The sequence below is a fragment of the Thunnus maccoyii genome, chromosome 22 (assembly GCF_910596095.1).
Source record: "Thunnus maccoyii chromosome 22, fThuMac1.1, whole genome shotgun sequence".
NCBI lineage: Eukaryota > Metazoa > Chordata > Actinopteri > Scombriformes > Scombridae > Thunnus > Thunnus maccoyii.
Window position 1 is genome coordinate 829,334 of NC_056554.1, and position 117,476 is coordinate 946,809.

At 38.9% G+C, this 117,476-nt stretch overlaps 3 protein-coding genes across 16 annotated transcripts; 1 reads left to right on the top strand and 2 right to left on the bottom strand.

Annotated features, from left to right (window-relative positions):
* Positions 1-881: 881 nt before the first annotated feature.
* On the bottom strand, positions 882-13,727 carry mtmr1a (myotubularin related protein 1a). Of its 6 annotated transcripts, none has more exons than XM_042401038.1 (19): positions 13,354-13,727; positions 11,994-12,099; positions 11,868-11,891; positions 9,396-9,461; positions 7,532-7,619; positions 7,250-7,344; positions 7,018-7,125; positions 6,802-6,900; positions 6,255-6,338; positions 5,797-5,946; positions 5,284-5,472; positions 5,003-5,188; positions 4,771-4,929; positions 4,632-4,679; positions 4,274-4,366; positions 4,051-4,164; positions 3,927-3,970; positions 3,720-3,852; positions 882-2,855 (listed from the first exon to the last, which is right to left on the bottom strand). In XM_042401038.1, exons 1-19 carry the CDS (start codon positions 13,458-13,460, stop codon positions 2,688-2,690), a joined length of 2,061 nt encoding a protein of 686 aa, XP_042256972.1. In that variant the 5' UTR covers positions 13,461-13,727; the 3' UTR covers positions 882-2,687. The 6 variants fall into 6 exon arrangements, with proteins under 6 accessions (XP_042256972.1, XP_042256974.1, XP_042256973.1 ...); XM_042401040.1 differs by lacking the exon at positions 9,396-9,461 and adding an exon at positions 10,800-10,823 and having other exon boundaries at positions 13,354-13,726; XM_042401039.1 differs by lacking the exon at positions 11,868-11,891 and having other exon boundaries at positions 13,354-13,726.
* Positions 13,728-18,153: 4,426 nt separating this feature from the next.
* Positions 18,154-52,539, bottom strand: mtm1 (myotubularin 1). 3 transcript variants are annotated; one of them, XR_006093446.1, is made up of 17 exons: positions 52,458-52,539; positions 40,860-40,941; positions 40,073-40,145; positions 38,414-38,508; positions 37,387-37,497; positions 35,195-35,296; positions 32,496-32,579; positions 32,262-32,411; positions 31,467-31,652; positions 30,336-30,518; positions 30,056-30,211; positions 29,792-29,839; positions 29,524-29,616; positions 28,969-29,082; positions 28,697-28,873; positions 24,412-27,037; positions 18,154-24,073 (listed from the first exon to the last, which is right to left on the bottom strand). XR_006093446.1 is itself a non-coding variant. In XM_042400847.1 (16 exons), exons 2-16 carry the CDS (start codon positions 40,914-40,916, stop codon positions 26,843-26,845), a joined length of 1,821 nt encoding a protein of 606 aa, XP_042256781.1. In that variant the 5' UTR covers positions 40,917-40,941; positions 52,458-52,539; the 3' UTR covers positions 18,154-26,842. The 3 variants fall into 3 exon arrangements, 2 of the variants coding, with proteins under 2 accessions (XP_042256781.1, XP_042256780.1); XM_042400847.1 differs by having other exon boundaries at positions 18,154-27,034; XM_042400846.1 differs by having other exon boundaries at positions 18,154-27,037.
* A 13,594-nt stretch (positions 52,540-66,133) lies between these two features.
* nat16 (N-acetyltransferase 16) lies at positions 66,134-102,108 on the top strand. 7 transcript variants are annotated; one of them, XM_042401248.1, is made up of 6 exons: positions 66,134-66,338; positions 85,274-85,458; positions 95,682-95,907; positions 97,740-97,964; positions 100,027-100,370; positions 100,594-102,108. In XM_042401248.1, the coding sequence occupies exons 2-6, from the start codon at positions 85,400-85,402 to the stop codon at positions 100,820-100,822; spliced, it is 1,083 nt and encodes a 360-aa protein (XP_042257182.1). In that variant the 5' UTR covers positions 66,134-66,338; positions 85,274-85,399; the 3' UTR covers positions 100,823-102,108. The 7 variants fall into 7 exon arrangements, 6 of the variants coding, with proteins under 6 accessions (XP_042257182.1, XP_042257187.1, XP_042257185.1 ...); XM_042401251.1 differs by lacking the exon at positions 66,134-66,338 and adding an exon at positions 81,229-81,398; XM_042401252.1 differs by lacking the exon at positions 66,134-66,338 and adding an exon at positions 81,229-81,368.
* The last annotated feature ends 15,368 nt before the right edge of the window (positions 102,109-117,476 follow it).

Here is a 117,476-nt window from a genome sequence, read left to right on the forward strand (position 1 = left end):
TTGTTGTAGCTCTACACAAACAACTCTGTAATCATACAACTGTCTTGAGAACATGAATGCTCGCAAGTCTTTAATATGGAAATCTACCATCCATCACATATGATGTGAATGCAACATAAACTCCCAGGTAAGCTTTCAAACCCCACGTCCCCAGTTTGTAACAGGCGTTGTTATGAATTTGTTATTTGTTACCATAGCAACATAAAAAAGTGCCATTGCAAGCCTGGTTCCTATCCTTAACTACAAACTGGAATATTGTGTTAGCTGGCTTTGTAAAATACCTACCTGGTCTCCAAACTGTGTGTTGTATTATCTGAAGTGTGTCTGCCTGAGGTCTTCTCCTCTGAACAGAGCCCGTGTGGAGGCGGTCACATGACACTGACCACTTCTGTCAAACACTTTGCCTCTCGGACTGTCCTCTCCAGTGCCTGTCACAGAGTCCTGCAAAGCCAGCCAAATCTTTCAACCTCACTTTTGGATTCAGAAACACATTTGAATGCATGAATATGTTTTATTTTCCATTTTGAAACCCAGAAGCAAAGACACAAGATGTTTGGGGGCTGGCTTTGCAAGGCTGTCCACATACAACACGTACACACTTACACAGAATACTGTTCTTATAGACACTTTGATGCATGCTTTTCTCTTCATACTGTATACACAGTAACTGTAGCTTACGAGTGTTGAACTCTGTGTCCTTCTGACAACTGAATGTTGGACAGTCTTCATTGCTTGAAGTGTAATAGTGAAACCTAACTCTGCTTTCTCTTTTATTCCACTATAACTCTGGCAATATGTTACACCTACTTGTTACTAATATCAACCAATTAAATAAACCATTTGAAAAGTCATGAAAGAGACTGGACATTTGAATTCTTCCTTTCTTTTTTTTTTATTGTTTACAATGGAATGTCGGAAGTGATTATGGCTCATTAGGAGAAGGGTTGTGATATTCATGTAATTACACAGACATGTTATTAACATAAAAAAGACAAGATATACACATTACATCACATGACAGTATGGGTTATATTACATATGATCTGTAAAAATACACTGATATTATTTTAAAAAAAACACAGGACAGAGCTGTGAGTGGGTAAAATATGAACTGTGATTATTTAAAACAAGTTCTTTATGAGGTTTAACTAATCCTCTGATGTTAGCCGGCTAAAGTTATCCTGTAAATTCTTATCCAGCTAACTTGGTTCATCCAACACATAGGATAGATTTGTTTATCTAAGGTTAAATGAAATTGCAGATTAAGTTGGATTCTTGAAATAAAGGCAATATGAGTAGAGTTGAAACCATAATCAGCGCTAACGTTTGGCTCAGTGCTAATTGTACTCATGCTTGGCTAGCATGGCGCCATTTTTACTGAAAGCAAATCACAATTTTTAGATGGTGCATTGCATATAAAGGAATTCAAAGACTCAAATTCTGAAAACACTTTGTGACCATCTTAAAACATCCAGAATAGAAGGATGCAGAGAGATTGGAGGGGAAAAAAAGATTTTTTGGTCAATTCTGAGATCAGTCACTGTTGCTACAGCTAACATCTGTATAGTCAGTGCACTGGCTGTTTGGACAGACTGCGAAATCGCTCCGTCTGTTCAATTTATATAAATAATGCGAGGTAAAAATTTGCTTTGAGTTCGAAATGAATTTGAAGCAGGTCTGTGGGCAGGATTATATCCAAAAAAAGATATGAATGAAGCTGAGGCAATAAGGAATCCTGGAAAATTTCAATAAAAATAACTTAAGCTGAAGCAAAAAAAAAACCAAAACACATAAAAAACAACAGATGGTACCGGTGACACTGTCCTGCTCTGTACAGATCTTGGTCACAATTCTTAAAAAAAAAATATTTATATGTAGTTTAGAAAACTGATACCAACTGATAAATCGTTACTGGATTTTTAAACTCTCAAATATCAATATCAGTACTGGCCTCAAAAATACAGTGTGCTGTCAGGCTGTAAAAACATGACAAACAGTCAAACAGGCAGGATGTTCACTACTTACAGTATGAGATGAGCTCTACCTGCCAAAGCTCTAGTTTGGTTTATTAGTGAGAAACACTAGTCAGAAGAGATGTTACTATAGTAACGTGGTTGGCAATCGCAGAACACAAACTCACATGTGGGAGCAGAGACACATGGAAAGGCAAAGTAAAGAAATAACAACAACACCTTTTAGACAAATAAAGGAAAACGTCCATGAGAAAGACATCTGTGTTCAGTCCCAGGCAGCAGTGCTTCAGGTTTGGTCGGTGCTCTTATCTAACAAAGGAGGCAGTGTTTGCACGAGGGAAGTAGAAGAATCACTGACCACTGAATATTGACAAAAGTAGAGCCCTGAGACAAACGGTATCAGTTCTTCATTCAAAATGAAAACACTTGCAGGTAAAACTGGTGGCACTTCATTCAATTCTTAAACGATTCTGAATCGAATCGAGACCGTAGGAAGTGAACTGTTAAGATTCCTAAAGCTTCTTTAAATACTTCTTTTTACTTCACAAACATCATTTTACTTTGCAAAAATGTTTTTGCACAAATGTAGGAATGTCTTTCTCTCACATTTTAAACATTTTAGTAATGGGAGTAAAACATGCATAAAACCTTGTGTGAGTGTGTGACAGTGATGTGTAAGTGTGTTTCTGGTGTATGTGTGTGTGTATGTGTGTGTCAGACAGCAGTGTGCAGTGGAGTTCCAGTGGTGTGTGTGGGGGAGGGAGAGTGTTCAGAGGAGGAGGACAGGGAATGGGAGGTGGCTTCTCTCTGCAGCTCCTCCACCCTCCTCTGCAGCTCTGCCCTCAGGATCAGCAGGTCCTTCAGAGTCTGATGCACCGGCACCTGAAATACAATCACAAGTGTCTCTTTCCTTAGTTTGGATGATCAGTCAGTCAGAAGAGTTTTTCTTGCTTACATGATGAAGATTACACTGAAAAACTAACATCCAGGTTGTAATTTGCCTGACATTATGACATTAAACACTAAGTTGGCTTTGTAAGGGACACTCTGGGAGGGGGGGTATCTGTACAGGTGTTATGTTATGAGAATAACAAATAGAGAAAAGGTCAGAATATTTGTTAATAATATTTAAGTCATACTTGTACAAGACAAAGGCATAATATTATGATATACAGCTGTAGTTTTACAAAAAAAAGGGTAAATTATCCTGAGTACAGTTATAATTTCACATAAATATATATATAATGAGTAAAGTCAGTCTTACAATAAAAAGTTGTAATACCTAATAATGATAATCATATGTTATAAATGTTACCAGAAAATATTGTGACTTTTTTCCTTGTATTTTTTTGTATTTTACAAGAAAGAATGTTGTAAGTAAAGCTGTCAGTTTATGATAAACAGGCATAATATTTTGAAATAAAGTTGGAATTTTATGAGAAACAACATAATTATAAGTAAAGTTGTACTTATGTGATAAATATTATGAGTGAAGTTGTAATCCTTCAAAAATATAGTAATGTTACATAAAAATATTTTTGGGTCAAAGTTTTATAACTTTATTCTTGCAATCTACAGTTTCTTCTTTCACACTAGTGACTGACACTCCTCACAGTTTTATGAAGAAAAAAAAACACCATAAGTCAAAGACGATGAAATGTCAATGACCTGAAATGATTCTGATGATAATCACTAAAATGCAAGAATCTAACTCTACCAATCTACTACACAAATAATCCTCCCCACCTGTGGTCTCATGCGTGGGTTCCAGCGAGCGTAGTAGCTGCTCCACAGCTCCAGATGTCTGGAAGACACCAGCGGATACAGAACATGGTGCTCATAGTCCACATAGAAGGGGTTGGTGAAGTCCTCGGGTTGGCTGGTAGGGGACAATGTCGAACAGTCAGAAAGAGTCACTCGTGGACTGATTGATCAATGAGACAGATAGCTCACCTGTTAATGTAGGACCACAGGGACACAGTGCTGGTCTGAACGTCCTGCAGAGCAAACAGGAAGACTTTAAAACTGACACAACTCATCAGACACACGACCCCGTTACCTGAGGAGTGGTACGCACCTTGGCTGCCCGTTCCTGTTCGCTGTTATAGAGGAATGTACCAAACAGACAGCTGTACAGGTGGTCCAGCACTGTGATGAGGAACAGCTCGTTGAACTCAAAGGCTGCTGGGAACTGCAGTCAGAACAACATGTGTGATTAGTGGAGAGTGGCAGCTTCTACACGTCTACTATTATTAGTTCTTCAGATTTTGATTTGATCACGACAGCGGAAGGATCCTGACCTGACGAGTCATCTGCCAGACGCAGTCCATGAACTGGATGAAGAGAGGCGAGCGCTCTGAGTTGGCGTGGTTCTCATCACCGTGACCCACGCGCTACAACACAGAAAACACCTTTACACCATGTGTTTACACTGTAGGTGTGCAGCAGTCTGTCAGTCAGCACAGACAAAGACAAGTAGAGATACGCAATGTGTTTTGAGCACAGTGTGTACAGATCTACATGTTACATTACAGCCACTCTCAGCTGCTTCTCTTAATAACTTTTATTTGTAAGTAAGGTGTCTCTCTAGAGCTTTTAGAAGCCTTTTTTTTATCATGATTGTTAATTAGTTGCACATATTCTCTACTGGTTCCTTACAGCAGCAAATTTGTGTCCAAAACTAATCCACTCCTTCTCCACCAGAACCTGCAAACACACACACACACACACAGTACATTATTATGTTGTATAGATGAAGACCAAAGTATATAACTAATGTTGTGATGTAGTGAGTGACCTGGAATCCTTTGCGAGTGCGGTAGTAGCTGTCCAGCATCAGCATGGCCAGAGAGGTGAGCTGTGCCGTCCGGTCCCAGCCGTCACTGCAGTGAACCACCACCGACGTCTTCCCCGACTCCAGTTTATCAGCTATCTTAGCTGCTCCTGCTAGTAACAACTACACACAACAGAGACACATCACATAACAAGACTATTATTCTTTATTGTGTGTTTTCATGTGTGAGGCTCACCCGTATGTACTCCAGCCAGTGCGTCTGGTCAATATTAGAGTGCCAGTGGACTTCATCTATGGTAGGATAAACCATGTCCTTCATCTTCCTCAGAGACTCCCTCATCACATGGATGTTGGGGATATCCAGGAAGTTCAGCTCCACATTGGGATAGAAACTCTCACTTTCAAACCCTCCGTCCTTTGCCTGTATGAGGTGGATTGAAGAGAGGCAACGAAATCAGATTGAAGGTGGAATATCAGGGTGTGCAGACGGGAAGAGAAGTGTAGAGTGTAGAGTACCTTGTTGGTGACTGCTACGCTACTCTGCCGTGCGTCAAAGATGGTGAGCTTATGAGACTGGGCGTTGGCGTCCATGATGATTTGGAGAAAGCGTTCGTCCTCTTTACAGCGACGGTCTGATGGGCCGACTAACGGCTGGCTGCAGCGTACGATGGTGGCCTGAGTTTCTGGGTGGATCCAGGATAAGACCTGCAGGGTGAGCAACACTAGTTCAGGATCAGGAGGACTGCCATTGTTGTCAATCCTACAAAAGTCGTCCTGCTGCCTGAAATTAGGGCTGCTTGTAAACGCCAATGATTTCATGGGATTTGTTGATAATAAGATAACTATAGAATAACACCAGACATGTAGTATATACAATATACACTGTAAAATGTGTTTTGGTGAGAAAAATGTAAGCTAAGCTAACTGTATTAATTCAAGGTTGGAATTGTTTTGTCAACTGCTGGTTCTAAGGTCCAGACTGATGTGTCAGTCTCAGCTTCAGACATGTGTGTGATTCTTCAGACTGACCGGTATGCGGTGCCTAGCTCTGAACACGGCCACTCGTTTGATGTCTTCGTCTGTGATGTTGGTGGGGATGACCAGGATGGAGGGATAGGTGTCACACAGCTCATAGGTGCTATTCATCTTACTGATGGTCCAGCTCTCATTAGGGAGACCCTGACAAACAAACCACCAACCACAAGAACAAAAAAACATATTTAGTATGATTCAACGATTGCTGCGGTATGTGTAAGATAAAAACACTCACTGTGTATGTCTTTTTAAAAATGTGTTTCATTGTATTTCTAACCAGCCAGTAGAAGGAACATGACATGATGGAACACACAGTTCCATCATAATACCATGTAATACAGCTACTTATAGTTCTAGGAGGATTGTTTTGTTTTGTGAGTGTGATATGAATCTTAAAGCAGCCTGGCATCTCTTCACTGAGTCTGTCACTGCTACTGTCAGTGTGCAGTCACCTGGCGTCTGTACTCTGCCATTGGGTCGTACACCTTCCAGCCGTCCACAGGAAACTGCTCCTTGTACTGGTAGGCAAACAGAGGCTGCCGGAGGACGTCACAGGACAGTTATTACAAGTATATTCACATCCAGTCACCAGAGGAAACTGATTAAAAATCATTATTTCTCAATCTGAATGAATTTAGAGTTTAAAAATGATACTGAAATCAACTAAAATACAAAATAAAACTGAAACAAACTAAAGGAAAAATGAATATTCTGTTCAGCATATCATCGTCTTCATGGATGCCAGTTGACTGGATTGGATTTTGGATTTTGTCAAGTTTCCATGTCCATCACATGTCCTACAATAACACTACTGGCACTTCTCAATTTGTTGTGCTTGTGCTTGCGTCGATTAAGTTAATGACTGAAAAAAGATATTTACAACGAGACAATTCAGGAGAAAAATATGAAAATGTTCTCGCATGAGGTCCAATGTGTGTTGCATGATGGCTTTGCAGCACAAGATACACAATATAAAGAAGACATTTGAATGAAACTGACCAGGTTGTGGGAGAGAGGGAAGGCATGTTTGGTTAGCACCTCCACTATATCCGGATGACTCTCCTCTGTCTTATAGGCAAACCTCGGACTCCTCATGTCCTGATGCAGGGAGAAGATCACAGATTGGCAGATACTATATCAGTTATTGGAAATTCAAATTCGTAATAATCTATATACATGTACAGTATAATAAGAGATATTTGGTGTGTGTGGTACCTTGCAGACTAGCTCCAATCCTTTGTTGTTCTCTCCTTGGTTGGGGACGCTGATGGTCTCCAGTCGGCTGATGACTCCCAGGTTCACATCAAGAATGAATGGAGACTCCTGGATGTACACAGACTGAAATGAACACAGCTGCAAGGACAACACACTGAGGAGAAGTAAGATGTGTGATTGTGAATTAAAGGTGAAAAGCTTCCACGTTAATAATAAATGAGATGTGCGATACCCTCTCCACGCTGGTGAAGTAGAGCTTGTAGTCTGTGATGGTCAGAGTCCCGTTAACCAGACCACTGAATGGACAGATGTACATCACATCCTTTACTGCACGTCAGCACACACACACACACACACACACACACACACACACACACACACACACACACACAAAGGATAAGGTTTAGAATAGTTAGTGTGACATTTTAAATAAAATGTCAAGTTTTAATAATTGATATTGTGAGCTACTTAATAAACGTGATAAATATGGACTGAGAAGAGAAGATGGACTTACCTGTAGTCTTGATGCTTTCTCCTGGTAGCAGAGGAACCTGGTTCTGGAACATTTTGACTTGCGCCCCGTATCTCAGAGCTGGAAGGTTCTACACGGAATACAGACCAGTCAGTCAAGCAGCTAGGCCCAAATACCCCTCACTGCCAGCTGGAAGTCAGGCTCCAGGCAAAAAAAAGTTAATAAACAGTCTCTCAGCAATTACAAAACAGCAATAATCTCTGAGATGCTGATGGCTATAGCCAGTAGATTTGAAACTTAATGTGTTAGAAATTCTAGAAATGTCTTATGTTGCTCATAATTAGTTATTTAGATTAACATTAATTAAACACTTTATACTCAGCAACTTAGTTTGATTGAGAATATATAAAATGTTAACTAAAGCTAGCCAGCAGCTAAGCTAGCTTGTCCTACTTAGCTACAATAGATGTATGTGATAGGTTTTTGTTTCTTTTATTTAAATTAAAACTGATTTTGGATTTGGCCGACAAAAAGTCTAAAATCATTTCAAAGCTATCATGGTGATACCACAGGGGGCGAATACAGTGAGGCTATTTAGAAATTGTAACTCTAGTGTGGTAATCTAGACCTTTATTTTGAAGGCAACTGTGACTTCCGGTCTTTTTCCTCAATGGGTCTTGCTAACTTTACTCAGTTTAACCACAGCATAAAACATGCCAGCGTCAGTTCTGCTGGGACTCTGTACAGCAATCCAACAGTAAACCGGCGTCAAGATAGCTTTTATACTTACTGTTATAGTTAGCTAAATAGCTAGCTAGTTAGTTTATCTGCTGGCTAGCTTAACTGTTGGTGAGCTTTAGGTAACATTTTAAGTTGCTGACTGAGTAAATATTGTTTAAATAAATGATGTTAATCTAAATAACTGATGACAGCAGCATTAGACCAGTAAACACATTACAAGCACAAGTAAACACAAGTTGCAAATCTGCTGAGAGCACTGCTGGTATTTCATTGCTGAGAGACTATTTATAGACTCTGTGGGTGAAGGACATGTGGCCCCTCCCGACCTCCAGCCTGCAGTGAGGAGCTTCACCACTGACACCTAACACACTGTTAGTCAAGTTGTCTCTGTAGGTCAGCAGCTGCTGCAAACTTAGTTGACAAAGACTGTTAAAACTTGTAGATGAGTTAGCCGGGGTTGCTAATTGACTCAGTGACATGTTATCTGATGATTTCATAGCTAGCAAACAAACTGACATCTTCACACAAAAATTGACTGATGAAATGAAATGCCAGTAAAAAACAGAAAATGTCTCCATGCCTTTTCAGGTCTGAGGACTAAGGACATTTTGATGTTACTGAGACTTCAACTGACTATTTTCATAATCAATTAATCTCTCCGTTATGTTTCTGATTTGATCAGAAAGTAGGGAAAATCAGGGCCCAAGGTGATGTGTTCAAATGTTTTGTCCAAAACTTGAAGATATTCAGTTTACTATAATAAACAGAGAAAAGCAGCAAATGCTCACACTGGAGAAGCTGCATCCAGTCATTTATTTTTATTGATTTATCTATTACTTCATATTTTCAGTAATGATCAAAATCATTCTTGATTCTGTTTTCTGATCAGTTGTTTAATGAACTAATCGTTAAACCACCTGAAACGCAGCCAAAGGCAGTGGCAGAGCTTCAGAGGTCTGCTTCATTTAGCTGAGTTGCGGATGTTTCATTGAAATCTTAGTTTCCTTCCTACCTTCTTTCTTTGGGGGACGCTAGCACTAAAACAAGAAGAAAGCTGGGACAGGAGAGGAGAGGGAAGACGAGGACGAGCTGGATGAGGTGTGCAGACCAGGACAGGAGTGAGGAGGAAGTAAATGGGAGAAAGGACAGACAAAAAGAGACTTGCCAAAGCATTGGAAGGATGCTCAGAATCACTTTCTCCATGGTAACAAAGCCCTTCATCCTGTGAATCCTGTTGCAGGGGTGAGCCAGCATGGAGAAAGTGAGAGAAAAGAGAAAAACAGAGAGAGAGAGAGAGAGAGAGAGAGAAAATGAATAGATATCTTTCAGCGTGCCGTCAGATGATCGGTGGCTCAGTGGCTGCTGTGCTGACGTTTCAGACAGGTTCAGTCAACCCACATACAGTCTATGGACAAAGGAGAAACTCTTCTTTTTGAATCAATACAGCTGTGAACACAGGTCATGTAACAACTTACACTTTATAGGTGTAACTGCAGCCCAAAGCCTGTTTTTATCCTTCTAGGCATGCCTACAGGATGTGTAGACACTGACAGAGACCTGAAGCTTCTGCTGATGTACACAGTGTAGTGTCAGTCAGTCCACCACTGTTATTATCACTGTCATAACTGCATTAGTTTCTCTGTGTGAAAGTGCAGCCATACCAACATATGCACTGCTTCTGCAGAATACCTAAAGCTAAGCAGACGTGTGCTTGTTAGTACAGTAGGGGGCAGTCTTCCCTCTCGTCCTGATAAAATCCCAAACTCCCACTGCAGTGACGGAGACACTGTGCTGCAGGAGACGCTGTCCTTTTGGATGAGACATTACACTGAGGTCCTGACTCTACTGTGGTCGTTAAAGATCCCATGGCTCTTATTGCAAAGATAAGTCCTGCCATGTGGAAAAAGACACTTTGTAATGTGTCTTTTAAACTGCGTCTCTCTCTCTCTCTCTGTCTCCACGTGTCTCTTCTTGTTTCAAAGCCGCAGATTTTAAACCTGCTTATCTCAGATGTTAAATTTCAGATGAAATTCCTCTGCTGCAGTGGTCAGTCTGGAGTGATAAATCAGGTGATATTTGTCTCATCTTCACAGGCGTTCTCTTAACCGGAACACCTTAAAATGCATATTGCATGAGCTAAAACTCAGTACGGTCCTTTAGTAAATAACAAGAAACTCAATTCAACTGGTAAGTGTCTAAAAAGGAGCCTCAAATCCTTAGTAAATATGACCCTTAGTCTTGTTCAAATGTCTCTGATAAATATAAGATATCATAAAAATGGCATATGGGTACGTTTTAATTATAGGGCAGATGTCTTACTCAGAGAATGTAGGGGTAAAGAACAAAGAAAAATCATGAAAAAAAGGTAGAGAGAAAGAAAAAAAGAAGCAGTGAGGTAGAAGGAGCAGAGATGAATAAGTGCGCTCTGTCTGCAGGTCTGTTGGAGGAAGTATTGCTGGTTTGTGCGTGAAGCAACCTTCAAACATCACTTGACTGATCAAAACCTGTCTGCATTCACTCTCACACACACCTGCTCACTTCACATAAAATAGCCTGTGTACACTCTTACCCTCTGATTCAGCCTCTTGGACACCTGGGAGGTTAAACACACCGAGTAAACAGGACATAAACACACAAACACACACATACAGAACACATGACCATGTCAAAGAGGGATATTGTAACCATTGTTGTATTTGGTGACAGGTGGTTGATGCAAACAGATGCAAACGCACAAGACAAGCGACAGCGATAACAGAAGAGCACTGCGACTCCCGATATCAAGCAAACCTGCTACAATATGAGAAGATACATACACTCAATTCCACTCACCTCCATTGTACAGTATTCAGGTGAACTAACCCTTTAACCATGGAACTAGGATTTACTATCTACATTCAAAGGTTTCCTGTAGCGTAAATAAAGAGGGCCTCCACTCCATGCACTCAGAACAATCTGATGCCCCTATCAGCAGTAACAACACCAACAAATCACTGTTGACAACTAAACGTTGTTTATGATGTGACGAAGCTATGGTTAAGGTCTGGTCAGGTTTAGATTGATGGTTGGAGACAGGAAGTGAATAGAGTGAATAGCAATCTTGTGTGTTTAAGTCTGATGTTTTGTTGATCCATGCATCCAAACTGACCTCCTCCTTACGTGGATTTGATGTCTCTATAGTAACATCATCTGGTTTCCTGCTTTGCTCCCGTCATGCTTACTAACAGCCACTAGAGGGCCTCTGTCACTTGAACGCAAACAGTTGTCGTTTCGGTCATTTTTCTCGGCAGCCTCACTTTGCAGTCGTTTATCAAAACAGCACATCGCATCGGACAGCGGATCAGATACTTAGTGTAAAATATGTAAGATAATCTGTCTAATAAACATCCACATGCTTAGCTTTTAAAAATGAGGTTCAACACATGAGAGAAATCAATCATTATCAGAAGAACATGTGCCTCGGTTGAGGACAGCTGTGGCTGTAGGAAGCGATGCGCTGACAGGCCGAGGCAGAGGAGAAACTGTACAGCAGCTCAACAATAGCTGAACTTAACAATGACAACAGCTGTGACACACACACACGGAAACACACACAAAGCTATGCCCAAACACACACACACATATGTGCCAATCCTACCAGAAATTCTGGTCTTCTCCCAGCCTATCAGTCACAAAACACAAGCTGATGAGAAATATTGTCAGGAATGTGATTGTGTTTGTGTGTGTGTGTGTGTGTGTGTGTGCGTGTGTGTGTGTTAGCTACCTTGTTGTCCCTGTTCACAATGTCAGGTGTGACTGATCCTGAGATCTGACTGGAGATGGTGGCTGCTATCAGCTGTTTACACCACTCTACATGAGAACCTGATGGACTGAAGAGAAAGAGAGAAAATATTCACTTAAACTATAACAAGATCATTTTTTTCTATCACTATTCAGGTATCGTCTTGACACTTTGCGCATAGATGTTTCATGTTAAAAGCCTTTTAGCAGCATAAGGAGCACAATCTTAAATATTTCCTGGCTTTTAATGTGAAACATCTGCAGAAAGTATTGAGTTTCATTAACAGTAACTTAATGATTGAAAAAAAAACAGCAAAGTAAAAGTAGTAGGAATATTTAATAAAAAAACAGTATTTCTGTGTGGAGAAAGTGTGTCAAAAGATATATTTTGGGTAGGGTGTAGGGCTGGGCCATATCTCAAATTAATTCGATTAATTTACATTTTTGTTTTTGCACATGTGTAAAATGTCTGAATCATGAAATCCAGTTAAAATGCACAAAAAGATACACATACCATTTAATGAGAAGATTTTATGTTTACATAGTGTATATTATTAAATAAATCTACATTTCATCTAATTATAACAGAACGAACGGGGGGCCCACAACTCATTGTTGCCCGGGCCCAGGTAATGTATTGATCCGGCCCTGCTTCCAGTTGTGAGATGATGATTTTCCAGATGTTAACGCTAGTTAACGACTTCTACCTTCAGGAAACTGATTTGCCGGACATTGTATTCGTTAAAAAGGCCAAATGAATGACAAAATATGAAGTTAACATGACAGTTGGCGGACAGATCAGATGTCACTGATCTGCGTAACGTTACATTAGCGATAGCGTCGCCTACATAAACGTTACAGCGGTCTCTACGCAGTACTTTAAACTAGGCCTGTTTCACTGAGCTACCACAAGCTATTAGCCGTCTGTTAGCCTACTTGGTACTTCCGTCTAAATATATGCAAGATTGTCTTATCCTTATCCTCGTATAGTATGGTGAATTACGTAGTCTGTACACACCGTTAGCTACTATATGATAGCACAGCTAAAAACGGATGTGAGACGATTATCCTAAACTCCAGTCAAAAATCTTGTAATATGTTTTAGGCTTTGCTTATTGGGAAATACTCTTCAGTCAGTTTTTAAAAGCAGATTTTTCGTTAAATAAGCGCAGCTTTATGTGTCGTATCTATGCCGAATTTAAGACATTATCCTCTTGATTCAGAAAACATTTTGTGTAATGTTTCGGGGGGAGTGAAATACAGTGGAAAAGCAAGACAACTGTAAATGGAAAGTTCGGCGTCGAAGTTTGGCTTACTCTTCTATTAATACCGAGCCTCCTCACCTGTCCTGGGTTTCACTAGCGGCTGGCCCGCAGGTCGGCGAGCCCCAGGGCTTTCTGTTCGGCCCTGCTCCGTCCGCCGCCCCGGCGGCTCCGGCCTGTTTCTCCATCTGTCAGAGGACTGTTTACTGTCTGGGTCACTGGGGGCGGACGGTTTCCTCTGCGATTAAGATGCGGATGAAATGAAACCAGTGTCCGCCCTCCGCGCGCGTGTCTGTTTGTCCTGTTGGGGCTCGAGACTGTCAATTAGTAAAATTTGTTTTGTATTTAAAGGCTCTGCCGCTGAGTCTGTGGGTTTCCTCTTATTTCAAAATGTGTGTTTCTTCCTGACTGCCTCTCGCCTGCATCTCTTCCCGCTCTGTAGCTCCGCCTATTGAAGAGATGCGGGGAGAGATGCGGGACGGAGGCAACACGGTGTTGAAGGCCGTTAGAGCAAATATACTCTCAGAAATTTCGTGTTTACACTGCATTAAAATGCATGTTAACACGTACAGTCTAGTCGTGTTAACACGCTTTATTTTTATTTGTTAACACAACAAAAATCGACACGTTACCGTGCAGTTTCTGGTTGTAGCCAATGAGGGACCTTGAATCAAGGCAGTCATGCACGTACTTGAGGAGGGTTTGCGTCAATGATGCTCAACAAAAACGCAAGGGAGTATGTTATACATGAATTACTGATGTGCAGAAATTATAGACCTGAGCGTCTATGCACGTGTTACGCACGTCCCTCCAACAGGCAGCAATAGTAATAACTCCATTAAATTAAACTCTGGCACAACTCCACGATTTGACATAAAACAGGGAATCAGACAAGGTTGGCCTATTTCTCCTTCCTTCTTCCTCCTTGTCGCCCAGCCCAATCATACTAAAACAAGCAATTTGAAAGGTATTACTACAGCAGAGCAACAAATTGTCATCAGCCAGCTAGCAGATGACACCACTCTTTCTTTTTTAAAGACTCTGTTCAGATACCCTGTGCTCTAGATGTAATTGATGTATTCTCTAAGGCCCCTGGACTATACCTGAATGTAAACAAATGTGAATTATTGGCAGTGAAAGACTCGGTCGCTCAATGTCAAACATTCCTGTCAAAGATACAGCGACATACTTTGGGATCTCTGTCAATAAAAATCAACAAAACTCGAAGTACTTTAAATTTTAGCCCAATCATAGAAAAGGCACAAAACAAATCAAAAGGAAACCAGTGGCTTCTAAGCGATCTGTCTTTGAAAGGCAGAGTTTTAATAATAAAAGCAGAGGGTATTTCTAGGCTTACCTATGCTGCTCTCTCATTACATATTGATAATAAAACAATCAAAGACATAGACCAGCTACTTTTCAAATTTTTATGGAAAAATAAAACGCATCACCATTCATGTGTATTTGGCTTTCAATTTCAGATTGCAGAATGTTCATTCTGTGGATAGGAAGAATGTCACTGGATATCTGAAATGCTCATTCTGACTAGGAAGAACTGAATTACAGATATCTGTAATACATATACAATCCAGCTATTAAAGTTAAAACAGCCACTTATACTTCTAAGGATTTTTAGATATCTTAAATGTATTTTTGGCTAGTACAATCAAAATTGTAGATATCTTAAAATACAATTTCTACTAGTAAGAATGTTATTGTGGATATCTTTAATTACCATTCTGACCAATGAGAATACAGTTTTGATTAGGAGAAATGCTATTATGGATATCTAAAATATAATTGTGGATAATCAATGAAACTTTTTTGTTAAAGGTCCTATCTACCCTTCAACAGATGTCCACAACACATTTGTGGATATCCGTCATTACTTTGTTACTAGTCATAATTCTAATTGTAGATATTTGAAATTGCATTTTCACTAGCCATAATACGAATTGTGGATATCTGTAATGACATTTTTACTAAACTACACAATGTATTTTGGATATTCAAAATTACATTATGGATATCTGGAATGTTTTTTTAATTTTGGATATCTGATATTAAAATTATGACTACTAAGAATCGGATTGTAAGTATCTGAAATGGTATCAAAAATGTAACTGTGGATATCTGAAGTTGAAAGCCCAATACACATGAATGACAAAAGTCCTGATATCCTGATATCTGAAATGTTCATGATAATCTCGTAGGAATTGAATTACAGATATCTGCAATATATATTCAGTCTGGCTATTAAATGATAAAATGGCTTGCCACAGGATTCAGTATCTTGCCCAAGGACACTTCGACATGCAGGCAGGAGGAGTTGGGAATCGAACCACTGACCTTCTGATGACCAAGGCTGAAATCTTCAGTCAGACACTGGGGGGGACGGTGGGTATGGTGGGGGAGAGGGGGTGAACTGACCCTTTAAAGGACCAGTGTCTATGATTTAAGGCAAGGCAAGTTTATTTGTATAGCACATTTCAACAATTCAAAGCACTTTACATAAAACATAAAGGCATTAAGACAGAATGTAAAAGCAACATAAGTGTTCAATTGGAAATAAAAATAAGCTAAAATAAAAAATAAGACTGATAAACAGGAGAATAAAAGTTATAGTGCAGTGTAAGATATTAATCAAAAGCTTCAAGTTTGGTTTAATGAAAGGGAGCGGCAAACAAATAAGTCTTACTGTCTTAATGTTGCTGTTGAACTTTAGGTCTGAGTCCAGGACTACACCAAGATTTATGGCTTGGTTTGTGGTTTTTAACATTATTGATTGAAGCTGAGCGCTGACTTTTAATCGCATTATTGTTGGTTTTGGCGATGATGTCAAAGAAGAAGGACTGCGTTGCATTTCTCCAGTTCCAAATTAAAAATGCAAGGTCTCTCTTTATAAATGTATATCAAATGTTAATAATGAGCCTTAGATTTGTTTTTCACCACCTGCGTTCAGCTTTCCAACACTCCCTTTTTTCTATTCTGACCAGCGTGGCATTTGTCCATGGAGATCTTTTCTTACCAGAAACTTCACCTTAGTGGGTGCAATGGCATCAATAACATTTGTAATTTTAGAACTGAAATGATATGAAATTATATAAATATGAAATTATAACTGAGACCCAAGAGGGGGTGGGTGTGGAAGAGAATAGATGTATCACTGGTGTTTTCAATGATATACTGTTTTTTGATTACCTCTGTTTGAACATTTGTATGCACGGAGATAGTGCTCTCAAAGAAAACACAGGAATGATCAGAGAGAGCAACATCAGCAATGGAGGGAATCATTCAGCAAAATGGAAACTCCACCTCACTCATAAAACATAAGTTGGGATGGGTTGACTCGATAAGAACAGCTGCACTGTTATCTTGGTCTCACCAAATCTCAGTTAAAAACATAAAATTGAGATTGTGCTTGACAATTAAGTCATCTGACCTTTAGATCTGACCTTTAATAAAGATAAATTTAGTGTGTTAAAAGCATCATCTGCCCATTTTTTCGGGACAGGCTGTGGCTGACAAGGAATGGATGCTAAATTTGATACATTTGCAGAACCTGTTGGATGTTTCCTGTTCCTTAGCAGATTCTTTTTATATTACTTATCAAGTCGGGAACTGAGCAAGCTATCGGCACACCGGGCCTGGCTTTTCCGGGGAAAAGTCATGAGCGCCATCATCCTTGCAGCCTGGACCCAGCACATATCAGTTAGAGCTTGCTTGTATTTTGTACACTAATAACTCGATGTGGCTGAGCAGACAGAAGATTATTCTGTTGCCGTTATGGAAGGAGGGGTGGGGCCGGGCATTGTAACTGTGACAAATGTGGCAAAACTGGCTGAGGACTTAAAGCCAGTGGTGGAGGTGGGGAACAAAATGGGAGTAGGGCCCAGTAGTAACCAGCTCTGTCATCTGGTCAGTGAACTCCAAGAGGGGGGAGGAGGGAGAAAGTGTGACTGGAGAGGAGGGTGACCTGGATAGGGTTTGGTGGGAAGGGGAAGAAGGTCTGATGTCTTTCATGATTAAAGGTCTGCTCAGGCAGGGCTGAGGTGGCTCTCCTTCAAGGTTTCTGCTGTATTGCGTTATGTCTTCCTCCTGTTTTGATTTCTCTTGTCCTTGGCAGAGTGAACAGGTGACCCCCCCCCCCGTCCCACATGGTGTTTACGTGCCTGAGCTACAGCTGCCCCTTTTATTCACTTCCTCACAGAGCATGACGGATGTGAAAGTAGATGTGAAACTACATTCTCCTAAAATGAAATGATATGTCCAGACTGTGTATAAATCTAAGTCACACATAATTTAAATGTATTTCAAATGGATGTAGGTTGTGCTGTAACACATTTTATATCAGTTGTGACTCAGAATTGAGGGACTGGATGAGATGATTTGCCCTTTGACTCTATTGATAATGTGACATCCTCAGTGTGGTGGTGATTCTAATAGGAACTGAAATGAGTTGAGGAACCTGAAATACACTACATGACCAAAAGTATATGGACACATGAACATTTGATTCTAAAACCATGTTCATGAATCTGCTGCTTTAACAGCCTCCACTCTTCTGCTTTTAGGCTTTCTAGCAGATGTTGGAACCCGGCTGCAGTGATTTGCTCTGATTCAGCTACAAGAACATTAGTTGTATATGTAAAATGGTTAAAATCTGCTCTACTGTCTCTTTAAAACTAGAAATTAGCAGTAAACATAATTTTGGAGTTGGAGAGAATAACCTACAGAATTAGAAATGAAGAATCTTAAGTATTGCAAATGCATTGTGTGGATATTATCCAGCATCCTTAGTCATGCCATGATGTGTTGATGCAAGAAGAAAGGACCACCTCTAAAACCACAAATAATTAAATAAACAACACAGAGCCAGAGTCAGAAATCCTTAAATTAATTTAATCAGTATTATTTACATAACAAAAGCCATCCAACAAAACTGTGGAGAGGATATAACATGATTAAAAGAAATACATTTGAAATGTATTATGATTTCACCTTTTGGCTAATTCCCCTTCTACATGCCAAACAGATCCTGACACACATTTCACATGTATTCATAAAAAAGCAGGCTATATTATGACACGAATCCCCCTGAAACTACAAATCCCTACATTAATGAAAGAGAGTCAAATTGAAATGAAGGACAGAGTACTTCTCAGATTCATCACCACAGAGCCAGCGAGTGAATCTACCAGAATTCACTAGAGTGAATCTAGAAAGTTAAAGATCCACCACAAGAACTGAGACCTCAGAGTAAGATGTTAAGGTTTGTGACAAGTGAACAGTATCCAGAAGCTTATGTCTTTTCATCCTGGGGTTAGTGATAGAATACAAACCAAAAAAAAAAAAAAAATGCCCTCAAAAATAAAACAAAAAGATTTTAACCAATGGAGCAGAAATCCACAATTTATACCAACAATTTCTGAACCAACATTACTTTCCTTTTTATAAAACTGTAAGATTTTACACTACATAAAATAATTGTATTTTACAGCAATAGAACTTTAGACAGTAAAATAGGTTTTGATTGAGGTAATTACATCATGGTGCTTGTACAAAGTAAAAAATAAAAAAAATAGATTTTCATCTGTTTTTCCCTAAAAACACAACCATGCGACCAACTCACACGCCTTATGATGCTGTCACTCATTTCCTGTTGCTGCTGTTATACCCGCAAACCTCCTTATTGAGATCAAACCTCTCATCGACGATGTCAACGAAATCAGACATAAAAGTATCTATTTTGGTAGGACGTGTGTAAATCCACCACTCTGTGATCAACACTGGAACCAGGTCGCACCCTCTAATCCACACGCTCTGATCCTCCAAAGACAAAGAAGAGTCATGTTTGAGATCTGACATATTTGCAGTTGATCTTGACCCTCTGTTGTAGGTAAACCCCCAGATTTTTTTTTTTTTTTATAGTGGCCCCTAGTGATGGGGCAAACAAAACTTTGACGACATCTACTGTGGGATTCCTTGGTATTGCAATTATATGGAAGTGTTCAATCTAAGATAAGACTGTGTGTCAGTATAAACATGGTATCACTGTTCATCATCATTAAAATTTTATTTGTAACAAGGCCTCATTTTAGCGTGTTGAAACTAGACATTACAACATTTTGTCGCAATATTTACGATTTAACAAGTCGATACTGTGTGGAGTTATCTGCTTTGAGTGGCCCTTTAACCACAAATGTTTTCCCAACTTACTGTAAAAGTTTTCAGACTGACTGAGAACTGTGCTGAGTTTCAAAGAATCAATGAGCATGAGGAAAATTCGCAAGTGATTCAGGGACCTTCAAAGGGAGCAGACAACATACCTGGACAGTTTAAAGGTATGATCACACTGAAATTTACTCTCATTCATTTTAATGACAAAGTTGACAAAGTCAAGACATTCATTTCCTGTCGAGAATTGATTGAGTTCAAATTGCTTTGACATGCGAAATAGCAAGGCTTTCCAATATCCAGCCATTTTAATAGAGGGGGATGGACTGACCTGTCCAATCATGAAATACTGATTGGTTGTATCCTTGTTTAAATAACCACATGACAAACAGCAGAAGTAGAACTGCTACCTGACCAGAACCCAACAGGCCCAACAAAATATCGGGTTTGGGGTCGGGTTCACACCATGTAAGTGCTTAAAGCTTTGGGCTTGGATTGGGTTTGATTATTTTCAAATGCAATTTACTAAGAAATTTCCATACGTATCATGTTTAGCAAGTAGCAGTGGGATAATGGAAGGACAAAACATTGCCAATGATAAAGACAGAAACAGCCAGAACAGCATAGTTAAAATCTATTCAAAGATCACTGGAGTGAAACAAAGAGATTAATTTTAAATTAATTTTGAAACCAACAAATCATCCAGACATAAATAAAGCTAATTTGGCAGCACCTGTCAGGTTTAGTTGGGTAGAATCAGGTCAAGGACAGGGGTTGGGTTCTGACAGCCGGTTCTGTTTTGGATCTGGTCCAGGTTAACGAATCGATTACAGATTTGCTATGCTGTGAGACTAATGCATTCGTAATAGAATTTCTGATCTGTTTCCAATGTTTTATTGGTAAACTTTTCATTTGTGGCCACTCTTGCCAGTTTAAATAATATTTTGTTTGTTATATCAGCTGAAGTAAGTAACGAGCCAAAAGGCAATATAAAACTGGGCTCTCTGGAACAGTCTCTAGGCTACACCTGACATTTCAATACATCAAACACATATTTAGGAAGAAAAAAAAGTTAAGTTGTTATTTTGTTGTATATTTTACAACAAATTATTTATAAAAGACATTTTTTAGATATGTTTTTTGTGGGAACTGCAATTTTTGTGTGATTTCCTTCAGATGATAATGATTTGATCACATATCAAGTCTTGTCATGAATTGTGAATATAATGATGTCAGCATGATGCACTAATTTGGTGTCTATTTATGCCTTGCCCTTTCTCATGTTGGCCATTTGCCTGATGAAGACCCAGTAGGCTTGAATCTTCGCCTTTTTTAGTCCAAAAAAATGTCATATGTCTTCATCTCTTTGTCAGGTTGTAGCTACAGACCGTGAACATTAATTAGACTGACACTAAGATCTGTAGTGTTTCTGCCTTCTTTGGCAAAAACAATATCATGTGATTCTTGAAGTTTTAGTTATTCATTTTAAATACTTAACTGTTGAGAGCTGAACCCATACAGATTTGATACAAGACTCCAATCCGATAAAATACTATCAAACCCCAAACCTGTATTCAACACGTGAAAAGATACCTTGGTAAACTGCCCCATCTTCCATTCTACTGCCCACTTCCTCCCACTTCAAACTGTCACACACCCAATAAACAACAACATGGCAACCTCCCAAATCAGAGCACACAAGGTGTTCTTCCTTTGGAGCCCTGAACCACAAAACGGTCAATCTCAAACATGACCCAGGACAGCTTAGAGTACATCTCTTTGAAGAGGTGAAGGTGATTCTTAGAAGAATCAAGGCACAAATCTGGACATGACCTGACACACTTTGAAAAAGTACTTATTACACCTCATTCACAATTGAAACTGTACAAACACCATCTCCATGTATCATTGCTTCCAAATTTGTGAGAACCCTATAAGTTGAATACACTGTGTGAAGGAAAATGTGTTGCGAGTTTGAGCTGGCTTTTCAAATTCCTCTTCGACCACAAAGGCAATTTATTGAGGGATTTGATGATGCTATAGAGCAGCGAAGTGGGAGAAGATATTTTGGGTACCCAGGGTTCCAGAAGTAAAAGTCCTGTTCATTTTCTCATAGACAATGTTAGTTGACTGGTTGGAGCACCTCAATGCTTGGATGGGCATGAAACCCTCTTGGTTGAATCATCAATACAATACAATACAATAAACAATATGAATGAGTTTGAAGATAAATGTGAGGGGTCACCAGAAGATTAATGGGATATGAAGAGAAAAAATATTACTGTTACAAACAATTACAGTAGGTTTGTACGGGGTTAGGACTGACTTATCTAGCCTTCTTCTTGTGAAATATTGTATACTTTACACTAAAAATTCGTCAAGTAAAACAATCTAAGACAGAATTCTGCCCAACTGTCCACAGTAATGTCTTAACCTGTGATGAGGGGACACATGCAGACATTTCTTATTTTGAAGTGGTCACAAGCCAAAAAAGTAGGGAGCCACTGACCTATAGTATTGTGTTACATTATTGTGAATCATTCAGGACACTCAAGTTTTCATGTTGTAAAGTTAAGCCACTTACACTTACATTACAAGAAATATTTCAGCTAGTCATTTCAAGTGAGGAAAAATACTTTTGGAACCAGCAGCTCCTCCCTCTTTACTACTTTATCAAGCACAATAACAAATCAAATCCAGTCTCAAAGAGTCATCGCAGAGTCCAAATAAACTTAAGAAAATTTGAACTGGTATCCATCAGTCCACAAACAATAGAAACTCTATCAAAATTAGCCTTTAAAAAGGAAAAAAATTCTGGAGTATTGTAACACAATATTCATTTGTGAAGGAGGTGTTAATAAAATATAACAAATAAAGTGTCAGACATACGCGATCTACAGTGGTGGTCCATGTAGACGTTCAGGTGTATCTACCCTGTATTAGTTTGAACAGAATATTCTGTTCCATATTGGATATGGAGCCGCAGCACAGCACTGTTGCAGTGTTAAAGGTAGACTGCTACCATGACCAGGTCTGGAGCTCCTTTTACAAGTTTTCTTTTTTTTAAAATTCTAGTTTTTCAGTGATGGATGCCACAGCTGGTATGGCCAAGGTAACAAATCAATAAGGGGTGTCTCTCTGACAGATCAGACTGGACATTTCTCATTAGACTGACTGAACAAATGGGGTGATGGTGGCAGAGAACTTAAACTCAAGACTGATTGTAATAAACAGTCCTGTCAACACCTTGACAGACTGCATGATACAGTACATACATTTGTAATAGACATTTTACCAACATGCTGGCCATTATTTTTTTGTTTGACTTTGTGCAAATATTTTTCAAACTAACCAGAATGGGAGCTCTTAGCAGCAAAATCCTCTCATCAAGCTATTTCTCAAAATCCTAATGGCATTGTCATCATAGAGAAATATTTGTGTCCCTGTTTCAGACATTCCTTTTTGATCCACACTGTTGTCCATGTGAAGTCCTGAGTTTGACTCTGTACACTGCTCTGTAGACATCAGCTCCATGACAGCACCAAAACCCAAAGAGACAACTAATAAATCATGTGCTTTTTGGACAGGTCGATTTTCATGTGTTGATATCAGGGAATTTTATGGAAGCCCATTGAGCCATTTTGTTTTGTTTTTAGGTCACATTCATTACATCAAAATTATGAGATATAGGTCATAATTTAAAGGCAGTGAGCCTAAATTATAAGAAGTCAAAATCTTGGTTTACCAAGTCAAAATTATGAGGTAGTACTATCGCATAAGTTTGAGATAAAAACTACACAAATTAAAAGTACTATCTCCAAAAAAGTAAAATGCGCCATCTTAGGGGGTCAAAATTTTCATAATAATTTGACTTACTGTTTGACTTAAAATGTCAATAATCAGTAATAATTTTGTCCTAGAATCTCATAATTGAAGTACCAAAAAAATTTATGTTCATGTCATTCCTAACATTTAATCTTTTTTTTTTCTTTTCCTGGCAGAAAAAGTACTTCCATAGAATTTCCTATGTGGAAATGACAATGTATTTGTCAACAGTTGCTTTCCATATGAAGTAAAAGGTAATTCCCTGATTTTTACACCCAGGTTTTGAAAATTTCCCCGTCATTCCTATCAGTTGTGATGACATATCATCGATTTAAATGCTGAGGTCTGGGGACAAAACCAATCTGTTACACAGCTTTATATTGGGGCCCAATATGACATGAGCAGTCAAACAACCAGACAAGTTGGAAACAAGTTCCACCAATTATCTAAACCAGTCAGATAACTGGCAAATGTAAATGGAAGACAGACAAAAAACACTACATTCAAAATTTTCCATTTGATGTAAAAACTGTCCCACAGGTGAAATGTGAAAAAACAACATAAAAAAGCCAATAAGCCCTGTCCAAAAGGCACATGTGTTTTGACATCACAAATGTGTTTCCACATGGGACTTTTCAGTAAGGGTGGATGAAATATCTGATTTACAAAAAGTGTATTTAGGGGGAGTGAGAGCTAATTGGTTTATTTCTGCTCACTGTCCCTAAAACCATCTGCTGGTTAGAAACATCTTGGCATGGTAAGGCTTTCATGGACCTGGACTGGCTTCTCCATGCAGGGTCTGTATTTCGTGAGAACATAAAAGTAAAAGTGGTGATCCAGGATCAGAGGCCAGCACCACTTCATTTCCCTATACTATCTTGAGCACCTGAAATTTAGATCAAACCGTATCAAAGCTGCATTCAGTAAGTAAATTACTGATTAATTCTAACCAAACTCTACTTATTAGCTAGAATTGCATTTGCTATCAGTGCTGTAGCTTACGAAGTGCTGGGAAATACTGCTTAGATGAGCATAGCTAATAGCATTGGGAAAACATACTTAACAGAGACAGCTCTAGCTTTCATCCTCAAGTGATAAGCAACAAATTCCACATCAATCCATCCAAATCTGACACACCTGATATATACATTTAGCTGGAGTTGAACAGGGACATGCACTGTAGAGGGTCCTCAGCCTCCAACTGTGCTGCGTGAACTCTGCAGCAGTTCTGATCAATGCCTTGTGGGACAGGGCAACACTCAGCAGCAGTGCAGCAAGTAGGAAGAAGTGTGAAAAGTGTTGAGAGTTGTTCATATTGATTAGCATTACACTTTGTTCACACAGGACACCAACGGTTGTGTAGTGGGACTTTGGCACAGACTGGACTGACAAAGATAGATTCTTTGCGTCATCTAGCGGTGCTCTGACATCAAAATGTGAAATCTGCTGTGTTTTAAACAACAATCTTTTTGTGGATTTGGAGACATTTATTGTCTCCATAAAGATTTTTCTCTGCCACTGTCTTGACTCATGACTTGGCATATTTCAGCCAAACCTTAGTTCTCCAAATTTTAACATCTATTCTTATGTAGTTTGACAAAATAATCTTAACTACACAGGGTCTTTATTAGAGGATGGAGTTTGCTCAAGTCTGCGGTTGAAAGCTCCAGAAAGCCACTGAAAAAGCTAGTAAGTTTCCAAAGTCAAGAATGGCTTAAGCTAATTTGTGACAAATTAGTGACTGATTCAATATTCAGAATGCTTCTGATCTTTAAAAGCTTTTAAACCTGTTCTTTAACCTTGAAAAAAATATTAAAGGGCATTAAGGGACACACTAAGGACATTTTGGGAGAAGTATGACCGAGGGTTAGATAAGGACATCAACATCAGTTTCATCTGCAGAGATAGGTCCAGCCCAGCATAGGTTAGCACAAAGAGTGCTGTGAGTCAAAAGTCATCTAACAACTGTTCATTAACTGTTAACTGTACAGCAAAGACTCAATGTGCCTTGTGTTTGAAAATGGAGGAGTCACTGATTCTAGCTCTTTCTCATCACTCCATTTTTTATTTTTTTTTTACAATAACTGCTCTGCCCGATGTATCCTGACAATTTACACTGTGACATCACATACTGTTTTAGTGATGAGTGCAGGTAAAATTTATTGGACTGAGGACAAGTCTGACCAAGCAACCTGGGTTTTAAGCTGCCAGTATGCTTCTTCAGAAGTACTGTGGGGGGCTCCTACCATTTCTGTAACTGTGCGGAACTGATGATCCAACGTTCACACCCACTTCACACCTTGATTGGCCAGCGGTGCGGAGGTTAAAAAAAAGAACTTGTCTCTCTGGATCCCTTTTTTCATTGTTGACACAATTATTTCAGTCACTTTTTATGTGAACAACTGAGTGCAACACTAAGACTGTCTTCCAGGAGAGACTATCTGGACATATGCAATGTTACTTAAACAATATCATGTCTCCCACCTCTCTATGATGGCCGACTTTCACTCCACTTTTGAGTGTAGCTGTTTGGAACACTTTTGATCCCATGTTGTACAAACTAGTTCTGATCGAGCATAACCTGACCCTTATTGTCATAATTCACTGTATTTTGCTTCTCTACAGCATCATGCTGACATCATCCTTCAGGGCAAGCAGCACTAACCTTATAAAGCTTTCCAAAAAAAAATAATTGTTTGCCTCTGAGTCTGACTGAACATAGGCACAGAAACTAGCCCCCTGGATGAGCTACTGTAGCTAACTGCATAGGGATCTACTTCCTTTTGACAGAGCTAAGCTAACCCTTCCCCCATTGTAGAAGGTCGGTTAAAGCTAGCAAAGGCTAACTACACCCTGGACATCTCTTTGAACTGGAAGCACAGAGATGAAATTAGCATCAGTCAAAATGTTGTAGTGTTCTTTTAATGGACAACAACTATACATTTGACAAAATAATTGTAAATAAACTAACATTATCTGGAGCTTTCAACTATGAGACCTTGAGTTACAATTATTTTGTCAAACTACTATTCCCAACGTGAAGAATAACCTTTCTCAGCGGCACAAGGGTTATCACTGAATCTATAGTATATGTTCTGTATGTGCTTCTGTGGTGATCTGATTGAAAAATAACCACCAAAAGTGTGTTTTCCTGCTGTATTCCTGTAAAATCACTGTGAACGCCGATACACATCCGCTGTGTGTCCTGTGTGTTCAAGCCCTTGGACTAAAAGCCACTAAATGTCTTTAAGGCTTCACTGTATGATGAGTGTGTATATAGAAAAGTCTTGTGACAAGGCTGTACTGTGACATATTGCATAATCACCATCATCACCACTATGGTGTTAGGAGTTAACCATCAAATCTAACTCTTATTAGAATTATTTGTTATCCACAGTTAGGACTGCACAATACTAATTAATTCCCTGCGTGTGAGACTGACAGAAATCAGAGTGTTGAGGACATAAGTGCAAGTCAACAAGTATATCTGAGACTGTGTATGTGTATGTGTGTGTGTGTGTGTGTGTGTGTGTGTGTGTGTGTGTGTGTGTGTATGTATCACCAGCCCTCAGAAGGGAGTTTGTAGGTGTGTGTATTGCTGTGATGGTGTGGGAGAGGTGGAGGAGGAGGTGTTGGGGGTGGAACTGTTAGCCAGACGGGAGGAAGGGGCGGAGTCAGACAGCTGCAGCTCCTCCAGCTTCTTCAAGTATTCGTCTCTGAGGGCCAACAGCTCCTTGTAGCGCTGCTCCACTGGACTCTGCTGCTGGAACACACAACACACACACAAGCACATGTTAGCAAACGTACAGTTCAACTGCTTTACTACCATTATCCCCAATAGTGGCACTTAGGCATGAAGAAAAAGAGGTCAGTCTGAATGTTGTGGCAACTGGATCCAATTTAGTTTTCATGCTCACATTTGATTCAAATTCAGATGGTTTAAAAGACACCCCCATTAGAAAAGTTGTTTGTCAGTTTGAATGAGACTTTGTATAATATATATAGTATTTATATATTCTTTTATATAGTATTTGGTATATTTTCATTTACTAAGATGTTTTGCAAAAGACATAATTGATCGGAAAATTATATTATTACAACTATTAGGGCCTCTCTTGAGGAAAAAAAACATCTGAGATCACAGTGTCCATATACATTCACTGTATATATGAATACTCTATATATTTACTGTATGTCTCTCTCTCTCTCTCTCTCATACTTTATTCTCAAATGATGATTTTACTCTCTTTACTAACAATGGCCCTTATTCTCTGTCATAAAAATCAGAATTAGAGAAACAAACACAAACATAACAGTTTCTTAATATTACATGTTTGTCAAATACATTTTCGGGTTTGTTTAGTTCTTTTTTTTTTTTTTAGTTTTTTTGGGGGTAATTTTTACCTTGATTTAATAGTTGAGGCTGACATAATTCTTTTGAATGGATTTGCTCTGAATAATTTGTTGTACATGCTTAAAGGAATAGTTTGACATTATGCTTATTTGCTTTCTTGCCAAGAGTTAGACCAATACCAGGTCATGTGTGTACTGCAAATATGAAGCTACAGCAAGCAGCCTGTTAGCTTAGCTTAACATAATGTATCTATTTAGCCTGGCTCTATCCAAAGGTAATGAACTCCACCTCCATGTCTACAGCTCACTGATTCACACATTATGTCATTTGTTCAAGCTCTACAAATAAGTGTAAAAACTACAATTCCCCATTCGCCAGGGGGTCATCTGCCAGTCTATTTCTTAGGTTAGGGAGCAGTCCTGCCCATTTCCATATGCAATGATGACAAAACATTAAAAAATTATAAACCATACCATCACTCTCAGTCTGTCATTAAAGGTGCAGTATGTAGAAATTAGTGGCATCTAGTGGAACAGACTTGGCAGAAATGGTATATATATTCATAAGTATGTTATTAGTATGTATTAGTGTTTAATGACCTGAAAATAAGAATTGTTGTTTTTTTGGTTAGCTTAGAATGAGCCCTTTATGTCCACATAGGGAGCTGGTCCTCTTCCATGGAGGCTGCGATGTTGCACCATCATATTTTTACAGTAGTCCAGAACGGACAAATCAAACACTGGCTTTAGAGAGGGCCTTTCACATTTTTCGCAAGTTTCGTGGCCACCATAGGGAGGGGTATTCATTTGATTGCAATCTGCAACCTCATTAGTAGATGCCACTAAATCCTACAGACTGCACCTTTAATTTCACAAAGATTGGGCAAGTACTGCCATATGAATGAAAACAGGTAAGAAGCCCCAATAAAGAGCATTACACAGTATGTATGAAATATGTGTCAAATAACTAAAAACCAACTGACACACAATGAATGAATGGTCTGGTGGCCCCGGGCAGCCATCCAGGCTGAGTCACAGTACATTACGAGAAACACAAAGGCAGACCTACCTGCTGTCGTATGCGTGGGTTCCAGCGGATATAGTATGTTACCCAGAGCTCTAGGTGGCGCATGCTGGCGACAGGGTAGAGAACCCTGCCGGACTCCGGGGTGTAGAAAGGGTTTAAATAAATGTCCATCTTACTGTTGACCAAAGACCACAGAGACACTGTCTTCATCCTCACCTCCTGCATGATAGACAGTGTGAATAATAGAGAATCAAAGTGGTGTAAGTGTGCACAAAAGAAAGGTAGGGTAGCACAGAGGAAACAGTGTTTCTTACGTGCTGGTCTCGTGCACTCTCACAGTTGTAGAGGAAAGTCCCGAAGCGACAGCTGTAGAGATGATCCAGGATTGTCAGCAGGAGGCGCTCATTAAACTCAAAGGCTGTGGGGAACTGAAAGGAGAGGAGGGGAGGGAGTTCATTAGTTACTGTGTTTACACTCTGATCTCATTTGTTAAATTAAATTGAAAAGTATATTTTATCACATAACCAAGGTGGAGTAGTCATAGAGATACACTGACAGTTTTTGTTATGGCACCAAATCATTGTAGCCTCACCCTAAATACACAGCTGAGTTTCAAAACGTCAACAGTGAGCATGAAGGACATGTGGATATGGGGAATATCAGGGACTGAAACATTTATATGTTTGTCACACATGACTTGAACAAATCAAACTTGTATTTCTAGCTCAAGCAAAAATGTGCCAAGTATGTGGGGAATCCTGCTCAGGTAATCTCTTTTTTACAGCTACTGAGTGACAAATGATGCAAATGCCTCTGAGGTTATGTTCCCGCATCAGTACAGCTGGATGATTCAGATGTGTTCAACATACCTGTTTAGTCATCTGCCATACACAGTCAATGAACTGAACAAAGATGGGTGATCTGTCCTGATCTGCGTGGTTCTTGTCACCGTGACCTATCCTCTGTACACACAGGCACACACACACACATCAAATGAGGTGCCATTTCTTGTGAAAATAACAAAGAGAATCATTTTTACATTGCTTTATAATATCTGACAGTATTGAATATGGATTAATATAAAAACAAACTGAATTAGATGACGCTACAGACAAGATTAACCAAAATGTTACTTACTGAGGCAAACTTGTGCCCAAAGCTGATCCATTCCTTCTCAATTAGCACCTAAAATGACACAAAAAGTGAGATCATCACATTTGGCTTATTGTAATCTTTTGATATTTTGTCCACCAATTTCACTAAAACTTTATTCTAAAATCCAGATGACCTAGATGTAATTTGGCTGCAATTGTGTTGCATGGTTCGGCTTTAACGACCCAACAACCTTTTATCTGTGGTGTGGATGAGCAGGTTCCTAACATAATGTGTCACATAACTGACCTGGAATCCTCTGAGAGTGCGGTAGTGACTGTCCAGCATCAGCATGGCCAGAGAGGTGAGCTGAGCAGTTCTGTCCCAGCCGTCACTGCAGTGAACCACCACTGAATTTCCACTGGAAACCTTGTCTGCTACCTGGATGGCTCCTGACAACACCAGCTACACACACACACACACAGACACACACACACACACAAAACAGCATCATATAGACGAAGCCTTTAAGCAAATTAATTAAGTAAAGAAGTAAAACAAACACACAAAGTCAAACTCCTTTTCTTACCTTAACATGTTCTAGCCAGTGTGTAGACTCTAGGCTGGACAACCAATGGGATTCTTCCACGTTGGGATAGACAATGTCTTTGAGTTTCTTCAGGGATTCCCTCATGACGTGGATATTCTGGATGTCCAGGAAGACGAGCTCTGCATTTTGGTACTCATCACCTTCGTATCCTCCTCCTGTGGCCTGGATGGCAAAGATGTCAAGATAAAAAAATAATGCAAAAAACCTTAAGTGTTCAGATCTTAAAAAGTAAGTATGTCCTGTCACGGCAATCTGCTTACTAGTACAAGTTGAGGTGCTAGAGGAAAAATGTGGTCACAAACACTTGGATTAATTGTCTAGAGGAACATAAACATGTTTTTTGAGAAACTTGTCATGAACCAAAATGTTGGTCAAGGGGATGTTTTGACCTGATGGCTATGCTGGAAGTTCAGGGGGGCAGAAAAATCATTAGGAAATATGCTCTCCTCCATCCAATTCCTGACTGAAGTGGAGATGATGAGGGCCTGTTGCCAGTAGGGCAGAAAATGTGCAGCATGATCCAACATTCTCACTAATGCTGTGAAACGATAAGTGCATTCATCAATTTGAGAGATTTGACAAAAAGAAAATGGTATCGTCTGCAAACACAGGTATTTTTGATTCTGTTCTGTGTGTACTGAAACTTTTAATGTTCTTGTTTATTTCTAATTTCACATCCTGTTTCTATTACTTACAGAGATACAACCTAACCATAACCCTAACCCTGTCCAACCCCCTCTGATAACAGGATATCTTAAGATAGATTCCCATTAAAATGTTTTTGTAAAAAGGTAATATTTAGGATATTTTGCATTTATTTTGGTTTTACCCTCATGTTGTAGCTTTCTGGATGGATATCAAATATTTATGTGTATATTGTCTATTATTAATCCACAAAAAGCCTTCTACTTAGTGTCTCTTTGGGTTATGGACTGTTGGTTGGACAAAACAAGAGGATGTCACATTTACGGTGGGAAACTGTGATGACCATTTTTCAGCAGCTTTTCACATTTTATAGAACAAATCATTAATGAATTAATTGAAAGCATAACTGTCAGATTAATGGATGATAGAAATTATCTTTAGTTGTACTCTTAATTTCTAACTGACCTTGTTGGCCACGGCGTTGACGCTGGGCCGAGCATCATAGATGGTGAGCTTGGTGGTGTCGTTTGCCTCCCTGATCATGTCAAGGTAGCGTTCGTCGTCTTTGTTCCTTTTACCAGACATACCGACCAGAGGCTGACTGCAGCGGACGATTACTGCCTGGTTCTCCCTGTGGATCCATGATAGAACCTAAAGGCACAAGGCACAAGTTAGGGATGTCAGTCAGGACCTGACAGAGATGGAAATACTGAAATAATATCAAATTATATTACATCTTTTCAGATATACTGTAGGACATGGAGTCACTGTCAGGTAGCTTTTAATAGCAATAAAGTCTTAAAAAAAACTTGTATGACAGGCATGAATGACTGAATAAAAAATATTCAAAATATCAAATTGAACAACACATAAATGTGACTTTGTGTAGTTTGAGTGGTCCACAGTCACATCATTACGTGAGGTATGTTTCATCACCAAATCAGGGTTTATCTATTCTACTTGGATGCAGCCTGGAGGCAAGATCTGTCTTGGCCCAAGTCAGAAAAAAACTATCCAAACAGACTTCTGATTGACCAAATGTTAGAATGTCTCTAAACAGACAATACTTATTAGTATGATCAATTTATTAGTGATTCTGGACTTTTATGATTAATTAAAAGGTAGAATAACATTAACCATGTCTTTAAACAAAAACTGTCCACAAATTCTTCAAGTTGTACTCAAAAATTCAATACAGCATAGTCATGCATACTGTGGTGCAGAGTTATACAGATCCATACAGAATAAACAAGCACTCACTGGTATGCGTGCTCTTGACCTGAAGGCAGCCACTCTTCTCAGATCCTCCTCTTTACATTTAAAGGGTACGGCCAACACAGTGGGGTAGGTGTCACACAGCTCATAGTTCTTATTGATGAATGTAATGCGCCACTTGTTGTTAGGTAAGCCCTGTGGGCGATAATGATCATCATCAGCTACTGACTGAAACAATGTGAAGCTCTTTTTCAGAGATAAAACACCTTTCCTCCTTACCTGCCGTCTGAACTCTTCTATGGGTTTGTACATGTTCCAGCCGTTCTCTTCATACTTCTCCTGAGTCACATATGCAAAGAGAGGCTGGATGGAGGGGACAGAAAAATAAGTGACATTTACAGATTATAATGGTGGTATAGCAGCACCACACACATACACACACATCCACGCAGCAGGGCAGTGGGAACATTGTGAAATTTGAGACATCTGCACCACCTCAATGCCTCCCATTTACCATCACTCTCTGGGCAAATTTTAAATGGTGATAGTGACTTTTTGTCTGTATGTCCACTGGTTTTCAACACAGGTCACATAGCCTATGTGTATATGAGTGGATGGAGGACATTGTCAGCGCTTCAGGAATGTAAGATTCTCATCATTAGTGATGTGGTGATGTTTGTTTACATTTTGAAAAATTGGCTGCATTAAAAGTGCTGAATTAGCTATTAGTAGTTACTGTTTAGCCATGGATGTACATCAGCATCACTGGGATACTTTGATACTGAAGAAATGATGATTCTCAGGAAAGTTATGGGGTTATAGGGAGTGGTATCCTCAGGAAGTTAAAGTAACACTGAATCTAAAAATATGTGTGACAGGCTCAGAGAAGTAGTACAAGTTTTGACACAAATTATTGCTCATATCACACATCTCTTCCTCCGCTTCCTGTTTTAAAAGGTAAAAGTCTCTTGCCTCTCATAAACCTGAAGCCTGTGGGTGTTTATCTCAGCTCAGATTGGACAGTTATTTCTCATGTTGTCATTATACTGGCAAATGATGAACAAGTTCATTTCCTGAGCAATGTGTGTCCACACTTAGTTATTAAAGTCCTGGTAGCTCATCAAAGCTACTTAGTATAGAAAGGGAATTTTACTGACTGCAACAATCAGCTTTTCCTCCGTTTTTGTTTTATTTAACGTAGTTGACTGGGGCAGAAAACATCTCTGAGCTTCTCTTACACAAGGGAATCAAAGCTGAACCTTTTTCAACTTTCACACGTCACACCGTTGGACGACTTTTGAGTCTAGGATGTTTTTCAAGGTTCAATTCACAATGAAGGGTATCCTGTCAGCACATGTCCAGTGTTTGAATCTGTATGTGTCATCAGGGTGTTTGTCTGCTTGTTCCGTGGCTAACTGTGTGTAATGTAGGTCATATCTACAGAGCCTGGGGGGTGACATGGGCGTCTTTTTTTCACTTCAGAAAATGGTAAGGTACACAAATAGTAGTTGTGTATTACATAGCGCTGGCACACCTATGATGTGAAGGCACTAACTGAGCACTGAAATGCAATTTACTAAGTGTGGGTACAACTTCCTTAACATGCGCGTGCAACTTACTTAAAGTGCGCGTGCAAGTTATAAAACGCATGCGTGTTTTATAAAAAAAAAAAAAAAATTACGTACATGTCACCTTCCGGGCTCTGTATGTATCAGTAGCCACATAGATACAGTTCCTCACCAAGTTAATAGCTGAGAGTTGAGAACACTGTGACATCACTAAAAACACGTAGACAAGTCAAGAAACACAAGCAGTCAGATGATCAGACAGGCTGGTTAGACAAACTTATACTGACGTGAAACCATAGGTGAACGGTCAAATTAGGGTAATAATTTGTAAATATCCATCATAGACCCACTTCCTGCTTCAACCTGGACCTTCTGTACTTAGCGTAGTGACACAGTTTTCCTATTAAATGAGGGATTATTAGCAACATTTTAGGTGTTTTCACTTTCAATTTGACTTCAAAATACAGTGGTTTAGATTATATGGATAGGCTATTGGTTTGTTTCCAACCTGTCTGATCGCCGGACTGCTTGCGTAAGACTTCAATGTAGTAGTTTCATTGTGTTCCCAGTTCTCAGCAATTACTTAAAGTTATCATAACTGGTAGAAATGATGGATAAAACTACAAAAATAAGGGCTTGGAAGTAATGATCCTGTACCAGCATTTATACAGGGATTTTCATTGCCAGAGACATTAAGTAGCCATTGTTTGGTTGTTGGAAGGCGAACATCAAGTAAGTGCTCCGACACAAATCTAGCATGCAGAAATATTAGGCGAGCAGATGAAGCTGTAGTGTGGGTGGGTAGCTGTGTGTCATGTTGTGTGAGGGGGCTGCGTCTCTGAATGCAGCATTTGCATGAATACTGGGCATTGAAACCAATGCAGAATGACTATGACCAGAAAAATGTCCTTTATCAGCCAGTGCTGGGTGGACTGAAATGATTTTTGCTGCTATAAATACAGCCAGTGTTCAAGATGCGACTCAAATCCACAATGAAAGCAGTTGAGAATTCATACTGTCTTCTTCTATATATGTTGTTAATTATCATGGACGCCTGCAAGAAGCCTACTTAACATTGTGCCGGTGTCAAATTAGTATTTCTGGCCTGTCCCATCCCTCATATTCCCTCATTTGGTGTTTTGATGATGGTGGGGGAGAGCGCTGTCTAACATGTCAGTCCAAAAATCTCCCATAGGTGTTCAATAGGGTTGAGATCTGGTGACTGTGAAGATTGTGCAGATTGTCCAACTCGTGTTATCGCATTCTCTGAGGAAATGAAGCTACATGTGTATCATCTTTTAAACGAATCACTCGTTGGTCCAGCCAAAATTAAAGCCTCCTTTTTTTGACAGATACAAGAAAGCACACTGTCAGTCAGTAGATGGCAGCAGAAGTTCGAGGCTTTCTTACCAGACTGTGTGAGAGAGGAAATGCATGTCTGAAGAGGAGCTCGAAGATATCTCGTCTGCTGTGACCCTCCTGCTTCAAGGCAAACCTCAAGTTCCTCATGTCCTGATGGATAGAGAAGATGAACATGTTACTATCAACATACACATACACAACATACACGCATATGGTATATTATAAGATAATACTCGAAACTAGAGGATTTCTGTATGCACTGCTGCTGATTGGCAGGATAATATAATAATATAATGTCTTGGCTGAGTTATATTTGCAATGGGAAAGAATGGAGGCTTTTCGAGCTTCAGCATTAGGTTTAAGTTCATCATTGTACACAACTCATAAACCAGTGGTTCCCAACCTTTTTCTGTAAGGGATCCCTATTCTATCATTGATTAAACTGACAACCGCTGACAAACTGACAGATTTTATGACTATTCCATTTTATATTCATTGCATAATAATAACAGTACATAACAACTGGCAACTGTACAACTAACCAAAATAGTGAACGCAATAACTGTTCTGGTTCTGTCCAAGTCTCGCTCTATATCCCTCCACCAGTCCACCAGATGCCCTCAGACTTTTTCCCTGTTCGTTGGACTGGACTGAGTGGGAGAGGGACAGATAAGTTCCAGATTATATTTCAGGACACCTTGAGATACTGTTGCTCTTTGTAATGAACCTTTGTCCAGTCATTTAACTGCCTACTTCCTAATAAATATGCTATTGGAAGAGCAAACAGAAGTGAAAGCTGAAATACTTTCACCTGGTTTAGTATGAGAATGTTTGTTAAATTACCAGATTGTTTTGTGAATGTGTCTCAGGCTAGTTTCACTGAGCCGCCAGGTTTAGCCCTATCAAGAATTCACATTCAAAGTGGTTATGTATCTGTTTTTGAATAGTGGAACAGATCTGTGTTTTGGACTTTGAGTTTACATGAACTCTGTAGCATGGTGTTTCTTTTGTTTGCATTTGGCCTGCTGGCATTTCAGGCTTTCTTGAACCTACTTACCGTGTTTTCTGGGTTTTTGGTTTTCTGTTTGCTCTGTGTTTCCCTCCTGTGTTCGTGAACTTGTTTTTCCCTTCATACTTGCCCTGTATTAATTTTCCGCCCACAGCTGTGAGTCTTTATTCATTATTTTACATTACACTACATTATTGTTCAGCCTTGTTCTGCCTGCAGTCAGTAGATGTCCTTAGATGAATTTTGAGGAGATTATTTCCTGTGATTATTGCAGTGCATCAGAGATGGGCTTTCCTTATATTTTTAGTAACTTTTTATACAATTCTCTATTAATCATACATATTTAATAGGCTTCTATGGACACATTCGGTGTTCTCTTCCCCCTGATGCTTGGCCATTGTTCTATTAACTTTTGGGTGTTATAACTGCATACTTTTCTAATGCAGGGTGAGGCTATTAGCAGAGAGTGAAGGCTCTGTGAATACGGCTTGTGCTCATGTCTACACCGCACCCTTATCCTTGTGAGTTTTGAAAGTTTATATCTTAAATTACAATAAAAATAACAATAACATTTAATTCAAGTTTAGTTCAATTCATCACAGACATTGTTTTCTTACATCCCCGTGAAACTTTGGCAACCCCTAGTGGGGGTCAGGACCCCCAGGTTGGGAACCAGTGTCATAAACCATACAAGTAAGTGACTTATTCACAGTTGATTAATGTGCAATTCCCGAGCATTTCTGAAACATTATTGGAGTCTATCTGTATACAGGTGTTATAAATATTTACAATGGGACTGAATGGGCCTCCATAGACTTTAATACATTATGTAACACATAATACATTAACTATACATGGCATCATACTGATAATTTGTGAAGTTGATCAGTGTGCAATACTGAGCATTTTGAAATATGAATGGAGTTTGTACTGTATACAATGTCCCACATATAAATACAATGGATGACTTTGAAATTTAATAACTTACCAAGTATACCAGTTATCAAGAAGTCATAGCAACCATCTTCAAAAGGGTCTTCAAAAATCATTATTTTCTGCAGGGGGATGTAGTACTCACTACTATACCAGTCAAATATTAATTCCTTTAATATCTGGCTGTTGTTACTGGTCCCCACCATTACTTAGTGTGTAGGTGGTAAAAGCACAGAGGTATACCTGTAAATAAATATATGACCACTGAATGGATAACACACAGTCTCTCTCACCACACCTTGCAGGTGATATCCAGGCCGTAGGAGTTTTCTCCTCTGCTTGACGCCCCACCCATCTTCTCCACCCGACTGATGGCACCCAGAGGCACGTCCAGCGTCACCGCCACATCCTGTCACACACGGTCAGTGACCCACAAAATACGACACACATAAACAAAGCTTGCATGCTAACAACTATATCAACCGATACAATTCTAAGTAACGATGCTTTGAATATTCATCGGAAATGCTCTCTTTGTTCCCCTCCATATGTATTCAAGAGACAAAGTTACAACTTAGCAAGAATCTGGGAAACCGCAAACCTAGACCCCAGATAAAGTCGTTGTTGTTTCAAGTTCTCTTTTTACATTTTTTTTAAAAATTATAACCTTTATTTTAATGACATTTGATGACTATATTTTAAACATATAACCACTTTTACAGGATCTCAAGCACCCGAAAAGTAAAATCCTTCACATATATTACAGTGTTATATGCAGGTTTACTAGTGAGGCATCACTGATGACTGTTGACAGCGTGTACTGATTGTCAACTGCATGCCTATTAATGTCTGAATGAGAAAAAATTCAGGTACTAAATAAGTTTTGAAAAGTAGATAAAAAAACTCCCTGAAAATACAGGTGGCTGAACAATGCATGCCAAGTCAAGTCTAGAATGTATGGAGCTCAGAATGACAAGCTTGTATAAAAGCTTTCCAAAGTCCTTTCAGTAAAGTAGACTATAGAGTAGGCTGGCAGAGAAGACTAAATGTCAAAAGCAGAGGAAGTTAATTACTGGTGTAAGAAAAACAATCCCCAGAAATACATAATCACAATACGGTATATGCCATTTACTGTGTAATGACAGACCAAACAGTGCATCATATTAAAAACACCACAACCATCTCAAAGAGAGAGATGTGCCACAGAGCTGCTGTTAGAAATGTTATTTAACCTCACTGATGGTAGACTAGTTGATGGATTCCATGTGTCAAACACACAATCATGAGCCACTGACTGGCCCCTTGATGAGTTTAATGAGACTTACAGCATCTGAGCTCTTGAAGTGGAGTCTGTAGTTGGTGATCAACACTTTGCCTTTCACAGCTCCATTGAACGGACAGACGTAGATGATATCTTTATCTGCAAATAGAAAGAGACTTTATTTGTTATTGCACCCATCATCTCTCATATCTGATCTTACAAACACAGACTCCGATTAGGTTCCTTTTCTCACACTATTCTTCAATTATTATCAACATTGTTAGTAAGCACTGAGACACATGCAGAGAAGAGGAAGCAGAAAAAGAGAAGAGAGATATGATACAAAGATGCTATAAATACCATCTACTCTGCATGTAGAGCAAGAACTAATAAGGAAAGACTCACTCGATACAAACTACATCCCATGGAAAGTGATTACAGATGGAATCACTGTACATCAGTCAGCACCAGGAGATCTTGATTGGCATGTATAAAATTTACTGAGAGAACACATTAAGCTGGCTTACCAGCAGTAAGTACAATTCCAGTCAAAAGTTTGGACACACCTACTCGTTCAAGGATTTTTCTTTTCTTTTTACTATTTTCTACATTGTAGAACCAACACAGAAGACATCAAAACTATTATTATAAACAAACAAAAATATGTTTCATATTTTAGATTCCTTTAAGTAGCCAAACTTAAGAGCAGCTCGCCAGGAAAGGTATTGCGTGGTTAAAGGTTCTCAACACATGACTGGGGCTGGGTACTGACTAGCTTTACTGGGGTTTTTCAGCACAGTTCACCTGAACAGGAAGTTTCAGGGGTTTTAAATGCAGCTGTGTGCTAAGTTAAACCTGATTGCTCTGACTCTGAAAGTGAGCAGAAATTCAACTGAACTGCAGCTAAACTTACCTTATAAAGTCCACACACACAGCAGATTCAGAGGAACGCAGTATAATAAAGCTGTGTGTCTCAGAAAATGGTAATTAAGGAAATTGGTTTCAGGTTTCTAATTTTCCAGACGACCAGACCATTAACTGCTGAGAATGTACCACTGCAGCAATACACAGTGCCTGTTTTATCATTTCAAGTTTTGTAGCACTTTTAATTAACACCAAAATACTTTTACTTTTTTTTTAATCAATTTGTACTTGTAAATCAAATACAAATATATCAACCTACATTAAAATTGAAGTGGACGTTTTTCTCACAATACATTTATGATTTTTTGTGTTATATGTAGGTCACAGGTGAATGTACAATTCATACAGTAGGTGTCTCACCTGTCTGATTGATATCTGGCAATATCTTTATGATCAAGTGTAAGTAATCTGGAGTTGACAACTGGTATTTGGTGTCATCTTTCAGCACTAGTCTGTGCTAGGTAGACAGCACCAACATGTCTCTACTGACTTAACAGTCTGCCTCTGTGTTCATTAAGTCTCCCACCTTTCTACTCTCTTTTGAGAGAAAAAAATAACTTGAAAATAACCCCAACCACTCCTCTGTCCTCCCCACGGTACGACAATGTACTCATCAGTTTGAAAGCGAACTGATATATAGGAGCACGGTTCTACTAGCTGCACAAGTAGTTCTTGTGACACAGACATGCCTCAGAGTTAAACTACTTGGCTATGATCATAGCACTAGCAAAACAGTAGTAAATCGGACATTTGTTCATGTGAACATAGAACTGATAAGGCTACAGCGGTATATACTCACCTATTATTCTGTCCTCTCCTGGCAACAGGGTCACATCAGCTAACAACTCCATCTTCAGAGACTCTCTGGAGGTCTACAACACACACACACACACACACACACACACACACACATATTAAGGAAGAATCTTTGAAACCTATTTTTCCTTTGAAGGACTGGGGATGAAATCCTGATCATTTACTATTTATGCAAAACTTAGAGCTTCATTTTCATTTTCAGTTTAAGTACCAAAGAGGAAGAAAAAAGGGGTAGAAAGAGCAAGCCTGCATCACGCTGGTCCACATGATGACAGATTCAGGGTCCAGTGAGATGAGACACCATAAACATGGAACTTTTCCTTTTTAAGGAGATGAACTCGCAGACCATAACAGAGAGGACTTCAGCAGAATAACTACTGGATTTGACGATGTTGCTCTTCATCCTTTTTTGGATTTTTTAAATTCATTTATTTGAAGGGGCTTTAGCCTTGGTTGCATATTATGGCACCGACTGTTTTCCCTTCCAGTTGGTGTGGTTTTTAGAGTATGATTTGTTGCGCTCTGTCTCTATAGCAAATAGTTCTTTTTTAGCGTTAATTTCCTGCCCATCCAGTAGTTGATCCCTCACTGGCTTCTTACTCTGTAAACACTGCCAGTGCACCACCAGGAACTGAATCTCTGTAGTGGCATGTTGGTGCTTTCACCAGTGTACTAGCTGGTTCATTTAAGACTCAAATATCTAAAAACGAACTCACTAGAAGAGTTCCACAATCCCACTGCGGATACCAAATACACATTAACACACTTACACTGGAGATGTGACTGTCCAAGGCGTTGGAGTTGTAGACGGAGACTGGTGAGGCCATCACTCAGGGAGGGGGCTTCCTCAGGCTGAGAGAGATACAGAGACTGTTAGCGGCGTCACACTCAGACTCATCAATCCAAGGTCTCAAAGAGTCGAATGACACACTTCAGCAGGAAATGTATGGTGGATGGCAACTCAAGTTATTTTTAGCTTTTTAATGATGTTTCATAGGTGTATATATATCAGTTCGAACAGGAAACTGCAGAGAAGAAACTACAAAAGTAAGGAGGTGTCATGGGGGAAAAAATATGTGCTCACAAATGTATGAAAAATATTCTGGAATTCATTTGTACACAAATTAATGAAACAATGTTAAAAGATATTAACATTTTAATATATTTAAGGGATGTCATAAAGTTGCCTTTATGTCTATTTCAGTTCAAAATCAAACAAAACTGCATTTAGCAATAGCTCATATAGATCAAAGTGATCCATATCACTCCAATGAGTCAGGTTAAAAACTCTTTGAGCACCAATGAGCCCACTTGTGCCGTCAGCTTGTATCATCAATAATGAACTAACTAGCCCACTTCTAATATTGAATTACTGCGTCCAGCAGTACACACAATAGTTAGGAAAAAGTAAGGTGAGTAACAGGTGACTGGGGACACTCATCTCAACATAACACTGCATCTCAGTTGTCACTCAACTGTAGTCATGGCAACACATTTCAGTCATTCAAGCTCTGCACTTCTAAAAGAAAAATAAATCCTTTTATCATCTTTCGGAAAATGAATAATGGTAAAGACACATGGTGGAACACTACCCAGCAGTCTACAGGAAACACTCTTCTTCATGGGAACCAGAGAATGTGTCATGAAGTGAGGGCAGAAGGTTAGCCAGGTAACTCAGGATTTCTTGTGTCATGAAGCTGGCTCCCTTTTAACCAGGCTACATGACGTTAGCGGTGCACTTGTCCCCAGTGAATGTTTGTTTGGTGGCTCGCTCAACAAGCTAAGCTACAGGACGTGTGTTCATGTTTGCAAGTTATCAAGTTTTGATGATGTGGATACAGGCTATTTTTTCATTCACTAACATGTTGCACTTTAGTTTAACATTTGAGTACTGAATATTTTATATATTCTGAGATTTTATTTAAACATTGGACATTTCGAATGTTGTTTTCATTTAAGACCATGGGCAAAAGTTCCTTGCAAAAGTGTTTTGCAGAATATATGGAAAGCAAAGTTTTAATTGTCTCCCCCTTTTTTTATTTATTTTTTTATTTTTTGCGGATTCGACAAATGATCCGACCCGTGACTCAAATCCATGATACGATCCGAACCACGAGTTTTGTGATCCATTGCACCCCTAGATTTTAGTCATCGGACTTTAAGCTATACATAGAGAAGCAGCGCTCACTTTTTATGCACCACATATCTAGAACAAACTCACAGAAAACTGCAGGTCTGTTGCAACTCTCAGTTCTTTTAAATCAAGACTGAAGACTTTTCTATTTGCCGCTGCCTTTTATTAAACCAAATAATCATTCATTTCTTACACTACATCGTGACTTTTATTCTTGTATTTTATACCGTCTTATTCCTTTTGAGCTTGTTTTTGTTTTCTACTCTCAGCTTTCTAATGACTGTTAGACACCAGGTGTCAAGACGCTACCAACTGCCAATCGAAGCCTAATTTCTGCAGCGGGTCCTTTTGTTGGGCCTGTGTCGGTAAGTTTCTATGCTCGATGTCCTTTCTATGGGTCACATGTGATATTACCATATCAACACTGTGGGCTCTGGGTTGGAGCATGTAAGTGCCTGAGCCCTCCATGCTAGCAGCTGCTAACCTCTTTAACTGGTCATTAAACAGTTATTATGCACTTTTAGCCCTTGTACTGGCCTCCTCCCTCATTCAACCATGGCGAGGGTTGTTTTAGCCACACTCTTAGCCTCCACAGCTGGCTGCAGTTAACCTGCACAGCCCACAATGTAACTTTTATCAACAATTTTAACCTCTTCTGGAAAAGCCCAGCTTTCTTCTGACGGGATGTATACAAAGATGGATGACGCGTCTCCACTTCCTACCGCTATGCAAAAGTGAGACCTAAACTTCTCCTTTCTGGGAGCTGCCATCTTGCTTGTGTCATGTCATTTGGAGCCAGAGTCCGCAAAGTAGAGTCCGGTGGGATGACGGCCCGCAGGACACACACCCTCAGCTGTCCCGCTGCCTGATGGATGTTTGAGAGCAGCTGTCACAGCTGTCAATCATGACCTCACATCCCTTTTTTATTTTGTCAAATACCTAATAACTAACTATACAAACTTATCAGAAAAAATGAGCACTTGGACAAATATCAGTGTGATAAAATCTACCTAAAATTTCTGGGGAAAAATGTTTTTGACATATACTTTGATATTTTTGTGTGGCTCATGTCCCATCCACTAATATGGAGGCAGTGACCTATACTACCTATCGAGCTATTTTGGCTTCACCTTTGGGGAGCTGTCATGACGTCCATATTTATATACAGTCAGTGGTCCACCCCAATGGCCTGGGATCACGCATTTTAACTAACAATTTGCCCGCCACAGACTGTGTCAGACAATGCTTCCAATAGCTTCATTAAATATCAGGTCTCTGGCTGGCAAGTCTCTACTAATTAATGATTTTATTACTAAGAAAAACCTTGATTTTATGTTTTTAACTGAAACTTGGTTGAATGAATACAATGGTGCAGTGGCCTTCATTGAATCATCTCCCCCAAACTTCTGTTTTATCAATGAGGCTAGGGCGCTTAGGAAAGGAGATGGAGTAGCCACTTTATTAAATGCTGTCAGTGTAGACAGTTGTCATATGGGATGTTCAGCTCTTCTGAACGTGTTGCGCTTTAGTTCCTCCTGTTGAGCAATATTAGTCACCATCTATATATGCGTGCATCTATATAATGCACACTTTTTTGATGATTTTGCTGAACTGCTGTCTGCCATGCATATTGATTTCGACCGTGTTGTCAAAGTGGGTTATTTTAACATTTATACTGATAATCCCAAAGATGGCAGTCCTAAATCCCGGACAACTTTGGACTTTCCCAGCAAACTCAACACATAGGCTAATAAGGGACATATTCTGGATCTAGTTATTTCCAAGGGTCTACATATTTCTGAGGTTGTGGTGACTGATGTTGTCCTTTCTGATCATTACTGTGGTTTCTTTAAAATGACCATCTTTGCTGACACCAGCAGAATTAAGACAGAGGTAATCAGAAAACGCTATGTCAACAAAAACACCTGTATATTTTTCACCCAGGCTTTTACACCCACACCAGCTCTGCCTTCAGCTCCTGTCAATGATCTTGTGGACAGCTTTAGCTCTAAAGTTATAAATGTTATCGATATCATTGCCCCCACGAAGATCAAAGTTGTCTCTGATGAGAAAAAAGCTAGTAAAATCTCAAAAAAAGAGGGTGTGGAACGTAGGTGACGAAAAACCAAACTCCAAAATCATTATAACATCTCTTAAGAGAGACTTTGCAACTATAAACTGGCACTAAAAAGGGCAAGGCAGTCCTTTTTCTCTGAGATTATTCATAAAATAATAATACAAACACCTTATTTACTGTTGCAGAAAAACTGACACCTCAGCATCAGTCCCTCCTGAACTGCTGTCCACCAAGTCATGCAATGACTTTGCAGCTTTTTTTTTTTTTTTTTTTTATAAGGCAAACAGTCAAGTGCTATTCAGGCAAAATGGCTATGTTGTCAATGCCTCAGCGTAAAACCACTCTAGTTAATTTGGCACATTTTCACCCCCTAGACTATGCAACCCTGACAGAAATTGTCCAACACCTTAGACCTACTACCTGCAGCCTTGACATGCTGCCTACAAGCTTTTTTTAAAAATGTTTTTAACTACACAGCATCAGATGTACTACAGATAGTCAATATTCTCTTCAGTCGGGCCTATTTCAAAGGGCCCTGAAGACCACAGTTATTAAACTGCTTTATAAAAAGACTAATCTGGATGCCTCACTGATAAATATCTACAGGGCCATATACAGACTACCTTTCTTAGGAAAGATCATTGAGAAGGTCGTTTTTCAGTAACTCAGTGCTTTCTTAGCATGAAACAATTTCTTCAATGTTTTTCAGTCTGGATTTCAACCACAGCACAGCACAGAGACTGCACTTATGAAAGTCTTAAACGACATTCATCTGAGCAGTGATGCGTCCAAAATCTTTGGGTTTTGGTATTACTTGATCTCAGCGCAACGTTCAACGTGGTTGACCATAAGATACTGCTTGATAGACTGGAAAGACTGGAAAGTGGGTGGGACTCTCTGGTACCGCATTTAATTGGTTCAAATCATATTTACAAGATAGGAATTACTTTGTATCCATTGGTAATTATGAATCTCAGCAAACAGAGTTCCTCAAGGGATCCATTTACAAACCTCTTCTATTCAATGCTCCCCCTTGCTCAGATTATGGAACATTATAACATTTCTTACCATACTTATGCAGATGACACACAACTCTACACAGCAGTGTCACCACATGACTACAGTCCCTTACATTTGCTAAATAAGTGCATTGACAAAATCAATGAGTGGATGTGCCAGAATTTTCTACAACTGAACTCAGAAAAAACTGAAATAACTATTTTTGGCTCCAAACAAGAAAGATTAAAAGTCAGTGCTCACCTTGACTCCATGATAGTAAAACCTACAAATCAAGCTATAAATCTTGGTGTATTTATGGACTCAGACCTAAATTTCAACAGCCACATAAAAACAATTACAAAATCAGCCTGCAACCACCCTAAAAGCATAGCAACTGATTTTCATCTACACAAGATACAGAAAAACTAGTTCATGTGTTTCTTTTCAGCAGGCTAGACTATTGTAAAATCAGTCAGACAGCTGCAGCTCATTCAGAACGAGTCCTCACTAACACCAAGAAAATGGAGCACATTACACCGGTCCTTAAATCACTGCACTGACTTCCTATGTGTTAAAGGACAGACTTTAAAATCTCATTACTAATCTATAAAGCACTAAATGGTCTCGGGCCCAAATACATTTCTGATTTGCTTGTACATTATGAAGCCCCCAGACCCCGTAGTTCATCTGGGATAGGTTTACTTAGTGTTCCCAGGATCAAAACCAAGCAAGATGAGCAGCTTTTAGTTTCTATGCTCCCAACCTATGGAACAAGCTTCTTGAATATCTGCTAAAACTGCCAGCTCATATAAATAAGAGCTTAAAACATTGTTTTCTGAGGCTTTCCAGTAAATTAAATGCATAACTTTGCTTGTTTTTGTTTGTCTTTTCAAATGCATTTTTGTCTTTTTGCTTTCTTGTTTTTAATGTCTTTTAAATGCAATCTTAATGTCATTTTTCAATGTATTTCTATGCCCTTGAAAAGCACCTTGAATTGCCTTGTGTCTGATTGTTGCTATATAAATAAAATTACCTTGCCTTGTCTAGTACACAGCCACTCTCTAGGCAAACCCATACTGTCAGCCTTCATTCTGAACTATGATGATTTCAGGTCAACAAACAGAACATGGACAGAAAATTTAACTTGGAAAATGCTGAATCACATTTTTAGAATGCAAATGCATTATGCATTTAATCGAACTGATGTGTCAGCATTTACTAATAAGTTCATTCATTATATTCTAGTTCAAAAGAGTTCAAAAGCTCACTCTTGAGGTGTTTAGAAATAGTACTTAGTGATACATGTATCATGATGAGCCTGTCTGGTCTGAAGCAAGGAGAGTTTTGAGTAGGAGAGAGAGACAGAAACTTAAAGTGAGGGATTGAGTTGTAAGGACAGAGGGAGAAGTGAAACTAAACTTTATTTACAATTCATTGTAATTCAGTGTTTCCCCTATAATATTACAGGTCAACCAAAACCCCCGGCAGGCCAAAATCTTTTTTTTTATTGCCAAAAATAATGCCAAATATTATATTAATATTAATATTATTAAATATTCATTCACTTGGGAATCAATAGTGTTGGGGGGGTGGGGAGGGCTCTGTGAAGTGCTGTTCCAAAATGTGAGTCAACCTCTGTGTCATTGCCAGGCGGGTAGCTCCCAGTCTGACAGGTGAAGCCAATGCGGAGATAACTTAAACCTGCATTCTTTCTAATAGCCATCAGGGGGCGACTCCACTGACTGCAAAAGAAGTCCGATTGTATGGAAGTCTATGAGAAAATGACCCTACTTCTCACTTAATTTATTACTTCAATAAACAGTTTCCTAATGAGGTTATGGTCTCAATCACTGGTATCAAGTCTTCTTCAATGCATCATGATGTTCATTTTGTAAATTATGGCTCCATTTAGAGTGAAATAGATGATAAAGCAGCATATGCTTTAGGGCGTGGCTACGTTGTGATTGACAAGTCGCTACCATGGCGACAACGTTGATTACATCACATAACCATGGTGTAACCAGATTCGCAGAGTACAGGCGTGCTCCTATTTCACCGTGTGTTTTCAGTTCATGAAAGTTAATTATAACATTTTGGTCTTGTTCAGTGTTTGGTTGTGATAAAAGACCCTCTAAGGAGTCGGATGTTCAGTTTTTCCGGTGAGTGCATTTTGTTTTAACAGTTTCAGGCCTGTTTTTCGCTACCGAAAATAAGCATTAGCATTAGTATTATCACTGTTAACCATAAATTGTAAATACACCACGCTATCCAAGCTAGCAGCTAGTGCTATGGTCAGCTCTACCCTCTTGTCCAAATATGGTCACTTCTGGCTCTAAAAATCAAACATGGTGATGGTCAAATCCAAGATAGCGATGATCAAATTGCTATGCTCGAGGCTTCAAAATGGCAGTTAACAAACCAATGAATGACGTCACGGTGACTACATCCATATTTTTTACAGTCTGTGGTCATTGCCTGGGAAACTCTTTGCAGGGTAGCTTTTTTAAGGAATAGGGCAGTACGTAATGTGTGTGTACAGTAGAGCCTACAGTGTGTCAGTTAATAAATGATGCAGCTTGTCAAGACCAAGAAAAGTCTCATCTGTTGTTTCCCCAACTGCTGGAAAAATGAAAGGGGTTAGCTCCAAAGTTAGCAACAATGGGTTAGCCTAACTTGACGGTGCTAAACTCAGCACCTTTATACTACTTTTTTCATATATTGAGTAGAACTCCCCATCCAGGGTTGGGTATTGTTCATATTTGAACCAATACCAGAACTGGTACCTGGAATTCAGTATCGGTACCCAATGGTACCTTTTTTCAGTGCTTTACTCTGTAATAACAAAAATTGAATTTTAGTTATAAAAAATAATTGAAAACTTTTCAATTTCAACATTGTTATTTATTTAGAACATTGTGTTCTATAAAGTAAACAAGAGTATATAATAAATTAATAATAAACAAGGTAAAATAAGTTGTTCAGGCTACCTGTTGGGAATGCATTGTTTGCCTGTGATCTACAGCTCTTCATCAAACATCTCAATGTGGCTGTTTCTGTTTCTCTTCCTCTCTGCAGTATTTCTAACTAATTCACTGAACAAAGCGCTCCAAATATCTCTAGATCTTGTTGTGTTGACTCGTTTTTACTGAAGAATAGCACCGCTAACAAAGCTCTGCTAACTCAGAGATAAATACATTTATTTTGCTATAAGTTCTTCACAATAAAAGCCTTCTGTTAATTTGTCAGTGGAAAACCTTTAATACGAAGCAGCAGCAACAGGAAATGTTTTCATTGGCAATAATTTAGCACAGCTCCAATACTGCTGAAAGCAATCAAAAAACAGTGAAATAAGGCTGATATCTGGAAGTACAAACAGGAACACACGAGAGAAATTTCAGGTGCATGTGTGTCCATAAACTATGAGGGATTTTACAAAACGCTGATAAGAAATATTATCAATATTTATTTGAATTTACAACACAACCCTGTCTCAAGGTACTGAAATATGGCACTGATTGATCTAACTTGAATGGGTACTTGGTGGTACTGATGCAGTTTGGTCGGTACCCTTAAAAGTACCTAGTTTGGTACCCACCCCTATCCCCTAACACCTAGAAATACACACTGATGGAAAGTCAGTGGACTTCTCCTTTAATCAATTTTATTAGGCTACAGATGCCAAGAACACATTTATAAAAAATTAATAGATATTAATGAAATTTGAGAGTTTTTCTTCACAACTAATCAGTCATAATGTGGAATGATTGTTATCAGATAATCAAAATAAAGGGTGTTGTTCTTTATCCAGTATTCTGTAATGTTGTTTTTGTGGCTGATACGGTGTAGAAACACACCATCATTCTTCACATCAAGTACTCTGACCTTGTGTTATTGCTCGTGCTACCAAGATAGCAAGGCGATTAGTGGCAGGAATGAATAGGTGATGTCTGTTCTTGTCAGATAACATGTTTGAGGCTCGGTAACCAACACTGTACGGACCGGCACAGGGTCACTGACCGTCAGTCATTGACAATCACTGGCTTTAGCTGACTAATTAAAGCTACAATCTACCCCATAAGTCCTGTGAATTTGCTCTGGCCAACTCCAAAAGGAGAGCTGCGCACCCTACCATGATCAAGAAATTCAAAAACAGATGCAGTAAAAGTGGCATTAAGTATATGAAACTAGCAGCAGTGAATGGTTCCTCTTTCTGTGAAGGCTTGTGTGTGCAGCTTGATGTTAAAACCTATGTTCACTAATAATAGTCTGGTGGATCTGAAGCTTGGTGGAAAATGAGAATTGCCGCCCTGATCCAGCTTCCTGTATTTTAGGTACTTTTACTTCAGGCTGGTTATTGAACCTAAATATTGTGCTTTTTGGTGCAGACCCAAATGAAGCTGGAGCACTGAGTAATGAAAACTGTCATGTACCATAAGTTTGAATTATTAAATGTCTTTCATATTTTTTGTTCATTTTAGACTGCATGTTATTAAAGAAATGTTCTTTTATGGCTGCTTGTGTTGAGAAAACATTCAACACTGATGCATTTGATGCAAAGTTTTATTGAATAGAAATATAATTGTTTGTACTTTTATATTCCTCAAAGTGAGGTATCCAAAAGTATAATTTTGGTATTGATATATCCACGAGGGTATCAAAAAATTGGAAAAAATACCCAACCCTGAGTACAGGCTGTGCAGCCTGGGTAATCACCTGAGCAGGCTGAACAGACAGTTGCCAGTTTAAAATATTAAAATAATATAAATTAATATTAAAAAGCTTATATAAGCTGATACTTCTTTTTAACATAAACATAAAATTTGGGCTTTAAGAACTGTGACTAAAATGCTGGTTAAGATGCCAATAGTGTGCAAAGCTGTCATTGAGCTACTTGGAGGAACTTAAGTATGAAACTATTTTTAACTATTTTAGTTTGTTTACTACATAAATCCATGTGTATTATTTCATAGTTTTGATGTCTTCAGTGTTGGTCTACAATGTAAAAAAAATAGTAAAAATAAAGATATATCCTTGAATGAGAAGGTGTGTCCACACTTTTCACTAGTACTGAATGTAGCGTGACATTTTACAGTATAAAAATGAACTTGTTAGTGCTCTTTGCTGGACAAACTATACTTTGTCTGCTCCTGATTAGTAACAATTAGTAACACAGTATCCTCCACCACCCAAAAATATCTTTAATTTAGCTGTTTGACTTGCTGCACTAATATGCATTTCAGTAACATTAAAGAATTAGGCTGGCAATTTTCTTTATTGTTCTCACTGTCAACAAGTCTCATGTTTGCACAACCAGAAATGAAGTATGGGTGTGCTTATCCAAAGCCTGATATATCGTATTTATCTGTTGTTGTCCAAAAAGTATTAAAAACACATGAGTGTTGCACTGGGTGACATGTTCCTTTACCACAAAGACTATTATGGTAGTTTGTTTAGAATTGGCTCCAAAGACTAATAACAGTGATCACATTTTCAGTCTCAGGAGAGTAGTTCTGTGTAAGGCAAACGCTACTGAGCATGAGCATGCGCGGGAACTTTGCTAGCTTGTTGTGCTACATATCACAACCTCTTGACTTTGTGCAAACTACCGTAACTGTAGTCTTCGTGGTGAAGGAAAAAAGTATCGGATTTATCGATTTAGTTCTGCTGAAGTCCATTAAAAATTAGATGACAAGTGGAAACAAAACAGCTGAACAGACTAAGAAAAAACATACAGGCAGCAAATCCACATTTGTAAAAAAGCAAGCTAACATTAATGTAACATTATCCCAGTAAGGTTAATATTACTTCTAGTTCATTTTAACATTACTATCTGGTTTATATGCTTTCTGTGGGAATGTGTGAAGGATTAATGTTGGCTGTCACAAATCTAAAATGTTATTGCATTTATGTTATCTGACGTTTTAGCTTCTCCTCTGAGGGAGATGAAGATGTGAAAAAACAAAGAAATGACAAAAGGGAGTGCAGGAAGCGCTTCATCCCAGTGCTCCCAGCACTTTTTTAATGAAGCGCTGTGTATGGGTTTTGTTTCTATGACAACAATATCTTGACAATTGATAGTAACTAGATTAAAACTCACATTAATGGCATGATGAAAATAATTAAATGACTAAAATGTGAGTACAACTACTACACAATTTTATCAAAAAATTGAAACTAAATCAAAATCAAGTGCCAACATATGTTCAGTACACTGTTATGTACTGCAATTTGTCATTACTCACCAACCAACATATACAGCACATCCATACTAATATAAATATATAAAGGACAAGCTAAAATCAATCAACAACATCATCCTAATGTACGCATCAGGCTCCAGCATACAGATGCTACAGTAACCTCAGCCTGTCAAGACAGAAACACCTCAGGGCTAAATATGACTCTCTGTATACATTTGAATGTGAATTTGAATATCCCCACCAATGATTCTCATTGGCACAAGCCCACTAATTATATACGCTACTACATTTGACCACCTTCAGCAGTGGAGCTGCCTCTGACCTGTACATCAGTATCTGAGAGACTGATCATCTACATCCCATTACAACAAAGCAGAAACACTTTCACTTCGAGAGCACAGACTAGATTTACAAATTCTTGATTTTATCAGTGAGCACAAAAAGATAAGAGATAACAGATTATAATGTAATACAGAGTGTAGAGCGGACATTCAACCCACTTGTTATTTACTGATGATAGTTAAAGGGCTCGTTGTGTTGTGAATAAGCCTGACAGCTAGAAGCTGTCTGCGGTAACTGTTACATATCCAGCACTGAGGTATGAACACAGCCAGCGGGCTGCTTTCACTATATTTGATAATGAAAAATACAATCGACGTCAGAGCCGGGTAGTGTTCATGGTACATTTTAAATACACAGAATAGCTTCAAACGCAGCGAAGACAGACAAAGCTTTCTCAAAACCCCTGAACTCAACTTTTCCAACTTGGTCATTCCAGTAGGCACAGCTGTACAGTTGCACCAGGAAATAGCGGAGGCCTAGACGCTACGACAGCTTGTTCCACCCGAAATTCAGGCTATTTCTTCCACGTAATGCACAGAAACCTCCAACAAAGCCCTCCGAAGAACACTAAAGATGGACTCATGTTGTCTTGTTGTGGCCAAATGTCTTAACTTACCCGCAAAGTGCGATTCTCCCGTGGCTGAATGTCGATCTGTTTCCCTCAAGCCACAGCAGGAACTTACTCTACGTCATGTGCCGGGCTGTCATGGCGGGGATTGGCTGGTTGTCAAATTGCAGCTCGCAAAGGATGAAGGGAAAAGTAGTTTTCAAGTAGGTTACCATATTCCTTTGTAAGGTGCACTTTTGGTTCTAACTGGCATTATTTTTCATATGAATGTTTCTCAGGAGAATCCATTGTTTTGTTTTGTCATATATATATATGTATATATGTATATATGTGTGTGTGTGTATATATATATATATGTATGTATGTATGTATGTATGTATGTATGTATATATATATGTATATATATAATAGTTATTTTAATATAGTAAAATAATAAAATAATAGAACATATTATTATTATTATTATTTTTCATATGAATGTTTCTCAGGAGAATCCATTGTTTTATAATATATATATATATATATATATATATATATATATATAAATTATATGTGATATATAGATTATATTAATATGAGTAGTCTTTTAGTTATTTCCTCTAATTTCTAGCAAATAAAATACAATTTAACCAGGGCCGATTCAGCAAACAAAGATGCAAAATTGGACTTGATTGCAGCAAATAAGTCAGTCTTGGGTTTTGTGAACTTTCCCCCTTGTGACATCAGTGAGAATATATTTGCAGCAATATCTGGAGAAATAAACCTCACTACCCACAGGGAAATACTTTGTTTAACAACAAGATAACAAGATAATGAGTCCTTGGAAGACTTTATGAAACACTAAAAAAATTCACTCAACTCAGGGTGTACTTACTAACTTTTTAAAACCCTTTAACGTTAACCCTGTATACATAGTCTACAGTGACAGTTTGACCTGTATATTGGTACATTGTATTTTGGTGCATTGAGTGCCACTGAGAACTGGAGTCAAATTCCTTGTGTGGTCAAACATACTTGGCCAATAAGGTTGATTCTGATTTCTGGAGCTTTCAACCACATATGACAGTGTTGCATTTTGTGTTTTCCTTTCTCCATTTCTTTATTTGATTAAAATAAATAAAATTAACTAAGACATTAAAGAAATGACAGAAATGGTGTTTAAAGGCTATATACATTACATATTTACAATACCTTTGACTATATAAATGAATTGTAGAATATGTACAAAAATAATGAGTCCAGTATTGCAACTCTCAAATTAATTATTATTGAGGTATTGCAGAGATTCCTAGTGATGTAAAACAGGGAGCAGGTATCAGATGCTGGTCCTTCACCCTGATATGGATGAGCCAGTGAAGCTGCTCTGTACTCAATACTAGATCTGAGCAACAGCTCTGACACAACAGCTTCAGTCAGTAGTTTGGCACTCCTCCAAAATGCAACCTGCTTCTCTGGCTCATCCTGCCTCTCCTGCATCTGCACAAAAACTAACATGGAGCTGCTTATTCTCTAGTAACACGCCCCCAGGTTCATCAAGTCACCTGATTACCTTCAAAGCAGTATCTGGAGCTTGTTGGCAAAGAATCCCTTCACAGACTCAATGATAAAGGGAAATCTACACCCAGCCTTGGTGATTTTGGAGGGGAAAGATCTTATGGCTTTAGCTGGAGAGAATGTATTTTACAGCAATTATGTTACAACATCACGATAGAATCAGCAGGAGCAGAGAAGATGAGACACCCTTACACTCCCTACTGCAGTTCTCACTTGTAACAGTAGAGGACAACAGAGTGCAGATGATTTATGAATAGTGACGCAGTCATTTTGCAATTATAAAACATTACAATTAACTTCATTAAGTTGCCAAGTGAAGTATGCAGCTATATATCAGCCAACTCTAAGTGCACTGAGTGGTAGCATAGAGGGATACCAATACATACTTTTCGAGAATTCCGATATTTTCAACATTCTGATCATTATTTGACCCATTTCATTCTCAATGTTCTGCTGCTCAAAGGAGCTCAGTACAGATGAGACATTTAAGGTACCTTTGAAGTGACTATTTGAGTACAATGTCTGCTAGACCGTACAGATTTTACATGATAAATTGTGTGAATTGTTGACTATTGAAAGTATGCTATTCAAGAAGAAAATTGATATTATCAAGGAATATATTGTAAAAGTGAAGGACATACGTGCATATCAAACTACAGTTTGGCCCTGAATCACATTACGTTACATCTCACTTATCTAGAAGCCAAAGAGTTGCACAGTTGAGCCTTGGGAGAAGTGGAACAAGGGTCACATTTTATTTTGTACAGTGCAAAAATCTGATAATATCAATTTTCATTGAAATGGCTCAGCAAAACACTGAAATACTCTGGTGTACAGGTGATCAAAAGTTGGAATGGCTGTTTACAAGTCACAAGTCTGTCAAAGAAGGCAAAATGAAATATTAGATAGCATTAACTCTTTTCTTCAGTATTGTATGGTAAATGTCTCTGTCAGTGATTTATAAATTTTGTTGTAGATAGTGAAGATTTGATTGTAAAAGTTGTTAGTTTTCTTTATTTTATGGACTTTTCTGTAGCATTGTATAAAAATGTATGTGCAGCAGCATTCTGGATTTGGTTTATATGAATTAATTGTGTTTTGTAAGTCCATGTGGGCTGGACATAGTTATATACATGACACAATGCTGAAAATTTAAAGGGGACCTATTATGCTTTTCCTTATTTTCAGTCATATATATAATGTTGCAATGTCAGATGTTCATAATAAACGTGGCCAAAGTGTCAAATAATGAGGTAAACATATGTAGAAGTAATCCCTGTGAGCAAAAAGGACTGGCTTCTGATTGCTCTGAATGCTCGGTTTCCAGTGTTTTTTTCTACTTTCAGCCTGAGCCGACATTGGCTCGTGATAGATTTCTTTATATGGTCATCTGCTCCACACACAGCACGCAAGTTCAGTGCTCCACTCTGCTAACATTATGGGATTTTTCCATTGTTTTGGGGGTAGCAACGCTGAGGAAAAAACTTTTATATTCTTTGCACTCAAGACCTTATAATTACTATATAAAAACTGTTTTATTTCAATCATTTTTTACTTATTACCCTTTCACCTTTGTTGGCTACTTGTAGTACAATTTGACTTATTTTATTTATCATGTAAAGTTGAGTTGGTTCTGAGGCTAAGATTTTTATATTAAGTAATGATGTTGCATTGTTACAAGTAAATGACAATAAACTTGAAACTTGAACTTGACATCAAACTTAGCCGTGACTTGAGTTAAGCTGGCATGCTGTGAGTGATTTTCCATTACATAGCAGGACAAAGTAAAATAAGTAGTTTACCTGTTACTGTGGCTGTTTCTGTTTGTCCTATTCCTCCCTGCATTATTTCTAACTGATCCATTGAACAAACAGCTCCAAATATCTCATATGTTGTTGAGTCGCTGGGTTTTAAGTGCCACTAATGAGGCTCTGCTATAAGGGGAACATGTTTCAATCCAGTAAATTCTTTACAATAAAAGTCTCCTGTTATTTAGTCATTTTAAAGCTTTTAATATGAAGCAGTAAAGCAGGAATTGTTGGGTTTACACCATAACTTAACATGATTCTGATATGGCTGCCCCTCAGCAACTTCCAGAAAGCTGGCCAATCAGAACAGAGTGGGCTCATTGGGATGGAGGCCTTAAAGAGAAAGGAGCAAAGTCTGCCTGTTAAGAGACAGAGGCTGAACTGAGAGCCTACATAAAGGACCAGTATAAGATAAATAAGGAGCTTTTTGAATCTGTGAATCATACGTGTAAACACTAACAGAGCTTCATTAAAACACATGTAGTCATATGTGTTTCATGACTTCTTCAAAATACCTTTTATATATAACTTTGTAAGAATGTGAACAACAGAAGTTGGAAATTGGGCATCTGGTGACTCGGTGGTTAAGATGCATACCACATGACCACAACAGGGTCCAGTTTTGGCTGGGGGCTCTCTTTTCCCATATTTCTTGTGGAACCTACCAAAAGTATCTTTTTTATTTAAAGCACTGGAAAAATTTGTCTTCTCTCAATCTCTTTTTTTAGACTGCAACAACATTTTTATCAAACCTAACAAGTCATTTAACCATGTGACTCCAGAACAAGGAGTATTGTTCAGGAGTATTGTCTAATCTGGCACCCCAATCGGCAGTAATCAGCAGGACTATATCATTTGTCTGTGCTTTCCAAGACCTTTACACTTCATTGTTAAAAATGAATGCTGTTGTATGATGACAATACTGTGATTATGGGCTGGTTAGGTTTAGGCACAAAAAAACACTTGGTTAGGTTTAGAAAAAGATCATGGTTTGAGTTAAAATCAACACTTTGTTAAGGTTAGAGAAACATGTGGTGTGGGTTAAACTTACCACCTCCTTAAAGTTAAGCCACTTTCATCATCATGGCTACAATAATAACCACAGGGTTAAATTTAGGGGGCAGTCGTAGTTACAGTTTTTAAAAAACTGTCCTGATTTGTGGTTGGAAACAGGAAACGAACAGCGGTCTCTTATGGCAAAGTCCACTGTTGGACTAATGCCTCCATCCACCTCTCCTCCTCTGAATGGGGAAACTTGTTAAAATATATAGACATCACCACCACGTCACTCAAATGTATCATTTGTTGTTTTTGGGCAACTGATATAACGACCTGTTGTGTCATTCTTCTTGGGAGAACATTTATATGTCGTTCTGGAGTGCATGTTCAACTGATGTATTTGGTTATTTAATCTGAAGGACAATTTTTCATCCTCTTCTACTACTGTTCTACTACTGTGGTGTACCGCAAGGCTCTATCCTGGGCCCAATTTTATTTTCATTATATATTGCTACGACTGGGGTCTGTCTTTAGGAAATTAAACATCCCTTATTACTGCTACAGTGACAACATGCAACAGTACTTGCCATTGAAACCAAGTGAAACTGTCACGGGTTCACCGTCTTAGTGACTATTTTTCATGTTGTTCACCTGCCTGATCTCTAACTCTCCTGTCATTGCAGATCCTGCCACACCCATCTGCCCTGCAATCACCTCATTCCCCTCACCTGAGTATCCCCACCCATCTCCTCACCTGGATCCCATTAGGCTCATCAGTCACTCCTTATATATACCGGTCCACATTCACATGCTCCTTGCCAGATTGTCTAGTGTGTTTGCCTAGCTTTCAAGCATTTCTTTATCTACCTGTCTGCTCGCCTGTTACCTGAGATCCTGCCTGTTTCCGGGTCTTGAGATTTGCCTTGTCCCTTGGAGTTGTCTCCCTGGTTTGTGACCCCTGCTTGTTTTTTTGGACTGATTAAAGAATATTGGACTCTGCTCCTGTCTCTGAGTTTGTGCTTTTGGGTTCTGAGGTTCTGAGTCATTACAGAAACTCATCATCTTCAATCTCATAACAGAGAGCTGGGACATTCTTTTCATTTCATTTTTCTCTGAAGACTGTTTTTTTAATTACCTCATATCTCAACTACTGCAACTCCCTTTATGTCAGTCAGTCTTCTGGTTCAAAATGCAACAGCAAGACACTCACTGGTACCAAGAACAGAGACCACATCACCCCTGTACTGGCCTCCCTCCACTGGTTACCAGTGAAATTAAGAATTGATTTGAAGTCTGAGGCCATGGTGCTCTGCTGGAAAAAGGTGGACTCCTCCCTCTGGGTTGCTGCCCAAAGTGCAGGAGTTCAAGTATATTGGGCTCTTGTTCATGAGTGAGGGTAAGATGGAGCATGAGGTTGACAGGGGAATTTGTGCAGCATCAGCAGTAATGTGGACATTGTATCAGACTGTTGTGAAAAAAGAAAAGAAGGAGATGTGGAGAGCAAAGCTTTCAATTTACCAGTTGGTCACCACTAAGGCTCAGCCTTAGAGATAGGGTGAGGAGCTTGAAAATCTAGAGAGACCTCATAGCAGAGCTGCTGCTCCTTCACGTTGAAAGGAGCCAGCTGAGGGGTTTGGGCACCTGGTTAAGATGCCTCCTGGGCACCTCCCTCTGGAGGTGTTCTGGGCACATCCAACTGGTAGGAGACTCTGGGGCAGACCCAAAGCGTGCTGGAGGGATTATATATCTTCTGGCCTGGGAACACCTTGGGATCTTAGAGGAGGAGCTGGAGGATGTTGCTGGGGTGAAGGATGTCTGGGTTACCTTACTTAAGCCCCTTTTTCACAGCCTGTTCAAGGCAGGAATGCTGCACCTTTATTCTGCCTTGCTGTTCTGTATAAAAAGTACAGACACAAAGTGGGCGGGCAGAGTTGCTCCGCCAATAAACTGGCTACGGAGGTAGTCACAGAGCTGGATCAACGTCTATGTCAAAGGAAAAGCTGGCACGACAGGACAGGGAGATGACAGGGGTCTGACGCTGTTGTGTTACACATCAAGCCTCTGAATCTGGAATGCTGGCATTATATGTAAATATACACATGGGGGCGGCATTATGCCGACATGGTTTGGTTCAGTATAAAAAAGCAAATGCGGCTTAATGATGGATCTTCTTTATGGCTATAATGCAGGATCTTTTTTATAAAAGAGCCTTTAGTTTGGTGCCAACATCAAACTAATGGAAGGATGTATGGATTTTAAGATGTTTTTTTGTTTTTAAAGCTCTGAATGATTTGGCACCAGTCTACATCTCTGATCTCTTCAGTCTGTATACTACATCCAGACCCCTTAAATCTTATCAGTTACTCCTCTCTGTTCCACGTTTCCAGCCAAAATCCAAAAGGTGATCAAGCTTTTTCCATTGTTGCGCCTTTCCATTGTTTTCATTTGCAACTTTTAAATCCCAGCTAAAGACCCATCTTCATACAGTTATATTTGAGTCCCCTTAATTTTTAATATAATGATAAAATAGTTTCATTTTTTCTGTTACAGTTACATACCTATTTATTTTTGTTGGAATTATTTAATTTTTTTTTCTGGTTAACACCTTGTTTTTAAATGTGGTAAACTTGTGCAGTCTCACATTAAAGTACTTTTAAGAAGAAAGGAGCTATAAAGGCATAACATCAGTGATGTGTGTTTTTGTACTGTAACAGTATGAGGCAATTTACTGTCTATAACAGACCCTGGAGGTCAGAGCCATCTGACTGCTCTGTATGCCATCTGTATGATGTACATTGGAAGAGCACTAATGAACTAAATTACTTTTCTAATCAATTTGGCCATGGTCCTATCAGCCCTGTGGATCTGTGCAGAGCCATTGATTGCACAGCTGGAACATATCTCCATGTCATTACATTACCTCACAAAAGGTTTGACTGGGTGATGTTCTGAGCTCTGTCATGAAAAAGTATTAGAGAATGTATTGTGGAAGACATTGTGCATTGCTGCTGTCCTTTAAAACTGCATCTCTCACCTTACAAATAGAGATAACTTGTGAAAGAATTGTATTACAGTTTTTATATTACTCAAAGTCTGATATAAGCTTTTGAGTCTGCAAAAGGAATGGTGTCTCTAGATTGGAATGAAGGAGGATATGCTTGCTATCAGTTTTGGCACTTTGTAACCTTCACATGTAAACTCTGACTCAACTGACAGAAGTGGAACATTATGTTTGACTTGAATGTCAATTGTTGAACACACCTACAAAAATGCTCCATCAAAATTTATCGGAAACGCTTGAGCTGTAGAACCCAAATCTGTAATGTCCATCATGTCATTTTCATCCTTTCCTTGGAGAACATACATGAAAGCGATTACTTGTGTTAAGTAAGTCTGTTTCCCAGTTGATGTATGTTTCCCTCTTACCTAATGAGATGTACATAACCTTTATCAAATATATTTTTCTCTGGTAGTGTTCCAAAAGTTAGTATAGCTGTATACTTTAATTTTCCATTAAATAAAGCCAGTACAACAGAACACAGAACACTAAAGAGAAGTAAAGAAGTTCAAGAAATTAAGAGGAGAGTGAGAGTTATCATAGGGTCCATTGGTATGGACTAAATTGTTCTTAAAAGTTTTCTTTAAGTTGTCTTTCAGAGCAAACCTGATTCCTTCAAGCTGGAGGGAACGCATTTGAGATCCACAGTCCTCCTTCTGTGCAAAAATGTATTTAAAAGTTTATCTGAAGCTAATATGAAGCTTTAGCATCCAAATGAGTCAAATCAAGCAAAGTCCATCTTTTTGTTACTATACTTCCACCACAGCTTAACAGGGAAACACTGTCTGATGAAACGCAAAGAGAGAATTTGATGGTAAGAAGACTGTAAATGTGGCAGATATCCACTTGATATGACTGAGTCAGACTGCTGAATCCTCATATAAACTTCAGATCAATTTTTAAATACATTTTTGCACAAAACAAGAACTGTAGATTTAGTTCCCCATCGCTTACATTAAAAGCACATTTGAAGTGGATTTTTTAAACGCACAATATGTAATTTCAGCCGCTAGGGGTCTCTCAATCAAAACAATAATAAACGATGGAGTGTGACGATGGTGTGAAGTAGCGTGGGATCATGGGAGTTGTTGTCTTCATTGTTAAACAACCAACTTCTCTGGGATAGGATTACTTTGGTGTTCATTGTTCAAGATGTCAACGAGCTGCAGGTGCGTCATTGCAGTGTTAAAAAGTGTTGTTTGATGCATTTAAAAGATGATCTGAAGATCTGATGAGGTTTCAGCGGTTTGTGATAGTCATATCAAGTGGATATCTGCCACATTTACAGCTTTTTTTTAGCATCAACTTCCCTCTTTGTGTTTCCTTGGACAGTGTTTCCCTGTTGAGCTGCGGTGGAAGTATAGTAACAAAAAGAGGGACTTTGTGACTAAAAATACCATAACATTGAAAGATATCTACTTGATTTGACTCATTTGGACGCTGAAGCTTCATATTAGCTTCAGATAAACTTTTAAATACATTTTTGCACAGAAGGAGGACTGTGGATTTTGTCCCCCATCACTTACATTGTAAGTGCATTATGAAGGGATTACAGCAAGACAAACATGTTTCAACGTTCACGTTTCCATTGTAGGAAAACAGACCTTTTCATGAATGGGGGAAAAAGTGATTATTTGAAAGAGGTGACAATAAATACAGACCTCCTAAATCAAGGGATCTCTTCATGTGCTTCCAGAGATGTGTTATTGACAACATTCCATTAGGTAAAGTTCATATACACACGTGGACTGAAGTTCTGTTTCAATAAAGTAATCATGACAGTGAGCGTACGGTAATTCTTTGTTTTCTTTCCAAGTTTTTGATCCTGCGTATCTGTCACTATGACCGTATGGTGTGCAAGAATTTCGTTAAAGTTGAGCTATGGATATTCAGAAACCTGAAACCAACTTTAACTCTAACCCTAACCAGGGAGGACAATGCTTGACAGACTTTGCCACAAGACTATCATTGAGTGTTTCATTTTTCATTTCATTTAGTTTCATTTAAATTGGGCCAGTCAAAGGAACATAACATGGGTTTTCTTGGAAAGAGGAAATAAGAAAAGACAGAATCAATAGAAGTGAAATCAACACATTGTCACAGATAGGTGACAAATGAAAGAAACAACCAGACTAAATGAGTGGAGAAACATTAACAGAAATAGAAATGTTTCCATAAAGGTCATAGGCCTGACTGAATGGTTTGATGAAGATGAAAATTAGGTGAATCATACGCCATGACTTCAACAGTGACCAGATTTCAACCCAGCTGAACACCTATGGGAGTGTTTGTAGTGACGTGTCAGACGGCTGTTCCACATACTTGGTGAATCATTTATGAAGCATTAATTTATCTCCTGCTTCAACATTTACTGATTCAATTTTCATTTCATTCAACTGTTTTATTGAAAGACATGTAAGTAGTGTGCCACCCAAAAATCAAAAGAGTTCTCACCCACAGAGCAGCAACAGGAGCTCTGATTGGCCAGCTGTCGCTCTCTGCTGTGAGCAGGAACAGGTGGCATGATGCATGGGGTCAGAGGTCAACAGCTGCTCAGTTTTACATTTGTATTTATTGAAAATAGAATAAGAAAAATGTAATTTATTAATTGGCAAATGTAATTATATATCTTAATCATTATTGGCATATTTTAACTGTGTTTTTAATGAATACTTTAAGTTTAAATTTAATCAATTTATTATATATAGTTATATATAGTTTTTTTTAAATCATCAAATGATCCCATTTACCCCCCACTTACATATCTCCATCTTACCCCGCCACCAATGAGGAGCAAAAATAATAATAGTGAACCTAATATACAGGCATACAGACTAACATTAACCAGTTTACCCCCACTTATCTAACTACAGAGCAAGACATGCATGTGTGAATCTACACCTAAATACATACATACTTGTAAATACCAACATTAGGGTATAGGTATTAAGGGTATAAGTATTTATAGGCATACTATAAGTATGCCTATAAATACTTATATATTTTGTAAGCCTAGATTTACACTGTCTGTAAAAAAACAACCATTGTATATGTGACTAAATATAAATGAACTGAATGCCATGGTGTTAGGGGATTCAGCTTCCACCAGAGTTAGGCTACTCTAATCTAATATGCAGCACTTCTATTACTATTCTATCTTATCTTATTTGGGAAGGTAAAATTATCTCACCACAGTGCCAAGAAAAACTCTCAATAAATGTCTACTGTCAGACAGACAGAACCTGTGAAGTAGTGAGCTTATTTTAATTATGTGTGTCTTTAGTGTTTATGTGTTTATACAATGAAACATCATAGTAAAAGACATACAATAAAAAAACTGTGTGCAGGGGAGGAAGAAAACCAGTGGGTTTATATATAATATATATATATATGTATGCCCAATACAAAAAAATCAGAGATTGAATTAAATGTAATCATGAACATCAGAAAACAAGAAAAGACAGAAAATGATTTGTCTGTGAAGATGTCTGTGAGTACTGATATGCAGTGGTGGAAGAAGTACTCAGATCCTTTACTTAAGTAAAAGTACCAATACAGTAATGTAAAAATACTCCATTAAAAGTAAAAGTCCTGCATTAAAAATCCTACTACAGTAAAAGTACATAAGTATTATCATCTTGATGTAGTTCAAGTATTGCAGTAAAAGTAGTGGTTTGGTCCCTCTGACTGATATATTATTATATATGACATCATTAGATTATTAATAGTGAAGCATCAGTGTTAGAGCAGCATGTTACTGTTGTAGCTGCTGGAGGTGGAGCTAGTTTCAACTGCTTTATATACAGTTAGCTAGTTTAGTCCAGTGGTTCCCAACCTAGGGGTTGGGCCCCTCCAAAGGGTCAGCAGATAAATCTGAGGGGTGGTGAGATGATTAATGGGAGAGGAAAGAAGAAAAAACAAAGTTCTGATACACAAATCTGTTTTCAGTTTTTGGAATCTTTGATTTTTGGTGAAATATTGGATCATTTGAACATTTATTGAAATGAAAGCATGTGAGAAGTTTAGAGGGAAAAATTTGGTGGAGCTGTTAACAACTCATAGACATGTGAAATGTGACCCCGACTACACACTGCTTTTTGTGAGACACTAAAAGCCAAAAAGGTTGGAAACCACTGGTTTCATCTTTAACAATGTGTTGTATTTTAAAAGCTTGTTATATTATCCATTGTGTCAAATCTTCATCTGAAAAGTAACTAAAGCTGTCAAATAAATGTAGTGGAGTAGAAAGTACAATATTTCCATCTGAAATGTTGTGGAGTGGAAGTATAAAGTAGCGTCACATGGAAATACTCAAGTAAAGTACAAGTACCTCAAAATTGTACTTAAGTACAGTACACCACTGCTGATATGAAAGTGTTATGAATGTTGAAAAATAAAATTTCCGTTGATCCAGAACAAAGGATCATTGTCATGGTCCTACTCCTGTGTTTATTGTGTTTTCTGGGTTTTGGTTTTCTGTTCGTGCTGTTTCCCTTCTGTGCTCCTTCCTCAGTCAGCTTATCCCTTCACACCTGAACCTGTGTCTAGCCTCATTAGCCCTGCCCTGCTCTCAGTGTTTTCCCCAACCAATCATTTCCTATCTGCTCCTCCTCCCCACTCGTCTGTTCCCCATTCCCTCATCAGCTCCTCAGTACATTTACGGGTCTCAGTCATTCATTATCTGCCAGTTTGTCTTTGTTACAATGTCGCTCCTATGGACATTTGCAATCAGTCATTTTGTATTCTGATCCTGTTATCTGCTCTTGCTGTTGCTTGTGGTTTGGAACTTCCATCTGTTTTTGACCTGCCAGCTTCATAGACATCTGTTTTTGAATTTTGACTTATTAAAGCCTTTTTTTTGTTGAACCTGTGCTGCCCTGTGTCTGCATCTGGCTCCTCCACCTGTCTGTCCCATCCTCATTTGTGACACTCCCAGCTACTTGAATTGGTTGAAATTCTCCCCACCCCAAATAATAGCACCCCAAATAATTCTACATTAATAAAAAAATGGATAAATTAAACTGTGATACAAAGTTAAATAACAAGTGTGGTGGGTCAGAACAAACTTTTTTATTCCAACTTAGTATTCCAACTGTTTTCATACACTTATGACAAATGCTTTCAATGTGGAATTTCATCTTTATTCCAAATTACACAACAATCTTGTAAAAGACACCTGCATAATATCATGATTATTCATAAATATCCAGGCCAAATCTTGTTTTCACTGGAAAATATTATATATAAAACTTGTTTTTTTTTCAATAGTCAGAATAAATCTGCTCAACTGAAACTATTTAAAGACTTGTGAGTGTGCACAGTCTTTATATGAAGCTATAAGATTTGTATCATCAGCAAACAACAGTGGCAGAAGATAAAACCAGGCAGGTCATTGACATAAATCTATATAAAAGCAATGGGCTAAGAATAGATCCTTGTGGCACCCTTTGACGAAGCGTGGAGCTTTTAGATATTTAACCATCAATAGCTACAAATAGCTCAAATTTCTAAGATAAGGGTAACAAACCATTTGAGGAGAACAACCTGAATTTCATATCTTTGAAGCTTAGAGATAAGAATATTACAATCAACTGTCTCATATGCCTTTGTGAGGTCTAAAAATATATCAAGTGAACATTTCTTGTCATCCAGGGCAGAAGAAATAGGACTACTTGAATAAGTTGTGTTTCTTTCCAAAATCCATGCTGATTTTTTTTTTTACAGGATGGCACATATAGTTGGTGCATCCTTTATTTTAATTTAGCAAGTGTAATGGCATTTTTATCTTCTAATTTCTGCCACTCTGATGCAAAATTACATAAAAAAGGCAGTAATTAGATGTGCTGCTCGTGCTCCTTAGAAGTCTCTGCACGTCCCCTTGACACACACACACACACACACACACACACACACACACACACACGCGCGCGCGCGTTTGCATAGCTATCCTTATTGACTTCCATTCATTGTGGACAGCCTAACCCAAACCCTTACCCTAACCTTAACCATAACCAATTGATGCCTAACCTTAACCTAAACTCAATTTACACCTTATCCCCAGCATTTAACTGGACCTCAGAAATGACACTTCACTTCAATAGGACCGGGCTTTGGTCCCCATGAGGACGACTGGTCCCGACAAGGTCGGTGTTTATACAGGCAAAGGTCCCAATGAGGTAACAAAAACGTTCACACACAAACACACACACGCACACGCGCGCGCGCACGCACACACACACACACACACATAGAGAGAGAGAGAGATAACGGAGGGGGAGGGCTGCGGTGATGCTGAGCCGCTCCAGTGAGTCCAGTATGGAGGCTTGACGTCGTGAACTGGGAGGGGCGGGGCTTGTGTTGAGTCTCCAGTGGAACACCGACAGAGCCGGTCTGTCTGTCTTTCATTCATCGCCGGAACTGTGCAGCTCGTGCATCAGCCGTGATACCGTCTACCATCCTGTCTCCTCTGACTACCGACACCAAGGACACCACCTCCGCCCCTCATCCGCGGTAAGAGCCGCAGAGCAGACGGTTGGAGAGCTGCTGCCGGTTAGATAACAGATGACTCGGTTCTGTCCTATAGGTTGTCTAAAGGAAAATTACCAGCCTATAACATCCCTATATGGCGCGTGCGATGCTCAAATGGTGCTCTGTAGGCCCGCTGGGTTCATTGTGACGTATCGGATTTTATGGTATTGTTTGATTTTAATCTCCAATGGTATTATGTAATATTCTTAAAATGTGTTCAGGCTTCTCAATAATGACAGGATAGTGACCTTGTCGGATTATTTAGGCTCTTTCTCATCTTCTTTGCTCGGCTACCACGGTGGTATCACTCATGACGACACACTGCACTGCTGAATATGTAGCTTATACCTTGAAAAATTCTTACAGGTGCATAAATGTTCTTGTATGAGGACGATTTTTTTTCATTGATTGAACATGTAATTGTTTAGAGCATGGTATTAATATGATTATGGTTATATTCAATTTAGTCCAATTCATCCATCCTATCTGCTTAGCCATTCCTCCAATACAGCATAATGAAAAATGATAACATACACATGAACAGCTGATTGAACTGCATAAATAAAAAATAGGCCGAACACTTGTAAAACCATTCAAACTTTAATTTTTGAGAGGTTAATTTTTGTTGATATGTGTTTTATTTTTTCTTCTTTTCTGGCTGCATCACAAAGTAGGCTATATAACACAAAATATCAAAATATTTAGTATTTCTGTAAATTTCGACAAAATAACAGAAACACCTGCATCAGTCAGGATATTTTCAAACCAGTCAGCCAGAATATCCCAGACTGGGACTGCTACCTTCCTGCAGGATTGGGCATTTCCTCAGTCACTATAAAAACATGCTGTAGCTAAGGTTATGTAGAGCTCACATGATTAGTGGATTAATTGATTAGTTGATCGACCAAGTTTTGATCAAGAAAATCAATCAGTAACTATATTTTACAATTTATAATCAGTGAATCATTTTTTAAGCAGAAATGTTAAACATTTGCCACCAGCTTCTCACGTGTGGATAATTTCTGTTCTTTAATACATTTGTAAATGGAATATTTTGGGGTTTTCAACTATTGATTTGAAAAAAACTAGCAATCTGAAGTTGTCATCTTGGGTTCTGAGAAACTGTGATGAGCATTTTTCACAATATTCTATTGAAACCAAAGAATGATTGGCCTTTTGCTTGATAAATGAGTTGAAAACTGTCAACAAGAGGTCAATAAGAGGATGTTTTTGGCTGCATAACAGGTCTCTATTGAGGCTTAAGTTGTATTGGATACATTTTCCATGTTTCTCTCAATTTTGTTTCTTATTGATGGCATTTAATGAGAAGGATGCAGTCTGCAGCTACTTGGGAAACAGTCATCCAGGCTTATCCTGATCCAAAACATCCCAGAGTGGGATCAGTACGTATTTCGCAGGATTTGGAATTTCTCTTATTTTCTATTTTCTATTATTTTATTATTTTACTATATTAAAATAACTATTATATATGTGTGTGTGTGTATATATATATATATATATATATATATATATATATATATATACATCTGTGTGTGTGTAGATTCTTTTTTTCTGATTTACTGACGAACCGGATGGTTTGTTACACAGAACCATCTGAGAAGTTGTCCTTGGAAACTGTTGTGGAACTGGGAAAGGGCAGGCACTTTAAAAAAATACTTGGCAGGTGATTGGATGAACTATTTGTCTATCACCATCTATCATTGTCTTGTCTTGCAAAGCAGCTGGATTCACGGGATCACATGAGAATCCTCATGACCGATTGGTCCGAACCACCAGTGGTTCGGACACAAGCACATAACTTGAAGCCTGACAAGATGGATTCTCTCGTGATCTCATGATCTTGTGAATCCAGCTGCCTCACAAGGAAAGATTAATCATGTAGACCATAAAATGTCAGAAAATAGAAAAAAAATTCCCATCGCAAATCCCAAGAGTCCAAGGTCACTTCTTCAAAATGCTTGTTCTATCTGACCGACAGTCTAAACCTAAAGATATTAAGGTTGCAATGATGTAAAACAGAGAAGAGCAGAGAATCTGAGACATTAGAGAAGCTGTTGATTGTTTCAAGCTCTAGATATATAACAATAACCATTACATATGTTTATCTGTGAGAGGGCCATAATGTTGAATTTTTGGTGCTTGTGTTGATATATGTGTTTAACTTGTGCCCCACGCTGCCTGAACATGATCCAGAACCACCCAGATTGGTATCAGTATCTTTACTGTTGAATTCTGCACCTTCTCTTGTCAATGTAAAAACTATATTGTCAATCATGTATTTCCTGAAATAACTTAAACTGCTTAAACTGGCACTGTATACCGTCATCTTGTCAGACCCTAAATAGATCAACAAGATGGCTATATTAGCAGCATAGGCACCAAAGTGATTTTCCAAGGTGAGTCTTGTGATTGGCCCTCATGGGCTCTGACCAGGGGTTGATTATAATGTACTCTGGTTTCTTGTGCAATTTGGAATAAAGACAAGTTTAGAAGTTAGGCTGTGTTTTTTGGACACTGCTGCTATGAACTTGATCATTCAGCGCTGCAGCTGCCCAGAAGGGGCACACTGGGTAGCAAACAAGGTCACCTTTGTGTAGTGTATATCTAGTGATAGCACCCTACGCCATCCTTGATAAAAACGAGATGGAAAATCTAAGGCCCAATGAGGCTGTAATGGTCATTACACTCTAAAAAAACAAATTGTGCCAGATGGATGAAAAATAATAGAAAGACAACTTTTCTAGCACAGGGCAAGAAATGCCAAAGGCACCAGGGCTTCATTCGTACCACGTCCTGACAAAACATGATCCTGAACCTCCCAGATTGAGATTCATTTCAATTACAACTCAACAACTAATTTTGGCCACGTTTCATCAATATGGTGTGAGGCCAGGCAATACTTTACCAAACCTGTATTGGGGAGTAGCCTAATACCCTGAAATTTTAACAACAGGGTGTTTTTCTATTCCTCCCATTCTTCTGACATACCATGAATGCATCAATAGCCATAGCATACTATGCTATATGCTAGCAGCAGCATGTTATAGTCATGGATGTTTTATGGGAGCTGGATACTGGACTGAAAATGGCGCCCATTCAGTCCTATAGGAATTGCTCGCCTGGTGCATACGTCAAAAAAAGTTTCTAGCTTCCGGGTTTGCTTCCGCGTTGTGTGGCCCACTGAATATGTGCAGCAGGGGGATTTTTCGCTACAATACTGTGAGTGGCCACTGGGAAAAATTGCCTGTAAGGCTGAGCGGCAGCACCCTATCCAGCTCTTATTATACATCCATGGTTATAGTACTAAGAGTTAGCATGTTAACATACATGTCAGTGCCTGTTGGCAATTAATATGATCCTTAGCAGGGAGCATTTCCTACTTTAGTATGCTAACATTAGTGTGTTAACATGGTCTCTCTTAACATGTCAACCTGCTAATTCTTATTATGTAGGCTAATATTTAACATGTTGATTTGCAAATTCAGTATGTACATGTCTATAGTTTGTTAGCATGTTAATATGCTATGTTAGCATGTTAACTTGCTATGCCAGCTTTATTCTCAAAGTACATTTAAACCCCACAGGGAATTTTAGAGTGAAAATTTTGACCAGCTTGTGGCAGACGAAAAGTTAGGAGATCACCACAGTCATAGGGACAGCAGCAGCACATGCATGCTTGTATGTTGCATGTATGGATCTCATACAAAAAGAGGAAATATCCACTTAAAGTGAGTACTTTAGACTTACAAATGTCTCTGCAAAACAAGAATCCAAATGTCCATGCAGTCTTGCCTTATACTAAGTTTGTAAGTAGATATATGAGACTTGTGAAATTAACAGATATTGGCCCTATCTCATTACTTCCCCACTCGTCCCAGAGTGCTCTTAATTGGGTAATGGCCCATTGGAGTAGAGTGTCAGGGGCCAGGAGGGCAATCTGTAAATATGAATTGGGACACCAACTGCAGTATTGGAAACTACTGTATGTCACATAGTTATGAAGAGGCCAGTACATCCATGGTTACCATGATTAACAGTATCATCTATTGACATCATGCACAGCAATTGTCATAAGATGCCTGTCATGAAGAATCCACTGCATGTGCATAAGATATTCTTTCTCTTTTATTTTTCTTTCTCATTTTTCATGAAAATTATTTATGCTTATACAGATTTTTAGCCAAAGTTGTGATGCATTCTCAGAAAATTTCGTCTACCACATGATTTGACTATGCATGTGGAAATGCTCCATTTGGCGGGCCATCTGGAGGGCTGGATAACCACTATCCCCTCATCCTAAATAGAAATGGGACACCCTACACTATGAGAGTGCACAAAATGGAGGATAGGACCAAGTGTGACCAAGTGAGCAAGGGGCTTACTGGGATAGGCCAGGAGTGGATAATTCCAAGTGTGCGCAATAAATGTCAAAGCATACTTATCTTATCAAAATGATAATCACCTCAATAAAAAGTATTTAGACACAGCAGATTTGAGGACATTTGTTTAATCCTTATTAGGATTAAACTAGAAAATGATGTTAATATGACATGTGATTTGACATGAACACAGAGATATTATTATTATTGTCATTTTAAACCTTTTGTTGCCTGAATATTTGGGTTTAGTGTGCATGTAGGCTGTCACAGTGTGTTAGGAGGAATAGTGTCTGGTAGGTGAGATGGCAGCAATCATGCAGTAATTCTACAGACTTAAAGTTGCTGCTTTTTGTCCCACTTCATCCTGGGTTGTATTCTAATAACTGTGGCCAACTGTTCATCCTGGGTTGTATTCTAATAACTGTGGCCATTCAGACTATGGGTCACACTAACTTTGCGCTCGTAGGGATTCTGACAAAACAGCATTTATAGGGGCAAGATGTCTAAGCCTCCTAAAGCTTTCCAGATAAACTTCTGATAAAATTTTACAGAAATAATTTCACAACACTTGAAATGAACCTTCTTTAAATAAATTTATCTTGGGTCTCCACTAACTCCCAAAATAAATATCTGGCTCATTGGTTGCTAGGTGTTTCACTCTGTTCACTTCAGTTGCTAATTTCTTCACTGAAAACAATGGCTTTTTGCTGCTGGACATGTGAATATTTTCTGATTAATTCAGTCTTCTATATAGTAAACTGAATATCTTTGGGTTGTGGACTGTCGGCCTGGACAAAACAAGACATTCAAGGATGTCCCCTTGGGCTGTGGGATTGAGATTTTTCACCATTTTGTGACATTTTATAGACCAAACAACTAATCAGTTAATCGAGTAAATAATCGATTGATTAATCGATAATGATAGTAATGGTTAGTTGCAGCCATGTGGTGTGATATATGGTTGGTGAGAGCAGAACTGCAGGCTGAAAAATGAAAGCAGTGAGCTAAAAGAGGCTAAAACGCTCTGTAGCTGCAGAGGGAACTGCAGAGTTGGTGATAATTCTCTGAGGGTTTGTCATTACAAGCAACACCTTTCACATTACACACAGTCAATTCATCTATTATTAATATGGAGATATTGATCAGTGCAGCTGTAAAGACTTGTCAGAAATGGAATATAATATTCATACGTATGTTTTTATCAGTGTATAATCACCTGAAAATAAGAATCGTAGTGTTTTTGGTACCCTAGAATGAGCCTTTATATCTACATAGAGAGCAGGTCCTCTTCCATGGAGCCAGCCATGTTGCACCACCATGTTTCTACAGTAGCCCAGAATGGATGAATCAAACACTGGCTCTAGAGAGGACTGACTCTTGGGGGGGGTTATTCAATTTTTTCTGCAACCTCACCGCTAGATGCCACTGAATCGTACACACTAGTCCTTTAAGTAATGACAGGACCGATTTGTTGTTTTTCAAAGTGGCAGCTATCCTCCCCTCTCATCATCATCATCATCATCATCATCATCATCATCATCATCATCACCACCATCATCATCATACCCTTACTGTTATTTATATGGCTGTCTTTTACATGGTGACTCACAAATGAAAGACTTTCTGTTGTCATGCAAGCTTGTATAGCTGCGAGAGAAAGAGAGAGAGAGAGAGAAAGAGAAAGAGAGAGAGAGAGAGAGAGAGAGAGAGAGAGAGAGAGAGAGAGAGAGAGAGAGAATGAGAAAGAGAGAGAGAGGTAGAAAGACGGGGGGAGTAGAAAGACAGAGAGAGAGAGGTAGAAAAACAGAGTGAGAGGTTTGGATGTGATCTGATGGCTTTTGACAGTTTGGTATTTGGAATTGAAAGCGTGGAGGAATTATTGTATTAATCATGGAAGGGAGAGAAAAAATAGGAAAGCACAACATGGACATCCTTTTCTTTCCACTTTTGTCAACACATTTACTCACACAGTCCAGTCTCTCTGTGTCTGTCTCACCGTGCAAACAGCAGCAGGATAACTCCAGTGTAAAAAAAACCCCCCAGATATACTCCAAAATGGGCGCGGACAGCTGATGTGCACGCGGTTCTGTACATACAACACTGGGTGTTTGAGCAAAACAACGAGTAGTTTCTCATGCGTGTTGTGACACAAGATCTTTTTTGCTGTTACTTACCAAGTTACTGCATGAAAGATTAAAATGTGGCATCATATTGCAAAAAATACAGCCAAAAAAAAAAAAAAGAAGTGGTCTTGGCACTGCAGGGGGAAAGTGGTCTCTTTCAGTTTTGAATACATTAAGATGAGGAACATTAATGTTTAAACACACTTTTAAGATGCCATATTTTATCCTAGTAAGATGCAATAACTTGGTGTAGAGCTGCAACTAACGATTATTTTCATAATCGATTAATCTGTCGATTATTTTATGGGTGTTTTGGTCCATATAATGTCAGGAAATGGTGAAACATGTTCAAATGTCTTGTTTTGTCCACAACTGAAAGATATTCAGTTTACTGTCATAGAGGACTAAAGAAACCAGAAAATATTCACATTGGAGAATCTGGAAGCAGAGAATTGGACTTTTTTTTTTTTTTCTTAAAAATGACTCAAAACAATCAATCAATTAATCATTGCAGCTCTAATTTGGTGTGTAATGCCAATTGGCTTGCAATAGTGTTTTATAGACCCAGGTTGTGCCTCTTGCATCACATAAGAATCAGCTTTTCTCAAAGGACTCTTCACATCATATGGATGGGAAAAAAATCAGTCCACTGCACAACAAAAAAAGATTTTAACATGTTTCCCAAATTTTTGAGAGATTGGGAAAGGACAACTCGATTTCCTAATACAAACTACTACTACAAACATGGTGACAAACAGTATTTCCATGCTCATTTTGCATGATGTGAATTAAAATGAAAGATTTTATATTTGTCTGTCGGCCCAAATACAAGACAATATCTTTTCATAAAACTGCGTTTTGAGAGGGCCATATTATATTCAAGGACTAGACATTTACGTCTTCACAGCAGTAGATATTCTTTTTTAATGGGGAAAGTATATAGAGTGTTAGAGTTTTTTGTAGCCTGATGATGTCGCTTTGCTAGCAAGTTTCTTCTGTTTATAAAGAGTCTGTTAATCAGAACTATAGCAGTTTCTGCCAGTGCTTGCAACATATTTTGGGGGGAATTCATTCCTGATGAGTGAGAATTAGTCGAAAGCATCTTGTAATGTCTTTACTGCAGAAACACACCGGGGAACCAAATCATCTGTCAAACTGCCAAGAATTACCAGTGTGGCTTAATATCATGGTGAGGAGCTCAAATAGACCACAACTTTAGCAGCCTGACTGAAGAGTGTCAAGCTACCTAAATGTGGGATTAACGTTCTGCTCAGTGGAAATGGAAGAGAAAAGGCTCCAAGGCAGAGGACTCTATTAATATCTTGGGGAAACTTTCCCAGCAGGACAAGTCTAAAAGTGTTTCGTATGTTCAAAAAGTCTTTTTCTAAAAACAGTTGTTGGAAAACGGGGTCGTCTTGTATAATTAGAGCTGTCTTATATTTGGGCCAATACTGTATTTTATATGATCATACAGAAAGCCACGTTTAATATTTTTCTTGTTTGTACAAAAAGAACAAGGTGACATACACTCACAAATTGCAGATAAGTTTCTGAGGACTACGGGGCTCTCGCATGCTCATGCATGGGTCACAAGTATGACGTACGTTTTAATTAGTGAAATGTGTCAAATGTAGTGCGAGAGGAAATGAAATGAAAAGTCACCCCTTTCACTTTGCATAAAGAAATTAACCTCTGGATAGCACCTTAGAAATTGGGTTAAAACACCTTTTTTTTTGTTGTGCAGGATTTCAGTAGTGGACAAAATTGATGTCACAACAGGAAGTTATGGACACTTGCAGGTTCATGGCTGTGCAACATATTCAGAGAGCGTGTGACATGGTGTTACACATACTGTATACACACACACACACACACAAATACACACACACACACACACACACTCATTGTGTGATGTAGTAAAGGGACCTTGGAGATTAATGACTGTATAGATGCTGCAGTGCAGAGGGGAGGCCCAGGGAGAAGGACAAGAGAGTGAGAGGAGAAGGGAGGGACAGATTTAGGAGAGGAGGAGAGAAGCAGCAGCAGGAGGGGGATGGTAGGGAGGCTGGGAAGAAGGGAGGAGGAGGGGAGAGTTTAAGAAGAGATGAAGAGGGAGGCTCGGGGAAGCATGAGGGAGGCTTGGAAGAAGTTAGGAGATGAGGAGGAGAGCGCAAGGAGTGTTAGGGACTAAAATAGAAGGAGGCAAACAGGGTTCGAATTACAGGGGAGCTAAGGGGAGCTCGGTTCCCCTGAAGAGGACATGAGGATTTTCTGTACATTAAGGGTCCTGAAATAAATAATAATAGTAAAAATATGTCAATGTTTATTCGCTTATTATATTCCAATTTCTGAACATTTGTCTCCACTATAATAAACACAGTCTATTCCTGCTGTGGCCATCCATGCATGGCAGCACACTCAAATCATTATGTTTACGTCGCCAAGTTCAAGTAGTGAATAGTGACGTCGCCTCCAGGATGTTTTACTATGCAGTAGGCGTTTGCATGTTTGCGTTTAGAGTGTTGCTGTTGTCTTGCTAGCTTTGTGTAAGACCAACAGTTGAAGCTGTGGGCATGTTTTGATGGTGTCATGTGATATAACTTAGGTCTGTTTAGAAGCGTAGCGCAAACCATTGGCTGATTCACTGTGCGGAGTTTTTTTGTTGTTGCGCTTGATTGATAACTGTTTTTCTGTCTCTCTGTGGTACCTGCATAGCTAGATTATTTCTGTATGAAGTGAAATGTTATTGACAGTATTAACTGTATGTAGTAATGGTAGAATGTTTTTTTGCAGTAACCCTGCAATTGGCCGCGTACATCTATATATGCGCGTGCATGTGACATGTTTAATAGCGCACTGGAATATAGGGCTCACCCCAAAAGCCACTGTGTAATTCGAACCCTGGAGGCAAGGAAGAAGGGAAGGGTTGAGAGGTGGCTAGGAGGAGGTGGAGGATTTGAAGGAGGCTATGAGGAGGTGGAAGGGAATGTTGTCTGCCTGAGCAGTTTTATTGTTCACAGATAGGCCTCACTCGTGATGAACTACTGCAAAGTCAAATAGGGCTTTGTGTGTGTGTATGTGTGTGTGTGTGTGTGTGTGTGTGTGGAGTGATGCATCACCTCGCTCTGGCTCGCCTCCTTCTCTGAAACCGGAAGTACAAAACACATAGCCCTCGTTTCTGTTGTCCCATCACCTCTCCTTTCCCCCCGTTTCATCATATTTATTACACCTGCAGCTGTCCGTTGGTGTAATGACACACATGTAATCCCCACCCATCCCCCACACACCCATCCTCTCCTCCCATGACCCTCATTCATTTTACAGCAGGAGCAGTTTGGTCTACCAGCATTCTCTGCATTTACATGCACTTGTCTTGCTGCAGAATCCTGATTTCTAGACAAAACTCCCGAAAAGAAAGTAAATTTGTTTTATACAGCTACATCTCTTCATGTCAAATCAGATTACTTGGATATGTATATGCTTAACTGGTTTTTAGAGGGTGTTTCTATTGTGAGCTTGTGCATGATGATGACCCAGCACTGTGGCAGGATGAAAAAGGATCAATCACTGCTCGCAGTGGTGTGTTGTACACAAAATAATTCAGTCATAAGACAGATTTACACTGAAACTGAAACTAGCTAGATTAAAGGATAGGCCTGGCAATATTTTAGATTTCTCTTATTGTCAACAAATCTCATGTGCAGAGCCAACCCAACAATGAATTGATCTACTTACAAGTATTGTGTGTATCCAAAACCTGATCTTATTCCTCTGCGCCACAGAGCTCCATTGTTGTCCAAGAACTATTAAAAACACATCAGTGAGCCAAGCCGTGGCAAGTTCAACATTTTTGAAAACACTTTCTTGCTGAGAGGCATATTTGTTAAATATAAATCTGGAGCCGGGAGATGGTTTGATTGGTTTAGCATGAAGACTGTTCACAGACAGGACTCCAGGAAGTCACTGCTCCTGACCAGGAAATAGTCCAGCACATAACCTTCTGTCAAACCACAAAATTATTGTTTTTACTCTTTGGTTTTTGTATGGATTCAACAAATGAGATACAATGTAGGGCTGCAAATTATGATTATTTTTATTATTGATTAATCTATCGATTATTTTCTTGATTAATTTATTAGTTGTTTGGTCCATAAATGTCACAAAATGGTGAAACATTTCGATCACTGTTTCTCAAAGTCCAAGGTGACGCGCTCAAATGTTTTGTCCACAACACAAAGATATTCAGTTTACTGTCATAGAGGAGTAAAGAAACCAGAAAATGTTCACATTTGAGAAGCTGGAATCAGAGACTTTGAACTTTTTTTTTCTTAAAGAATAAACGATTAATCGATTATCAAAATAGTTGCCGATTAATTTAATAGTTGGCAACTAAACGATTAATCGTCTAATCATTGCAGCTCTAATATAATGAGCTAATTAGTGAGCTTTAGAGGTGCTAGACTTAAAGCCAGGCAGATATATTGGCTGGTATCGGTGTAAATGTTGGCTGATAAGTAACAAGAAATTGCAATAATACTAAACCAGGTTTGAAGTCATTTAGAAACAGTGTCTCAGTTACGTAGTTTGTCCAACAGAGAGCACTGACAAGTTGATTTTTCAACTGTAAAATGTCCCACTTAGTATCTGTTTTGGTCACAATCCTTTAAAAAAGAGTGATCTGTATCAAGATTGTATGTTAATATTATGTAGTTATGTAAACAAAAATGATTAAAAACTTGCCACGAATTCACAAATATCAATATCAGTGTTGGCCTAAAAAATGCACAGTCTGCCTATATTTGTTATCTGCATGTGGACAGAGCCAGGCTAGCTGATCCTTGTCTCCAGTCTTTGTGTTAAGCTAAGCTAACCAGCTGCTGGCTAGGTTCATATTACAAGGACAAATATGACTGACAGTGCTATCAACCTTCTCAGGTAACTCGTCAAGAAAATGAATAACCGTATTTCCCAAAATGTCAAACTATTCTTTTAAATAGACCTGTGTTTAAATATAGATGTGTTTCCTCCTTGAATGTATTAAACACTCTGTAAATCCAAACACGCAATGAAAGCTGCTCACCCAGTGCACCAAAAATATATATTTCTACTTTCTACTTTCTGTTTCTCAGCTCATGACACATCCCATTCCTGGCTGAGTCGGGTCAACTACCTCCACACAGGAATGGGACAAAAATAATATCTTTATACAGCTCTCAGTGGTGTTCTTATATCAGTTGAAATTATGATTATTCAAAGAGTCTTTTTGAAATGTGTTATGCTCAGGGGCATTTATTTTTAACTTTATTTAATTTATTTCTTATGTAATAGATGTGTATGACAAAAAGTGTTTCTGGGCCCTTTGGAAACTATGAACTGTTCAAAGAATATGTTCTAGGGGAAATGGTCTGATTACTGACTGTCTGCATGTAAAACAGGGTTTTGCAGAAATCTGACTACTGCAGCACATGTAAATGCCTTCCCAAACCTGATTTCCCTACATCCAAAACTTCATAGAATTACACTTTCTTACTAATGTAAAGAATACAATTGAGTGCAGGAGCAAAAGTAGGACTTCCAACTGACAATCCAACTGAAATGACAAAAGTAATCTCCTTTTCAGTCAAAAGTCAATGTCAAAGTGATTTTTTTAAATCAGCTGTTGGTATGTGTTAATACTTGGAGGAAGACAAAAAGGTCTTTTTCAGATACAGTGATGTTGACATTTGCAGGTAAGATTTTAACCTGTTCAGTGTGCTACAGCTGACTGGCTAATTAGCTATCTAGCCCTGCATTTTTACCCAGTGGATGTTTGTTTGGTAGCTTGTCCAGCAAGCTAAGTTGAGAAGAGAAACTAGCTAGAAAGCTTCAGTCTGACTTTTTCTGTGTTTTGTGTTTGGCTGTTGTAATTCCTGTGATTATGCAGACAATGAAAAAACAGCATTTGAGTGGCACAGGGTCCTGTCCTCAACCAAAAAAATTTGAACTACAAATTTCTCATTTTTTTTCAAAAGAAAGTTCAGGACATGATTTTCAGAGTAGATCAATTTGGAAATTAGGATTTAATATGCCTTTCTACATAGATAACTTTCATGGTTATTCTTGAAAGCCGTTCTGTGTAGAATTGGAAATTTCCGACTTTGGCAACTCCCAGTGGCAGTTTCATGGACATAGGACACCGATAGACAGCACAGCCTATGTTGTCCAAGTCACATCAAATTTCATGATTTGATTTCATAAAAAGGAAATTGACTAAGACACTGAAAAGTGCAGAAAAGAGGCATAGAAAGAAATTACTAACTAAATTAATGCCAGCTTCAGTGTTGTGATTTGTGACTCTTAAGGAACCCATAACAGCATAACATCTTGTCAAAAGCTCATCGGGAGATCGCAGCTTACAAGAAAGCAACTGCTGCAACTGGTAAGCCTATACTACCCTACTCTGAATTATGCATACTGCCTCAGATAACACATTATTAATGACCAATGCTACATTGTACAGATGGCAGTCTTAAACCATTAAGCACACTTGCTTAAGTGGTTCAGTGAGTGTTTGGAGAAAGTAATGCTTCAATTAGTGGGGTTGATGCTTCCTCTGATGCCGCTTCTTGTCAAGGTAAGGGCAACATGAATACATTCATTTTTTTCATTTGGTAGTTAATTACACACATCAAAATTCATAGCATAATACATGTTTCTTTATTTTCAGTGAAAACGTCTCAGTCTCCTGGGCTGTCCTTCCCTCCCCTGGCAGATCCATTACTGTTCACAGGCACAGACGTTGTGCATTTCCCTTCAAGACTGGACCCAGGTGACATCGATGACCTAGACGCTTCGTAGAAAGAAGAACTGTGAATGAGCATTAAAACCTTGTGCATAAGAGCAATCATATGCTCTCAAAATTAAAATATTTAAACATTAAATGGTTTTTGAGTTTTCAATCTGTTGTTGTGGAAAGATTTATATGCAACTATCTTCATTATCATTGTTATTATCATCTGGAGGGTGGGGAATTAGGGCAGTGCATAATACAGCCAATTGTATGTATAATGCACCATACAGGCAGTAATTATCTTGACAGATTGTTGGGATGCTTGTTGATTTTCCTTAATGGAGAACATGGAACATATGCCTCCACTGGCTAGTCCCCCACTCCACAGCACTCCGCGTCCCTTTGTGTGATCTGAAAAAACGATAAATATAAGTATGTTATATTTGGTAAATTGTTACTTGTCCTCTCTAGACTGATTGGCCCAATGGTTATAATGGGGCTCCCGGCTGTGGCATTGGGAATGGTGCAAGAAGCCATCATCATTTAGGATATTCTCTGTTACCAAGGAGATGACACATTGGGGGTTCCTCTTAAACAATTGTCTTAAGACTTGGTCACACCAGCATTTAAAATTCTAACATTTTGCAGTGCAATCAATTTATTCCAGCGGAATAACCGTTATTAGTGGATTGGCTCAGTAGATTAAAGCTATTCAAAATATTTTACCTCGGGTTCAACTTTTTACCCACAAATTTGTGTGACAGACCAATAGCAAGCCGTCTTGATAGTGCTGACCATTGACTGCATGGATGTAGTATAGGAGCTGGATACCAGACTAAAAATGGCACCCATTCAGTCCTATAAGAATTGCCAAAAAAAGTTTCTAGCACCCGGGTTTGCTTCCGTGTTGTGTGGCCCATTGAATTTGTGCAGTAGTGTTTCCCCTGCTGGCCCCGCCCACAAGTTCCTGCTTGGTCCATAGACTTTACATTGTGATGACATCACAGATTTTTAAATCACTTTTTTTGGCTCGACAAAAGTTTTATAAAACCTCCATGGATCAAAAATTCATAAGGGTCATGATTGACGTTTGCAGTTCAAGGTGTCCTGTCAACAGTTTTACAGATGTCTCTTTTGCAATGGTGGTCTACGGGGAAAAAGGCCTTTTGGGCCACAGAGGGATATTTTGCTGCAATTCCGCGAGTGGCCACTGGGAAAAAATGGCTGCAAGGTTGAGCGGTGCCCTATCCAGCTCTTATTATACATACATGATTGACTGTATATAAAGATGGACATCATCAAAACATCTTGATCACCCCCTGGTGGCTGGCTGAAGTATAGGTCATAAGTCCCACCTCTTTCATGTTAGCAGATGGGACATGAGCCAAACTAAAAAATCAAAGTACACGTCAAATAAATTTTTCTCAATGATAGTTTCTGTCATTTTAGGTACTTCTTATCATGCTGATGTTTGTCCAAGTACTCATTTTTCTGATAAGTTTGTTTCTAATTAGTTATTTGACGATATAAAAAGGGGATCTGACGTAATGATTGACAGCAGTGACAGCTGCTCTCAAACCTCCGTCGACAGCGGCGGGACGGCTGAGGGGCTATGTCCCGCGGGCCATCATCCTGCTGCCTGACTCTACTACACAGACTCTGGCTCCAAATGACATCACACAAGCAAGATGGCAAGGAAAGGAGATATTTTGACTTATGGGTATGGAAAGTTGGAGAGTCCAAAATTAAGGTAGCCATCAGTTTGTTAGCAGTGTGGCACCATAATTCTCCCCGTCTTAGTATAAACTTCTAGACTCAAGAGGAATGGTTTGCAGACCGTTATGAGACAAGAGGAGGTACAAATATGAGCTTTAAATAAACTCTGTGAACTTATTGTCCCATCAGCTATCCAGCTAACAAGCTTGCTAATTGACAGTCAGCAAGCTCATTAGCTGAGAGAGCTATTTTTCTCTCTTCAGTAAAACCTTAATTGAAATAATTGAATGAAATGATGTATAATCATGAGAACACAATGCCGGGGAGGTAAACAGCTATGTTAAGAGAAAATAGAGATACAGTATTGTGACTGAGTAGCACTAGCATGTTCTCTGCAGGCTATTGGTTAGCAGTTAGCTTGCCTTCTACAGAACTTCACCAAGAGGCCTATGAGTAGTTTCTACATCACTAAAACCAAATATTTTGTGAAGACCCTTTGATTTTCCTCATTTTCCTTTGTGACCAGGCCTTTAGGCCACTTTCACTGAGGATCAAGAGGTGTGGGTGATTGCGGGAAATCTAGCTACCACCAAATTTCATACTCTGCATCAAACCTCTTGTGTGTTGATACAGTTATATCTTTTGTGGTTTACAAAAGCTTTCTAGTTCTTGTTTTATATACACGAAACCAAAGTTGTGATATCCATGAGTGCCATCTCTAACTCCCAACTAAGAGGGAAAAACTTGATGACTCGAGGGGGTAGTTTTCAAATCTTACTACACTACTTGGAGCTGTTTCTATTGATGTCCATGCTGATACTTGGCTACTATGGCCCCAAATCATTCCTGTTGCCCAATGGCATTTTCTCAATGACTAAGAACTGCAGTCTTAAAATAGCTGTCATCTCTCCTGTAATTGCATTACTTCTCTGTGTACTTTGTACTATGTCATATTACTTTGGTAACAAATAATATGCCTTGCCATACAAATGGTAATGATTAACTGCTTGTTATTGTGTTGTTCCAAAACATTCTCAGAGTGCACGCTTTCCATACAGTCACTAGATTAGGTGATCATGGCCGTGTCAAAACAGACCAATATTGGCTTCCAGTCTGTCACAACCTGCATGAGGCAGAGACACAATTCTCGGATCTGAAATGTCAGCTACTATTGTCATTGAGCACATTGTAACCAGCCAAGAGAAGATTAAAAGTATTGGACATGGTAGTCTTACTGCTGGCTCCTTGTGAGGCGTCCCAAATGCAGAATTGGCTTCGACTATGATCCATTGTTGTCAGATGGTGTCTTTTTTTGTAGTGTGATCCTGACATAAGACCCAAATAGATGACTACTGACCAATTTAAGAGACTGAGCTCTCTTAAAAGTTACTAAATGGCGGATTTTTATGTTTTTGTGTGTGTGTTGGTGTGTGTGGGGGCAGAGGATCGGGGGTAGTGGGTAGCTGCACCAGATGGCGCCATAGTAAAAAAAAAACAAAAAAACTTCACATCCTGCATATAGTGACTGTAAATTTAGGCAGGAAAAGGAGTTTTTTTTTTATGTTATCTTTAAAAATATACCTTTAGCAGTTTGGTAAATATAGTCTCTGGATTTGTGTACATGTAATCACAATCATTGAAAAGAACAGCAAAAGTACTCCTGGGTCTCCCAAAACAGGCAAAGTATATTATAGAAGAGAACACTTTATTGATCCATTGTGGGGAAGCTTGATAAAAGCAGTAGCAACTCACAGTTTCAATACAGATTTATATTTGTAAAATACTGGTGAGTGACAGAAAATCAGGTGGAGTTTATGCTGGACTCAAACCTGAAATATTGAAGTGCACTTACATGCAACAAGGATTTTTCATAGACATCCTTTCTTTCATCCTTTGTCCTTTATTGATATTAGACTATTCTGTGCAGTAACTGCAAAACACATATGAAAGAACATTACATACCTCTCATTAAGTTCTGACAGATGTGAAGGGACTAGATGTTATCCCTTTAAATGATTCATTATCTCACTCATCAACCTAGGCTTCTGTCAAAGCCAAATATCTCACTAACCAACAAATCATGCAAATCAATGGTGGATAACTGAAACATAGGATATAATGTTTGCAAGATAGGTGTGTGTTTATTTTGTTGCCAGTATCAGGCTGCAATCTGTAGTCAGATGAAATAAATATAATCTGTTATAAAATAATATTAATAATATGAATGTTATTATTATTGTTAGTATTATTATTATTAAAAATCTCATTTGTAATTGGGGATTGATTATAAAAATGTTGGCAATAGAACTGCATTTCAATTAAAGCAAATAAATCCTCTCCACACTATGACCTATTAAACAGCCTGCTGCAGAATGACACCCAGCATGGGTTTGCAGGCCTCTCCCCACTGAGGTATTGATTTTTAGATGGTACAATAAGGTCGTTTTTATTGGGATTTAAATGGGTTTTACGTTTACTGCATATGGTTATATGTACACTAGGTGTTTTAAATGCATACTGTACAAGTTCGGATATAACCCCATTACACCCCAAAATTTAAATTTAAAAGCCAAATTATTTTGGTGGATGGCTAGGTTTAGCCGTTTAGCAATTGTAGAATTCATATTGTTTAATATCCTAAAACTAATCCATGTCTTGTAATTTTACCTCCATATCCTTTATATACACAACTAACATTAGATTCTCAATGAAAAATCATAGGACTCAATTATCGATTCACAATTTGTGAATCATTTATGGTCTAATTCATTCAGAACATGGAACTTTATGCTATTTAAAATGGAAATTCAATAAGCTTCCCTTTGTAGGAATCTATTGGCAACAGGGCCACCTCTAGGGGAGGGGGAGTTTCTCTCAATACCAATAAATCGGAGGGTTGCCATTAACCATGACCTCTGTCTTTATAATGTCTGGCTTCATCCGTATTGCCATAATGCATGGCCAACTTTTGTTCTGAAATGTGAAGGCAAAGATTTTTCTGTATATCATTCCACAAGGGCATTTTAGAGGATATATCTAGATTTATGTGTTTTTTTTTTACTACTGTCACATGCTAAGACATGACAGGTTGTTTGGTCCTGTAAGACGGTTAGCCACACTGAGTTAGCTTCTAGCCACACCTATGGCTCTTGGGTCATTTTTTGTATTTTAAAAGTTCCTAATAATAGCATGTTTTAGAATAAAGTTGTATCAGATACCAATATTGCCAATATTGTGATTGTAACTCCATCACATCTTACTGTTTAACCTTACTGCACACAGATGTTAGAAGTCAATGATCTCATGAGGATTCTTGGTCAATAAGCATCATTTAGCCTCTGTGGTAGTCACTGTGTCAATCGTTTCATAAAAACTGATGAGTCATGCAGTTTTTAATATTTGGGAAATATGCATAAAACATACATACATGCTGCTGCTAGGGCTGTTAGTCATTTAAGTTGTCTGTTGAGGGAAATAGAATGTTTTGTGTCTTCCCATTAGGATGTTTCTGCTGCAACAATGCTCTCTTTGTTTGATACTCTAATAATTAGCTGTGGTAATACTGTAATAGTCTATTGATACTGTGCCATTACTTGAATTATGAGGCTTTACAAGTGCAAAATAATTGGAGCATAATATAGTATAAACCACCAAATGTCAAGACATTTCAGTGGCAGTTGTGATTTTATGTAATTAAAGCAAATACACCAAACTGAAATGTACGAAAGTCAAAGATTGACTTACAGTACAGTCACTGCAGAATATATTACTTGAACTAACAAGAATAGCTGACAATGTCGGGATATCTCGCAGTGTTGTCTCATTTTCATGGCAACAAGCGATGACTGACAGATTTACCAACTAATCATTTTGTGGTGCCTGTGTGTCAATGGTTTGTTTCATGTATAGGACTGCGTGGGGAAAATGACATGGAGCCTGCTATCGCGCAACAGAGTGCTATGCTTATGTGTTTGCGTCAGCGTGGAGCCTTCTGGCATGAAGCACTGGAGCCAAGGATCTGCCCAGGAGACATGAATGATTTTGGTGTCCATGTTCTCGTCACTTGACCAACAGGATAATCTTCTGAAGACATGGTGTGTTCCTTTGAGTTTTGTATTATTGGGGTGTTCAAGAGACATATTCTTTTCAGTATGATGCTCCTATCTATTATGTGTGGAGGTGGGAGAGGACAAAGAGGACAGCTGACAGCATACTCCAAATAAATCAAATTTGGTGTGTTAACAGAGGCAAAATGGCATGTTCATTTGGCTTTCATTGCCAGTATGCAGTGGCTATAATACCCATCTCTTTGCATGCTGAGGCTTGCTCTATTTGTCAAATCATCAGATGAGTAATCCTTTTGGAAATCCAGTATCAATTTCCTGTAATGCTACTTCAGAGCTCCCTTTACCTTATCTGTGACATTTCATCCAATTGCAGGTCCTCCTCAGGCAAATACCCACAAGAAAGAAATGAGTGAAATATATAGTAAAATGACCAGTGACATCACAATTATTACTCCAACTTATTCACCAATCAAGGACCAGTTGTGTATGGAAATGGATTCATAGCCATTAGTTTCATTTTTGGTTTTAATTTTTTGCCAACCCTGTAGTTGTATGTTAGCCAAAAGCGTTAAGGGGTCATTGCAGTAATCTAATACAGCCCCCTAGTGGCAAATATGGGTATGCAGCAAACCTTATTCTTACCTCTGTCAAAAGACAATGTGTGTAACAAATTGTATCCACAGGCTCCAACCGATGATAATCTTGAGTGCTGCCATGTGAGCAAAAAGCAGAATGCTTGCCTTTTCTTAGTGCAAAAATATTTGCATTACTTTGTTGACTAACCTTGTTCCCCATGACTTCACCATGAAAGCCATGTGATGGAGTGTGTTTCTTTTTGTTTGTGTCCTTTGGGGTACGAGTTTTGATCCCACCACAATTCCAAAGCTCCTCCATCTGACATGGGCATCATTAAATTAACAGGCCCCCGAGCTGCAGTGAGCATACTGGCATTTGCTCGCAGTGGCGTATTTGATGGCAGATCACCAGTCTTTGCAAACGTGCCAAATTCCATTTTGTTTGGAGTACACTGTCAGCCGAAGAGAGGAAGGAAGCAAGACCATGAGAGTGAATAGGGGAAGAATGAATCAATGAGTGTGTGTGTGTGTGTGTGTGTGTGTGTGTGTGTGTGTGTGTGTGTGAGAGAGAGAGAGAGAGAGAGAGAGGGAGAGAGAGAGAGAGAGAGAGAGCGGGAGACAGAAACACAAAAACAAAATAGCATCGCTCTCATTGGCAGGACCAGACTACCCGGCCAAGCCTGACAGCTCATCTCAAAGCATCAAAGCATGATGGAAAAATACCAGTGTCCACAGTGTGTACGTGTGTGTGTCTGCTTTGACCAGACAGTGTTTTCACTACAAATGCCCTTACAGCTCACATGGCCCATTGATAGATTATTGGAACATGTCTAGCATTTCTGTGTTAGTCTCTACAATCCAAAAACTCTCCTAAGGGGCCGACTGGCCAACCCCCCTCGAGTTCCCTCTCTTAATGGCACTGAAAGACAAAGCAAAGTTTGTGTTTGCTTTGTCAATTTAAGTACTATTGAGAAAAGGAAGAATGGACTTGATTCTTGTAGATGAGTCTCATAGTTTATTTCCGAAAAACCAAGTGTAGGTGAAGCACTGAGCATTACAAGTAGTACAAGCTGTAGGCCTGATTGTAACACAATGTCTACTACAGACATCATGTCTGATGGAGCAGACAAGCTTCCATTTTAATCAATGTTGATGTCCACACTGGCCGAATAATGACATGCACTGCTCTTAGGCCTCACTCCACTTTTTTCAAAACCTTTCATCATTTTGTCGCTTTTTTAGGGGTTGGCATATTTAAGCCATATTCCTTTTATGTGGAAGGCATGTCATAAAACCTGACCAATTGATATCATTATGCTTTTTCTTAAAGGCCTGAAACCTAGTTTGCTGCACAGGAGAAACTATTTATCCTTTCTGTGTAAAAGGGATTACATACAGCATTATGTTTTGAGCTTGTCTCTCATGAGTTTTGTGAACAAGTTCTCCAATTAAGTATTAGGACCAGGGCTAGGATGTGCCAAGACTCCCTTTTATATTTTGTGGTATTTTCCACAAAGTGAGGTTGCTCTTTTGGTTCTGTGTCATTGATACTGCAGGGTTTAGGGGACTGAGAGGACTAGTTGAGTGACACAACCCTTCTCCAAGTTCACTTCTTTCAGCGCAGTACTGTGTGCATATTGAATGAGCGAGAGAGAAAGGAAGCAGAAATGACAGCTTGTATTCAGACTGACATTAGAAATGTCAAAAAATGCAGGCTCCTTGTTCATTTCAATGAAACCACTGCATTGCACTTGTGGCTGGTGTATGTCCTCCTAAAGCTCCCATTTGAAGATTCTGTGCAGTATCTTTGTAGTTCTTGAAAGTTTTTTGGTCAGAGATTCTGCACATGGTTCCTGGAATCTGTTGGAGGTACTGTACTTAATTGGGCATTCAACCACAGAGACCACTTTTTTCTTCACTTTCTACATATTTTCTGTAGTTTATTCTAAGCTCCTGGTATTTTTCAAACTTCTCTTGTTCTTCCTTCCTTAAACTTGGTTGTCCTCTTGCATCGTATACTCCTCCACTGTATGTCAAGACATCTGTGCACTCTTCATCTTAGGTCCTACCATGCTGTTGGACCTTGTTTCTGGTAAACTGGTGTAAGGTGCCTGCTCTTGTACTTTAATTTTCAGTAATTTGGGTCCTTGAGTCCAGCAATCTTCCTCTGCCTGCCAATGGAACACTCCAACCCATCACCAGCTTGCTCTTCCATAGACCCTACCTGTTGCACTCTAAGATAACCATTCATCTTTGGAAGGCACCATATGGATGTACTCATAGGTGGTCTGTATCTGACCCAGAATACTGGCCTTGATAGTCACCTAGCCCTGGCCCTCCTCTTTCCAGGGGGTGCACAGTCTCTGGGTGATTGACTTCAGATGGAATCTTGCCTTTTTTCTTTGTTAGGAGTTTGCAGGTCTTGATGTTTGCAGTAGCCATGTCCCACTTTGGCCACCTTACTATCTTACTATACAAATGGATATGTGACGACTGGTATGCCTTATGTATTGGTGGCTTGGATCTATTTTTTGCTGTTGTTGATATGGCACTCTAGTACTGTCCTGCTATTTTTCTATGGCTATCTTGCTTTGTGGCTCCCATGTGATTTGAAATCTTGAAGTATGAAGCTGCACTGTGTGTCTGTGTGGCCATCTGTTTGATCAACCCCTTCCGTCCTAGTAATCCTCTCTCTCTTTGCAACCATCTGTCCAGAATTGGGCAGATGTTGTCCAGGCAGAGGAGGAGGCTAATAGTAGCCCCACTCTTAAACTTGCATTCTTAACCACTACTCATGAAAACCAACTGGCAAGGTACAGAACAGAGGCAGAAACAGTGTACAGCCTTGGTATATGTCACACTTGATGGTCACTTGGGAGACTAAGTGTTGATCTTTACTTACCATGATGCTTGATAGACTTTGGGCCCTATCTTACACCCTGCACAAAGCAGCGCCAAGCGCAACGCAAGTGTCTTTGCTAGTTTAAGACCGGCGCAGTTGTCATTTTCCCATCCGGCGCCCACGTTGTTTAAATAGCAAATGCACTTGCACCCATCTTAGCGCCCATGGGTGTGTTGGTCTTAAAATGAGGTGTGGTCAGGTGCATTGTTGGTGCATTGCTATTTTGAGGCAGCGGAAAGTGATCACGCAATGGACCAACAAAAACCTGGTCTGAAGTCAAGGCGCAGTGTTTCACTGTTATTTTAAGGGCACATTATCAAGATAGTAATATATGCCTACATATAGGCGGGTGCACAACTCTGCTTGTTATACACACACAGACGTGCGCAGCAGCCCACAAACATGCAAAAGATTACAAGTAAAAGGATTATGATGTGAAAGATTATTACTGTGTACATTAACATATTTTAGAAAATATGTCATAATGGTTAGTCATAATATTTATCAGCATGAACCAATCACAGTAATGACAGATAAAATTGTCTAATTATTGGACCAAATCTTGGCAATACACGTAGGTATTTAAACAGACCCATCAGGTTGAGGGTGTCTGTCAAGACCATAGACTGTATAAAATATGGACGTAGTCGCTGTGACGTCACCTATTGATTTGCGAACTGCCATTTTGAAGCCTCGAGTGTAGCGATTTGACTGTCGCCATCTTGGATTTGGCCATCGCCGTGTTTGATTTTTGGAGCCAGAAGTGACCATATTTGGACAAGAGGGTGGAGCTAACCATAGTGCTAGCTGCTAGCTTGGTTAGTACGGTGCATTTACAATCTATGGTTAACGGTGATAATGCTAATGCTAATGCTAATTTTCGCTAGCAAAAAACAGGCCTAAAACCGTTAAAACAAAATGTACTCACCAGAAAAACTGATCATCCGACTCATTGTAACCATGGCTATATGCCATGGTTACGTTAGCAACGCTTGCCGTGGTAGCGACTTGTCAATCGCAACATAGCCACGCCTTAAAGCATACGCTGCTTTATCGTCTATTTTACTCTAAATGGGGCCATTATTTACAAAATGAACATCATGCTGTATTGAAGAAGATTTGAAACTAGTGATTGAGACCCTAAGCTCATCAACAGTTTACTGAGGTAACAAATCATGGGAGAAGTAGGGTCATTTTCTCATAGACTTCCCTAAAATCGGACTTCTTTTTGCAGCCAGTGGAGTTGCCCCCTGATGGCCATTAAATAGAATGCAGGTTTTTGGCACTTCCGCATTGGCTTCATTTGTCAGTCCCAGAGGTTGCCGCTTGGTCAAGAATGGATATGAACAACAGATCAGACACAGATCAACTTTCCTGCTAGGTCAATACATGAGGACATGAGGAACACATGGGAAATAAATGAGGTCAAAACAACAGAACTCTGGACAGCTCTTGGCTGCTGCCAGCAGCAGGATCAGTGCCTTGGAGAGCTGATCAAGTCCTGACAACTGTATATGATGAATTTTTACATGATTTAAAATGAATAATTACATTTCTGATCAATATTTAACAAACATTCTTTAACATTTTTGAGATTACAGTGATCAGGTTTCCATATTTCAAGCAAGTAAAACCCTGCTGATTTTACCTGTTACTCCATGACTGAAATTTTTTTTTTAAAAAAAGAACCAAAGTTGTAATTAAAAAAATAAACCTTTTCAAAAAACAAACAAAAAGAAATTTGCAACAAATTAATGAACAGGATCTTAAACTGACGGTCTTCTTTCTCGGGTTCCAGCACGATGGGGCTGTCCACAGTAGGGTCCAGGAGCAGCATGGGCCAGTGTGCTCATAATGGATCGTGCACTACCACTTTGTGCACGAGCAGATCCATTTCCTCTGCAGAGAAGAGCTCCTTCTTACTACTTGTCAAATGCACCATTATAATAGCAATCCACCAAGGTGCAAGCGCACCTGGTTTTTAAAGGGAATGGGAGATGACACTCTGATTAGTTTATTGCATGTTGCGCCCAAAACACACCCATTATTAATTAAAAGACTAAGGACAAACCTTTTGAACCATATGCCTGGCACTGCGACCACTTTTTCGCCATTAAATTAGTGAAAGTGGATTTGGACACGACCTAAATGCATTTGCACCATGTGCTTCAGACCATGCACTTAGTTTGTTAAAATAGGGCCCATAATCTACAAGGGGTGAATTTATTTTCATAGTATGTGCTTGTAATCAGTGCGTTATTGAAAGGACAAGACTAAAATGTGCCCTTTTACATTTTAGTGTCTTGTATCTGTGTCCAGATGGGAGTAGTGTGAAATATGGGTGAAGACGATGACGACGGTCATGTTCTATGAGTGTGATGGCTCTGGTATTAAGATTCAGACAGTATCATGTCTTGCTGACCTTCTATAGGGCCAAGCATTCAAGGATGGATATGTGTTGCATTGAACTGAAAGCTTTCTTGATCTCAATCCAGGCAGTACTCACATTGATCTGCCCTGCACTAACAGTCTTAAGTGACTGCTGTGTCTGTTGTTACCTGCTACTTTGATTCTGTTATTTTTTCAAGCCCCCCTCTGAGTTCTGTAATGTGTTTACACATTCAGCTTGGTGACTGTGAGGCCAAACATTTCCATGCAGTTAAGAGACAAGTTATTGGTCTGTAGTTACATGATGGTCTTTCTTTGCTATCGTCTATTGTGACTGTTTTGGCTTCTGCTGCTCCGGTATATATTTTTTAGTCTGGCTAATGGCACTTGAAGACTCTGCTTAGTGATCTCAGAAGTGTCAGTTATGGATATTCACTTCAGTACCCAGGATCTGTCTTTGATGATTACACCCCTCTGCAATTAGTTGTTGGACTTCCAGTACAATTTGCAGTCATTATATTTGCATTGACATCTCCTCAGTGCCACTTATAGCTAGGGCTGGGTATAGTTTAAAAGTTTGTCATCAGTGCCAATACAAAACCTAAGTTTAGCAACCAATATCATAACATGATTTTGTGATACAGTGCATCCAGAAAGTATTCAGACTCCTTGACTTTTTTCACATTATGTTGCAGCCTTATGCTAAAATTGCTTAAATTTATTTTTTCCCTCATCAGTCTACAGTCAATACCCCATAATGACAAAGCGGAAACAAGATTTTAGAAATTTTTGAAAATTTGGCAGCAATTACAGCCTTGAGTCTTCTTTGGTATGATGTGACAGGCTTTGCACACCTGGATTTGGGGATTTTCTGCCATTCCTCTCTGCAGATCTTCTCAAGCTCTGTCAGGTTTAATGGGGGCTGTCGGTGGACAGCAATTTTCAGGTCTCTCCTGAGATCTTTGATTGGGTTCAAGTCAGGGCTCTGGCTGGGCCACTCAAGGACATTCACAGAATTGTCCCTAAGCCACTCCTGTGTTGTCTTGGCTGTGCGCTTAGGGTCATTGTCCTATTGGAAGGTGAACCTTCGGCCCAGTCTGATGTCCTGAGCGCTCTGCAACATCTCAGTGATGATCAAGAGAAATGGAAGTCACCTGAGCTAAATTTCATGTGTTCAGTTTTTCCTTTACAAAAATTTCTAAAATCCTGTTTTCACTTTGTCCTTCAGGGGTATTGACTGTAGATCAATAAGGGAAAAATGAATTTAAATGATTTTGGCAGAAGGCTGCAACATAACAAAATGTGAAAAAAGTGAAGGGGTTTGAATACTTCCTGAACGCACTGTATACTTTTTTAAACTTATTTTTCCTCTGATGAACACAACTGCCCATGTTTACAGGTGTAGATGTTGCTGCAATAGCACTGCACTCCCACTGGTTGGTTGGGGCACCTGCATACTGGGAGTCAGAAATGGGGGTGGGTGACACATGAATCCCCTGCACATTTTCCCTCAAAATGAAATTAATAATTTTCGGGTGAAAGGAAGAGGCTTGAGACACCATCTATGACAAGGACTGCAGTGCACATGCAATCTGGCATTCCAAACTGGGTGAAAACAGAAAAACAAAAACAACATTTTTTTGTGTGTCTTTTTTTTAATGACATATTTTCTAAAATATGTTTTTTTTTAATTTTTTTTTTTTAAGTTTTTAAATATGTGTTACGTTATCTTAATACAAACAGATTAAAAACTTTGCCTACTTAAAATACAGAATCACATTAACAAAATGTTTATCTGATGTTTTTTTGGTCTGCAAAGGCAACTTTCAGTACTTGACAGCAAAACTATCAACACAATTTGGTCAGTGTTCAAATGCTACTGAGATTTCATACCCAGCCCTACCTATTTGTTATTGTATGTTATCATATCCTTATCATATGTTGTTGTATCTTATCATATTGTATCACACCTCTTTTGTATAGCCTCTCATGTTATGTTGCATGTTTTATTTTTGCAAAAGCTTGTTTTTATTTGATCACACTGTATTGCATCATGTGTTTATGCATTGTATCCTAACCTAATTAAATGCTAAAATCTTTATGAGCAAGCATCTTGTTTTTGTTTTTCTCAGCGCAGAGGCCACATGTGGCACCTGTATGCACGGAGGGTAAACGTTGGTGATTTTGTTTGATATTAGTCAGTATTCAGTGTTAGTTTTGTGTTGGGTAGTCAGATGGGTTGAAGGTCATTGGAGTGGGTACACAAAATTCCAAAGTAGCAATATATGTATCCTGGATGAAGTAAAAATACTGTGGGCCACATGGCAGGCTTTTAAGGCATAACTGTGAGAAACAATTAGGTTCATTGCTTTGTCACACTACATCGTGTGTGCTGTATTGTATTCTGTGAATTCTTTAGCCAAGCTATGGACAAATACCAGTGTTTGTAATGTGGAGTGGGTATCAGAGAGTATTAGTGCAGGATTAGGAGGGTGAGGGTATGGATTTACAGGATTTATGGGAAACGACATAGGGATCAAGATAGGTGCCAGTCTTCCACTTCCTTTGTCTGTTGTCATTTATCTGTTTTGTTGCATCTTTCTGTCTGTTTGCGCCCTTCATCACTTTTAGCCTGTCTAATCTGTGGTATGTTTTCTTTGTTAGTTTCCTTATATCTTGCTTTTTTGTCCCCCTGGTCCATTTATCCACCTCCCCCTGCTTTACCTTTTACCTATTCCTTAATCTAATTCAGCTACCTGGCACTTATCTCTCCTGGCGGTCGTGTGTTTGGTTCCCTGTTGATCAGTGCTTTGGCACTATGATTGTGTTTCTGTTGATTCAGAGTGATTGTAGTAGTCAGTAATTGTAGTAGTTGAGTGGGTGGTGATGTTTTGTCACACAATGCATGCTACAGGCTTGATTCCCTGTTTTTGGCCTTTCTGGGTTGACTGACATGGCAGCATTGCTCTAAATGTGTCCTGCCTGTAAGTCATTCTTGTACCACTTGTTCCTGTCACTCCCATTTCTTTTTGAGTTCCCAGTATATATTGACCATTACAAAACTTTCACCCAAAACCTGGATAGGTCTAATTACAATTGGCAATGCTTTATGACTTGAATAAACTGATGAGTTATTGCCTAGGCTTCTATATTTGTTCAATGTCCCTAACCTGTATTTTGTTATATGTGAAATAAGGCCTATTTTTCAAATTTATGTTGTCACACCGTATAACCCCAAGCTTAAACGGATGCCTGATACAGATTCATCCCAACTCTCATCTGCACCCAAGGCTCGGTCCTTCTTCTCCTTCCATCTCACTGGACTCCTACAGGATTCAGCCTCCAACACAGAGTTAGTAGTGTAGGCTACCATGATGATTGTGCTGGCACTGCTGATGTTGTGGTGTTGGCATGGCATGGATTGGCAACATCCCCTAAGCCTATAGAGTTTATTATAGCATGTCATAGTTTTAGAAGCATAGGCTGAGCACTCCAACATCATCATCACCATGTTTCTCCATAGTTACTCAAGATTGATGGATGCAGAACTGAGTTGTGAGGGCTGTTATAAAGTGGCCACTCACTCCTCCTGGCATCACAGATGGGTGTGGTCAGATGTGGCGTGTTGTACTTGTGACCACACCTAGTGTTGCATTGTGAAGTGCTGACTTTGAAAAGGTATGGACGGAGCCTGCAGCAACTACTTGATGGGAGCACAAGCAGGATTATCTGCCTGTGTGAAGTTACTCTTAAAGAAGTCCCCATATTTTACATGGGGACATGCCTTGCCTACAATAAAAATTCTGGCAATGCTTTACCACTGCTATTGCTCTGCTTTCACTGACTGCCTACAGCATATTTTATTCACACTGTGTGAGCCATGTGAACACATCAAGGATCATGCCTCTAAGTATGATACTGTGATATTGATGCACTTGGAATGTATTTTCCTTTATTCCTAGAGCCACTAATTTGATTATTTCCATTGTATCACTTTAAGCGACTGATTGAATGTGTTTGATCACTTTTGATCACCAATGCTTGTTTTTTGTTGAGTGGACACAGTTATTTTCTGTTGATGGAGTTATTACATCAAGAATAAAAGCAGTTGCAAACAAGCTGTTATTCAAGCACACATTTTTGAAGAAGCTTGTTGTTGCTTTGAATTAAATGATGTACATTCTGTATTTCTGCACCACCCAGAATTTGCCACCTGTCAGGAATTCCAAGGATAGGACAGCCTTTGAGCTCTCTTAAATCCTGGTTTACGAAAACGGTAAAATGCTTTTACTCCTTAAAGTAGGACCACCTGGGTGTCATCCTACTCTGGGACACTTGATAAATACAATGTACAACAATCTCTCCTCCACTTTGTATCCCATCAGTTATTTCAAGATGAAGATTGATACCAGCCTGACTATGCCCCAGCTCCCAGAGACCCTGTCCCAGGCAGGCCTTCAGTTTGCTGTGGCCACTGAGGAGGACTTTGATGAAATCATGGCAATGAGCCAGGATATCTATGGCGGCCTTGACTACCTGCCCACTAGATACACCAGCTGGCTGCAGGAAACCAACCGCACAGTTATATTGGCCCGCAAACAGGGAAAAGTGGTAAGTTCAATGAATAGTATGAAAATGTTTTAAAAGTATGTGGTTAAGAAAAGGCTCTCTTAGGAACTCTTCCAAATGCAAAGTTATAGACATGTATCAAGTGCTTCTTGTTATTTGGTTTTAAAAAAGGAGAGGTGCCTTAGTGTCTTACATAAAAATAGGGACTGACATGTTTGTAAAAGGTATGCTTCTGTGATTGGTAACAACCCTAAAAGTGCCATCTAGTATTAGGAGCAAAGTCCAACCAGAAACAGCCACCTAAGATGTAAAGGACATATTTTAGATATTTCAAAGAAGTTGCCATAATATTTGCAAATCACTGTACATTAAAGGATAGCATTCTATTTTCCATGCCTTACCCCTCCAAACTGAAAAACAGTCCCCACTAACTTTGACCTTTGGCCGAAAGCAAACATTTGCTATTGCCAGTTTCTTAATGGGATTCAGAGTGTGTTCAGGAAAGTGAATTTACTAGGCTGTCCATGTGCAGTTTATGTTAAAGGAACACTCACTAAGTAAATAAACCTAATCAACGTGGAATTTTTCTCATATTTGGGTCCATTGTGTCCATTTGTAATAACATTGTACTCACACCCTCCATTGTAGAGATTTAAGAAAAACTGACTCAAGCAAGAACAACATAAGAGGGCATAAGCCTTCTACAGCTTTCCAACTGACTTCCATCAAACAGGACTCATGTCAAACATGTCTTTGAGTTTGGCCAAAAGTAAACACAGAAAGTAGTTCCTTGAAAATCCCCTTAGCTGTTGTCATTAACTGCAGTTTATTAGCCATAATTGCAGAATCCCTTTATTGTATATGGGCTGAAAGTAAGCCACAGCCACACACTAATGTTAACAAAGTTCAAATTATACTTTCCATATCCACTTGGCATGTTTGTGTGAACCTGTTGAAACAAAACCGAATGTAGGTCCACTGAGCCTTTATGGAATTTCTGCAGGAAGTTCACTACAACAGCTACAAGGATTTAAGGAGACTCACTTTCTGTGTTTACATTTGATCAGATGTAATAAGTGTTTTAGACTAAATTTGTTACGCTAAAGCTTTTTGGAAAGATGTAGGAGGATTACAGTGGCAACATGCTACATTAGACACCCAGACATCCTTCTTGCCATCCATGTCCTTCAGCTCCTCCGAGGGTATCCCAAGGTATTCCCTGGCAAATGGAATATGTAATCTCTCCAGCTTGTGGGTCTGCCCTGGGTCCCCCATCCAGTTGGACATGCCCAGAATACCTCCAAGAAGCATCCTAATCCTGCACCCAATCCTGAGGCTGCTCCCTCCTCAATACGACAGTCTGGTACAGTGATGTGGCACCAATCTGTCTGTCAATGTTGTGTTCCATTTTACCCTCATTTGTGAACAAGACCCCAGGATACTTAGTCACTTGGGCTGATGATTCACACCTTGAAGGGAGCAATCCACTGTTTTCCGGAGGAGAGTGATAGCCTCAGACAAGGAGGTGCTGTCTCTCATCCACGCTGCTCCATTCTAGACTGACAACTGCCTATATCATCTGCTTTTTGCAGATGATCGTCTGCTTTTTGCAGATGATGTGGTTCTGCTGGCATCTTGCTTAGTCTGCTGCCACCATGACACGGACCCAGATAAACTGCAGAAAATGCATGGATGAATATAGGGCTTGTGCTCCATTCTCCGATTACTGTTTCCAAAAAACAGAGAAATAGGATTTTTTCAGTCATGCTGCTCAGCTCCAGCTGTAGAAATGGTGTAAAGTTCTTAAAATGATATTGTTAATATGATTGTTAGTGATCATGTCATTTTTTGTCTTCCTCTGTGATCCTTGACAGATTGCTCTGGAGTCGGTGTGTGTGATTGACAATGGGGAGACTATGCTGGTAGAAGGTCTCCGTGTTGCCCCTCAGGAAAGGGGCAAGGGTGTGGCGGGTGTTCTGCTGCGCTTTTGCTGCGAACTTGTCAAATCCAAATACCCAGAGGTCAAAGTAACCCGTCTGACCCGTGATGATCAGCTTGGACCCAAGGACTTCCAGAAGTATCGCCTCATAACCAAGCAGGTACCAGCAACAAAAGCAGGATAAAACCCCTTTTTTCATTTGGGCTTGTGTTTGTGGTTAATGGCTGTTGTTATTGATCTACGTGCTTTATGTACAATGCTGTTAGTCTGTGTACTTCTCCATCTTCAATTAACTATTTCATTTATTTTAATCGACAAACATCAGTTAACGTGCACCACATCCTTTCAGTATTCTTCAATTGTCTTTAACTCTCACAAATTAGAAAACACAGATAGGCCTAGCATAGATGCCTATAGGCTACTGATAAGATTTCACTTCTTTGACTGGGCAATGGCAGAGAAGGCTGGTTCATATGAAGTGAGGGCAATCCACAAACAGTAATACAAACGCTCGTTTGTGAAGGAGGCACGAGCATTAGTGTTTAGGTCATTCATGTGAGAGAAGCTGGATTCACAGGTATATCTTGATCCGAGCATTGTTAACACAAAAATGGCCTTTTCATGTTTGGGAATTTCTCCACATCAATACACATAGTCCAAAACTTTGTGAAGCCCTCTTTCTCAAGTGCACGCTTAGATCAGATGATGCTTGCATGTCAATGATCCTGTGAGGGTCCTCACAAAATTCTTTGGGCATGTCAAAGTCATCAAATCTCGTTGCAAAGTTATCCCTCAAATACAGTGGCCGACAAGGGCAAATGCACTGCAACTTAAGAAAACACATGCAAATAGACAAAACAAAAGCAAATTAAGAAAACATCTTCATCAATTTTACAACACATGCATAGCATTTTGTGCAAATACCACAACACAACGGAAGTGTTTCCAGAGGACACTTAAGAGTGATGAACATTTGAATAACTCATAAGCGAAAAGTTGTTAATACACAAACGAGGCCTCTTTCCTACCGTAGTAAGGTAGACAATGAGCTACAACCTTAATTTCACCAAAACAAGTTGTCCACTGAGCTGGACAAATAACATTGTTCTCTATGTACAGCCGGCTGTGAGGCGAGTGCGCAGGGACCGTCTACAAAATGCAGCACCGAGAAGACATACTTCAGCCAATATTCAATAACCCCTAACCCTTTTTTCCCAAACTAAGCATTGTAGTATAACCAACAGGAGCCCATCGATGTGTGAAGTGATTTTGAGGACACTACACTGTATAAGAGTGAAGTTATTGAATATTGTTTGAAAGTTAATAATAGACATAACTGAGTCCATAGTATTTTTCAACTCACCACTAAGTCGAGTGCACAGCACTCTCTTGTGGATGAGGCATTGGAGCGATTTCATCCTCGGTGCAATAGCAGACAGTTGTGCAGACAGGCCTTTCACTCTCCATGCCATAGATGGAGCACCGTCTGTAACTAGCATGTTAACACACTCCAAATTAAGTCCATTGTCTTTAAAAAAAAAGCAACTATCTTCTGGAAAATGATTTCACCAGTTGTATGTCCTTCCAGTGGTATTAGGCCCAGGATGTCCTCTCTGAAGTAGTCAATATCAAAAAAACGCACAAATAAAAAAAATTGAGCTGTGTCAGAGTTGTTGGTGGATTCATCCACAGCCAGGAACATAACATCAGCTTTCCTCACTGAGCCAAAAGAGTTTCAAAAATGTCTGAGGCTCAAACATCTACCCTTCTGGCAGTTGTTATATCTGACATGGGTATTGACTTGATACATGACATTACCTGGTGTCTCGCTTGCTAGCATGCATTCTTTTGTCAGTGTCAGTGAATGGCTTTTTCTTTTTGCCAAGGATCCATGCCACCCAGAGAGGTGCTGTAATTGCCCTCTGCTGGGTAGAGCAAGATCAACTGAAGATCAACTGAAGACAACAGCAAACTACGAGCGTAGCGCTCGTAGTTTGCTGTTAGAGTTTGGCATGGCCTGTCATAAAATGTTTATTTTGCCTGTTTTTGTTTACCTTACATCATGGTTAGTTAAAGTGTTACAGTTGCTTATCCCTCGCAAAATCTTTTGCCCTGTTGCTTCTTTTTGTTGTGTGTGTGTTTTGGGGGACGGGGGTGTATTTTGGCTGAGCAAAAGGCCTAGCTCTAATAGTCACAGTTCACCACTTATTTTCTCTCTACAGGGTATTCTGCTGGTGCGCTTCAGAGCTGAAGACCTCAAGCTCCGTCTGTCTGAACTTGGTCTGGCTGGAGACATCCAATCGTCTTTGTCCATCTCCTCCTCTAATCCTCCTCCGGTGCGCCTTGACCATACAGCTATCCATCGGCTTTATCTGACCACTGACCTGATGCAGGGGGTCCTTCCTAATGCCACCATTATTCAAGACTGGCAGCCATTCAAGCCTATGCCCAGTAACATGGCCATCCTACTGAAGAAGGATATTGACTGGATGGTGGATGATGTGGCCAACCCTACCGTGGCCAGCCTCTGTACCTTCCCTTTCAGGGTGCCCATCGGAGATGACTGGTAACTGTTCTTTCTTTATTTATTCATAATGCCAAACAGATGTTGCAAGTTAAGTCAGGGACAACTACAGTCCACAAAGAAATGTAAAACAATGTGGTGGCTGTGATTTCTGTCTACCATAGCATCTTTTGATCTCTGGGGGAGCCAGAGTTGTAAATTCAATAGATACTACACAAAGTGGCTTTACTCATAACATTTGACTGATGCACTTTTTCTGAACCAGGTATTACCTGAACATTGACATGTTTGGTAAAGACCTGGACCTGGCTAGGCAGCAGTTCTTGTACCACCTGCAGCGCCACACCACCACCCTGAAGGGTCACGTGATGTGCCAGATGTTCCTGGATCCACCACTCTGGAAACCCATGGCTGAATTCTGCAACAACACCTTGAGTGTGGAGCTGGTGAAGGAGTACACCGAGCAATGTGTGGTGGAGTCAGACGTCGTGTAGTTACAGAAGGCGGATGGAAAAGAGTAGAAGATGAAGGAGCCAGAAAGGAACGAAGACAAGGGTCTAGACAAAAAGGAACGGACACAACTCAATTACACTTAACAGAAACACACAACCCTCTAGTCTAAAAAGATAGAAACCAAGCTAACTAAATGTAGTTTCTAAAAACCAAAACTTCTAAGAATGCAGTTTGATATGACAATACACTAACAAATGCAGAGTGTGGACACAAAATCACAAACACATCATGTAATCAGTGACAGTATATTTGTGACAAATAGTACATTTGTAAAGACTCTAATCTTCAATTTGTCATGGGTCTTGATACAACTTTACAGTCATTTTCAAGGTCACAGTTTTAAATGTGTTTCTAAAATTGCATGCCTCCTGTACATAAACAGAGGAGAGAAAATAACAGTAACAACTTTTTGGTGTCTTCATGGGTCCAAAGTTTGGACCTGTGGAAACTCACCCAAACACATTTATGAAATTGATTTTCATAAAATGACAGTCAGACCTGAGGATAATTACATCAACGATGTCAAGACAGTTTGCAATTGGTGAACGATCTCTCCCTATGTCATCAAAGTGGAACTCTACACATCCACTCCTAAAACAGTTAAATGCAACAACATTGCAAACTGCTGCCATAAAAATTACCATAAAGTTGAATCATCACCTTATTAGCATACCTTGTATTCAGGTTTTACTGCATTGATTTCAGGTGTTTTTGACATTGTGTCCACCCTCTGTGTGTCTTATGACATGAGAAGGTGTAATAAGAGAGATGAGCATGGGGAAGCTTTCTCACACCGGTAGCAGTGATGTAACCTAAAACCTTAAAACACTGAACATGCAAATGCTGGTCTTTGAAGAAAAGAAATTCAAGTACCCGTAGGGCATCTCAAACCTTTCATCTCTGTTCTTTCTGTAAATATGAAACTTCTAAATATGTACACAAGCTGAGTTGGGTTACTAAATCTGCACAACTCTGAAGGCACTTTAAAACTACACAGACAGGTTGTGTCTATGTTACAATGAAAAGGAATAGTTTAGGATCAAATAGGGGTACTTTACAGATCTTTGCAAAACAACAAACAAAGCCTGTCAGTGAAATGAACATGCTCAGTCACAAAATGACTGACATTTTATCCTTCATTACCGTCAAGCTTATGTCTTAGCTTTTGTCTTTTTTTGTTTGTTTCAGAACTTGGACTGTATATATATGTTACTAATTTAATATTTTCACTTAAACGCTGCAATAAAATGTTAACAGAAATGATTAACTTCTGAAGCTGTAAGTGAAATCTAGACTTACTTTTGTAGATTGCTAGCATAATGCCAAACCAAATGCTAATGCTTGAAAATGTTTAACAGACTACTGTGCAGTTTACTACTGGCTTCAGCTAATGCAGGGAGAAGGCGTAGAATGAAAATAGTTGCGTTAGTATTAACAGAAATATACTGTCTTACATTTGAATCATCACTGATATTAGCTGGCAAATAGTGTTCCCTCTGTGACTATACAACACAGTGTTAAGAGAAGGTTCAGCCATGTTAGAGGAAACTGTCTAAATTATTGTCTAGACATCAACAGAATATTGTGGATTTATACCATGGCCGGGGAAAATACTAATTTCTGCATGACTGTCTGTTGTCCATTGAAATCAAGACACCCCAAACATGTAGTTCAAGTCAGCAATTTACACACAATTCTAAAGAAGTAGGTACAGATATGTGACAAGTTAAAGAAAAAAACATTAAGTGTTCTAGTAAGAACAGCTTCATTCAGATTCTCCAAGTGTGTGGAGCTCTACTGAAGGGACGACCAGCTTTCTTCCAAAAGATATTCCCTCATGTGGTCTATTGATGATGATGGTAGACAGCTCTGTCTGACACGTTGCTCCAAAATCTCTCATAGGTGTTCAGTTTGGCTGAGATCTGGTTACCACATATGCCACAGCATATGATTCAAATCATTCAGTGAGCCCTTGTGCCATTAATGAAAGCATCTGTTTCTCCACTTACAGTATTTATTCACATTTTGTCCTTTATTACCTGTCTGTATATGGACCTGGAAGCATCCATAGCAACAATAACAATTCTTTACACTATGTTATCAGTTAACTTAGCTGTGAAACAAACCTACAATTGATGACATTTTAAAGTTGGCTCCATTTTTTAGCCACGCTAACAGCATGGCTGTAGGGATAGCAATGTTGATCAGTATGTCGGTCACCACTTTGGTCCAGACTGAAATATCTCGACTATTGGATGGATTGTCATGAAATTTGGCACTGATATACATGGACCCCAGAAGATGAATCCTAATGACTTTGGTGATGCCTTGACTTTTTAGAGTGCCACCAGTAGGTCAAAGTTTTCACATATCCAGTGATATATCACAACATCTATGACATGGATTAGCCCAAAATTTGGTACAGACACTCATGTGGCCTTCAGGTTCAATTTTAATACCTTTGGTGATCCTCAGACTTTTGATCTAGCACCATCATCAGGTCAATATTTCAGTTTGTCTATAACTTCGGCTTATGACCAAATACTTGCAAGACTCATGACATTCCTATCAGCTGTAATTTTTGTTTGGTACTAATTATCTTATGTTAGCATTTATCTCAAAGCATTATTATGTTTAAGAACAGCCTCCCAAAACCACTAGCGTTGCTGTTGACTTGTCTTGTTCCTTTGGTAAGTGGCCATGGTATAAGCACAAGAACAGACACTGTGTCACCATGTAGAAAATAATGAACTTGGTGGAGGAAAGGTACTCCATTTCACATTCTTTTTCCTCCACCATATCTGTAATCCATTATTTTCTTATATTGGGATACATGCGTCATCACTTACACATTTAACCTCTACTAGAGTTATCATGGCAGGACCAATAATGTTCTTAAAATTTCTATAGTGATTAATTGCCCCTGTGGTATTAAAATGACATCATAGGAGCATCTATAGCATTGCACACTCTTTACACTCTCTAAATCTCCCTTTAAATGCCCATATAGAGGGTGTGACACAGGACCATTAGTCTGAGCTAGACAGGAATATCCTTTTGGAAAAACACCTCAGTTTGTATAGAACTACTTTACCTCCCTGTTGCCTTGACCAGCTTTTATCTCAACTTTGACCAACCACCTTCTTCTTCTGGTATGCAATTTTCTAGGTTGTGAGGGTGACTGGGCCTGTTTTTGAAGAAAGATAAATGATGAGTCAAATTAACTAGACATCCTTTTTTAAATTATTAATATTTTAGGAAGGACCTAATAGAGTGTTCACAATCCTCAACATATTCCAGGGAGCATAACAAAGTAAGAGGATAATTATGTTTTTACCCTATTGTTTGTAACCAAAGAAAGTCCCCACTCATCTAAACTGATGCCCTATTATTTGCTGCCAGGAGTGAAGGTGAAGATATCTGAGGCTGGAGCAGCCATGGGTGTAATTATTTTTACATTTTGTTTTCTTGTGTTCACTGATCGCTTTTTGTGATCAGCACTCAATGATCTTTGTTTTCTCGTGATCAGTCATTATTTTGTTATCGTGGCATAACATGCATGTAACCCAAACTGTGTTCTCATGATTCTGATATGATAATCCTGTATAATCAGCTAACATATGGTGAGACTGCCACTAACATTTGACATTTACTAACAGTAACTAAGTAAGTTTAGTGACTGTAAAAGTTGCTGTAATATACCTATAATATTTTTAATATATTCACAGTCTGCCCTTGCTAGTGAATAATTAGACTACTTTCGCTAAACATTTGCTAACATAATATTCCTAATAGTAATACTAGTGGTGAATTTCCCAGTGATAGGAAACAGTTAGTTTGTATAAAGTATAGTGACATTGTGTTAGCTTATCATAGATCATTCCCATTTATCCATTTTCCACCACTTATCTAGGTCCAGGTCACAATGGCAAAAGGCTAAGCAAAGTAGCCCAGATGTACCTCTCATTAGCCACATCCTCATGCTGCTCCTGGAGGATCCCAAGACATTTCCCGGTCTGATGGGATATGTAATCCTATCAGCATGTACTGGGTGTGCCACAGGGTCTTCTCCTTCCCGGGAACCGGAGGCATCCTGATCAGTTGCCAGAACCATCTTAACTGTCTCCTGTGATGCAAAGGAGCAGCGGTTCTACTCTGAGCTCCTTTAAGATGCCTGAGTTCCTCAACATTTCTCTAAGGGTGAGTCCAAAACACCCTGTTAAGGAAAATCATTTTAAATGCTTGTATTGCACGATCTCATTCTTTCGGTCATTACCCAAGGTTCATGACCATAGGTGAGGGTTGTGAAATAGATCAACTAGTAAATGACAAGCTTCACCTTGACGTTTACTGTCTGGTACAGTGTCCACATCACAGTTGATGTAATCTGTCTGTTGATCTTGCATTCCATCTTACCCTCACTTATGAACAAGTCCCCAAGAGACTTGAACTTATTGACTTAGGGCAGTTACTCTCTCTCATCCTGAGTTGAGCAATGACCATCATGACTGTAGGTGAAGGCTGGAGTGTAGATTAACCAGTGAATTGAATGCTTGTCCTTCAGGCTCAGCTCCCTCTTCACCACTACAGTTCAGTACAGCACCTGCACTGCCTGTCAATCTCATGTTCCATTTTGCCCTCACTTGTAAACAAGACCTGAATAAATTTCAGTTTCTTGTTGGCAGCTATTTACTCCTGACTTGGAGTGAGCAATCCATCATTTTCTGGCCATGGCTTCAGACTGCCAGGTTCTCACACTAGATTAATTACAATATGTACATTTTGCCAGTTTTTGTCCGATGATCGTGAAAAGTTAGTTTGATAGGTTATGTTTATTTTGTGATCACGAGATAACAAAGCTTGTTAATTTTCGAGACCATGAGATAATTTTCTCGTGATTTCAAGAAAACAACTAGAAAAAACAGTTAACTTAACCCTGTGCTTTACTGCCTTCTGTATGGAGATGTCTAGGAAGATAAAGATTTTAAAAGCCTTTATCCAGTGATGAGGAAATGTACATATGCAGCCACTCTCCACCCCCAGACACACACAAACACTACCAGTCAGTATAGTTAACTCTAACCAAGTAAACTTTGATTAATACTATGTAGAATTAACTTGATATTTTCCTCACAATTAAATGCACCCTTTGTTAAGTTTCACATAACCCTAACCATAATATAGTAAGTAGGGGTATCCTGCAACAGATTATGATAAATATATACATTAACTTATTTTTTGTTGTCTGGTCATAATAATATGTAATACATGTAATTACTGTACATTATGCTGGAAAGCCTCTGGAGCTTTTGTGATGCCAGAGTGATGACTTACTGTTAACATTTGAATGGCCAAAAAGGTTATGGGAACCTCATTCTGAGGAAACCAAAAGTGGCCAGTCTTGAATTTATCTCAGAAAACCTGTCAATCCATCACTGATCATCTCACTTTTTTAAAAATAAAACTTTCTATTTTCAATGTGCACTCAATACGCTCTGCTGCCACTTCACTTTTAACACCATTTCAGCATGGTCTGCTTACTTGAGTCCAGATAGCTGTTGCTTCACAACAGGCAACAGAAGTTCGAGATCTGCTGTTTGTCCACTAATCTGGTCAATAGTCTTTAAATTTCTGGTATTTATGATGGATAATGCATTGTTTTATAGGCTCTCTTTCCCATTTACAAATCAACAATCCCTTGTAAAACTTGTTAGAACATTTATCCATCTAGAGGTCTCAGTATGCTTCAAACGAAGTACTTTGTTTTGTCTGACCACATCTGAAAGAAAAAGTGTTTATAGCTGCTCCGAGTAGCCACACTCGAAGGGCAAAACATGTATCTTTGCAATCTGGACCTGATGAATCATACAAATGGAGATAATGGTGTACACTTGCAGACAGTAACACCATGAACAACGTTCATTGTGTTTAAAATAGTTCGACATACACAATGCCGTTAAACAATTCAGCAAGAGATTTTTTTAAGGCTTACTGAGGCCTTAAGGTCCTTACCCTTTTGTACCCCTCAAGTTGCTTGGGTCATGGCAACATCAATGAATATGGCCTTTGTCAATTTCAATCCATTTAGGTCTGCCATTTGAGTGTGGTCAACAATGCATTTTTGGCTGCTTCTCCTATAAACTTGATTGGAACTATATGTGAAACAAACTTCTTTCAACCTTTATTATGCCTTTCCAACAGAATTTTGATACTCCAAACTGTTGGCTACTACATGCATACTGTATGCATTTGACAGCTAGACACAAAAAGAGAAATTTTCAAAGTTTTAACAACAATTCCTCTTCCGCCATCAGTCAAAATTTCAACTGTTTGTATCGACAAACTTCTTTTAAACAATAGATTTTGCCACCATTTCGAATTTTGTCAGAAACATTACTTTCTGCTCCTTTCTTCTCCTTTTACAGCACTCCTATAGAGTTGACCCAGTCATCATCACATGTGAAAGAAAGCATCTCTTGGATACTTTTATCATGGCCTATCAAGAGAATTTTTACTTTCCAAACAATTTGGCTTTGACATTCAAATAAATCTGGAAGAAGTTGCCAGAAAATTGCATTTCTGCATTTCTTTGCCTGGTTAATGATCCAAGTTGTTTATGACATATATAAGTCCTCAATGTACATGCTTGGAAATATTCATAATTCCCTACAACACCACCTGTAATGGTGTCTGAATTCTGTAACTTTAAGTGCTTCACACATTGGGAAAAACATTTCTGCCACTGAGTTCTGCAGATTGAGATCAATCCAACATATGTGGTTTGATGAATTCCATTTTAAATGTGATCAAAAACACATCTACATATTGTGTAAAAAAAAAAAAGAAAAAAGAAAAAGAAAGACCATTCAATCAAAGGCTAATCAGTTTCCTACAGTTTTGTAGTGACTGATTTATTATCTGCCTGATGCGCTTCTGCTCAACCCCCAGGTTGTAATTTGTATTTTGGAGTTTGGTGTACAGTATGGTTTTCGATGACATCACCTAGCCCAACAGAAATCATGGATTAACCCATTTCAGTACCACTTTGAAAAAAGGCATACTTTTAAAAATGTTTTATAAGTTGTGACTAATACTTTAATCATGTATTAATCATTTGATAAATGCTTTATAGATCAATAATAAGCCATTTATAGAAACATTTGGGTTTTAAGGTTTTGAAAAACCCATTTAGCTATACAGTAGATCCTCCTCCAGTTTAATTTATTGCATATTTTTATGTTGCTCTGACCACTTACCACTTAAAAAGGATGCAGAACATCTATCTATATATTAGCAGCTTATTAACCTTTAGACCTGCAGACTCAATGGCTTTAAAAGAGTGAAGGCTGGAACATACTTCACTGTTCCAGTGCACATGCACAAGAGCAAACAGGCTCGGGTGTTGTTTCTTTTATATTTACCATGGCAACCCTGTCTCCTATAAATTATGTTCATATACGACTAAAGTGGAACAGCAAATATGTTTTGCTAGAAGAAGAAATATAATGCTGGCTGAATTACATTTTCTAACATAATGAAACAATGTTATTAATTAACACATTTCTTTTTTTTCTCCACCAAAATATCCAGTCTGGTGGTACAATATCAGCTGGTAGTAATTAGGGCATTATTACACTTTTCATAGTTGTGTTTAGGCTCTGGCAGCACTTGGTTAAGGTTAAAGAAAGATGGTCTTGATTTAATACAGAAAAATGCTTAATTCATTTGAACAAACGTTGCCTGTTAACTTAATCCATGCAACGATGACATTTGCCAAGACAATCTAATTGGGAAACCAATTTAGTAGCATATAAATGTAATTTCTAGCCAACACAGTTATGTATGGATACCTACAACACCCTTCTTTGCATTGATCAGCAGAGGCGTGTACAGAGAACTATAATTCCACCTTGGGTGCCATGATTTTCTCACTTCTTCTTTTGTAGAAATCTTGCTGATGAATTAAAAACTAAAATGACAAATTATACCTGGAGGAAGAAGTTGCCTCTTAAAGCATTGTGGGATAGCAAGCTGTCAAGCAAGCTACTTGCTAGCTTGCAGTGATGAGCAAACAGTGTTGAATGCAGTGGGTCTTCACCATAAGGATTTTATCACAATTGTCATTAACAAAGTCAAGTTAGTTACAACTTATAAAACATGGCATTATTGTTGATTAAAAGTAATTTATAAGGGGTTAATGATACCATACAGCTAGCAAAGGCACATCAACAACATGTAAAAGTCAGGAATACTTACCACAGAGGATGTATTTGATGATGTGGAAAATAAGAATAAAACATTAGTTAATAAAGGTTTAAAAATGTATATATACAACCTAGCACCCAATATCACACCCAAATCCCATTAATCAGGGACAGTATCTTTAGCCATGCTTAGAAATAAAATCTCACGTCTGTTTACAGGTTTCCAGAGAGCTGGATATCTGTGCTTTACAGGACTTTACAGGAAATGTAACGCACAAATATCCAGTATGTTCAGAAGATATAGCACTGCTGGTTAGAAAGACCTGGATTTTATGCATAGTATTTCTTCACTGGAAGTGGATGCATTGTGTGCTTGAGGGAGGCTCGAAGAAGTGCCAAATTTCAGGACTGCTAAATGTCTATGTTTGTCAATTTATCTTTTGAAAATTTACAAAAAGCAGCAAATTTCTAGGGTTTTTATTCTCAACACGCTCTTTAGTTGAAAATTGATCTAAGTTAAATGTCTGTCTTTTTTCCTAATACAGTAGCCCCACAGCACACAAACAAAAGTCAAAGGTGATATCATCAGTGGTTGAATGTGACACTGAGTTGAATTATTGACTACTATGTTTTTTTGGTTACTTATAGCACTTTGTTTGAAAAATGTGATGATTGTATACTTTGTATACAAGTGAATAAAATGCTAACACATTGTGCTGCAAACCCTGTAAGTATTATAGGGTTAAGTATTATATTAATGTATGTTTTATGAATTACTGTACAAGCCATTGAGTTAGTGGATAAAGCAGCATGCACTTTAGTTGTCTTTGGCAATAATAGATAAGCTCCCATCTCCTGTAAAGTAGCATCAACTTCAGTGAAAGAAAATGTCAATTCTTGTCAAACATCTTGATGTTCAGAAACAATTATGCAGTTTCACGTGAGATAAGCCTTTCTCTGTCAGTTTGACAATGTTTCTTCATAGCTGAACCATTTCACAAAAGACATGTAGAGCAGTCTGTACGTCAGTATACAGTAACATCAAAAGATAAGAATATATTTTATCCTCAGAGCAGACTAACAACCATAGGATTAACAATGAGAAATGAAATGATGTGTTCTGATGCAGGTTTGGGTTAGTTAAAGGGAAACTTCGGTATTTTTCAACCTGGTCCCTAGTTTCCCATCTTTTGTGCCTAAGTGACAATAGGGACAACCATTTTTGAAACTGGTCCAGTATTGAGTGAGAGCACCTCAGCCGGCAGGCGCAAAACAAGCTGCAATGTAATCTGACGGGGCAATAGCGCCCATCAAAATATGTCCACAAAAAGTGCTTGTTTTTGCAACTGACAGGTTCAGGTTGTTATTTTAAGTGTCTGACAACATTATGGAAAGGACCATACAGAGAAATAAAACATGTTCTTTACCTTTTGCTTGATCTGGTCTGTTTGTTATTGTGTCTAACCAAGTCTCGCTCAAGGAGAAGTCTCGTTCTGAAATCTTGCGAGAGTCGAGTTGCTGTTGAAATCAGGTAAATATTCAGCCATGACTTTGAAAATCTTTTAGATAACACTAAGCTATGCTTTCTGTATTCCAACACAACAAACTCCTCCCAGCACTCCTCTCTCCAACTCTGTCATGGCTGAATATTTAGCTGATTCTACAACAACTCAACTCTCACGAGATTTCAGAGTGAGACTTATCCTTGACTTATCCAAACAGACTCGATCAAGCGAAAGGTAAAGAAAAAAGTTTATTTCTCTGTGTGGTCCTTAACATAATGCTGTCAGACACTTATAATAACAATCTGATTCTGTCAGTGGCAAAAACAAGCACTTTTAGTGGAAGGATTACATTGCAGCCCATTTCGCAGCTGAAGCACTCTCGCTCAATACTGGACCAAATGGTTGTCCCCATTAATAACTTAGACACAAAAAGATGGGAAAATAGGATACAGATTGAAAAATAGCAAAGTTTCCCTTTAAGACAAGAGATAAAAAAGTAATTAAGTACATTTAGTACACTAGTTTTTAAGTACTTTACTTTATGTGAGTATTTCCATCTTGTGAGACCTTATACTTTTACATTTTAGAGGAAATATTGTCCTTTTTTCTCCACTACATTAACCTGACAGCTGTAGTTACTTTGAAGACTAACGTTGTTACATGCAAAATATAAATAAGATGCACTGCTAGAGTTTTGACTAGCCAGTGTGATGATAGAAATGTGTAGGCTTCAAAGACAATTTTATTTTAATATGCACTCAGTGATGCAAATCTCTATCTCTGTACATTAAATCTTTCCCTGTGCTTGATTTGTAGTGATTGCTTCATCATGGCTTTATTGGTAATGCCTTGGACCTCCAGATGGGGGAACATGAACAAACCTTCCTCATTTACTGTGTTTTAAGTAAAAACGAACAACGAGTCTGTGTTTTCTTTCACATTATTCTCCTCTTTTTAAAGGAATCATTCAGCATTTTTGGAAATATACTCATTTGCTTTCTTTCTGAGAGTTAGCTGAGATTTGACATCGGTTTTAGTCTGTGCCTTAAAGAATATTTAGTTTTTGAGAAATATGCTTATTGGCTGTCTTCCAAGAAGATCAAAATCAATCTCATGTATGTGTTTTTGACAGTGAAGTCAGGATGTGGTTAGCCTAGCTTAGCATAAAGAGGCAGGGGGAAACACCTAGCCTAGCTCTGTCCAAAGTTTAAAAAAAATAGGCATATTTCTCAAAAATGTTGAACTATTCCTTGAAGGGTTTAACACCAGCAGTATGTGGAAAAACAAGATATTTACAGTATAACACATTAGTCCTAATGCAACAGTAACATAACAATGTGAAAACATCCATGGCTACTTGTGTTTCTGGTATTTTATTACATTTTACTTTAAATACATCTATACTGTTACATCAACCTCTGAATGCAGTATTATTCCACTGTGGTACTGGTAGCTTTACTTCAATAAAGGATCTAAGTCCTTTTACCACTACAGTTTAAGTCATTCTATGGCTACCTATCATAGTTATATTATTATGGTTTTGATATTAAACTATTTTTGTAGCAAAAGACCTCAACAGTAACCGAACTTGTATTTGTAGCACAACACTTGGATTGTTCTACAGTGGTAATAGTACATGTAGAAAATCTTTAGACCAACGTATCAATAAATTTGAAGTCACAGAGTATAACTGTTTCTCAAATCCTATCTGACACAGCATAAATTCTCACAAACACATCTTTCTTTTTCCTACAACTGTTGCAGTATGATTGGGGAACAAAATATATCCACACAATTAATCAGAGTGGCAAAGCTTTTCTCACCAACATACTTTTTGAAAATATTTGTAACACTTTACTTCAAGTCCTTCAATTCAGTATTTATAAGCAGTAACATTTAATAAAGGGTTTATAAAACACTATAATGTAGTTATAAGCAGATAAAAGGACATTTTAAAGTGTTTATTAATGTGCAGTATTTGTCTACAATTATCATGTCACCTATGAAGACATATTTTATTTGATTACAACTATATCATCATCTGTTTAGACAGCGATCTCCACTTATGGGTGCTTACAGGAGTTGTAGTTGTTGACATATACATTGATAATTGCTAACAACTATGTTATAGTGTGTAAGAAACCATTTATGAAAGAGTTATATTCTGCTTATGAATGTTAAGTAGGAGGGCTTAAGAAACGCTAACTGTAGCTGCACTGTAATGTACATACAGTGCATATGTTTATACTGCTGACCCTGTATGACTAATGACAGGAGGCAGAATTTCTGTATTCTGTCAGGGATAATTGGGGTCTTTTTAAGAGAGGGAGAGAAATTAGTCTCTGTACAAGTGATAAATGCATAAATTTGTTTTACATTTATTCATGTTGGAGAGTATTTGTTTGTGGATAGGAAGACATGTGAAATCCATTATTCATTCACAAGTTCTTCATTTGTAAATATTATTTTATTCACGGATCATGAAACATTCATTTGTCACTATATTGAGACTAATTTCTCTACTTGTGCTACACATCCTCAACAGTGAGCACATGGAATACATGTTTTGTCTGAATGAAAGAACACTGTAATGGCTGCTAGAAACACTTTGGATTACTGCTGAAAATATTTAAGAACAAAATAAAATTACATTTATTCGTGAGAAACTATTGTCTAGTCTAAGACTTTCTGCCATAGTGGGACAAATACTTAAAGGAAGAAATGACATGCTAGTGGCAACACTGACAGCTGAGGGCAGCAATATACACTGTAAGAGGGAGAAGGGTGGTGTTAACATAAATTTCCACATGCCCCAAGTCTCCCACTTCAAAGATTTATACTGATGAGTGAGGACTGCACTCTGTGGGACGGTATAGAGAGATGAGTCCCTGATGAGAACCTGTACCACGTAGCAAGATGCACTTACTCTGGCTCTCTTTAGGTTATCTGTCATCAATGATCCTGATAACTGGCACAGTATCACAAAGCTGATTATCAGTTCAGTTAACTCTGGGTTTACTAATCCAGATGTGAGTGGGTTCATGTGAAGAAGGTAGGATTTTTCAATATACAAGACAAAACAATAATATAGTAAAATATAGCATATGGTAAAATGATTTGTTGATTTTCCATAGTTACATTTTGTTGCTTTTTTGTCTCATGATGAACAAATGCATGAATATGTGATAAATTTAAAAACAGTTCAAAGGCCTTTTCTGCTGCCAAAGCAGAGAAGAAAATGTCAGATCAAAAGGCCTGAAGTAACTGAATGAATTCTTGGTATGACAGGTGTGACAGAGATGTTGCATTTATAATTTACTGAGCTAATTAACAGTGTGCACAATTATTAAGCAGCCAGCTTCAATTGCCATTCATTAGGCTGTTGGTGTGCAGTGTAAACTAGACACATGGTTTTGACAAATATTATGACAAAGGGATTCTGCTGATGTTAAAATTGTCTCTATTGTTCTTCTCTTTATTGAAAACTCAGTACTTTTGTCCCTGCCTGTCAGGATCTTATATGATGACACCATTTTTCCAGTGAGCTTATTGGTCAGCAGTCAGTTTGTTTACAGGTCCTGATCTGATCCTTTAAAGTTTTTTTTTTTTTTTTTTTCCAGAGCAGGGTAGCTGTGCAGCATAGATTACCATGGAGATCTGCCCCAGATCAAAGTTTACCAGCTTTGTGATCCCAGAAAACCTGAGTTAAGCCCAAACATAGCTGGCTAACACACTAATCTTGCTTTGTGATTCAGGCCCCATATATCACTATACACAGCTGAGCCAACCTTAAAGGATAAGGCTGTCGATTTTCTATGTTTTTCTTATTGTCAACTAATCTCATGTGCAGGCCAAACCAACAATACTTTTAAGTAGATCAATTCATCGTTGGTTTGGGCTGTTGTACATTATTGCGGTCCAGCACCAACAGAGGGCTCCAGGGCTATTTGCATAGTTGAATTATGTAGAGTCGTGGACAGAGTTTATATGGCCTAGCCAGAGGAGGCTGTACCCCCATGTTGGCCATGTTGTAATGTTGCAATGGTGGTATCTGCAATAAAGCCAGCTGCACTGAAGATGAAATCTCTGCATCTGATCGCCTGATTGATATCCAAAGATATCACACCGAGTATATTAATCAGCAGTTACCTCCTTGGCCTGTGGGCAGCACATGCTGACAAACAGCTGCAGCAGTTGCCGACTATTTTCAGTGGGAAGTGACTGAAGTCTGCAGAAAAGTCGCTAGATGATGTCACGTGCTAATTTGCATACATACGATGTCATGACATAATTCCATACATACAAGATTTTTAAAAATGTAAAGAAAATTAAGTTAAATTAAACTAAACTGTCTGTATCTAAAAAAATCTGCATCTTTAAATCTGCATCTAAATCTTCATAATAATATTTATGTAGGCTGTTGTATCCACTCTAAATGAAGTGTCATGAATAGAGAGATGATCATGCACTGGAATAAATTCACTATCGTTCACTCTGTCTGTTTAAACAAAACAAAATCAAACTTAGATAGTTAAAGTTAGATCATTAAGAATAAAAACAATGGGGATCAGTGATTGGTCATTAGGTACACAAATTCACAGCTCCATCACATCTCTGTCTGGCTGATGATTGGTCCACTGAACACGCTGCTGCTCTGTCCCACCCACTGAACAGCCAATCCAAGGAGCAACATTAGCTCTCATTTATTGAGAATTACTGGCGATTCCCTCTAGATAGAAGAAGCATGGGATGCTTTTCAGTACGCTGACGTGTCCTCTCGTTTCCCTCACTCGCGTCTCTTCCTCGCGCCTTAGCTCCTCCCAGCGAGGATGAGAGAGAGAGAGAGAGAGAGAGAGAGAGAGAGAGAGAGAGAGAGAGAGAGAGAGAGAGGGAGGGAGGGGGAGAGAGAGAGAGAGAGCGATGAATTTAATTTATCAAACGGGACGTCCTCGCTCAATCCAGCCTCATTTTGAGGAGACGACAAGTTGTCATGACGTACTTCACCCTAAATGTCAAATAAATGTCAGCAGTAGAAATGACTAAGTAACAGTTTAAACTCTAAAGTTTGCATTTAAAATTCATGTACAATTAATTAACACTTTACACTGTTACTTAATAATTTCCACATATTGATAGCTGGAAGGAAAACACCTGATAACTACTCCAATGTTTTATCATTTGATTATAGATCTATAGCAGTGTCTGGCTGTCACAGAAGGAGACACAAATAGACAATTTAAATCTGTTAATTACTGAAAGAACAGAACTGACATAAAGGGACAATAGAAACAGCTGTAGCCTGCAGAATATGTTTAAATAAAATGTTGCTTATTTAGTTTGTGAAAGTCTGACGTGCTTTTCAGGCTCAGGATGATTTTATAGGAGAAATGCAGCTGTGCAGCATCATACTTTCCAGAAGGAGCTGAGACGTACTGAGACAGAGAAGAAGAAATGAGAAGCCTTTTGCCACATGACGGAAAATAGTAGAATGTTTTTATGATTGATTCATGATTCAGTAATCTCTATTTTATGAATAAATAGGCTATGAGAAGCTGCTGCTGTGCTTTCATTTGTTCTCTACAGGTAGTTTTCCTGATCTGCTGTATTGCAATAACAGTCTGACTGGTTACTCTCCCGTCAGATCAGCTGACTAATCAATACACACTTTGAATCAAAGGGGTGTTGCTGTCCGTTAAAACACTTCTGCATAGGATACACCTGTGTTTCCTCGCTCTAAGCTCCTCCAGGAGCCACCTCTCTCCTTGCTCCTCGTCTCCTACAGGTGCATTTAAGGAATTGGAAGATCCTCCGTGATGGCCGAGAGAGATGGTTTCTGGGTCACAGAAGAGGAAGCATAGAATTGGCGTATTGAAAAACACTTAATGTGCGTTAAAAAAGTCGATAGATATGTCGCCAGCCACTTCTTTGAAAAAAGTCACTAGACGGGTCTGAAAGTTCACTAAATCCAGCGACAAAGTCGCTAAATTGTCAACAGGTCTGAAACCATGTGAAACAGGTCGTGCTGCTAAAATAAAACAAACACAAAACACTGAGTGAAAGTTGTCATTTTCACTCAGTCAAGTGTACTGTAGATGGTGTCAGAGAAACAATGAACGAATGAATAATTAAAGCACGTTTAAACACATTAAGTAGCCTACGTTTAATCTTGAATGTATGTATGTATGATCCATGTTTTGTGCGTTCATGTGCATTGTGACATTGTTGGCGTGTGATGCATCAGCTCGGAGTGGAGCCCAAGACAAATTTCCCTTGTAGTCCAGGTGATATGTGCCACATTTGACGTGATATGTTCACTCTTTCATAAAAGCATGAAACTGGGCACACTTGTACAGTTTGGGGCCCTGAACATTTTCAGAAATGGAGCCACTGCAAAAACGCCTCGTGGTGGCCATGGCGACCAATTTACTTCCTGCCATAATCTAGTTATGTATATTGCATCATATCTCCTGACCCAAACAAGTTAACACAGAAAAAGTGATGTCTACTCCCATGTTTTGATGGCCAAGGATTACAGTGATACCATGTACAACATCATAAACAGGTGAATAGTTAATGGTGAATTCATTGATGCTGTGAGAAAGAAATCACAGTGTCAGAATACCTAGGCTAGACTTGATAATATCATGTCTGTTGCATGCATGTTGTGTAAAATTTTAAAAGCTTTAATGTCCAATATATGACAATTTGAACATCATTATAGCAGTGAACAAGTATTTGCTATGTAAAGATATAATGGAGTGATGGCGTCCTGAGCAGAGAATGAAGTCACACTCCCTCTGTGTGTGTTGTTATCCGAGCTTCTCTGTTCTTTGTTTTGATAGCCGGTCCAGCTGCACGTGCATGTTAGTGCATGTGAGTGTGCATGTTAGTGTATGTGAGTGTGCATGTCAGTGCATGTGAGTCCC

Coding starts and splice junctions, on each gene's coding strand:
- mtmr1a (XM_042401038.1), bottom strand. CDS start 13,460: ATGGAGAAACAGGCCGGAGCCGCCGGGGCGGCGGACGGAGCAGGGCCG. Junction 12,100..13,353: donor GCTAGTGAAACCCAGGACAG/GTGAGGAGGCTC, acceptor CTTTCTCTTCAG/TCCATCAGGTTCTCATGTAG. Junction 11,892..11,993: donor TTGTGAACAGGGACAACAAG/GTAGCTAACACA, acceptor TGTGACTGATAG/GCTGGGAGAAGACCAGAATT.
- mtm1 (XM_042400846.1), bottom strand. CDS start 40,916: ATGGCCTCACCAGTCTCCGTCTACAACTCCAACGCCTTGGACAGTCAC. Junction 31,653..32,261: donor GGTCAAGAGCACGCATACCA/GTGAGTGCTTGT, acceptor TTGTGCCTTTAG/GTTCTATCATGGATCCACAG. Junction 27,038..28,696: donor ACCCACGCATACGACAGCAG/GTAGGTCTGCCT, acceptor TGTGTGTTCCAG/CAGCAGAGTCCAGTGGAGCA.
- nat16 (XM_042401248.1), top strand. CDS start 85,400: ATGATTTTGGTGTCCATGTTCTCGTCACTTGACCAACAGGATAATCTT. Junction 95,908..97,739: donor CCCGCAAACAGGGAAAAGTG/GTAAGTTCAATG, acceptor GATCCTTGACAG/ATTGCTCTGGAGTCGGTGTG. Junction 97,965..100,026: donor ATCGCCTCATAACCAAGCAG/GTACCAGCAACA, acceptor TTCTCTCTACAG/GGTATTCTGCTGGTGCGCTT.